The 126321-nt window shown below is 34.0% G+C and overlaps 3 protein-coding genes across 4 annotated transcripts; 2 read left to right on the top strand and 1 right to left on the bottom strand.

Annotated features, from left to right (window-relative positions):
- Window positions 1-5578: 5578 nt before the first annotated feature.
- LOC131841413 (metabotropic glutamate receptor 2-like) lies at window positions 5579-89607 on the top strand. Its single transcript, XM_059189730.1, is given in 17 exon segments — window positions 5579-6218; window positions 7721-7863; window positions 10908-11096; window positions 15923-16067; window positions 32943-32994; window positions 32996-33183; window positions 35758-35932; window positions 66823-66929; window positions 68256-68405; window positions 69337-69470; window positions 70581-70747; window positions 71185-71343; window positions 78901-79063; window positions 85334-85547; window positions 86804-86955; window positions 87854-87965; window positions 88379-89607. Coding segments are annotated over 17 exon segments (3081 nt in total). The 5' UTR covers window positions 5579-5617; the 3' UTR covers window positions 88609-89607.
- A 2154-nt stretch (window positions 89608-91761) lies between these two features.
- Window positions 91762-96578, top strand: LOC131841417 (uncharacterized). The gene is made up of 5 exons (XM_059189735.1): window positions 91762-92051; window positions 92349-92518; window positions 93191-93333; window positions 94875-95053; window positions 96161-96578. Exons 1-5 carry the CDS (start codon window positions 91936-91938, stop codon window positions 96531-96533), a joined length of 981 nt encoding a protein of 326 aa, XP_059045718.1. The 5' UTR covers window positions 91762-91935; the 3' UTR covers window positions 96534-96578.
- A 7472-nt stretch (window positions 96579-104050) lies between these two features.
- On the bottom strand, window positions 104051-118443 carry LOC131841418 (uncharacterized). Of its 2 annotated transcripts, XM_059189737.1 has the most exons (10): window positions 118003-118443; window positions 114589-114760; window positions 113306-113397; window positions 112704-112828; window positions 111597-111837; window positions 109779-109909; window positions 109164-109267; window positions 108260-108364; window positions 106594-106722; window positions 104051-104581 (listed from the first exon to the last, which is right to left on the bottom strand). In XM_059189737.1, exons 1-10 carry the CDS (start codon window positions 118048-118050, stop codon window positions 104514-104516), a joined length of 1215 nt encoding a protein of 404 aa, XP_059045720.1. In that variant the 5' UTR covers window positions 118051-118443; the 3' UTR covers window positions 104051-104513. The 2 variants fall into 2 exon arrangements, with proteins under 2 accessions (XP_059045720.1, XP_059045719.1); XM_059189736.1 differs by lacking the exons at window positions 104051-104581; window positions 106594-106722 and having other exon boundaries at window positions 107979-108364; window positions 111669-111837; window positions 118003-118441.
- Window positions 118444-126321: the final 7878 nt, after the last annotated feature.

The following is a 126321-nucleotide window of genomic DNA, read 5'->3' on the forward strand; positions in this document are numbered from 1 at the left end:
CCGCCAAAATCGGTCCAGCCATTTCAGAGATTAGCCGGAACCAACAGACAGACAAAAAAAATGGTAAAAAATGTTATTTTGGTGTATGTACCGTATTTATATTCATATGCAAGTAATAAAAAACGGTTATTTCAATATTACAAACAGACACTCCAATTTTATTTACATACTAGTTGTTCCCGCGACATCATCCGCGTGGAAGTTACTTTATTTTTCTAAAATGAAGGTAGCCTAAGTTACTCCTTATTACATTAGCTACCTACCTACAAGATCCCGCTATATACAGACACTCCAATTTTATTTACATATATATAGATTCGAAATCTAAATCTGAAAGATACTTCAATAAATATATTTTCTATTGGAAATATAAATCAATTAATAATAGATTAAAACCGAACTCTAAACTATTATGGATCGTTATCACTTCAAACAATGACACGAATTCAAAAACACTCTGTATAGATATTACAGTTTTGAAACAAACTTTTACAACTTTAGTAATTAGTGCTTGCACCCTATAAAGTGCTTTGACAACCTATCGAAAATCTCAATTTGGCCACAGAATAACATTTTAGAAGCTATTGAGAAAACATTTCAACTCAATTAAGTGGCATTCATCAGAGACCTTATAAAACAAATCGTTTGCCACTTTTTCACATCAAAGACTTCTAATTAAGCATTTTTAATGAACACATTCTATTATTTAATATTTTTATTTACAATATAACAGATGGTGTTGTAAATTATGGACCTAATTAAATTTTTTTTATATATTAATACAAACATAATATTGAGGTATACTAAAATACATGGGTTGATCTTCGACTGTATACAAATTCGATAATCGTCGGTGTAAGTGACTCTGTCTCCCCATATCTGCTGCCAAACAGCTCGCATTGTAAGCTATATTTCAGTAGATTTTTTTTATTTATTTATTAGCATACAAAACAGATTACAGTCAATATAATAATATAATTAGGAGCGTGTAGTTCGGTCCACACTGGATTGTAATCCAACACTATGTATGCCTAAGAGCTAAATTATATAGACGCATTCAATATACGCTAGATAAGGTTATATAATGAAAAGTAAATTTTGCGGGTGAATGATACGATGCTGTTGGTCGAGACGATGTATATTACAGATGGTAATAAACTGACAATATGTACAAAGAAATAATGATCTTATATACTAAATAACAATAGGAAAATGTAAGGTGGGGTGACACAGGTTAGACACAGCAGTGCTTAGTAGACAATATTGAATTTGTCTTACTAGGCATTGTTAAATGCAATTATTATTTTGATGTATCTAGATGACTGTATCTTATAGTAAACTAAATAAAAAATAATATATAACTAGTATCATGTTAACAGAATTTTATATATGTGTTGTGAAAACCTTGCGTAAATAAATTCTATATAACATCCGTTTAAAAACCACCTATGATAACTCAATATTAACATTTGCTGCAGGTGCCCAGGTGCATAAAAAGCCTATGTAACGTGAATTCGTGTTAATATTGTAAATAAGTAGGTACTTAGTAAACTGTTGCGTTCTGAATCATAAGTAATATTATATTAAGATGCACTTGTTCATTACCAACTACACATATGTATATAGTTTTATATAAAAGTGTATTTCTTTTTATTTTACAAATGTAAGAATGTTATGTGATGCAAATTTTTGTGATATTAATAATAATAATAATAATAATATATATTAAAGAAAAAAAAATTGGTACAATATTAAATATTATTTGTCTGTTTACGGTGGAAATTTAATTGTCTCCAGAACTGGACAAGTGTTGAATGAAAAATTGCTATATTTCTATTCGAGACAAGAATAACATTGTATTATAAACTACAGGGGCAATATACATTTATACTCTAATATAGCATCACCATATACATATATAAATGATATATTTACATATAATATGTAATATGGTACAACATAACGATTGACGACCTAGGTGGTCTAGCGGTCTAGCATACCGCTTTACGACCGATGGTCGCGGGTTCGATTCCTCGCACGGCACAAACATTTGTATTCATGAGTATGATTGATTGTATCGGTCTGGGTATTTTCTATGTATAATATGTATGTATTTACGAAAAAAAAATTATCTATGTATTTGTATCAGTTGTCTAGGACCCATAACACAAGCTTTAGCTAGCTTAACTTGGGTCTAGATGGCGCAGTGTGAATTGTCCTGAGATTATTATTATTATTTTATATTTCCAAAAAAAATCTCATCTCCCCTCTTAAGGAGAGGAGATGGCAACTTACCCCCGGCAGAAGCACAGTCGGCCGGGGTTCAGGGCCCCAGGGAGAGAAACCGGCGTACAATGCGGGCAGAATCTAAGAGCACCGCTTTCTGCATTTTTCCCGGGAGTAAGCTGCCTCGGAATCCCAACCGTCTGAGATGTTGCTCCAGACGGGTTGGGATAAGATCGTTCACCGATATAACGATTGGAATGATTTCGGTGGACATCACCCCCCACATTTCGGTCACCTAGTGAGCCAGGTCGAGATATTTTCTCTTTTTCTTAGTTTCGGCTTTCACGAGGTTCTCGTCATGCGGTATGGTGATGTCCACCAAAAACACCCTCGAGAGTGCCCGATCCATCACCACGATATCAGGTTATGTTATTATATATATTATATTATTATTATTATGACATGATTTCCTTGATGCTGATATAATTGCGAAAAATATCTTAAATCTACGCTTCTCCGATCGATTCCCAATCTAATTCAAACGGGGGTCGAAATTACGAACGGCCTGAGCCGAAGTTTGAACGCTTGGAGGTGCCCTCAGTCGTATCAGTCAGGTGAGAGTTGGTCTACAATCGCTCTATAGGTCTTCTGCGGGTTTGGAGTGCCATCTGCATTCGCCCCCTATCTTCCGTGAAGCTGTAAAGGTCAACTGCGGCCAAAGGCATTAGAGTAGTCCCAAAAAAATCCTAAATCTTCTTACATCAATTTATTCAGTAATTATTTTATTAGCATCCATTTCAAAGTAGAGATTTTTCACCTTGTGTACACTTTGTTTATATATCAAAACTAGCTTTTGCCCGCGGCTTAGCTCGCGTTAATTTATCCCCTTATGGGTGGAATTTATCAAAATCCTTTCTTAGGGGATGCCTACGTCATAGTAGCTTTATGCATGCAAAGTCTCAGCCCGATGGGTTTAAAATTGACAAAGTTTCATACAAACTTTCATCCCCTATTTTATCCCCTTGGGGGTAGAATTAATCAAAATTCTTTCTTAGCGGATGCCTACGTCATAACATCTACCTGCATGCCAAATTTCAGCCCGATCCGTCCAGTGGTTTGGGCTGTGCGTTGATAGATTACTATGTCAGTCACCTTTGAGTTATATATATTTAGATTGACAGTCAGCTATTTGCTTTTCAAGGCATTGTTTACTGCTCCATACTTTATTTGAATATTTAAAATTAAAGTAATATATCAAGGCAATGTACAAACAAGTTTGCGATCAAACAAAAGCGTACATGTATTTAACCTGGCTGAAACGGGTCGTTTATTAATTCACTAGCTACTCGCCCCGGCTTCGCACGGGTATACATGTATTATATATATAAACCTTCCTCTAGAATCACTTTATCTATTTAAAACAAACCGTTTCAAAATCCGTTGCGTAGTTTTAAAGATTTAAGCATAGGTACGGACAGATAATGACAGCCACTTTGATTTATACTATGTAACTAGCTACTCGCCCCGGCTTTGTACGGGTATAAATGTATTATATATCTAAACCTTCCTCTTGAATCACTCTATCTATTAAAAGAAACTGCTTCAAAATCCGTTGCGTAGTTTTAAAGATTTAAGCATAGGTACGGACAGACAGCGACGGCGACTTTGTTTTATACTATATAATGGTGGTAAATGGTTAGTCGATTCCTCTATACAAATCAGGCCGGCAGCTCATTAATTCACATTTCATCATCCTCTAAAATTCACGATCATTAATTAGACCTTATATAAAATTTCTTTCGTCCATTATCTCAATTAGTGTTATAAAGACGAAAGATTTTACTTTTATACTAAAAAAAAAATACTTACATTCTTACATCTATTGAAGTAGACAGCAAACTTTGAATAAGGGTGACCACAATAGATCTAAATAGGTCGCAGTGTTACAGATAGCACCTGATAATAGCTCAAACCCCCTAATAAAGAAATATTTAAAAAAAATACATAAATAGGATTTGTTGAGTACATTGAAATGGCAAACAATCTGTCGGTCCATCTGTTAACAAGTAGTAACCATCATACATAAATAACTAACGACCGCTTGCGACCTGAGCAGAGAGGGAAACTTTGAGCAGTTCCCGGGACTTGTGCACTATTTTTTATTACTTATGATGGGTCACAACCCAGGTCTAAGTTTATGGGGCTCACTTAATCCTAGACCTGGGTCACAATGCTTTCTTGGTATATGATGGCGTAGCGTCTTTTGTATTGATTGCCGCATGCATCCTCATGTAAAGTGCGAATAATGTAACTACCATATAGTAATTTTAAGTAGCTGTGACGTGGTCGAGTGGAATGAGTAGTCATGCTCACTAAAATGTCCAGACATGTGCGGCGTGGTGGGCCGGGTCATTGGGCTCCCTAAAATATGGTCGAGCGCAGTGATGGCTGGCTCATCCATCATACTCGTAAACGAGTGCTGCTTGTAGGAACTGGTCTGCTGTTATCACTACGACTGATTTAATCTTATTGTATATTTGATTTGATTTATATTTGACCCAAAAAAATTTGTGCTGGTTAGTAGTTTGTATTCACACGTTTCGACTTGTAAATGTAAACTTACAAGGATTATTTAAAAGAGCAACACACAAGTTTCTTGCTCGTTCTTCTTGTGATGAGACAGCTTTCCGAACGAGCGGTAGATAAAAAAATGTAATGACTATTCAAAAGTGCTTAAATTAAGTTTATTTGAATAAATGATTTTCTATTCTATTCTATTCTACAAGTCTCAGGATCTGCTCGGAGTTTTCTTCTCTGCCACATGACAGACCCGGCACTTGTTGTTGTACGTCAATACTTACCTTCACCAATCTTGTTTCTCTCCCTACACAGCCATATCTGGTAGGATCTGATCCTGCTAGTGCAGCTTTAGATACACGGTCTAGTATAGATCTTACTTTAGTTCTAGATATGCCAAGATCATTTACAAGATTGCAGAGAGAGTTTGCTAGTATACCTCTCGCTCCCAATTTGACCATATGTAAATTAACCACATAGCTATATTTAGTCAATTCGTTTGTTATTTTGTAATACTTATTTTTATTACATTTAGGTATAATTGTTTCTGATAGTACAATAAGCTTTGCCAGTAGTATACTAACGAAGTACAAAACGAAGAACGATTTTCTAATACCTAACTTTGCAAGAATTAATTATATTTAAAGATCTACTACAGCTTTGTTACTACCAAGTAACAACTCGCATAATCATCATCCGAATTCTGAACAGTAAATGATGATCTTATATCAATTGTTTCAGATTACAATGTACGCACTCCGTTCAACAACATGGACCAAACACTTGAGCATGGCATGAGACAGACAACAGTAACATGCGACCCGGCCAGCGCTGGTTGGCGACGACTATGCTTCTCATCATCACGCAGCGATCAGAAATGAAACCAGACGTACTTACAGACGACCAAGATTTCTACAAAGAGAACCCAAACATCAGACACCACCATCGTCACAAGCACAAATTCACAAACACACCAAATTTTAATAAAGATAGCGACTTGTACGATCCTATTAGTAACTTCAAACAAGGTCTACAATTAATCGATACGGATTTAGTTTATGATATGATACCTCTGAGAGATGAAAGAGAAAGTGATTGGTTAAATATGTCTAATGATCAAATAGGTGAAATTAAAGATAAGAAACATCCGCATTGGCCTATAAAGAGAGAAGCGGTGATTGAAGGTGATTTGGTACTTGGAGGATTGATGATGGTGCACGAGAGGTCTGATAATATGACGTGTGGTCCAGTGATGCCACAAGGTGGTGTTCAGGCATTAGAAACTATGTTATACACTTTAGATATAATAAACAACGAACTCAAATTACTGCCAGGAGTAACCCTTGGCGCTCATGTACTAGATGACTGTGATAAAGACACTTATGGATTAGAAATGGCGGTGGATTTCATCAAAGGTATGTTGTAGTATTTGCTAAAAGTACTTAAAACTAAAACTATACTTAGCATCAAGTTTATACTCTCAGTATTATCGCAGATAGCAACTATCATTCCAAATTGAGACATTAGAGAAATACTGAGAATACTTTTGTATTTGTACGAGTATGTGCTAAAAGCGAATGCAGTTTTGGCTGCAATTTTATTGGCTCTATTTCACTCGCAGACTTTCATTTGTTACAAACATTTGCAGAGCTGGCAATTTTATGGAACTCCTTTTCTGTGATAAAGAATAATATTGTTGACGATACTTCTTTGCAACTTGGCAAATAAAATACGAGTATGTCGATAATGTAGTGCAAGGCACCTCATTATTGTGCAAGAATCTATGAAGCGCTACATCATTACATTCGTTTATCGAGGTTTTTATTTTTTTGTTAAGTAAATATTAAAATAAAGAGCTGTATCATAATTTTCGTATATCAATTTTATTGATAAGTATTGATGTACAATTACGTGCAGTTATAGGAATGCAATGAGAGTTAAAAATTTAGAGCCAATTTTTATCCAATTAACGCGACTGCACTGCACGGGCTGAATCTTGCAAAAGTTAATACAGCACTTTGTAGCAACATGAAAAAAAGCAAACATTTATAAAACTTTGAATTTATTAATGAAACACGCAATTGTTAAATTTTAATAACGTGCGTGTGATATCTCTTGCATCTAGATCCAGACTGGATTGCTGGCGTCGTTTATGCTAGTTATAGATATATTAAGTTGGTTCATTTTCGCTGTTTCCATCATCAAAGTGTTATCATTACCATTATTATCATTACATACAGTATAAAACAAAGTGGCTGTCGCTGTCTGTCCATCCCTATATATGCTTAAATCACTAAAACTAAGCAACGGATTTTTCTTAACAGATAGAGTGATTCAAGAGGAAGGTTTATATATAATATAATATATGTACACCCGTGCGAAGCCGGGACGAGTAGCTGGTTCAAATACGTAAAATTGGTGTTGTGTGGGACCATAGTGTTTTGGTGTCAAACAGATTTGAACTCATAACCCTTGGATCTATTATTTATACATGACGGCGGATAGCGGCCATCAAGCATAATGCCCATTTGGTGTTAAATGGCAACCTTAGTTTTACATTGTATCTTGAGGAAATCTACCTATTTAATGGTATTAGATGTTTGAAATACTTAAACACATTTGTTTTAAATATATACATAATATAGAAAGCACACAGACCAACAAACAATAATACTCACGAATACAAATATTTGTATCATCGAGGAATCGAACTTGCGACCGGCGTAAGGCGGTGTACCAAACCGCTAGACCACCAAGGTCGTCAAATGTTATTTTGTAAGTGATGTGTCAGCAAATTCTCTACACGTAATAGCTCCAGTTATATGTAAAAAGTATATTTTAGAGGAAATACTTTTTGACTATTTGCCTCTGTTTATTACTCTTACAGAAGATATATTGTCTTTCTTTTTATCCTCAGGTTCTATAAGCAACATCGATGATGCAGAGTACGCTTGCAACGCGACTGCTGTTCGCAAGGTGATATCAGGAGTGGTGGGAGCAGCTTCTAGTGTCACTTCTGTACAAGTTGCCAATTTACTTCGACTCTTCAAGATACCACAGGTAAATCTTGGATACTGTCATTCGGATATATTAATTTAATGAGGGAAGCCTGCTTTAGAGGCTTCACAAAATCGTATACATAATTCCCGGGCACGATAAATCCATACTCGAGGCGCCTCAGCTAAAGCGCAGTGATGGCTGGCTCATCCGTCATACTCGTGAACGGGTGCTGCTTGTAGGGACTGGTCTGCTCTAATCACTACGACTAATTTCCTCTTATTAATAGTTTAACCAGTTGGTTATATATATCCAATATTATTTCTATTTGAGTATTTAATTGAATTAGTGCTAATTGGTGGTTTGTATTCACATTACATTAACTTGAAAATGTAAAGTAATAATAAAAAAGTTTCTTGCTCGTTCTTCTTGTGATGAGACAGCTTTCCGAACGAGCGGTAGATTAAAAAAATGTAATGACTATTCAAAAGTCCTTCAATGTAAGGTTATTTGAATACATGATTTTCTATTCTATTCTTGTAAGTATAATATGACATATATCTTTAAGAAAAATTGAGAAGACTGTTGAAATAAGTAACAACAAACCCTGAAAGTTTCGTTTCAATCGGCTATTTCGATTATTCGATAATTCGATTACTCGATATTTCGATTATTCGATATTTCGATTTCGATTCGATTTTTTGAAGCCTCTAAAGCAGGCTACCCCCTTAATTATTCACCAATTACAGACACATAAAATACATGAGGTACAGAAATAAGACATGAATAAATAAATCAAATCAAATCAAATCCAATCAAAAAAACATTTATCATGTAGGAAGAGAGTTTCTTGCTCATTCTTCTTGTGATGAGACAGCTTTCCGACTGAGCTGTACATTCAAAATATAAGTCTGACTATTCTAAAAGTTCTTAAAGTTTATTTGAATAAAGAATGTTATATTCTATTCTAAAGAGTTTAGAAAAAAATAAATATTGATATTATGTTTATACTATTTTACCACAGTACGGAGTAATTTTTCAAAAATATTTTATGACAACAGAAATACTTTTAATAATTAATTAATTAAAATTAAAGGTTTCCTGTAAAAGTACAATATTCTTGCTACCATAGTACTGTTTAAGAGACCACTTTCCATTCCATTCCAAAATAATCTTACTCTAACAACAGAAATATTTTTAATAATTAATTAATTAATTAAACTTAAAGGTTTCCTATAAAAATACAATATTCCGTTGCTACAATGAGATAACTTCATTAAAAATTAACTCAAACTAATAACGAGATAAACTTTAAATTCGCTAACGTTTCCACAGTATCCACCTACCGATATAATTTAATTAAATTCATTGTTCCCAGTTAGCGTGGAGTCCTAACTAAAGAATATCGGTTTTAATTAACTTTCTATCTACCTACAGATAATTTCATAAAGATTTAAATTAAGATATAATATAATTACAGGATGATATCTAAGCCCTGTGAAATGGCAACACAAAAGAATCACGAGTATCGCATGAAAAAATAAATAGTAACAATAAAACTCTATATTGTGCACAAAAAAAGAACAATATATTGTTAAAACAAAAGGCGGCCTTATCGCTCAAACAATCTCTTACAGACAACAATATCCCCCCCGTCCAATTCAAACGGGGACCGATGTTACGACGGCCTGAGCCGAGGTTCGAAACCCTAGTGGTGCCCTCAGACTAAAGTCGTATCCGTCAGGCGGGAGTTGGTCCGTTCCATAAGTCCTTCCGCGGATTTGGAGTGCCATCTGCACTCGCCTCCTATCGTCCGGTGAAGCTGTAAAGGCCAGCTGCGGCCAACAGCATCAGAGTAGTCCGGAAAAAAAGACAACAATACAAATGCTTGTGGGGACTGGTCTGTTCTGGTTGCGAACACTGATTAGACCATTTGCTTTTGACAAAATTGCAATAGCATATGCTGGTGATCACGCTATTCTTCCAAATTTGAATTTAAAAAAGAATCTGCATTATTATAAGCACGTACAACGTTATTTCAAGGGAATACGAGCTAAGTTTATTGTCAGTTCTTCTCAGCTCTCGAAAGCCCTCCGAACTGACTGTAGATTTGATATATCATAAGAGTCTATAATAGACCTACATTAGCATATGCTAGTGGTCACTCTATTCTTCCAAATTTGAATTTAAAAATGAATCTGCATTATTATAAACACGTAAATCGTTTTTTGAAAAGAATACGAGATAAGTTTCTTGTCAGTTCTTCTCAGCTCTCGAAAGCCCTCCGAACTGACTGTAGATTTGATATATCATAAGAGTCTATAATAGACCTACATTAGTATATGCTAGTGGTCACTCTATTCTTCCAAATTTGAATTTAAAAATGAATCTGCATTATTATAAACACGTAAATCGTTTTTTGAAAAGAATACGAGCTAAGTTTCTTGTCAGTTCTTCTCAGCTCGAGAGCTTTCCGAACTGACTGTAGATTTGATATATCATAAGAGTCTATAATAGACCTACATTAGCATATGCTAGTGGTCACTCTATTCTTCCAAATTTGAATTTAAAAATGAATCTGCATTATTATAAACACGTAAATCGTTTTTTGAAAAGAATACGAGCTAATAGTTTCTTGTCAGTTCTTCTCAGCTCGAGAGCTTTCCGAACTGACTGTAGATTTGATATATCATAAGAGTCTATAATAGACCTACATTAGTATATGCTAGTGGTCACTCTATTCTTCCAAATTTGAATTTAAAAATGAATCTGCATTATTATAAACACGTAAATCTTATATATTTTTGAAAAGAATACGACCTAAGATAGAAATAATCTTATAAAATGTTCTTCTCAGCTCGAGAGCTTTCCGAACTGACTGTAGATTTGATATATCATAAGAGTCTATAATAGACCTACATTAGCATATGCTAGTGGTCACTCTATTCTTCCAAATTTGAATTTAAAAATGAATCTGCATTATTATAAACAGGTACAGATGTAGATTTGACATATCATAAGAGGCTGTAATAGACCTACATGAATAAAAATATTTTGATTTGATCGAAATAATAGATAATCTATAATCTATATTTATCTATACACAGGTGTCATTCTTCTCGACGTCCCCCGAGCTCTCTAACAAGGCTCAATTCGATTGGAATTTCTCTGCGTGATGTATCACCAGAACAATCCCATCTGATCTTCATCAACTGAAAGCGATGGTGGAAATTGTTAAGCGACTAGGGTGGAGTTACGTGTCCATTATTTACGAAGAGTCCAGTTATGGGATTAAGGTATGACATTCATAGCTCTATATATATTCAATCTTCATATTCAAGTCTGTTGTTAATTATATAATAATAACACCGGACAATTATCACAGCGCCATCTAGTCTCAAGCTAATCAGAGCTTTTGTTATGGGCACTACAACTGATGGAAATACTTATATATATTACAATAAATAGATAAATAATATACATAGAAAATACCTAAACCGATACAAATAATACTCAAGAGTATAAAATGTTTGTACTGTGGGAGGAATCGAACCCGCGACCGCGAAGTAAAGCAGAGTATGTATCCCAAACAACACTTAACATTATACTTGGAATATAATACGGTCATAATATATACACGACATTCACCCAACGTTCATTCATATTACATGATACTCAGCTAATTTTGCATGTAAGTGAAATCCTGAAACGGCGTACCGTATGCATTCTAAATGTAACTAGTTATCTAAATTCCGCATAGTAATATCCTTAATTAAGGGTGCATGCCTCCAATATAACAATTTTTAAATAATTAAACTCGATTAATTCTGTGTTTCTACAATAACTAATTAAACTCGATTAAATTTTGTCGCTAACTATGGGCCTCATGAATAAGCTCAGAGTCACAGTAATAATAATAATAATAATAATCCCAGGACAATTCACACAGCGCCATCTAGACCCAAGTTAAGCTAGCTAAAGCTTGTGTTATGGGTCCTAGACAACTGATACAAATACATAGATATTTTTTTTTCGTAAATACATACATATTATACTTAGAAAATACCCAGACCGATACAAACAATCATACTCATGAATACAAATAGACAATAGAAGGGGTTATGATTGGAATTTCTCTGCGTGATTGTATCAGAAACGAGGAGATCCATAGAGGAACCAGAATGACCGACATAACCTGAAGAATTGCGAAACTGAATAAACTGAACTGAACTGAACATAGCTCGTGGGACAGCTGGCCGTTGTAAGGTCCTCGAGTGGCGACCGCGGACCGGAAGACGTAGAGTGGGAACTCTACAGTTCCCACTCTACGTCTTCCGGTCCGCGGCAAGGCCTCCAGCAATACCAGATAGACCGACGATCTTGTCAAGATCGCTGGAAGTCGTTTGATGCGAGCAGCGCAGTACCGATTATTGTGGAGATCTTTGGGGGAGGCCTATGTTCAGCAGAGGACGTCTTCCGTGCTGAAATGATGAATGATGATGAAATTTTATTTTTTATTTACACGTCACTGAAAAACTCGGATGAAATTTTGCCAATCGGACAAAGTAATCGTTTCATAGTAGTCAGATTTTCTTTAAATCAGTTTGTGTTAGAATCATATATAACGAAAAAACTCGTTTACCACTAAAAAAACCTATGTATAAATCACTCGTATGTACAATCTAATACAGTACAATAATTGAAAAAAAAAAGTGCAAGATAGAAAAGTGAATTATAATGAATTTCTAGAATAACGAAAAACAATACCATTATATTGACTTTAATAAATATAATAAGCCGAGTAGAACCGCGTATAAATATTTATGACAAAATTTCGATTGAAAGTATCGCTATCGCAATTGGTTGAAGGGAGACAGAAGGTGTAAAGAGATAGATTCTATCTCTATTCAACTTCATCGAAAATTATATTGCGTGGGACACAGTCCTCTTAAGCACTAAAAATAGAACCAGTTTTAACATAGAATAATATCTTGTAATAACTAAAATGGAATCTCCATAAAAGTGCCTTGACATCTATCCGTTACTTTATTGTATTACTAGCTGTGCTCGTAGCTTCACCCGCACAATTATAGGCTACAAGCTTAGTCATATAAATTAAAATCGCTATTATAAAATTGGGGTTTAAATTTTATTAAATATTCGTGGCGTAATGTACCTTCATGTTCTCTCACCATAATAGTTGCATACCACCAGTTCAATATACTTATTTATAGTTGTTTGTCTCATGCTATACTCAGTTGTTTTTTTAACCTTATACTTATCGCATTGATATTGTTCTAATGGCAATAATAAAGTAACTTTTTCATGTATAGAATATTACATTTCGTGAATAACAAATTTTAGTTTCCTTTACATTTCTTTTTAAATTCCGTATCTACTAAGTGTTTCAAAAAACGTATTTGTATGTTAAACAATTTATCAAGATAGGTACGAAAGGTACAATCATACACCGCCAGACCATAACTTAATCTGCCAATGCCCAATACAATGAAAACAGTATCGACCTACTAACTACATTTTTAAGCTGGATGAACTTACACAAAACAGATCTTAATTTATATGTATTTTCCAGTTAAAACTACAGTCTATTGTCTATTGTTAACAAATATATCAGTGAATAATTATTAATTTTAAATAAATAATTTGGTGGAGCTTAATTTTTGTGTTTTTTTTTATATATAACACAGGGGACAAAAGAACATGCGGCTCACCTGATGGTAAGTGATTACCGCCGCTCATGAGCACCCGCAACAACAGGAAAATTGCAACTACGTTGTCGGCCTGTTAAAAAGGAATAAGCTCTTATCTTGAAGGTTTCAATATCGTATCGGTTCGGAAATACCATTGCTGGAAGGTGATTCCACAATGTGGTTGTGCAAGGCAAAAAGAAATGTGCTATATGTATGATTACCCACGACGAATGATTATTACTGTTAGCCCACAAATGCTGGGCAAATACTAGTAGTACACAAAATAAGTGGTAGAATGATTCTTACTGTTTCCCGATCACCAGGGAATAGTATAAAAAAATTTAATTAGCTGAAAGTGCGTGCCAGAAAACTCCTGATGCAGATTTCAATCTTCATGAATATTTAAACTATTCCGTCTGATGGGTAGCAATTTCAATCAATTTTTAATCCTATTCCATATGTATAAGGTTCCAATTACATTAGACTTGATTTTAAATTATTATCAATGAAATTGATAACGTAAATGATATTGGAGTTAATGCATAATTTTGTTATTGAGACCTCAATGGTTTAGCGGTTTGCTGACTGTCTTACTTTCAATCGATCGCAGGTTCGATACCCATACAATACAGACATTTACAATTATGGGATCTCAATGGTTGTTCACTCTTTGTCATGCTTTCAATTGATTGCAGGTTCGAAGTTCATACAATACTTTTGTATTTAGTCAATTTTAACCATTATTTACAAAATTATATAAACTAAATTCGCTGATTCTATTACAATACAAATATTTGTATTTATATATTAATATCTATGTATTATTTATATAAACTAAAGAACTCGGCTTCGGTGGTCTAGCGGTTTAGAACACTTTAGTTTCACTTGTTTCGGGTTCGATTCTCCTCGCTGCATGAGTATGACTGTTTGTGTAAGGTACATATAATAACAATAATAATAATAATATCTAGAATTATTATACGCCATCTAGTGGGACTAGATGGCGTTGCTAAGCTAAGCTAAGCAGAGCTTGTGTTGTGGGTACTAGACAACTGATATAAATACATGATATTATACATAGAAAACATCCAAACAGATATAAACAATCACACTCATGACTACAAATCTTTGTGCCGTGCGAGGAATCGAACCCACGACCATCGGTCGTAAAGCAGTGTGCTAAACCACTACACCACCGAGGGTGTGAATAACAATAAAAGAATAGAGTAGATTCTGTCAATCATTCTGTTCGTACAATAAATGTCTATTTCACTACTTGATTTATATTATTTAGTTTAATTTCACTACAATCAGCATGTGTGAGACCACAAATATTCGGTGTGGAAACTTGACTACCGTTACCACCTTCTGTAATGGCGATCAAATTCCGACCGTCATTGAGTCTACACCCATATCGCGACACGTGTTTCGCCTCTGAACGAAGCATCATCAGGCGTTGAATAGAGTTTGGATACAGCTCGGAAGCCTAGTTTTGAGTCATCAGCGACCAAACCACGACCATCGATGCGTAAACAAACTAATATACATAAATCCATCAAGCAGTGAAATCGACTTCCGCAAAATAACACCTACTTCGATTAAAAATATTCTTGTAAATGCTCGCGTTTCTTTGCTTAATTAAGCACATATATTACAAACTGTTTATGTGTACATTTACAAAAAAAATTGTTTAATATTTGTACAGTACAGTCTTTGTTGTCTCCATAACACGCGATTTAGCTTGGGACTAGATGGTGCTGTGTTAATTGTCCAGGTTTATTATTACATATACTAGCCGTTTGAAATTTATAGCCTATATTTTATTCTTATATATATGCTATATACCTGTATAGTTTCATCAAAATCTGTTCAGTAGTTTTTGCGTGAAAGAGTAAAAAACATCCATCCATATTCTCAAACTTGAAGATCTCGGTGGTCTAGCGATCTAGCATATGTATTTACTTCCGATGGTCGCGGGTTCGATTCCTCGCACGGCATATACATTTGTATTCATGAGTATGATTGATCGGTCTGGGTGTTTTCTATGTATAATATGTATGTATTTACGAAAAATAAAGAATATCTATGTACTTGTATCAGTTATCTAGTACCCGTAACACAATCTTTAGATAGCTTAACTTGGGATTAGATGGCGCTGTGTGAATTGTCCTGAGATTATTATTATTATTTATTTGTATATTCTCAAACGTTCGGGTTTATAATAATTCTAGCTACCCAGGCTTTGCACTTGAATCACTCTATCTATTAAAAAAACCACTTCAAAAGCCGTTGCGTAGTTTTATAGATTTAAGCATACATAAGGACAGACAGCGACAGCGACTTTGTTTTATACTATGTAATAATGATCAATATTCACTGTGACTTTAATAAAATTAAAATATTTTATTTAGGCTTTCGAAGAGTTGGAAGCACTGCTGGCGAGGAATGGTATCTGCATAGCGGTGAAGGAGAAGCTGGTGAAGGACTCCGGTGTGGCTGAAGAGAATTCCTACGACAACATCATCAAGAAGTTGCTTATGAAGCCAAGAGCTAGAGGTATGTATTATTTATATAGTTAACAAAGTCTTCAAATAAATATTTTTATGATAAACTAAAAATAAATAAATACAGTAACTACAAAGAAATACGGAAACATAATAATAATTTTGTGTATGAGTACGCTACATCATCAACAAAAGTTATTTCCAAATGTACACACAAACGAAATAACCTACAAAAAACACATAAACTATATCCGTCTGGTCTGCTGCGTGCTGCTAAACACTACACCATATTTTCATGCAGGTAAATCCGCAGGCAGTAGTGTATCCTAAATTCAAAAGACTATCAGCCTGTATATTGTTACCTTCACCATCATTTTCTATCACTACTGAATTTCATTATAACGGTGACACGTTACAATGAAATTCAGTATGAATGAAATTTTAGTCTAGCTAGTCTATAAATATAACAACTTCTGCGGGATCGAAATTACAACGGCCTGAGCCGAGGTTCGAAACCCTAGCGGTACCTTCAGAATAAAGTCGTATCCGTCAGGCGGGAGCTGGCCTTCAGCCGCTACTTAAGTCCTTCCCCCCTTTCCTTGCCCCCTATCGTCCGGTGAAGCTGTAAAGGCCAGCTGCGGCCGACAGCATTAGAGTAGTCCGAAAAAAAAGATCAATAAAGAGCGGTGAAGTAAAGTGGTGAAGAAAAACTCTGTTTTGAAGCTTTTTTTATATATATATATAAAGAAGAAAAGAATTACGTGTTGTAACGTATATATATATATATATAAACAGAGTGGTGAAGCTATAAAGGCCAGGCACAGCCAACAGCATTAGAGTAATCCGAAAAAAGATAAATAAAGAAGAAGAAAAGAATTACGTGTTGTAACGTATTGGTAGACTTACTCTGTTTTAAAGTGCAACTTCAAAACAGAGTGGTGAAGCTGTAAAGGCCAGGCACAGCCAACAGCATTAGAGTAATCCGAAAAAAGATAAATAAAGAAGAAGAAAAGAATTACGTGTTGTAACGTATTGGTAGACTTACTCTGTTTTAAAGTGCAACTTCAAAACAGAGTGGTGAAGCTGTAAAGCCCAGCTACGGCCGACAACATTAGAGTAGTCCGAAAAAAAAGGTCAATAAAGAAGAAGAAAAGAATTACGTGTTGTAACGTCCTTTAACGTGTCGGTAGACTTGCTCTGTTTTGAAGTACCTATACAACTTCAGAACAGAGTGGTGAAGCTGTAAAGGCCAGCTACGGCCGACAACATTAGAGTAATCCGAAAAAAAGATCAATAAAGAAGAAGACAAGAATGACGTGTTGTCTCGTTTCCTTTAACGTGTCGGTAGACTTGCTCTGTTTTGAAGTACCTATACAACTTCAGAACAGAGTGGTGAAGCTGTAAAGGCCAGCTACGGCCGACAACATTAGAGTAGTCCGAAAAAAAAGGTCAATAAAGAAGAAGACAAGAGTGACGTGTTGTCTCGTTTCCTTTAACGTATCTGTAGACTTACACTGTTTTGAAGTACAACTTCAAAACAGAGTGGTGAAGCTGTAAAGCCCAGCTACGGCCGACAACATTAGAGTAGTCCGAAAAAAAAGATCAATAAAGAAGAAGACAAGAATGACGTGTTGTCTCGTTTTCTTTAACGTATCGGTAGACTTACTCTGTTTTGAAGTTGTAAAATAAAAGTAATTTTCCTTCGGTACGCTAAAAGCATAAGCTTATTAGGAAAAGAAACTTTGGCCACTTATTTCAGCTACAAGTATCAGGCATATCTGGGCGTGTAATTTGCTTTGAAAGACAGCTATTGCTAATCTTGCGGAGAGTGCTCTCGTAAAAAATACTTTTTAGGGTTCTAAACCGAATAGGGAACTTGGAACCTTAATGCTTCGTTTTTAAGTTTAATTATTCGATTTTAATTTATGATAATTAAGAAAGTTATTTAGAATATTGTTAAACTTAATGATAATATATTTTTTTATAGTTATTTTTTGGTACTTAACGAATTGGCAAATTTTTAAGAGTAATATCCTAGTACCTCGCTTCTTTTTTCTATTAAAACTGGATTGTAAATATGATAGAATGAGAGAAAATTATTAGTCGGTATAGTGTACAAGCAGTAACAAAACGCAATACCTAAGGAGCGATGTAATTGGAGCGCACAACCATTCATTAAAATCTCTCGATATAACGTTCAGACTTTCAAAATCGAATCGATCGAGGTAACGTACATTTTGTTCACTACACAAAATTTGTAATTTATTATACGTTTACCAGCTATATTCAAGGTAGCAAACAAAATCTATAATTTCTACAACCCTACTGCTGAAGCCATCATCAAGTAACATCTGTTCAATCGTGCCGCGTCAGCACGTATCAGTTGCTCCTAACCCATAATTTTCCCTCATCCGTGATTGATCCGTATTTTATTTATGTAGAATATACAATAATAATAATTTCTTTTGCAATAATTCAGAATTACTATATATTTTATTGTAATAGATTTTTTGTGCAGTATTTATTTTTATTCTCATTTCTTTCATATATAATTTATGAGCTACGCTCTTGTTGATGAAGCTCTGGCAACTTACCACGATCTTTAATCATCGTCTTTAAATGTTGATCATAATCATTATTAATTTCAGAAAAATACTTTTAAAATTCTAAATAAATTCAGTTAAGCTAGTTGTACTGAATAAATCTGTGTACTGAACTGGGCGGAAGGGAAAAAATATTACAAAAAACTTTCCGTTACGACTTTCATAAGCGACTAAAATGTCTTACATGAATAAATTATTTTTATTTGATTTATTTAAAGTAATATTATATATTATCATGATTATTTAAGGTGTATATATATGCCTTAAATAATCATATATATATATATATATATATTACACAGTATTCTTCTTCTTTCTGTCATTAAATACGTCGGTAATTTATAATTACATCATTATTCTATTGTAATAATTTTAATGACAAATCATTACCTCCGTAATACTGATAATACCATATTACCCTTTCAGCCAATCAATAAATACAACTGATCGTATTATAATCACTGATCGGAATGTATCCATCGTTATATATTAATAATTGATTGTGGGGTGTAAAGATTTAATTTCTAAAGTGGGCGGCAGGTAAAAAAAATATTACAAAAAACCTTCACGTTGCGACATTCATAAGCGGTTAAAATGTCCTACATGAATAAATTATCTTTGATTTAATTAAAGTAGTACATTAGCTAGGTTATTTAAATAATTTTACACGGAATTGTCTTCTTCTTCTTCCTTCTGTCATTAAATACGTCGGTAATTTATAATTACATCATTATTCTGTTGTAATAATTTTAATGATAAATCATTACCTCCGTAATACTGATAATACCATATTACCCTTTCAGCCAATCAATAAATACAACTGATCGTATTATAATCACCGATCGGAATGTATCCATCGTTAAATATTAATGATTGATTGTGGGGTGTAGAGATTCAATTTCTGTAGCCAGTTTACCGAGAAATTGTCTCTGGGTAGCAGCTGCTATCTGCTTTGTACAACCGTGAACAGACGTTATTTATCTGACGCTTTGCCACTGTGGTGAGGGTCGATACGGCAACGTTACTTTATACCCCCAATTTTCTTTTACGCGGGATTAGATGAGCTACGCCGTTTTGTTTCGCCCGGATTATATAGATGACTTGTTGCTATTTTATTTGGATTAGTGTCTATTGAGAGCGTCGCTGCCTGGTAGTTTACCATCTTGACTTTGACTGTAAATAGAGTCAGTTCGATTCTGGTAAAGATATTATAAAATAATTTCAACATTTTTCTCCAATTATGGGACTACGAATTATAATTCAGGATGGTGATACTATCTCGATTTTGACTACAAATGTCATCAGTTCGAATCTATGAGATATTGTAAAATATTTTTTTAAAGTTTTACTCGTATTGTTAAGAAATATAATTTGTTAGGTGTCAATAAAGAAATAACATTAAATCTTTTAGTCTACAAAGTAGTATAGCATCTCATATACAGTCTCAATTTCATTTCTTTCCTCGTACATCATCGTATTTTGACTGATATCAGTGAGTCAGCATCTCGCACAAACTTGAATACATGAGAATTGTTATATTTTCTTGAAAAATAACATTAAAAATATGAATTCGTACACATGACAGATCATTTCTTTTACTGTAATTGCAGTCAAACATATTGGTAAATTGTTACCGCAGCTTAGGAACAAAACACCAGTACTGTTACCCTGTGTGTGGACCCTTAAGAAATCTTAATCCTAATCCTTATAAAAATGTAGAGCCATATGCTATAAAGATCTGACCAAGTCATCTCTTGACCACGGTTAGTGCGAACTATTCGAAACGTCGACAGAGGTAAAAATATGTACTAATTTTTTGCTATAAAATTAGTCGTATTAACAACCAGTTAATAAAATAGATAATGTATATTGAACACGAAATTTTATAAATAACATATACTATTATCTCTAAGGAAAATCTAAGCAAGTATATTCGTTTTTTTTTATTAATTTTATTTGTCTCTCTGTTCTCTTTATTTTTTTTATTATAAATAAATTATCTAGTACCTCAGCCGCGATTTGATACGGCCAAAGTTTTAATTGCTTAATGTGTTCCTCTGGAGGGATGCTAAGTTACGAAATTTTTTGGCCTTTTATAATAATAATAATAATCTCAGGACAATTCACACAGCGCCATCTAGACCCAAGTTAAACTACCTAAAGCTTGTGTTACGGGTACAAGATAATTGATACAAGTACATAGATATTTTTTTTTCGTAAATACATATATATTACACATAGAAAACACCCAGATCGATACAAACAATCATACTCATGAATGCAAATGTTTGTGCCGTGCGAGGAATCGAACCCGCGACCATCGGTCGTAAAGCAGTGATCTAGACCGCTAGACCACCGAGGTCGTCATATAATAAGTCTCTTATTTGCTACGTGTTCACGTTCTTTTCTGTTTCTTGTCAAAGAGTACCGTTTTCTTCGGTTTAATAACCAGTTGTATCCCATTTATTATCTCGCAAATCTGATCGAAACTGGACCAGTTTGAAGTACGTGACGATGAGAAGATACCGAATGTTGCGTAATTGAGTTAAGCAAACTCAGTACTCTGATATTGGTAGAATATAATGACAAGTCGATATTCGATTTCTGAAGCCAAACAACTTGGTGCTCAGGTTAACGGGAGTTTCGCATAAAATTCATGGCGAAAACTCACAAAATATACCTATTCACATTTCTTATTACAATCTATATTATACTACATACTCGCCCCGGCTTCGCCCGGTTATACATATATTATATATATAAACCTTCCTATTGAATCACTCTATCTGTTAAAAAAACCGATTCAAAATCCGTTGGGTGGTTTTAAAGATTTAAGCATACATAGAGACGTACAGACAGCGACATCGACTTTGTTTTATACTATGTTACGATTATATTATATCTAAATATAACTCAAAGGTGACTGAGGTAGTGATCTATCAACGCACAGCCCAAACCACTGGCCGGATCGGTCTGAAATTTTGCATGCAGATAGATGTTATGACGTAGGCGTCTGCTAAGAAAGGATTTTGATTAATTTTACCCCCAAGGGGATAAAATAGGGGATGGAAGTTTGTATGAAACTTGGTCAATTTTAAACCGATCGGGCTGAGACTTTGCATGCATAAACTATGACGTAGGCATCCCCTAAGAAAGGATTTTGATAAATTCCACTCCTAAGGGGATAAATTAACGCGAGCGAAACCGCGGGCAAAAGCTAGTGTTTACATATAAATAAAGTCACTTCGACTGTCTTCGCTAAGATCTGTTAAACTGATTGATTTAAGAGGAACGTTTATAACTAGCTGTACATGCGACATAGTCGCAGTCGTGTAGTTATTATTCTAAAATAAAAGTAGCCTAAGTTACTCCATATTCCATCATCGTGATATGGTTTTCACTATTAGTAACTTCTTCTAGAATGTTTATAGGTACACTTATAGTTTTAATAAAAGAATCGATTTAATATTAAATTTATAAATGTCTTATATATATTACTAGCTGTACTCGCGACTTCGTTCGCATTTTTTGAAGGTAACTGGTGGAATATGTATTAACTAAGGTTACTTTTATTTTTGTTTTTTTTTTATTTGAGAATAATAAAGTTAAAGTATCGGCAACAGTTATTATTTATATATAATATGTCAGTAACAATATGTAGAAAGTTACTTGGGTGTACATTTCAGTTCCACATTTCCAATTTTCCCAAAACCTGATTGCTAATATTGATTTGTAATTCAATTCGAGGTCATATTTACTCGTAGATGAATAATGGATTACGTAGTAACAAAATAACTTCACGGCTTAATTCAGATGGGGTAAGCAGAGACATTGTTAAAACTAGATGTCATGGTGAACGTAGTTTCATCATCATCATTGCCTTGCCTTTATCCCATTATTTGGGGTCGGCGCAGTATGTCATTCTCTTCCACTGATCTCTATCAGTCGTCATATCTAAACATACTCTTCTTTTATTAGAAAAATATCATCTTTCACACAATCCATCCATCTATATTCTTAGGGCGTCCCCTCAGAATTAAATAATTTACATCCATCCACATTCATATTATACACTTTCCATAAGACATGGTTCTCATTCCTCCGCATAACATGCCCATACCAGCTCAATCTGTTACCTCGCAAATTAACCTTTTCTATAACCGGCGCAACTTTCAAATATATATATACTCATTCCTTATTCTGTCATTCCTGGTAACCCCACACATCCATCTTAACATTCGCATTTCTGCCACATGCACACGCCTTTCGTCGTGAACGTAGTTTGTAATATTAAAATAACCATATTTTATTATATGAATATAAATACAGTACATTCACCAAATTAACATGTTTTACAATTTTTATCTGTCTGTGTGTTTGTTCTGGCTAATCTCTGAAATGACTAGACCGATTTTGACGGATGATGTTTTTTTGGCAGACAGCTGGATGTAATAAGGAGTAATTTTTACTTAGGCTACTTTTATTTTAGAAAAATATAGTTAAATTCCACGCGGACGAAGTCACGGGAACAGCTAGTTTTTATATATAGGAAGAAGATATTGCACGTGCATACATTGTCTACGTAGATAGTAAATAAATCAATCTGAAGGGACGCCATCTTATTTCAAATGCTATGTGCGTAATATTAAAATCTATAATATAGTACGCTTTGAAAAGTCGCCAGTTCAGCGGATTTTCCCGTAAAATGAATGCAAAAATTGTAGGTATTTGCAAAAAATATATTGGCATTCCTGTGCCGAAGATCCGGCGTGAAATTTCCACGCATTGTAACTTCGGCTGCGGATGGAATTTAACAATAACTAAATCGGCTGTGGCAAATAAAGGGAAAATTGTAAGAAAAAGTAGTCAAGGTTTAGTGTTACTGGAATGGCAAACTGACTGTGGACCTGGTAGTAATGGCAAACGTAGTTTGGATATGTATATAAGAATACTATACGACATAGTACGGTACAAAAGGTGATCTTATCGTTTATACAATCTCTTCCAGACAACCTTTAGGTAGAGGAGAAAAGACAAAAGGTGGGAGGTGGCACTAGAATAGAAGAGAATAAAATAATAATAATAATGACATATTAATAATAATGAATAACATAAGTTTGTATATTACACATATATATATTGTTAGGAATGACCTCTAAATTTAATTAAATAAAAGAAACTTATAACAAATCGTATAATTAATTTTAACAAAATCAGTACAAGAACTTATAAAGCAAACATGGTATGATACGAGAGCACGTCTGTCGACCAAAAGTTTTTTTTTTCGGACTACTCTAATGCTGTTGGCCGTAGCTGGCCTTTACAGCTTCACCGGACGTTATGGGGCGAGTGCAGATGGCACTCCAAACCCACGGAAGGACTTATGGAGCGGCTGAAGGCCAACTCCTGCCTGACGGATACGACTTTAGTCTGAGGGCACCACTAGGGGTTCGAACCTCGGCTCAGGCCGTCGTAATTTCGATCCCCGTTTGAATTGGACGGGGGATCGATCGGAGGGGCAGGCCGCACACCGGATTTCGCAGCCTTTTATAGACGCGCCGCACGACGGTAGCGCCACTAGCAGAAGTTACAGAACAATATATATATTATTATTATGTTCTATGGCTATGTTGTACGGAGCAGAATGTTGGCCAATAAAGGGGACACTTGTACAAAAGCTTCATGCCACCGAGATGAAAATGCTGCGGTGGTCTGATGGAGTCACGAGACTAGATAGGGTGCGAAATGAGTACATCTGCGGTAGTTTCAAAGTGGCCCCAGTAACTGACAAACTTACCGAAAGCCGTCTCAGATGTACCATGTAATGCGTAGTGACGAGAATTACGTGGTCCAAAAAGCCTTAAGAATACCCGAACGCAAAAGAGGCAGAGGACGTCCTCCAGCCACCTGGTGGACCAGTATAGCTTGTCGCTGCAGAAAAATTGCCCGACCCGACAATCCAGGACAGATTCTCCTAGCGCCGAAAAATTAGGAGAGACATCCCCGCATACAGTGGGACAGAGTTAAAAGGAAGAAGAAGATATATATCTTCTCCTTCTTCTATTATAATTATAACTAACTATAACATATAATCCAATATTATTCATACACATACATTATTATAACGTTATCTGTTAAAAATGTATGAACACTTCCAAGAACCGTATCTGTTGAAATGAAAACTGTTCTAGCTGTGTGCAATGTAACAGTTAAACCAATAAATCTGCGATTTGACCACAAAACTAATTAGTCCGCGGAAACCAATGGACTACCATGTGCAGCTGGAATTTACGAGCCGCTAGCCACGACCTGGGTCAGGTTATGTAACACTGCTGAAATAATTTCTTATTGCAATTGAAATTATTATTATAGAAATAATCTATATTCCATTTTTTTTTTATACTACGATATTGCAAACAACCATACGGCCATGTCTGATGGTGAATGGTTACCGTACCCTATGGACGCCTGAAACACCAGGGGTGTCACGTGCGCGTACACTAGTTTTAAAGATTTAAGCATACATAGAGACGGACAGACAGCGACAGCGACTTTATTATTTATTGACGACCTCGGTGGTCTAGTGGTTTAGCACACCGCTTTACGTCCGATGGTCGCGGGTTCGATTCCTCGCACGGCACAAACATTTGTATTCATGAGTATGATTGTTTGTATCGGTCTGGGTGTTTTCTATGTATAATATGTATGTATTTACGAAAAAAAAATATATCTATGTATTTGTATCAGTTGTCTAGTACCCATAACACATGCTTTAGCTAGCTTAACTTGGGTCTAGATGGCGCTGTGTGAATTGTCTTGAGATTATTATTACTATTATACTACGTAATGATAGTATCTCAGGACAATTCACTTAGTAATAATAGTAATTAAATATATTTTTGTTTTATTATGATTTATCATTGAAAAATACATTCAATTCTAAATTTTCGCCTTTCTATCACCCTATTCTTTAATAGCTTTTAATTTATAAGGCAAAACAGCATTTGCCGGGTCAGATAGTGATCAAATAAATATTAAACATAAAAAAACTTATTGCACAGTGAAGTGTAAAGTGTTGGGTGAATAGACTGTTACTATGTAATATTATGTTATCTGTGCTGTTACCTAGTTATATTTCCAGGAGATTTCACTCCGCGTTATATTACAGAATCACGGCGTTCCGTGAATATTAATCAAGCTCTATTGACAAGATTTACATCGGATTTTCGGCATGACTCTGATATCAATCGATCATTCAATTGAATTTATTAAGACAGATTTATTTGAAGCAGTTTTAAAGTACTTACCAATACTTCAAAATGACCAATGAAATATACCAAACATTGTGTGTGTGGAAATTCGACCATATAATGTGGTCGTAGTTATTAGTAGAATTTAATTTTTCTGTCTGTGCGTTTGTGCGCGCTAATCTTAGAAACGGCTAAGCCGATTTGAGTGCGGTTTTCACTAATATATTACAGTACTAGCTACTCGCCCCGGCTTGGCCTATAATTTACTCGTAATTATTAGTAGAATTTAATTTTTCTGTCTGTGCGTTTGTGCGCGCTAATCTTAGAAACGGCTAAGCCGATTTGAGTGCGGTTTTCACTAATATATTACAGTACTAGCTACTCGCCCCGGCTTGGCGTATAATTTACTCGTAATTGTTAGTAGAATTTAATTTTTCTGTCTGTGCATTTGTGCGCGCTAATCTTAGAAACTGCTAAGTCGATTTGAGTGCGGTTTTCACTAATATATTAACTTTACTCGCCCCGGCTTGGCCTATAATTTACTCGTAGTTATTAGTAGAATTTAATTTTTCTGTCTGTGCGTTTGTGCGCGCTAATCTTAGAAACGGCTAAGCCGATTTGAGTGCGGTTTTCACTAATATATTACAGTACTAATACTCGCCCTGGCTTCGCCTATAATTTACTCGTAATTATTAGGAGAATTTAATTTTTCTGTATGTGTGTTTGTGCGCGCTAATCTTAAAAACGGCTAACTAATATATTACAGTACTAATACTCGCCCTGCTTCGCCTATAATTTACTCGTAATTATTAGTAGAATTTAATTTTTCTGTCTGTGTGTTTGTGCGCGTGCGCTTTTTAACTAATATATTACAGTACTCTCCCCTACTGAGTGTACATGTATTATACATATAAACCTTCCTCTAGAATCACTCTCTAATCTATTTAAAAAAACGCTTCAAAATCTGTTGCGTAGTTTTAAAGATTTAAGCATACATAGGGACAGACAGCGACCGCGACTTTGTTTTATACTATATATATGTATAATGAAGCTTAGTACAGAATTTTGTATTTTATTCCAATTAGTTGACGAATAAAAAACATATACGGGTACATCTTGCGGGCTCTGCTTACTTTCTTTCTTCTTAATCGTTCTCTCACTGCTGAAGATCTCGACCCTACATTATCCTGTCGACCAGCTGTCGCCGTCGGTTATGCTCAGACGCCTGGTGACCATCGAGTGGGACTTCCTCGAGGTCTTTTACCCTCTATCTTACCTGTTACCATTAGCCTCTCCATATTACCTACACTTCTAATATACTTACTAATATAGCAAACACTAAGTTTGTAAGTATGAATCGATGGATGGATGGGTTACTCTTTCATGCAAAAACTGCTGAAAGGATCTTCATAAATCTTTATAGTAATATAGCTTAAACATCAGATAGCACATAGGCTGTATTTAAAAAGATATTATGTATAATGGGCAAAACATACTGATAAATATCAAGTAAGTATGATTCAGACGATGTTGCGCAGGTCAGTTTGCATATAAAAAACACTCACAGATTCTTATCTATCTTACATATGAATGCGGATGGTCATGAAATGAAATGAAATGATATTTATTCAGTAGATGTTAAAACTAAAACAGACACAAAAAAAACTCAATCATTGCAACAATTACAAAAAAAATGTACCATATAAAAAAAAAATAGTAATAATCTCAGGACAATCCACACAGCGCCATCTAGACCCAAGTTAAGCTAGCTAGAGCTTGTGTTATGGGTACTAGATAACTGATACATATACATAGATTTTTTTTTTTAAATACATACATATTATGCATAGAAAACACCCAGACCGATACAAACAATCATACTCATGAATACAAATGTTTGTGCCGTGCGAGGAATCGAACCCGCGACCATCGGTCGTAAAGCAGTGTGCTTGACCGCTAGACCACCGAGGTCGTCATATAAGTCATATAAGTACATTTGTTATAAAATTACAAATTACGTGTGCGTGCATGCATGTGTATGTTTGTTGATACATCTACCGAATAGGTCCGTGCTCAGCATAATCCTGCAGCGGCTGGAGCGCTGTTTTTCAGCACTAGACCGGGGCTTGATGTATTGCGATGTTGTACACGATTTATGTTATAAGAGCAGAGGAAGGCCGATAAAGAGATGGATGGACTATGTGAAAGATGATATGGTAAGAAAGGGAGTTGTTACGGAAGGACTGTATTAAGGCTGGTTAAAAATGAGACACGTTCTTAGGTGAGGTATAATAAGTATAATCAGCTCGCTAGCAAAAATATAAAGACACTATGGCATAAGAAAACAAACGGAATATAAAAACAGAACGTCAAAATATATATATAAAAAATAAAAAACTATCAATTCAAAGGCCATTGCCATCGGCAACAGGCTTGTGAATGACGAGATGACTGCGAACATAGAATGAATGGAAGATAAAAGAGAAAAACATTACGTCGACCACAAATACCTATATGGGATAAATATAAAAGCAGACGCTGCTCATTCTATTCTATTCTATCTATATGTCATATTGTTTAAACCTGATCGAGGATTTGAGGGATGGTTGACAGATATTTATTATATTTATGAACAAAAATGCAATATTGCGGTAATGTCTCTGTTAATGAAAAGGAGATGGACGAATATGGAAAAAAAAATGTCTTTGTTAATTTTGAATTTTATTCTTTTTCAACTTTCTTTTTTATTATGTCTTGCGAACATGGCAACGCACGTTTGTAGGCTGCCAGTTACATTTACTTTTTCTATAGAAATTATACAATATAGACTAAAATATATATTAGAAAAATTACCATATATATAATTAATAATAATTATACATCAACGGCTTCTCTCGAATTAATATAGGAACTATTTTAAATTACGTTACAACCAATTAACACTTTCATAACTAGTACAAAGATTGTATATTAAGTTTTAATATTGTTCCGTAATATTAAACCGAAATTGTGGATAGCATTCTCGATTAATCATTTCCACGACGCTGTTGTTCCTATAATATAATAATACTATCTTTTGCCCGCGGCTTCGCTAATTTATCCCCTTAGGGATGGAATTTATCAAAATCCTTTCTTAGGAAATGCCTACATAATAGTAGCTTTATGCATCCAAAGTCTCAGCCGGATAGGTTTGAAATTGACAAACTTTCATCCCCTATTTTATCCCTTTGGGGGTAGAATTAATCAAAATCCTTTCTTAGCGGATGCCTATGTCATAACATCTACCTGCATGCCAAATTTCAGCCCGATCCGTCTAGTGGTTTGGGCTGTGCGTTGATAGATTACTATGTCAGTCGCCTTTGAGTTATATATATTTAGAATGTCCTATATGGAAATTAAAATGAACAGTCATCCTTACTAATATTATCTTGCTTTTACTTTCAGGACAAAGCTACAAGCGATTTCAATGTAGTTTGGTACATAGACTAGACTCCGAGGAAGCACATAGGCAACTTTTTAATGTGAAAAAAGGGTTGTAAATGAAGTAACTTCTTTCTTGTTAGATTATTGAATATTTTTTCGTTATTTGGTTGGATATAGTTGCGAGTACAGTTATAAATAATATAAATATTTATCTCCCTTACATAATATTGAAAACAGCGTTTTGAATGATTGCAAGTGGTAAAACATTGGTTTACATTCTTGAGTTCGAATTTGGTCGACGCCTAAAAACATTTCGCAGGAATCAATAATAATCTATATAAATAAATAAAATTGGAGTATCTGTTTGTAATTTTATATTTAAAACTTTATATATTAAAATAATAATATGATTATGATTATCTCTGAACAATTCACACAGCGCCATCTAGACAGTAGTTAAGCTAGCTGAAGCTTATGTACCGGGTACTAGACAACTGATACAAATACATAGATATGTTTTTTTCTTAAATAAATATGTACATATTATACATAGAAAACACCCAGACCAAACAAACAATCATACACATGAATACAAATGTTTGTGCCGTGCGAGAAATCGAACCCACCACCATCGGAAGTAACACGGTGTGCTAAACCGCTAGACCATCGAGGCTATCAATATATGAAAGTATGTACATACATAAAAAAATATTTTCAATATTTTTGTATATATATATATATATATATATATATATCTTATCGTAGATGCTCCGCTAGCGTTTTCCTTTAGCGAAACTCTACATTCAAAACAAAATGCTGCGACTATCCCCTCTGGGATTACAGTCGTGAAGTTATTATTAAATGAAACCCAAGATAAAATCTAGACCTACAAAATTGTTTACGACACTATATTCAGTAAACTTTACGAGCTCTCATAAGCCTCAATTCTCGTCAAATTTGACGTTTTATGTACACGGCAGTTGTTACAAGATCATTGTCTGTAGCAATTGTTATGCAAAGACAACATTATTTATTTATATTATGTATATAAATTTTACCATCGCACCGCTCGGCATCGACAGGGAATTCATCCCCACACGCTGGAACCTAAGTGGTCCCGAACAGTGCGGTTTCAGAGGAGTTTCCTCCCGCGTACACTTAGATTGTGGAATGAACTTCCTGCCGAGGTTTTCCCACGAGACTACAGCATGGGGTTTTTCAAGAAGGGTATATTAAGGTTTCTTAAGGGTCGGTAAACGCACGTGATACACGTTAGACGTTATACACCCCCTTGGTGTTTCAGGCGTTCATAGGCTACGGTAACCATTTACCATCAGATGGGCCGTATGCTTAATTGCCACAATCGTAGTATAATAAAAAAATATATAGCACAGAAACGTGGTCGCCAAATATGAGCTTCATAAATAAGCTCAGATCACTCAGAGGGCTATGCTCGATCGTATCAGATCAGAAATGACGAGATCCGCATAAGAACCAGAGTGACCGACATAGCCCGAAGAATTGCGAACCTGAAGTGGCAATGGGTAGGGCACATAGCTCGTAGGACAGATAGCCGTTGAGGCAATAAAGTCCTCGAGTGGCGCCGCGGACCGGAAGACGCAGCGTGGGAAGGCCTCCAGCAAAGTGGACCGACGATCTGGTCAATGATCGCTGGAAGGCATTGGGTGCGAGCAGCGCAGGACCGATCGCCGTTTTGGGACTTAGTTTCGGTGGCCTTAGTTCTGCAGTGGACGTCTTCCAGGTGGAAATGATGATGATACTTTGCATATGATTTAGCAGTTATATTACAGAAATCAAAATCAGTGGAGTAGTAGGATACAAAAGGCGGTCTTATCGGTTATGAAATCTCTTCTAGATAACTTTTGGGAAAAGGAGAATTGAAAAATTGAAACAACCTTGAAAAAAGTCTGATTGTAACATTACTCTGAAATATATTTTTAATAATTTTAATTTCATTTATTTAAATAATAAAAAGGTATATATTTTCCTCAGGGAAGGGAAGCGGAAGATTTTAAATCTCACGATCTCGCCCGTCATGCTCTGATAGGTATACCATCAGGTTGACAACACGCCTCCTTTGGCCCATATTTCTGGCGAAACGGTCGCCTGAGCAGCCAGCCACTGCTCAGGAAATGGTCCAGTGCTTTACCGTCACAGGAGCACGGCGAGGAGCGCGAAGGTCTCTTCGGAGAAGGTAGTCGGCCATGCTGACGGGGTAAGGCACTGTGGAAGTTCTCTAGCCGCAGTTGTCCGAACTCCCGATGTCGCGCAAAGACGCCACCTTTCTGCTCCTAGATCCACTCGAGAAGATCCTGGTGCCATTGCGGCATCCCCATTTGCGGGCTCCGAGGAGGGTGGGACATCGAGTTAAACGACTTTTAAATATTCTCACAATATGGACATCATCGATGACATTGAGAAACTTTTTGAAGGCCATTACCTTGGACGAAAATGAACGCCAAGAACTTTCATCCGATGACGGAAACTGTTTGGAGATGGTTGTTGAGCCTACAGGGACGGATGACCTAGGTCTAACGCCCAAAAAGGACTCAAAGCCAAAACCAAAACGAAGGAGGTTAACAGGAGCAGCGCGGAAACGCCTAAAACTGTTAATAGCCGCCAACATCAAGGCAATGAGAATGCCGACCATCTGGCAAAGTTAGGGGCAAAAACCGTCCAACTGGGCCCCGAACCCTTCTGTGGTGTGCCTCGTTGCCTAAAACTGGGACATCTCAAATTAATAACCAAACGAGAAGCACTGAATCACTGGCAAGAAATGCCAGGATTAATACATTCAAAAGACCTTATATCGGGCTTCTCGACCAAATACTCCAATAGATTACTGCAATTGAGTAAAAACAACATATGCATGATGACTAGGGCCCTCACAGGACACTGCAAATTGAACAAGCATATGGCTAAGCTAGGCCTATGCACGACAAGTATCTGCAGATTCTGCCAAACTGAAGAGGAAACGCCGCTTCACATCCTATGTGGTTGTAGCCCACTCATGCATAAACGAAATATCTCCTTTGGAAAGTTTACACTCTTTCCCGAGGAGATAAAAACGATTGCTCCTAAGAATATCCTTCAATTCTTGTCCCTGACGGGTCTAGGTAGCGAACTCTGAAAAGGGCGAGCACAATAGATCTATGTAGGTCGCAGTGCTACAGGTGCTACACATCTGACAATGTAGCCCAAACAACCCAATAAAAAAAATAAAAAAAATACCATCAGGTTTTTAGCCAGTAGAAGTCCGGCAGTATCGTTTCTTCCTCTATACCGAACATGTCTCCATGACTGAATATTCTGATATAAACTGACGGCCTCGTTGGTCCAGTGACACAACGCTTCCTACTACCGATGCTCGTAGGTTCGAACTCATGCAAATTTTTTTATTCATGAGTATGATTGTTTGTACGCGGTGATGTCTATGTATTTGCAAAAGGAAATATCTAACTAAGATATTTCTTTTTAACAATACATAGAAAAAAATATATCAGTTGCCTAGTGCCCATAACATAAGCTCTGCTTCCCATGGGACTAGATGGCGCTGTGTTAATTGTCCAAGTTTCTTTATTATACCTCTCTACAATTAGCGTCTATTCACGACTATAATTTTTGTTCCAGGTGCCATTATTTTCGGTTCAGATCAAGAAGTGGCTGGAGTTATATATATATATATATATATATGCATTCAGCTGGGTCGGATCTGACGGCTGGAGCGCTAGATCCCTGGTATCGGATGGGAACGAACGAGCTGTGGAGGGAACAATCAGTGTCCAACCCCAGGCCCATGACGTCAAAGGATTTACCGACTACTTTCTGTCGTTAAACGTGAAGAATAATAAGAGGAATCCATGGTTTGTCGGTACGTTACATAAATAATAATAACTATTGTAAGACCGAGATTTATGTATAGTAGATATCTGCGCCTTAAGACTCATCTAAACGTACTGGTCTTACCTCATTTGATGGTAAATGTAGCGCGCTTACCTAGAAGAAATCTATTCACCTAGACTTAAAGAATTAAGAAGGTGTTCTATTTCTCTGGGTACACAAAGACTGGAAGCGTGTTCCAGTCTTTGGCAATGCGTATTAGAAAGGGCGACGCGAACCGCTTGTTGTCGATGGCGTTGTGAATGAAACTACGTTAGTTGGTAGTAATGCAATAGAATATTATTTATTCAAATAAACTTACATTCATGCACATTTGGATAGTCATTACTTATTTTTTTATAAATTACCACTCATTCGGAAAGCTGTCTCATCACAAGAAGAACGAGAAAGAAACTTCCGTGTTGGTATTTTAATAATTTAGTTGTAACTTTACATTTTTAAGTTGAAATGTGTGAATACAAATTAGTAAATTAAGAATGGACATAGACCCCAATACAAATCATACTCGTGGGTACAAATGTCTATACAATACGAGGACCCGAAAAATGAACAGGGGACCATTAAATATGAGGCCGTGTGCTAAACTACTAAACCATCGAGGCCGTGAAATACGTCACTTGGTATTATAACTATTTATAAATAGAGAAATAGTGACATAATAAAATATCAAAGTTATGAAAGAAAATCACGTTCGAGGAAAATAAGAAAACTGAATTGTAAGATTGTAGGAAAAAAACGTATTCAATCAACCACTGTAAGACGTCTTTTTGTTGCTTTTCTATTATTAAATTGTAAGAATCTTTATATAGTATATAATAATATAATATGATTTAGAACTAACACGTAAACTATATAAGACATTTTATATATTGAAACATTATATCTTTGAGTTATATATATATATATATATATATATAATTCAAAGGTGACCGACGTAGTGATCTATCAACGCACAGCTCAAACCACTGGACGGATCGGGCTGAAATTTGGCATGCAGGTAGATGTTATGACGTAGGCATCCGCTAAGAAGAGATTATTTCTACCCCCAAGGCGATAAAATGAAATGATGAAAGTTTGTATGAAACTTTGTCAATTTTAAACCGATCGGGCTGAGACTTTGCATGCATAACGCTACTATGACGTAGGCATACCCTAAGAAAGGATTTTGAAAAATTTCACCCCTAAGGGGATAAATTAACGCGAGCGAAGCCGCGGGCAAAAGCTAGTCGTTACTAAGGTAGTGACGATTAAATGTTTTTTCTCAGATACACTGACTGTTTAAGCAATTAGATTTTAAGCAATTAGATTGCTTAAAAAGTCAGTGTCAGTCAGACAGTCAGTCAGTCAGTCAGTTTTATCATTTTCAAAAGTTATATTAAGTTTAATTGAATAAAGATTATTTAGATATCTAGACAGACAGACAAAACAGTTCTATTTGTATTCTATTATATTTTACTCTATAACGTTCTTGACTTTTCAATTATTATTAAATATTTTTCTAACTATACCTGTGGTTTCACCCGTGCCAAATTTTTAGCCCATGTGTTATTGAGATGTATAAGCTAAGCTACATTACTGTAAAGTTTCATAAAAATCCGTTCAGTAGTTTTTGCGTAAAAGAGTAACAAACATCCACCCATCTATCCATCCAAATACATAACCTTTCGCGTTTATAATTACTAAAACTTATATATGCGCATGTAACATTAAAGAATTTTTGTGTAAGAAAGCCTATTACAGGATAGACGAACTCATAGACGACAACATATAAGTAAATAATTAGTTTATTAGCATACAACGTTATAATTTATTTATCTCATTGCTTTCTTGATTCAATTATTTTAGATAAATGAAAGCGTATCGGGTTTTGTATTAATTGCCGAATGCATTCTTATGTGAAATGTGAATACTATAAACATCAGATGGCAATTGTGAGTAGCTATGACGTGGTCTGGTGTTTTGAGTAGTTATGCTCACTAAAATGTGATACTTGTGGCGGCGTGGTGGGCCGGGTCATTGGGTTCTCTAAAATATGGTCAAGCGCAGTGATGGCTCATCCGTCATACTCGTGAACGGGTTCTGCTTGTAGAGACTGGTCTGCTCTAATTACTATGACTGATTTCCTCTTATTAATTGTTTAACAAGTTAGTTATATATTATATATTTTTTCTATTTGAGTATTTAATTGAATTAGTGCTAATTGGTGGTTTGTATTCACACAGTTCAACTTAAAAATGTAAAGTAATAATAAAATTATTAAAATTAGCAACAGAAGCTTATTTGCTCGTTCTTCTTGTGATGAGACAGCTATCCGAATGAGCGGTAGATTAAAAAAATGTGATGACTATTCTAAAGTGCTTCAATGTAAGTTTATTTGAATAAACGATTTTCTATTCTATTCTATTCTTTCATGAAAGAGTAACAAACTTCCATCAATACTCGCAAACTTTCGCGTTTATAAGCTTAGTAACTCTATAATAATGTCTTTGCTCCATTGTCATTATCCATATGTATCCATTGTTATTATTTATAATTTTGTTTCTAGAATTTTGGGAGTACCACTTCCAATGCCGCTACCCGGGGAGTCCTAGGACTCCGTACAATTGGCAGTACGAGCGCTACTGTTCCGGAGCTGAGAGACTGACCATAGACAATACAGAATTCGAGAGGCAGCTCCAATTCGTCTCTGACGCTGTCATGGCCTTCGCTTATTCTATAAGGTAAGTTTTTAAATAGAAGTGTTATACGTCTGACGTTTTTATGTGACTATGTGTGTAGCTCCTAAACAAACGGAATATACTCTATTCTCCCAAATCTATATATATAACTCAAAGGTAACTGACATAGTGATCTATCAACGCACAGCCCAAACCACTGGACGGATCGGGCTGAAATTTGGCATGCAGGTACGCAACAACGTCTACACAGACCAAACCGCGGGTAACATAAAGAAAAAGAAAGAAAGAAAGAAAGAAATAAAGAAAGAAAATAATAGAAAGAAAGAAAGAAAGAAAGAAAGAAAGAAAGAAAGAAATAAAAAAAAGAAAAACCGCGGGTAACATAAAGAAAAAGAAAGAAAATTGTTTATTTGGTACACTGAAAATAATTTTTAAATTTTAATTTACATTTTTATATTAATAATTACAGTACCAAATAGGTCTCCGGTCAGCATATGTCGTGACGGGGTGCCACGACACTGGTTTTCAGCGGATACCTTCATATATAATAGAAATAGAAATAGAAATAATCTTTATTCAAATAAACTCATTACAAGCACTTTTGAACAGTCATATTTTGATTCTACCACTCATTCGGAATGCAGATTCATCCCAAGAAGAACGAGCAAGAAACTTGTGTGTTGCTCTTTTTAATAGATGTTTTTTTTTTTATATAAATAATTACAGTATAACAAGTAAGAGGCATGCGATAAACAACATAAAAATCGCACTCATTATTAGTGTAATTAGATAATATTGTCAGTGCTATAGATTTAAAGTTTTTCTATAACAACATTATTATCGTTAAGGAGTTCTTAAATTTTATAGTAAGCTTTTTTGCAAAGGAACTGAATAAATATAATAAAATAATAATAATAATACACATACATAGGAGCCATTCAAGTATTACGTAAGCAGATTTATTACAATTATTAACTCCCCCCGCACCCCATCCTCCTTATCAGCAAAAGTAAGCAAAGCATTTGCCCCATCCTCCCATGCTTACGTAAACATTTTTCAATTAATGTATTGCTTTTATTTAGAAAAGTCAATGTGCCATTCCTGTAAAAAAGTAAATAAATACCAATGACATAATCATCATCTAGACTCCCCTATCCTCCATGTAATCCAGTCATCCAAAATAAGTAAAGAACCCCCCCACCCCCCCCTCCCTTTAGTGCTTACGTAATACTTGGACGGCCCCATACATAAATCTAGGCGGTAACATGTTTATCAACATACATAAGCCGTAACAACCTTGAACATGTCCTAGATTTAAGAGTGATTAATGTGACCAGGGGTAGGGATAGGGTTCGATCCCTAGTTTGTTTGAATTGACATATCAAATCTAATGTTGTAAACTCAATTATTTGTTTAATATATCCCTGTCGACCTAATCGTATTAGTTATAGTATACTAGCATAGGAATAATATAACTACAGTGTATCTACGTTATATATAGTGCGGGTGTGCTACATTTAAATTAATACAGTTATTAATGATTTAATGATAATAATAATAACACACATATACACACACTGTAGCATCAGGTGCAGGAAAAAAAATTATTATTATTATTATTATTTCTATCTTCATCACATAACTCATGACAGATATAATAAATATATATATAATAATAATAATAATTTTATAATTGCTTCTTTAAGTTAATACAGTTATTAATGATTTAATAATAATAATAATAATAAAACAATAATAATAATAATAATATGTTAAGTTGCTACAATTATACATCAATATATAGCACATAAACATAAATACATAGAAAGCAAAGTTTCATATTACAAATACAGCCCTATTAATGTATTAGAAAATGATCACTGTAAAGATATAGAACAATAATTATGACAAAACTGTACATCACAACACACAATATATAAAGTATATCTTGTAGTCAAACACAAAAATATACAAAGTACACAGATCTAGTCATAGAATTAAAAAAACAATGGAAAGCACACACCATCCACATAGTACCCATAGTTTTGTCATCCACTGGTATTATACCAAAAAGTCTGAACAAACACTTAGACACGTTGCACATCCCCTCCTCTACAATAGACCTATTACAAAAAGCCGTCATACTAAACACATGCCGAATAGTCAGAAAATTTCTTTCTTCATCACATAACTCATCCATGCTTGGCTAAGGCCCGCGTGTTTGAATATATTACCCCCGTAAAAAGGGAGATATAATAAATATATATATATATATATATATATATATATATATATATATAATAATAATAATAATATAATAATAATAAGGGCCCTGAACCCCGGCCGACTGTGCTTTTTTTTGGAAGTTAGGAATAATAATATTAATAAAATCATTCCAATCGTTATGTCGGTAAACGGTCTTATCCCAACCAGTCTGGAACAACATCTCAGACGGTTGGTCTTCCGGGGCGGTCACTCCCGGGAAAGATGCAGAAAGCGGTGCTCTTAGATTCTGCCCGCATTGTACGCCGGTTTCTCTCCCTGGGGCCCTGAACCCCAGCCGACTGTGCTTCTGCCGCGGGTATGTTGCCATCTCCTCTCCTTAAGAGGGCAGATGAGAATTTTGGGAAAAAAAAATAATAGTAATGTTTATTTGTCTCAAACAGAAACTTTTTACACAATACAACTATTGCCCATAGAATAATATAATTTAAAAACTAATGAATGAGACAAAACGGTCTATAACTCAGTGGGGGCAGTGAGTCCACCCTCTCTGCTATTCTGTTATAGCCTTTATCAGTAAAATACAATGTGAGATCGACGACGACGATAACATATTAAGTTTTAAACTTCAACTAACAAAACAAACATAAAAATTGACAATAACAAACTTAAATATATATAATCTAAACATTATTCAGGATTAGTTACAACATTAAATAAAATATAAGAATATATTATGAATGTGGTCCGTCCTGTCCCGTCCCCGTCCTGCTCCGAAGATATTGAGTTACTAGTCACTTACTATGATTGGCTAATATAATAATAATAGACGATCTGAAATTAAATAAACTAATTTATTTATTTACTTATTTATTTAATTAACACAATATAAACTTACAGCTAATTGCCAACACGTTTATATTTTAAAACTATTTATACTACTTAAAATTATACGATGATAAAAATATTCTTATTTTAGTAATTATGGAAGGCAAGGCTTCTGTATATACGTCAGCATCTTGAACCTTACCTAAAAATAAATTTAATAATTGCAATGCTCTCATAGTGGGAGAATTGCTAGCGTGGCTTGTGTACCGACGCGGTTACAAACAGTCGGACACGACGACGGGTGACACTTCTCACGTAATTCGGTGGGATATTGAATCCTATACGTTCTACAACAAAAAGCTGTCCACTACAAAAGGCTGTTAGTCAATCAATCTTAGATACATGTGCAATAGTCGCTTCCTAAATGTCACAGAATAAACCATCAAGCAAAATAAATAAGGAGAGACTTGGCATCCTGTCCTCGGTACTAATCACCAGCTTAAGCTGTGAAAAACAGATAACTATAATAATAAGTTCGCAACTTTAGATTCTTCCTCTTAAAAAATATCCATCCTCATCATTCAGCATTTATAGTCTATTATCAATGAGAGATATATAATATATCATCATCATCATCTACTTCTTCCTTATCCCATTTATTTGGGGTCGGCGTAATATGTTTTTCGCTTCCATTCATCCCTGTTCGCAGTCATCGCGTTATTTACCTCCTTTCTTACCATATCATCTTTCACACAGTCCATCCATCTCTTTTCATTCTCGGCCTTCCTATACCCTTATAACCATCCACATTCATATGTAACACCTTTCTTAAAATATTATCCTCGTTCCTACGCATTACATGTTCATACCATGATAGACGATTACTCTTCAACTTCACTGACACCGGCGCCACTTTCATACTTCCTCTAATGTATTCATTCTTTATCTTATCCATTCTTGTCACACCACACATCCACCTCAACATTCTCATTTCAGTTGCATGCAGTCGTCTTTCATCCGTCGCCTTTACGGGCCAGCACTCTGATCCATACAAGACAGCAGGCCGGATCATGGTCTTGTAAATTTTCCCCTTAAGCTTAAAGGGAACACGCGAGTCACACAGATATATAATATATCTTATATATAAAATTCTCGTGTCACAGTTTTCGTTCCCATACTCCTCCGAAACGGCTAGACCGATTGTCATGAAATTTTGTGAGCGTATTGAGTAGGTCTGAGAATCCAACATCTATTTTTCATCCCCCTAAATGTTAGGGGTAGTCCACCCCTAATTTGCAGGGACAGCTAGTATATTACAAATAAATACATACATATTATACACAGAAAACGCCCAGACCAATAAAAATAATAATACTAATGAATACAAAAGTTTGTACCGTGCGAGGAATCGAACCCGCGGATATAAGGCGGTGTGCTAAACCACTAAACCATTGAGTCCATCAAATTCATATATACATTGCAAAACATTTTTATCTAAAAATATTTATTGGTTTGCATTAAAGTTATTAGAAATACTATTATAATTGACTCAAAACTGATATACATTACCTCGCTACACGGAGCGTGCAACTCCCAACGCCTTTCCAATAAGGCCAAATCCGGGGTAATCCAGATAGATGGCAACCCCATCCAAACCCGGGCAGTTTCGAATTACAGTTTGTTATACGACATCGCTTCTCGACCCAAACACCCGATTTTTATCGTAACCCCATAAAAAATTTAATATTAATTCCTCGTACCCGTCACTGAAGCTATGTTTTACAGTTATTTCCTCAAGTTTTGAACGTATTAATAATGGCTTTTTTATCTCTTTCCCTCACTTTGACATTGATCAATGGAAAATGGCGTATGGGTTATGGAAGAGCGTATGCATACCATCGCGCCACTTTGCTGATTTTGCAAGGAAAGTTTACGCATTGTGAATTTTAACTCAATTTATGTTTTTAGTTTTTTTTATAACAAATATACATAAACGAGCATGCGGCTCACCTGATGGTAAGTGATTACCGCCGCCCATGAGCACCCGTAACACCAGGGGAATTGCAAGTACGTTGTCGGCCTTTTAAAAAGGAATAAGCTATTTTCTTGAATGTTTCAACATCGTATCGGTTCGGAAATACCATTGTTGGAAGGTGATTCAACAAAATGGTGTAGAATTAAAGCAATGTAACCAAAATTTGTAGTTAAAAGCTATAAATATATCATGGCTACAAAGAAATATCCCATTATACTGTTTATGTTAACCGAGAAATCAAGATCCATACTCAATTTCAACTCAGTTTATGTTTTTAGTTTTTTTTATAACACAGGGTACAAACGAGCACGCGGCTCAGCTGATGGTAAGTGATTACCGCTACCCATGAGCACTCGTAACACCATAGGAATTGCAAGTGCGTTGTCGGCCTTTTAAAAAGAAATAATCTCTTGAAGGTTTCAATATTGTATCGGTTCGGAAATATCAAGAAACGAACTGGAAATATCAAGAAACGAACTCAAAACAAGAACTCTAATCACTATGACTGATTTCCTCTTATTAATTGTTTAACCAGTTGTTGTGTATTCAATATTTTATCTATTTGATTATTTAATTGAATTAGTGTTAATCGGTAGTTTGTATTCACACACTTAAACTTAAATTGTAAAGTAAGAATAAAATTATTTAAAAGAGCAACACACAAGTTTCTTGCTCGTTCTTTTTGTGATGAGCTTTCCGAATGAGCGGTAGATTAAAAAAAATGTGAGACTATTCAAAAATGCTTCAATGTAAGTTTATTTTAATAAATGATTTTCTATTCTATTCGAACCCGCGACCATCGCAAAGTAAAACAATGTAACCAAAATATATTGTTAAAAACTAGAAATATAGCATGGCTGCAAAGAAATGTGGAAACAACTTCGCAATATTATTTTATATAAAATCTCATTATACTTTTATGTTAACCGAGAAATCAGGATCCGTACTGTGGAGTATACGAGCCGCTGTTGTTACAGATGCTGAAAGAATAAATAACGAGTTCATATTCAATACTTTTGTTTCCTCGAGACTCGAGACGAAATGTATTATTCTCTCTCTGTAGATTATTTTCTAATGACATTGTGTACGGGCTGTACATTTTATAACTCTATATTCCAAAGTTTATGCATATATTTCTTAAAATACATATATTTTCTTTTATTATGTTTAGTTATACTCTTGCATAATAATTATTTTCTGTATCTGTTGCATGCAACAGATACAGAAAATAATTAAAATTATCAATTTATATTAACTGATATAAAAGGCGATCTTTTCCATTAGTAATCTCTTTCAGACTATCTTTAGGTAGAGAAGGTTACATAAAGATTAAGAAATGGGTAAATGTAATGAACATAAATATGTATATATGTACATAAATGTACATCTAAATATATATAACTCAAAGGTGACTGACATAGTGATCTATCAACGCACAGCCCAAACCACTGGACGGATCGGGCTGAAATTTGGCATGCAGGTAGATGTTATGACGTTGGCATCCGCTAAGAAAGGATTTTGATTAATTCTACCCCCAAGGGGATAAAATAGAGGATGAAAGTTTGTATGAAAGTTTGTTAATTTTAAACCGGTCGGGCTGAGACTTTGCATGCATAGAGTCACTATGACATCCCCTAAGAAAGGACTTTGATAAATTCTACCCCTAACGGGGCAAATTAACGCTAGCGAAGACGCAGGCAAAAGCTAGTCCTAATATATAAGGTATATTGCTGTAAAGTTTCATCAAAACGTGTGCAATTGTTAGAAAAATAAACATTTATTTATTTATATAATTTCAATGCACATATACCAAGGTAAAAGTACATATAGCGGACTTATCGCCTTACGGCATTTTCTACCAGTCAACCACAGGTTGTGCAGAGAAACTGTAGGCGGTGCAAATGTAATCAATAAGAAACATAATACCCATGTCATAAATCTAAATATATATAACTAAATCGTGACTGACGTAGTTATCTATCAACGCACAGCCCAAATAACTACTATTGTTGCGGGCTAGCTAGTTGCATATAAAAACACTCACAGATTCGTTTCTATCTGTAATATAGATTATAAATTATTTATTTATTTATTAAAACGTTAATTCACAAATACATAAATCAAGGATGTGCACCTTTATTTCGGCGTACTTAACACCTTGAGGCATTTTCTCCCAGTCAACCTTTGGCCAAACAGAGATTCATGTAGGCAGTGCATTAACAAATATTGAAATACAAATCTAGAAAATAAAAATAAAAAGAAGATTACTTTAATATGATTAAATATAAATAATCGTCTAAATCAAATCACCCGTGTACACAAATTCCATCTTTGGCCGAAACCTTTCGTCGAATGCAAATTTATGAATCTTATACAATACGAACCCAAGTAGATAATCCCCAACTGAGTCCCAACTCCACGCCCCGATTTGACCCTCGAGTATAATTGATATGGTCTGCCCTCATATGCATGCAGGTCTTGGGTTTGATTACTTCCTTTCGACAATTTGATTAGTAATTGTATGATTACAGAGATATACGTTAGGGAAGGGTATGCGAACATGTTAATCAGGTAGGCATTGTTTTCTAGAACTTGTAGTTTGTGCAAAGAAAACAAACATACCATCATGGTTGGATGAAGTGATGATGCGGCTGGAATTAATAGATGGTAGGTGATAATGACTTTAACAGATTACTGGGTTGTAATAAATAAATAATAATAATAATAATCTCAGGACAATTCACACAGCGCCATCTAGACCCAAGTTAAGCTAGCTAAAGCTTGTGTTATGGGTACTAGATAACTGTGTACATAGATTTTTTTTTCGTAAATACATACATATTATACATAGAAAGCACCCAGACTGATACAAACAATCATACTCATGAATACAAATGTTTGTGCCGTGCGAGGAATCGAACCCGCGACCATCGGAAGTAAAGCGGTGGGCTAAACCGCTGGACCACCGAGGCCGTACAGGGTTGTAGAAATGATAAATTTCGCCTACTGTCTTGATTTATTTGGTAAATATAATATGAATAACAATTTGGGGAGTGAACTCGAAAAGTAAGTTGCCTCGATCGATTTAATTTTGGAAGTCTGTACGTTATATCTAGATTTCTTTTATTTTCTAGAATTAGAACGCTCCTTTTGTGTTACGTTTTGTTGCTGCTTGTACGCGACATGGTTGTTATCGCAGATGGTATGAGATATTAACTGCTTTTAGATTTTAGACTTGCACGCGCGATTTAACGAAGGAAGCGCGAGCGCGCTTTTGATTATATCTATTTTTTGTATTCACACTTTCGCACGTGATTGCGAGTGAGTTATGTCATTTCACTCTCTATTAAAATTTAATTTATATTCCACAGATTTTATTTACCAAAGATACGTTTAGTTGTTTTCCTAGATGGTATGAGACATTACGCGCGCGATTTCTTTCACACGCGATCAGAAACGCGCGCGATACGAGTTTATATCTATTTTTTGTATTCACACTTTCGCACGTGATTGCGAGTGAGGTATGTCATTTCACTCTCTAATAAAATTTAATTTATATTCCACACATTTTATTTACCAAAGATACGTTTAGTTGTTTTCCTAAATGGTATGAGATATTATTTGCCTTTGTACTACACGTTCTTTCACACGCGATCAGAAACGCGCGCGATACCGAGTTTATCTATATTTTGTGTTCACACTTTCGCACGTGATTGCGCGTGAGTTACGTCATTCTGCTTTCTATTTAAATTTATTTTCTATTTTATATTCCTCAGATTTTATTTACGAAATATTCGTTAAAGATTTATAGTTTATATAAAACTCTACGTATATAATTATGTCTTTGCTCCATAGTCAAATTTACGCCATTAGGCAATGATATTTTTTTTAACCACGACAGTGGCAATACCAGCATACGGTCCATCTGATGGTATGGTATGGTATTCTGATGGTTAACGTAGCCTATGGATATCTGAGACGCCAAGGGTATCACGTGCGCGTATCCATTAACAAATCTTATTATAATTTCAAGGGGGATTTCAAGAAAGGTTCTTGTAAAACCGCATGCTAAGAGAAAACTTAACTTAAATTTTATTATCATCATTCTATTGCACGACTTTTAAATCGAACACACAATAATATATAAGCACTCTCATATATTTTTTCATACACATATCCACATATACAAACTCGACAACTGTATATATTGTATACTAAGATTTATATCCTTTCAACAAGTTTTGTAATAATTACTTATTTGTTTAGTTTAAATTTCGGCACTGTTTGGTCTTTTCTATCAACATATTGTTATATTATATTACTTGTATATGTATTGACTGGTGCGTGCCAAAATAAAATAAAAAAAAAAAAACATCGGCAGGTAGTTCATTCAAAAGACGCGGAATGTTAGTCATTATTATTAATTTGTAATGTTAATTGCCATTATTATTATTATTAATTTTCTCCTCTACCCAAACGTTGTCTGGAAGAGATTTTATAAGCAATAAGATCGCCTTTTTTACTCTATAACTCTGTTATTATTTATTCATGTCATTTATCTGGTGCAATAAAGAGTATATACATACATAAATAAATTTTGTGTGATATGTCCCTCCTTGTCATAGCTTCGTCCGGGAGCTCATAGCTTTGTTAGTTTTGTATACATTAACATAATGTATCACTCTGGAATAACGCATTGTCCAAACAATGATGTTTTACTAATTGGTGCTGTGATTCAGGAGTTTGCTTTCATTATAACAATATCCGATATCTCTCTCTCTCTCTTTATAATTTTAGTATACATTATCCGCTAGCTTCTTAAGAGAGAGAGACTCTCTTTATAATACTATTGACATACGACTGTCGTACACTCTTTAGAAATAATTATTTCTAAAGAGTTTATTATTGTACAAACAATTGAAACTAAACAAAAACCCGAAACTCAAATAAATTTATAATATAAGTTTATATTTAACTTCTCTATATTTTGTCTGTTTGTGTAGAAAATGTACTAAACTGTTATTTCAATTTTATATCACACTAGCTGCACCCGCGAGTTCCGCGTGGAATTTAACTTTATTTTTCTAAAATATAAAAAAAATCTAAAATAAAAGTAGCCTAAGTTACTCCTTATTACATCAGCTATCTGCCAAAAAAAGTTTCGTCAAAATCGGTCCAGCCATTTCAGAGATTAGGCGGAACAAACAGTCAGACAGACAGATGGAACAAATTATAAAAATGCTATTTTGGTGTATGTATACAATTTAATAGAAACAAAACAAATACAATACGCCACAAACGAGCTATAAACGAATATTCCTAAACTTGCTTGATAGTATCTACGATGCAGGTATCAAGTAAACGAGATCGCGGACAAAAGGTACAACTAAAGAGCCTTTCCCATTAGTTGGTTACACTAGCCATTCCAACGAAATAAGGAGATCAAAGTATTTATTTAACGAGCGTTGTGATACCTTCGGGACTGCATCTTACTTTATCCTATTACTTTCTGTCAATATTTTACTGTGCGATTTTTTATTAGCGACGTAAGTAGAGGAAGTAATAAAGTTCGCTATATTACAAGATGTATAACAATTTTAATCTTCAGCAGTCTTTTTAAGGATGATAATGGAATGCACACGTTTGTTTTTTTTTTTAAACTTATGTTAGGGTTTGATATGTGTGTGTGTGAAAGATGATATGGTGAGAAAGGGAGTAAATAACGGAATGACTGCGAACAGAGATGAATGGAAGAGAAAAACATATTACGCCGACCCCAAATAAATGGGATAAGGAAGAAGCAGATGATGATGATGTTAGGGTTCGTAATTGTCGAAAAATCTGATATTTTAAAAATATTAACAGAAGGTAGTTTCATTATTACTCGGTATCGTTAAACTAGTTACGTAAAACCCCTACTCATATCTTCTCTGTACAAAAGGGAAGGTTTTTGTAAGCCACGACTCCCCTCCGATCGATCCCCCGTCCAATTCAAACGGGGATCGAAATTAGGACGGCTTGAGTCGAGGTTCGAACCCCTAGTGGTGCCCTCAGACTAAAGTCGTATCCGTCAGGCAGGAGTTGGCCTTCAGCTCCATAAGTCCTTCCTTGGTTTGGAGTGCCATCTGCACTCGCTCCCTAACGTCCGGTGACGCTGTAAAGGCCAGCTGCGGCCAACAGCATTAGAGTAGTCTAAAAAAAGTAAGCCATGACATTCGGTCTTTGAGCACAGGATGTGCTGGTTGTATTTTAAATGCTAAAGTGAATTGTGTTAGAGACATAGTTAAATTAATGCTATATAGTAGTTATTTTATTATAATACATACTTTTACTAGTAGGTACATAGAGTTGATTTATCTTACACAACAAACATCCATCCACCTCACAAATCGATTATAATATTAGTAAGATCCAAGTAGAGTTATTATACAAATACGACTGATAGTTACTTAATTGTATTACAGTAACTAGAATCTTAAAATAAACTGTATTCTTGTAAATATGTATTATTATAAACTTGTACAACCATATTTGAAAAGAATACGAGCTGAGTTTCTTGTCAGTTCTTCTCATCTCGAAGTCATTCCGAACTGACGGTAGATTTGACATATCATAAGTCTGTAACAGACCTACACGAATAGAGATAATTTAATTTGAAAACTTTTATTGTCATGTAGTATTAAAAAACGTTTTTGTTGAGATTTATTACTGAAGAACCTAGAGAAGGAAAGCAAAAAAATAATATTAAATCCACTCGAAACTCTAGAGACCAATTAGGTACTAATAAATGAATTTACTAAGATCTCGAAGGTCATTTTTTTTGGCGTCTACAAATAAAAACCATGTCATTATTTTTTTAAATTTTTAATAACGTTTATTTTTGTGACTAACAGTGTGATGCATGTGCATATAGGTAGAAATAATATCAAATTTATTATATAGGTAAAACTTTACAGTTTTAACAATAATAAATTTGATATTAATAGTAAAACCCTTTTGTATAGTATATGTTTGCGATTAAACATCGTTAGTAAACACATCTGTTTTATACCTATGATGTTTAGAAATAGGAATAAAAATAATCTTTATTCAATTATATATAATTGAATAAAGATTATTTTTATGAGATATAGGACAAAGTATATATACTTTGTCCTATATCTCATTCGGAAACTTACATCTTGCTCTTCAAAATAAATGTTGTTCAAGTCGCTGTCGCTGTCTGTCCGTCCCTATGTATGCTTAAATCTTTAAAACTACGCAATGGATTTTGAAGCGGTTTTTTTAATTTATAGTGTGATTCAAGAGGAAGGATTATATGTATAATACATGTACACCCAGACGAAGCCGGGGTAGCTAGTAAGTTATAAAAGCGATGAGGCTGCATTATATTTAGCACATTTATATATAGTTCTTTCTTTGTAAATATTTTTCTGTGCACAGTGAAAAGTTATATCTAAATATATATAACTCAAAGGTGACTGACGTAGTGATCTATCAACGCACCGCTCAAACCACTGGATAAATCGGGCTGTAATTTGGCATGCAGGTAGATGTTATAACGTATGCATCCGCTAAGAGAGGATTTTGATTAATTCTACCCCCAAGGGGATAAAATAGGGGATGAAAGTTTGTATGAAACTCTGTCAATTTTAAACCAATCATGCTGAGACTTTGCATGCATAAAGCTACTATAACGTAGACATCCCTTAAGAAAGAATTTTGATAAATTCCACCCCTAAGGGGATATATTAACGCGAGCGAAGCCGCGGGCAAAAGCTAGTTATTAAATAAACATAAAAAGTTATAAGACTTCGTAAACAATAAATATATTGTTTACGAAGTCTTATAACACCATTCACTAGAAGTCACTGTATTATATGATGTTTAAATTAATTCAGTCAAAACATGCACAAGATAGACACTAAAACATAACACTTCGGTACAGTTGTTAGAACTGATGCAAGTACTAAAACTATAGCGTGACATCAAGACAAATAAAAAATCTAGTTACATTAGAAACCATCATAAAATATTCATTCTGCTGCAGTTAACTGTAACTGCAGCAGAATAAAAAGAAAAAAATGAAATATTTTTCATGGTTTAAAGGCATTACGATAGGGTTACAAAGATTGAATGCACAATTGTCAGTACAATGGTGCATTCAATCTTTGTAACCCTAGAATGCACAATTGTCAGTACAATGGTGCATTCAATCTTTGTAACCCTAGAATGCACAATTGTCAGTACAATGGTGCATTCAATCTTTGTAACCCTATCGTAATGCCCACCTCAGAACAGCTTTAAACCATGAAAAATATTTCATAGCCTATTCGTAGTCATTTCAAAGGTTGCTCGTAGCGACTCCACTACGCCTTTCTCCACACGCCAAGTTTCGCTTTTATACTGAAGGCTATACAACTCTAAAAGGCACTTAACTAGAATTCCGTATCTTACCATTTCCGTGCATGGCAGTTTCGTTCAGTTATTTCAACGAAATGTTGTTCTAATGCAGGTCGTAAAAAGAGTTTTTATTTCTTGGAGTAATAATAATAATAATAATTTTAGTTAATTATAAGTTTCTCTCCCTGGGGCCCTGAACCCCGGCCGACTGTGCTTCTACCGGGGGTATGTTGCCATCTCCTCTCCTTAAGAGGGGAGATGAGAATATTTGGAAAAAAATAATAATGCGCGCGCTCACACACACGCACACACACACACACACACACACATGCGCACGCAACACACACACACTGCACTTACTTGGTTTCGGCCCGTAAGTGTGGAGAATACCAGCAAAAGCTGAGAAAAAAAAAATAAAGAATAATAATAATATAACAATATCTCAGGACAATTCACACAGCGCCATCTAGTCCCAAGCTAAGCAGAGCTTATGTTATGGGTACTAGACAACTGATATAAATACATGGATACATTTTTTTTTTTGTAAATAAATACATATTATACATAGAAAATACCCAAACCGATACCAACAATCATATTCACGAATAACAAATGTTTGTACCGTGCGAGGAATCGAACCCACGACCATCGGATAGTAAAGCGGTGTGCTAAACCACTAGACCACCGAGCCTGTGTTGTAATGCTCGATGGATTGGACGACGACTTCAGCGCTAAGCTACAATTTGGTTTCAGTTCGAACAATTTGAACTATTCTTTAGCGACAAATACTTGTATATTGTAAGTGCTTTCTAGCAACTCTAGAAATCATTGGAACTGAACTAAAGATTTTAGAAGAGACGTATTTTTATTTATTTACTAGCGGTTGTTCCCGACAATCCAATTTTATTTATATGTTCTATATATATATAAATAAAACTTCTAAAATTGGTACTCTAATACGCGTGGATATTTAACTTTATTTGTCTAAAATAAAAGACATCAGCTACCTGCCAATAAAATTTTTTTTGTGACGCTAATTCAGAAGCCAGAACGGCTTATGAACTAGCGTCTTGGCGAGACGAAAGTGGACTGTTAGTAATGTGGACTGATGACCCCATCGCTAGCAATGTACCATGTCAGTTAATAACATCGGTTCCCCCAGAGAGTTTTTTTTTTTTTTGTTTATCAGATGTTTGTAGCACCTGTAGCACTGCGACCTACATAGATCTATTGTGCTCGCCCTTTTTCAGAGTTCGCTACCTAGACCCGTCAGGGACAAGAATTTAAGGATATTCTTAGGAGCGATCGTTTTTATCTCCTCGGGAAAGAGTGTAAACTTTCCAAAGGAGATATTTCGTTTATGCATGAGTGGGCTACAACCACATAGGATGTGAAGCGGCGTTTCCTCTTCAGTTTGGCAGAATCTGCAGATACTTGTCGTGCATAGGCCTAGCTTAGCCATATGCTTGTTCAATTTGCAGTGTCCTGTGAGGGCACCTAGTCATCATGCATATGTTGCTTTTACTCAGTAGCAGTAATCTATTGGAGTATTTGGTCGAGAAGCCCGATATTAGGTCTTTTGAATGTATTAATCCTGGCATTTCTTGCCAGTGTGATGTTGCCAACCATATTTAGAAATATTATATGATGAATTATTGTAATTGTTCTAAGTGTGTATGTATGTATGTATATATGTGTGTGTACCATCATGATAAATTCTTTCTAATCCTTCATTTAATTGGTTAATTTATCACGATGGGCAACTGATGACCTGACTTCATGCTCATTTTATCATCCTCCACTGGTGCCCCGCCAGCGTAAACCGTTAGCGGAGGCGGGTGCACCATTCCATTATTGTCCCCTCCGATTATTATAATGGATCTTGATGCCCGTCCTAAATCTACGCTTCTCCGATCGAGTCCCCGTCCAATTCAAACGGGGATCGAAATTACGACGCCTGAGCCGAGGTTCGAACCCCTAGTGGTGCCCTCAGACTAAAGTCGTATCCGTCAGGCAGTAGTTAGCCTTCAGCCGCTCCAAAAGTCCTTCCGCGGGTTTGGAGTGCCATCTGCACTCGCCCCCTAACGTCCGGTGAAGCTGTAAAGGCCAGCTGCGGCCATCAGCATTAGAGTAGTCCGAAAAAAAAATCCATTATCGTCCAAACACATATGTATGACAATAGCCACTTTCTTCCCAATACATATATATTTAAGATATCACAAACCTATCTCCAAAACTGAATACATTTATAGATACAATTTAATGTTTAATGAATATTGAATTCACATATGTAATTGTTCTTTCATTGTAATGAGTTTATTTGAATAAAGAAGTAAAATACTTAATTAAAACGTTGCATCGTATTTAATTACATCGACAATATTTTGCAAGTGGATAACTAATTTAAACGAACTTCGCCTGTATTCTGTATCTTCAGTTTTGCTATAAAACTATAACATCACGGAACGTTCTCGAAACTCATTTAAGTATTACCAAGTAATAACATCTTCGTGGAATCCACGTTAGTAAAAGTTTCATACTGCTGTATCCTAGATTTGCTCGCCTTCTCGTGACTCGATCGTTGTTTCAATAGTAACAGTTCTGAATTGAAGTGGTCTTAATTTGACTTTCTAACTTTATAAAAGACATAACTGCTCTCTGTATATATTATTTATTTATTTCATTCAGGTTACTAATCGCCCATATTATAAACATTTTACAGACTAGGGTTTCACAACGTTTGGCCCACGCTCCTTTGATAGGGTGGCAATTTGAAAATGGACTCTTTATTAAAAGATGAATTTCAATTTTTAATTATATTTTGAAAATTTACTTACTGTTTCATTAACAATTTCCCAATAATTTCTTCCTAAAACATATTATTTAAGTTTTTTAATTGGAAAATTAATTTTGTTAATGTTATAAATTGAAAAATTAAAATAAAATTGTAAAGTTACGATTATTTAAAAGAGCAACACGCAAGTTTTATGCTCATTCTTCTTGTGATGAGAAAGCTTTCCGAATGAACGGTAGATAAAAAAAATGTAATGACTATTCGAAAGTGCTTCAATGTAAGTTTATTTGAATAAATGATTTTCTATTCTATTCTATTCTTTAGTACTCGGTCTATCTCTATTCCGAGACCTTGTGTCTTCTCTTAATCAAACACGATAACAATACTTTCAATCGAAATTTTGACGTAAATATTTACCTTCCGCTCTACTAGACTTATTCTAATTTTAAAATTTAAATTAAAAGAAGAATAACTTTAATTTTAAAAGAATGATAACTATGATTATTCAAAAGTGCTTAAATTAAGTATATTTATATTTTTTTTTTCTATTCTTCTATTTTATAAATATGTTACTATGGCATGGCACTAAAAAGGTTGGGAAATACTGGTCTAGGCTAACATTCATATGAAATAATAAAAAAATATTCATATACATTGTCTCTGTGGTCACGGCACTGACGATGGCAATCTGACACTGTAGCTCCGAAACTCCACCAGCTTCGGCCAGCAGTCCTCCTTCATAAAAGTGGATAGCACATTGGTGGGGACCCGGGATACAAACGCCTTGAAACTCGCGTTGTGAGTCGACTCCAGCTGCGGGACCCTCAATGGCAGATTACTCCTAGTTCCTATATAGTCAACAATGTCCTGCAACTTATATTACAATTATTTTTTAATTAAATTACTTTTCTTATAGTCAATTTAAAAATGGTTTCCTTTCTAGCATTATTTATAACATGTTCTAGATTTTAAATACATTATATACATTATACATTTTGAGTTATTTGCATGAAATTTCTAGCGTCCATTTCTAGGTCAAGTGACAAATATAAAAAGGGGCTGTAATCTCAAATGGGATGTTCAGAGATATTTCATCTTACCCACGTCGTTACTGGAGATGGGCGAAATTCTCTCGGGTCTCGCCACATATTATTTTCATAATTCGAGGGACAGCCACATAAAATTATTACATTAATTTAAAAGGGCCATCTATGCCTGAAACTTGCGGACTTGAATCTAAATCTGTGCCTGAAATCCTTACAAAGAATGCGACCACCTCACAATATATGTAACTCTGGAATATTAAATGCAAATTCCTTGACAATGCTCTTCGTACGGCAGCGGAATGTCTTTGTATGAAATAGGTGCGAAAGTATGAGATACAATGAACATTTTACGCGAATTTAGCGTACATTATAACGTCAATAAGTTGGTGTAAATATTTACAAAACGCCTGAAAGTACGGTTTATTTTCAGGCTTTTTGTAAATATTATAAATATTGACTGGAGCGGAACACAACGAGTATTTTATTAAAAATTTCTGATTTTTAATACTAATCAATGTCGACGATGTAGACGACCTCGGTAGTCTAGCGGTATAGCCACCGCTTTACGTCGGATGGTCGCGGGTTCGATTCCTCGCACGACACAAACATTTGTATTCATGAGTATGATTGTTTATTTAACTAGCTCTACCCGCGACTTCGTCCGCGTGAAATTGAACTTTATTTTTTATAATAAAAGTAGCCTTAGTTACTCATTATTGCATCAGCTACTTGCCTAAAAAAGTCCCGTCAAAATCCAGCCATTTCAGAGATTAACCGGAACAAACAGACAGACAGACGAAAATTGTAAAAAAATGTTATTTTGGTGTATGTACCGTATTAACATTTATATGCATGTAGTAAAAAAACGGTTATTTAAATATTACAGACAATCCAATTTTATTTATATGTATAGATATTTGACAACCTCGGTGGTCAAGCGGTCTTGCACACAGCTTTACGACCGAGATTCGCGTGTTCGATTTCTCGCTCGGCACTAACATTTGTTTATGTTTGTTTGTATCGGTCTGGATGTTTTCTATGTATAATATGTATTAATTTACAAAAAAAAAACTATGTATATGTATCAGTTATTTAGTACCCATAACACAAGCTGTAGCTAGCTTAACTTGGGTCTAGATGGCGCTGTGTGAATTGTCCTAAGATTATTATTATTATATTTGGATTTGCTAGCAATGTACCATATACTAACAATCTCATTCCTACCATTTCGCGTTTATAACATTAGTATAATATGTGAAACATATAAGCATTGCTACGTAAAATTAAATTTCAATTTTTTTTTACGCAGTACAAAGTTAGCAGATACCGTTTTGATTTGATTTATATTAAAAAAAATAACGGTAATATCTGTTCAAAAATAGAAAATACGATTCGGAGCTTAATATTTGTTCATTGTATGTTGTTTGCGTTAATTGGATACTTGAGCGATCATATTGATGTTGTGTGAGTCTGCTGTTGAGAATAGGCGGGGGAAAATGTTGGGGCACTTGATACGACACGACGAACTAATTAACAATATTATAGAAGGAAAAATAGATGGAAAGAGAGGATGGGGAAGACCAAGACACAGCTATATCAAGCAAGTTAAAGAAAAAGTTGGAGTCGTGTCGTATCAACAGCTGAAGGGACTGATAGAAGATCGTGGAAGTTGGCGGGAGTTCCACCGACAAGAGCACAGCTCTTAAATTATGAATGAATGAATGAGTCTGCTGTGACCCACACAATCTGGATGCTGTGATGTATTACATAGTATAAAACAAAGTCGCTGTCGCTGTCTGTTCCTCTACCCTTATAACCATCCACATTCATATATAACACCTTCCTTAAGATATGATAAAAAAAATAATGTGAAATGAGAGCCAAGTTCAATATTATAATATGTGCCTTGGTTGTTGACTTGCACGACAAAAGAAGTGAGATCTAAATGGATGCCAAGTTCAATGGTCAATCCTGAAAATTAAGTTAATAATTTAATATTATAGCCTTTACAAGTTCTAAACCTGATATGTGTTTATGAAATTTGGAGCACATGTCTACCTCGTAAGTCACAATATATGAGCCAAATTTGACACGTTTATGTGAAAGAGTTCATGAGTTATGGAGGTCAAAACTGGCTCCAAATGGTTCGTGTAATATTAAACACGATGTTGCTCACCAGTTCTGTTACTTGAACTTGGCTTTAATAATACACACACACACACACACACTGCACTAACTTGGTTTCGACCCATAAGTGAGGAGAAAACCAGCAAAAAAAAATAAAGAATAATAATAATTAATCTTATCTTCTACTGGCATTATCCCAAATTCTCTACACAACTCATTAAATAAACTGCACCTTAATAAAACATCCTCCATAGAAGTCCACAAATCTACAGTATTAGATACATGCTCTATAGTAAGAAAAATTTTAAATAGTCTAATTACAAACAATCTTACTGATTAAATAAAAATATGAGAAGAAAGTGACTTGGTAAAATACCCGTCCTTGTCTCTTAAGAACTAGCTATAGAAATAATATATATACATAATAATAATAACAGACTTGGTATGTCCCGGTCTAGGTACAGGGTGGCCCAGTAGTCACTTTACATTTTGAAAATTAAATAACTTTTTTCTATTAACATATTTCTTTTTCTCTTTTCAAAATTAAAAAATATCATCCCTGGAAATTTTTATCATGCATCCCCCTAGTAGGCCTGCAATAAGGAACCTTATTAACCTTAACCTTAACAATTGACCATCCATTTTCAAAGTAAAATTCAATTGTCTTCACTCGTTGTTCTGTTGTAAACTTATCCATGATAAAAATTTCCAGGGATGATATTTTTTAATTTTGAAAAGAGAAAAAGAAATATATTAATAGAAAAAAAGTTATTTCATTTTCAAAATGTAAAGTGACTTCTGGACCACCCTGTACTAGTCACCAGCATAAGTGAAAAAGAGAATAATAATAATAATGAGTTATAACACCAGTCACACCAGACACACAATACATAAGTACACACACACTCACACATACACACACGAGCTCACACACATACAACGCACTTACTTGGTTTCGGCCCATAAGTGTGAAAAAAACCAGCAAAAGATGAGAAAAATCATAGTACAGAGTAAAAAAAAGAAAACTTGAAAATTAATATTACGCTATGAGCTGAAAGGGCCTCCACTCAGCTGGTGCCGCAGCGTATCACTATATTAGATTTTCAGTGGAGCCTCTTGATAAAAATAAATAGAATTCGTGATGAATTTAAATATATAAAATTAAGAGTGAGTTAAATGGATGAATTATAAGTATGTGTGATAAATGGAAGAAAATATATAAGGATAAAATTTCGTAAGTGTTGATTGAAACACTTAATTGTTTAATATAATGTAGCTTGAATATAATATAAGTAACATATTTATCCTTGCTTCCTTACTTCCTTATCCTTATCCTTACTTCCTTACTAATATTATAAATGCGTAAGTAACTCTGTCTGTCTGTCTGTCTGTCTCGCTTTCACGCCAAAACTACTCAACCAATTTAAATGTAGTTTTGTACGCAGATAGTCTAGACGCCGAGGAAGGATATAGGCTAGTTTTTAATGCGAAAAAAGTGTTGTAAGGGTCAAAAGGGGAGTTGGATTGTTGTATGCAAGTATTGATATTTTTAAAGCTGGAATCTTGAAACTTAATTTTTGGACTGTTAAAAAATATAAATTAAGGTAAAGGGTTGAAAGGGGAGACGTAAGGTTGTGTGGAAGTACCATCATTTTTAAAGCTAGAAGTTTGAAACTTATTTTTTAGGCTGTTGATTGAATTATATAGAATTCTGTATGGAAATTTTCATTTCTGAAGCTAGAGCGATGAAACTTTTTTATTGGGTTAGATTACTAAATATTTTTTTCATTATTTGGTCAACGCCACTATTTTACGCGGACGAAGTCGAGGGTACAGCTAGTTCAATATATATATGAGTACTGCATTTATCTGCCACGCCACCGCATGTCTATCTTCATTCCTACGCATTACATGACCCTACACTGTTTAAATAATTTCACACGAATATATTACCAAGTTTAAATTGCGGATAATTTTCATATTCAATAACCAAATTGGTAATCATTCATTTAATTATTACCGAACACTCAAATTCAAATTCAAATTCAAAATATCTTTATTCATGTAGGTCTATTACAGACTCTTATGATATGTCAAATCTACCGTCAGTTCGGAATGATATCGAGATGAGAAGAACTGACAAGAAACTCAGCTCGTATTTTTTTCAAATAATAGTGGAACATGTTTATAATAAATATAGTTTTTAAAATTCATATTTGGGAGAATAGAGTGACCACCAGCATATGCTATCGCAAAGAACAAAAAATTTAATCAGTGTTCACAACCTGAACAGACCAGTCCCCACAAGTAGCACCCGTTCACGAGTATGACGTTTGAGCCAGCCATCATTGTACTCAACCATATTTGAGGGAGCACATCGACCCCGCCCACCACGCTGCCACAAGTTTGAACTTTATAGCGAGCATGACTGTTTCAGGTTACTCCACTACGTCAATTATATTATTTACAGCATAGGCTGTACCGATCACACTTTTCACCCATTACAATATTAAATTTACATTATTTAATTTACAATATGTCATTACTAAATTATAAAATATCATTTATAATATCCACTCATTTAATAATTCGGCAATCGATTCGAATATTTCAATTTGACAAATTGCCACGTGAATATCACGGAGCTGTGATGTAGTCGATAATTTTATATCAGTAACTCAATTGGAAATCGGATATGTAAATCGACAATGTAATATCGAAACATATTGACGGCCTCGGTGGTCTAGCGGTGTAGCACACCGAACAGGAATCAAATCTGCGACCGTCGGAAGTAAAGCTACTTCGGATGGTCGCGGGTTCGATTCCTCGCACGCCACAAACATTTGTAGTCATGAGTATGATTGTTTGTATCGGGTGTTTTCTATGTATAATATGAAAGTATTTACGAAAAAAAAATCTATGTATTTGTATCTGTTCAAAATCTACTCTATACCCGTTGGAAACACAGTTTCTTATACTAGAGCCCGTTAGTTTCTGTTGCGTTAGGTTCAACAGAATTATTTTTTTCGGACTACTCTAATGCTGTTGGCCGCAGCTGGCCTTTACAGCTTCACCGGACGATAGCAGACGATAGCAGGGGCGAATGCAGATGGCACTCCAAACCCGTGGTAGGACTTACGGATCAGCTAAAGGCCAACTCCCGCCTGACGGATACGACTTTAGTCTGAGGGCACCGCTAGGGGTTCGAACCTCGGCTCAGGCCGTCGTAACATCGGTCCCCGTTTGAATTGGACGGGTGATCGATCGGAGGCGATTAGAATCAAATGTAGCCATTCTAAAGTTATGAAGTTTATTTGAATGAAAATTATTAATATTTCTATTTCAATTGCAATCTTTAATATTTATTATAAGTCTGGGTGACAATAAAAATAGATAAATAAGAATATGTATGTATTTTTGTATGTATTACTATGTTGTAATATGCTTACATTGGTTTATGTATTTATGTGTGTACTAGCTTTGCCCGCGGCTTCTCTCGCGTTAATTTATCCCCTTAGGGGTGGAATTTATCAAAATTCTTTCTTAGGAGATGCCTACGTCATAGTAGCTTTATGCATGCAAAGTCTCAGCCCGATTGGTTTAAAATTGACAAAGTTTCATACAAACTTTCATCCCCTATTGTATCCCCTTGGGGGTAGAATTAATCAAAATCCTTTCTTAGCGAATGCCTACGCCATAACATATACCTGCATGCCAAATTTCAGCCGGATCCGTCTAGTGGTTTAGGCTGTGCGTTGATAGATCACTATGTCAGTCACCTTTGAGTTATATATATTTAGAAGATGGTATATTTTTGTATCTATATATTTAAGTATATATGTACATACATATATGACTCAAAATCACCAAGGTGGAGAATTAGCTTTATATATAAATTTGGTGTTTTTAAACAAATTGATATTGTAAATATTACTTAACTATGTTCACATTAACTGTACCTAATATTTTTTACTGAAAAAGTAAAGCACATTTATTAATATTTAAAGAAATAACTTCAAAAATCATACGCGTCCCAAGTACCAATCTTCAAAAACTAACGTTGAAAATATTAATAAAATAAAATAAGTTTTAAATGTTTTTCTTACTCAATGGCCTACAATTTTATCATAAATCAATTAATTATTGTTATTACTAAAGAAAGAAACGAAATTAAAGAAAATCAAGTCAATATATTGTGTAGTGTAAGCATCATTTCAGTGAACGCAATTTTGATTCTCAATAAAAATTTTGTTTTTTATCGCAATAGTTTTCTATGGTACAGTGATGTGAACGATGTAAACAAACGGTTGTCGTCTTTCGTTTTTGCCAAAACAATTGAAAATAAGAGGTAAAAGCATCTTTCAATTCAATATTTATAGATATCAATACGTCATCATACCGGGAATGCGTTTCTAAACTTGGGAAATTGAAATATGAGTTTTGTAGTACTTTATAGCAAATAGTAATCTCAAATATTTTACAATAATAAAACCAAACATGATGTCAAAGATTACTGCGATCTAAAAAAGGCACGCTTATTTAATTCGGGAACGGTCATTTCGGGACCGTTTCCGAAGTTGACAGGGTTCTATGATGATGACGTTCCCGAAATGACTTTTTAAATAAACGCACCCTGTTATTATTACTAACGGTTAATCAATTCAGTGTATGTTGTGCTAACATATTGTTTAATATATGTTTAATGTTATTTAGCAATATGGAGTCTCATATGGCTGAAAAAAATAAAGAAACGTCCGAAATAGCAAGTTAATAAGAATAGTTCGGTTTACTTGCGACAATGGGAGAATCCAATGCCAGGAAAAAAAATTTTTAGATAAGATGATGGTGAAAGAGAGAGAAATAAAAAGGGCTAAGGATAGAGCCTATTTTTAGAAAAAAAAGCTGTAGAGAAAGTTAAAAACATTGATGAAATCAATGAGAGAGTGAAGCAAAATAAAAAATTGGGAAAGGAATACTTTGCCAGATTCGAATGATGAATTAAATGCAGAACGGTTTTAGGGAGAAAAACAACGGAAAGAAAAATTGTTCGGAAGGATAGAGCCAAATCATAAAATAAAACAACAAGAGAAAACAATTCCTAACATAAAATGTAAATATAAAACTTTAAAGAAAAGACTAAGAAGAAAAGAAAAAAAAAGAACAGGAAATAGTTCAGGTACCAACAACGACTCCTAACAGCAAAGTTGACGCATTGATTTAAAATGTCATAGAACCACCTAAAGTGCGCAAAAATCTCTTATTCAACGAAGTACTGACAGCGCAATTAAAAGAAAAGGCCTGTATTTTATGAAAAAATTCCAAAGAGAGGGAAGTCTTCCAAAAATGTGTTAGCGATAGCAAAGAAATATAAACTGATTCGTATGGCTAAGACTTTTATGCCAAAGAAAGAACCAGTACATTGATTCTGAAGACCGATATCAAAATTCGTGTATATAATGACTAAAAAATAATAAGTATAATGTTTAGATGGTTTGATTTATTTACATTGGAATAAAAGATTATTGCCATTGTAATAAAAGTTTAATATGATTATTAAAACTTTCTAATCAGCTGTGTACAGGTTATTAAAAGACTGTAAAGTGTTTTAAGTTACGGTTTTTGATAATTAGGAACCTTATGCAAAAATGAATAAATAAGTACGATGTTCCAAAAACATTGCTCATGATTTTTAACCCTAAATTGTATCTATATCGTCATTTAAGGACGTCACACGCATCATTCCGTGAATACCTCATCCCTTCCGGGAACATCACCAAACTCGCAGATAATACATGATTATTTTAGATATTTTAAAAAAAGCTCTAATAATATTAAAATATGACGAACTTCTCATACCTAGAGCATGTTAATTAATATACAAGACACATCTATTTCTCATATTTAGATAATTTAGACTAAAAAATAGTCATAATATCACCCATTTGCACAATATTTTGCTTTCTAACGTCTTTATTGGCAATTTCATTAGATTTCTTTAATTTCTATGTATAGGTAATATCCGCTATTGAATAAGGAAAAAAATAAATAATGTTATATTTTAATATTATTATAAACCTTACAAAAACGTTCCCGTAATGATTTTTTTCAGCGATAGGTCTCTTTAAAAATAAAATTACAAGAGTTGTAATCAATTCCATGCTCTGCCAACGTAAATATTGTTTAAACATAAGTTTATGGATCATTTAGGCTGATCATCAAAGTAATAGCTGCTAGGTAAATTCATCATAAAACAGAACTTGGAATTTGCTACCTTGGTGATTTTGAGCCATATATATATGTTTATTTATGTATATTCTATAAAATTATTATAATATTATTTGCACCGCCAACAACTTATCTACGCACAACTCATGGTTGCCTGGTAGAAAATGTCCATTAGGTGTTAAGTCCGCCATATGTACTCTTTACTTACGTATGACGTGCATGAAAGTTATTTAAATAAAATAAATAAATAAATATATAGAACATAAATAAAAGCATACAAAACGAAGGTAACTCGACTTGACAGGTGAAAGTTTGCAAGTTCGATATTAAAAAAGTTGTCTAATTATATTAAAAAACTCTTCTTTAATTAAAACGCTGAGGAAATAAGAAAATACTGTTTGTTGGTATGCGTCTACGTGAAGAAAAAGACACTGTTATTATTTCTTTAATTTGGATATATTGTGAAAAAAAGGAAAAAAAAATAATAGGATAAAGATAGGATGATCTACCATAAATACTAATATTATTAATCTGAATGTTTGTCTATCTGTCCGTCTGTTTATCATGTTTTCAAGACGCAAATTTAGATTTTGATACAAGGACGTCATTCTATAACTATATTTTATCTCAAAAAATAATCTGGAGGAGGATAAAATATGGGATGAAAGTTTGTGCAGCTTTCATCTCCTTTGTGCACATCTTTTCATAACTTAACGGCTATATACGTATATTTATTTTAAAAAAGGCAGACGAAATAGCGGATAACAGTTAGAATTATATCAGGAGACGGGTCTATACCTCTATTCTCATAAAAAAATGACTAAAAGCATCTATATGAAAACTTATTTCAAAAATAATACTTCAATAAAACTCTAGAACGCCTAGATCGATTTGGCTAATTTACATTTTGAAACATTTGTGGAAGTGGCCTTCCAAGGAAGGAACGTTTAAGTGGTGAGAAAATATGAAGAAATAGGTAAGCATGGAAAATAATAAGAACAACAATTTTATTTTCCCCTGCAAACTGTTCATACCTGTCAAAAAGAGTCCTTTCAGAAATTTATTGAGTAACTAGACTTCGAAAAGCCTAAACAATATTATTTAGTTCTGAGGCCTAACGGAGTTCATAGTGTCAGATAGTTCTACATAAAAAATATTAAACCAATCAAAACCGCAGAAATTTATTGCGTAACTACACTTCAAAACACCATTGCAATATTATTTAATTCTGAGGCGAAACAGAGTTCGCGGGGTCAGATAGTCTTAGATAAACAAACAATTATATCACAGCAAACGAAGTCGTGATCACGTCCACCAGACGGGCCAATCACGTCTATATCACTTAGCGAAAAGAAAACAGATTGAGGAGTTCAAGCAAATGTTATAACGTCACAAAAACGGACGATCCGTCATCACGGGGAAACGATGTCTATAAAAAAGTCGTATCGGGATCATCCTATTTAGCTGGCTTGTAACTCTCCAGTTTTACGACCTTCCTCTATTCATTCTATTCCTATATATATTGTTATTAACAATCTACTTTCTATTTTACAATCTATGGTGTCATCTCCTGTTGATGATTAGGGAAATACATAGAAATTTTTATTCGTATATATCTTACTAACTTGCTTATATTGTTGCTTGTGTAAGATAACTAATTATGATGCCGACTTAGGCTTTGAAGCCGGCTACCGCAAGGGAAACCCCAAGTAGCGCCCGTGACTTGTGACACGGGTGTAGGTTTAAAAGGCCCTTTTAGAATGCATTAACACTCACCTTCACTACTTGCAGCTTCCCCCCAGGCCCAACTAAGTCCGGGATAAACCCGTCTCCAATATAATCCATTTTAGTACACAACCGGTACATTCTGTGCCTGTCGACTGCATGCCGTGGCTTGTTCAACGAAAGAGAATTATTCAACTACCGACCTCCGTCTTTATAGACCAAAGAGTATAGAGAGCTTTATTCTTCCAAATTTGAATTTAAATGGATGTGATTGTGATTGTGATTGTGAAATTTTTTTGTTCTTTATGGTAGCATATGCTGCTGGTCACTCTATTCTTTCAAATTTGAATTATAATGACTGTGTATTATTATAAACATGTTCCACTATTATTTGAAAAAAAATACGAGCTGAGTTTCTTGACAGTTCTTCTCATCTCGATACAATTCTGATCTGACGGTAGATTTAACATATCACAAGAGTTTGTAATAGACCTACATGAATAAAGATATTTTGAATTCATCCATACTAGGTTGGATACATGGATGGTTTGTTACACTTTCACGCGAAAACTACTGAACGGATTTTGATATAACTTTACAGAAATATAGCTTATATATCAGAGTAATATATAAGCTATAAGCTATAATTTAAAAAGATATTATGTAAATTGGGCGAAATATAATGATAAATTAACATTACTATATCTTGTTGTTGTTTTACGGCAATTTCGCACTGACCAATATTATAGCGTTTTAAACATTCAAATTTCCCGCTATATTTTAGCATTTTGTCAAAATTAATATCGTGCTGAAATGGAAATTTTAATATAAAATATTGATAGGACTTAATTAATAAAATAATTCTACTTATTTTAATAAATATTTGAATCTTTTATCCTGACCCTTTTGTGCTGACTTAGAAAAACTTATTGACTTTATAACAGTATGGATATTTACATATATATATATATATATATATATTAGGTATGGATTACGTAATAGCTTATCTTATAAATATTTCGATTCCGACGATTCTTAGCAACCAACACAACTTACGTCTATAAAAAATTTACGCCATCTATGTTAGTTTTTCTCTGAAACAAAACGCAATTGTACTCTTTGCCGTTTTGTAAATATTCATGCGTTGTCTACTAAATACATACGGTTTTATACGTCTGCTGCATGCAACAGGATTGCTGCGAAAAAAATATAGTTTTAACTCAATTATACTGTGAATAAACATGAGTTTGGGAGTAACGATTTTATTTTTGTAAGTCAACATACTGACAGTAGTGAATTGTATAAAAATAAAGTTTCATGGACTGAAAATTTATATTATAAAGTTGGTATATTATACAGTTAAACGCTATAATATAAATTTTCGGTATTGGAGTAATACGAAAAATACAGTTTAAAGGAGATCAACGATGAGACGAGCAAAACAAAAAGCACTGGTGTAGTCGCAAATCTTTTACTGACACTGCCATACATAAAACAATATATATAGTTTTCAACATACAGCTTGCATTTTCTGTTCACCTGGTACCTGGATTTGTGGGTCGCTTAAAGTGATTAATAAATGTTTTATTTATGTATGTTTTAAAGCTGGTGGCGCCATCTACACGCATAATGGCACAAACGAGATGCTAAATGCCAACATATAAAACAATACTAGTGTCGCCAGCGACTTTATACATCTAAATATATATATCTAATCTAAATATATATAACTCAAAGGTGACTAACATAGTGATCTATCAACGCACAGCTCAAACCACTAGACAGATAGGGCTGAAATTTGGCATGCAGGTAGATGTTATGACGTAGGCATCCGCTAAGAAAGGATCTTAATTAATTCTACCCCCAAGGGATAAAATAGGGGATGAAAGTTTGTATGAAACTTTGTCAATTTTAAACCGATCGGGCTGAGACTTTGTATGCATAAAGCTACTATGACGTAGGCATCCTCTAAGAATGGATTTTGATAAATTCGACCCCTAAGGGGATAAATTAACGCGAGCGAAGCCGCGGGCAATAGCTAGTATATATATATATATATAATACCACAGGGGCCAAACGAACATAAGACTCACCTTATGGTAAGTGATTACCACCGCCCATGAGCACCTGCAACACCAGGGGATCTGGAAGTGCGTTGTTGACTTCTTAAAAAGGAATAAGCTCTTTCCTTGAAGATTTCAATATTGCTGGAGGGCGAGATTCTACAATGTGGTTTTGCGTGGCAAAAAGTTTCTAGCAAACCACACTTTGGGGGATTGAAATTCTTATGATATAATTTATAAAAGCCCCAAAAATATTTATTGGCTTTTTCCAATCTTTAGAATAATCTAGAAAACACAATCATGTTATCCTTGAGAAATGAATCGAGACGAAAATATGTTTTATCACAAGAAGTCTGTTTGCGCTGCAATATCATTTCAACAACTCGCCAAGCGTGATATGAGTTTTTATTCCCATGTGATTCCATCCTTTTGTATATAGTACGATGAGATGAAATTTTTAATATAGCAACTATAATCTACTCAAATAAATAAAATAAAATTGTCTGTTTGTATATAAATAAAAATAATAATTTCCAGATAATTACCTCATGAATTGCTATTCGCAAGGACGTCGATGTCACGACTTGCCTCATAATTTTACTGTCATTTCTCACCTATCAATCCGAAACACAGCTTACAGAGCTATGTGTCACGCAGACGATTTTTAACAAACTCTAAACCTAAGCCCATATTGCTGTACTTAATCGTAATATATACAAATACACAAAAAAAAAGTCTGTTTGTAATTTCAAATTAACAGCTTTTCACTAAATTCATATGACAATATACGGAACTTACATCAAAAATTAATTAAAAAATGTACTTTTGCTATTCTCTAAAATGGCTGGATCGATTTTGACGGGACTTATACTCGCAGATAGCTAATTTTATAATGAGTAATTCAGGCTACTTTTCAGGTCTCACATGACAACGTGATATCGGTAGTGCTGTTCATGTATATAGACGACGGTTACCACTTACCATCGGATGGACCACCAGCCTGTTTACCATTACGAATATTAACATAAAAAAAAATACAACATCATTAGAAAATTGTTTAGAGAAATAAACTTAAATTAAATAAATCAAACGTAGTAAGATCACGGGCAGAAATAATATTATACTGAGATACTGACCCGAGACCCCCGGGGTACTCAAACCTTGAAAGCAATGAAAATGCTGACCAACTGACAAACAAAATAATAACTAAACCACTGAATCACTTGCTAAATACCAGCATTAGTACATTTCAAAGGCCTTATACGTATCCTATTAATATTATAAACGCTAAAGTTTGTGAGTATGGCTGAATGTTTGTTAATCTTTCAAAAACTACTGAACGCATTGCGATGGAACCTTAAAGTATTATACCTTATACATCAGAATAACATATAGGCTATAAATTTGATGCGGATAAAACTATTGGTATAGCTAGTATATTTATAAATGAACTTCTTTCACAGGGACATGCATGTAGCCGTATGTGGAGGGAAGCCAGGCCTCTGCGATGCAATGCGACCAGCCAGCGGTTCAGATTTACTGCGGTATCTTAGAAAAGTAAATTTCACCGGTACGTACCTACTTAATGCGGTAAATTAGCATAATAATAGAATCCCGGTTAGAATAAATCACACAATTGTTTGCTGGATTTCTTTAAAACAGACAGAAGACAATCTCATGAATAGAACAGATTAGAATTTATATTGAGTATTAAAACAAATGAAAGGAAACATGAAATAAACGTCTACTTTGACCACCTAGGTAATATTGCTTAGGATACCGTTTTACCTTGTGTTCGATTCCAGGATAATAGAAATGTTCATGTTGGTGATTACATAATGAATGTATACGTTAATGTAATTAGAAATACTAAAAATATTTCTCACGCGAAATCCCTAATATATTTAGTGCAAAAAGAACTAAACATTTGAATGTAGATCATGTTAAATTAATCAGAAATTTGTTATTACAATTTCATTTAAAATATGACGATTTTACATAATAAAAGTACTGACCATCTGAATACACATAAATACGAACGTTAATAAATGTACTATGCTACTAATAATGATGTGCTTCTTATATTACCATTATTGCCATAAGAAAATCTTGGATCTTTAGAAATCGTTACATATATTTACTATCATACTCGTATGTCACGAATACAGATCTGGTACAGCAAAGTCTAGCACTTTGCTGTGCCAGACCTGTATTCGTATACAAATTTAGCAAAGACAGGTATCATTCTCGACTCTCCTCTGCTTAATGGAAGTAACTTAGGAGGACCAGTTGATATTACTGCATTCACCATCCAGCTTTATCCTGTCCGCATAAAAATTTAATTTGAACTCGCGACTGCGAACCGGACCTGTAAAATAAAACTAAAATATTAATAAAAATAAAAAGTAGCATACCTTTTACTATATATAATATAAATTGATTTATGGTAAAATATATGTTTGTTTTACTATTTATACCTACTTATGTATATTCGTATTTATGTATATTACTTTTGTATGAGATTATACAATATCGGCTTCAAGTGGTCTTCGAGTGGTTTATTCATATATATTTGTATCTATTTATGTTTATGTATATATTTATCTATATTACTTTTGTATTAGACTTATTACTTAGATTATACAATTTGTTATTTGAATTTTATTTAGTATCTAGCATTTGTAATTTTTTTTCTGAACCAGTTATTACCCACTCAGTACCACATATCCTCTCACACCTCTTCCACCACATACCTCTTGTAGGGACAAGTCCACCTTTCCACACTTTATTCCTAAATTATTATATAATATCTTTGTATTATCTGTGCAATAAAGAATATAATAAAAATAAGACAGGAATAGACTATTAAATATACCTACTTGAATTTTTGTTTAAGGTCTCAGTGGGGATGGGTTCCAATTTGATCAAAATGGAGACGGTCCAGCCAGATATAACATCTTGCACTTCAAGCAAATATCGCAGGGCGTCTACCGATGGGTGAACGTTGGACAGTATCTTGATGGAAAATTATTATTAGATCTCGATGGTAAGCATTATTATAAATAAGAGTGTTAAGATTGATATGTATATCACTTATTTCATTACTTAATGGATTTATATTATTTTGTTTAATTCCACTACCATTAGCATGTGTGAGACCACAAATATTTAGTCCGGAAATCTGACCACCGCTACTGGAAGTGTTATATCCTTCTCTATTAGTGATCAAATTACGACCGATATTGGATCTACACCTATATTGCGACACGTGTTTCGCCTATAAACGGCAGTGAATAGAGTTCGGATATAGTTTGGAAGTCTAGTGTTGACACTGTTTGGAGACTAAACTACGAGTCTGCGGTGATTAAGTTGAACTACTGCTGAATATTTGTGATCTAACACATGCTATGTTCAATTCCTCGCACGGTACAAATATACATGAGTATGATTGTTTATAACCTTACCTTACTTAAGATAGAACTGTTTTGAAATTTAGTATAAATTTAGAAACAAAAGTATTTACTATATGACATTTTCTCTCCCCGTCCTATTAAAAAAGGGATCGAAATTACGACGATCTAATCTGTGGTCGAATGGTGCCTTCAAACTAAAATCGTTTTTGTCAGGCAGGAGTAGGCCTTCAGCCGTTTCATAAGCCCTTCCGCGGGTTTAAAGTGCCATCTGCACTCGCCACTTATCGGTTGGTAAAACTGTAAAGGCTAGTTGCGGCCAACAGCATTAGAATAATTCGAAATATATATATATATGATATTTTAGCCACGTGAATTCTTTATCAATATTTACGTAGATAGATAAAAAACTTAATTTTTTCCAAGTTTACTATAATAACAATCATTGTCCTGCAAATCTCTTAACGGAGATTGTCTGCAGGTACAATATTATTAATCCTTCAGTTTCTACCTAAAAGGCTTTAATATTCAATAACAAAGACAATTATATTATCTATTGCCTTACAGATATCCAATTTAAATGGGGGGAGCCTCGCCCGCCGGAGTCCGTCTGCAGTGCCGAGTGCGAGCTGGGACAGGCGAAACAATACGTTGAGGGAGAAAGTTGTTGTTGGCATTGTTTCAACTGTACCCAATACGAGGTCTGATTATTTATATCTATCCATATTATATAAAGTCTATAGCTATTACGGACATATACCAACCATCACATCATATGTATTTTAGAATCATGCTACCAGGAACATCGTCCGCGTGGAACTTTTCTAGAATAGAATAGAAATAGAATAGAATAGAATAGAAAATCATTTATTCAAATAAACTTACATTGAAGCACTTTTGAATAGTCATTACATTTTTTAATCTACCGCTCGTTCGGAAAGCTGTCTCATCACAAGAAGAACGAGCAAGAAACTTGCGTGTTGCTCTTTAAAATAATTTTATTATTACTTTACATTTTTAAGTTTAAGTGTGTGAATACAAACCACCAATTAGCACTAAATCTATTAAATACTCAAATAGAAAAAAAATCTAAAATAAAGGTACCTTATAACATAAGAGTTATTTGGGAGTGAAGGCCCGTCAAAATTGGTGCACCCATTTCAGTCATTAGGAAGAATAAGCAGAGAGACAGATAGACATTTTTTTTATTTAATATGACGAAATTAGTACTGTACTATGTATTTGGAAATATAAGTTACTAGCTATGATCCGTGACTTCGTCCGCGTGGATTGAAACTTTTATTTTAAACATATTAAATAAAATTTTCAGAGAACGAGAATAACAAACTGACATACAGACAGATTTTTTTATATTAATGTATTATGTAAGTACCGTGTATACTTTCATATGAATTTAGTGGAAAGCTGGTAATTTGAAATTGCAAACAGACACTTCAATTTGTAGAGACTTAATTTCACCTAGCGTATCGAGTTCCCGACTATAGTTTATGTTTACTTTGTTAGTAGCAGTTTAGAAGTTAGATGCTATCGTAGTCGTCGATCTCTTATTGTATTAATTTACTAATAAAAGAAATAATAGAATAGCTGAGAGGGTGGACTCACTATCCCTCTGAGTTTTAGAACGTTTTGTCTCGTTCATTACTTAGTAAAGCAGCAATTGTATTAATTTTTATTTGAGACAAATAAAGATGATTATTACTGCGTATACTGGGACTGCATACTGTAATACTAGTTTCCATTGCTAAGAATCTGTAGAATGCGTTTTATTAACCATATTATCTACTTCATAGATCCGGTCACCATTAGTTGAGACAGCATGCATGGTGTGCCCTCGGGGTACTCTACCAGACCCCACCAGGACTCACTGCAGACCCATCCCCGAAGCGTACCTACGACCAGACTCTGCCTGGGCTATCGGCGCTATGTCGTTCTCTTCTGTTGGCATATTACTTACAGCGTAAGTTCTTTTCATTTCTTTCGTTTCAACGTCTATTTCTATGTAAAAAGATGTAATAATCAATTTTGTGTTCGTTCTACTTTGAACTTTTAAGTTAGGGAACTTAGCTATAACTTCACCAAATGAAAAGGGGGCTAATACAGATGGCACTCCAAAACCGCGGAAGGATTTATGGCGCGGCTGAAGGCCAACTCCTACATGACGGATACAAGTTTAGTCTCAAGTCAACGCTAAGGGTTTGAACCACGACTAGTCGTCTTAATTTCGATCCCCGTTGAAATTGCATGCTAGATCCATCAAAAGTGAACTCTCTCTTATAATATTTGGATTATTTACCAATGTAGGAACATAAAAAATAGTTTAATTAATAATAATAAAACGCTCTTAAAATAATGTAATCGCTACGCATTTTTTAAGAATGTCATCCTTTTCTCCAGATTTGTCTGTGGTGTTTGGATGCGACATAGCTCCACTCCCGTGGTCCGTGCGAGTGGCAGGGAGCTATCTTACGTGCTGCTCGCCGGTATCCTCATGTGCTACCTGGTGACCTTCGCCCTAGTCTTCAGGCCTACCGATATACTCTGCTCAATACAAAGGTAAGACTGATTTATTAAGATGTTTCATAATTTAAGAAGCACGCTCTTGTCGGTGGTGCTTTTGCCACATTCCATTATCTCCCATCGTGCTCTTTAAATGTTGAAAATGGGAAATGAAATGAAAATTCTCATTTGTTCTCCTCACGGAATACAAAGAAGCATTTATATATACTACTAGCTTACCCCGCGAGCTCCGTTCAATCTCAAAATTAAATATGTCAAAGGTTTTTTGAAGTTTAGTTACGCAAATTCTGAATGGACCCTGTTTGACAGGTATCAGCAGTTTGTATGGGAAAATAAAAGTGTTTTTACTATTTTACATGAAATTTCTTCATGTTTTATCACCGTTTAAACCTTCCCTGGACTTCCATGAATATATCAAGACTAAAATTAATCAAATCGCTTCAGCCGTTCTCGAGTTTTAGTAAGACTAACGAACAGTAAATAATTTATATATATATATAGATTAATAGATTAATATATAGATATGTACAAACATATAACATTGACAAACTAAAAAGGGAAAGGCGGGCTTATCGCTGAAGTGCAATTTCTTCCAGACAACCTTAGGATGTTAATACGACACGACTCTAATTTTGTCTAAAATTTGCTAGATGTAACTGAGCCTTGGTTCTCCTCTCCCCGTCTCTTCTCTTTTATTTTTCCCTCAATAACATTTTTTATAAATTCATCATACCATATCAACTGTCCTAACATTTTTCGTTGTCTATTTTCTATAGCATTGAATATCTGCCTTTTTTTCTTTCACCCTATGTATACTTCTTTATTTCTTACGTTTATATAACAAGGAAAATCTTTCACCAAACTTATGGATCCCCTTCGCTCCTCGAAGAGGTCCAATCGTTGGAGAAATTAGGAAAACCTGTCACCAAAGTTATGGATACCGTCCGATCTTCCAAAGGATCTTGTTTGTTGGAAGAATCGAACCCGCCACCATCGGCTGTAAGGTGGTCTCTTAACCGCTAAGTAACCGAGACCGTCACTTAACGAGTTGTTATTGATTTGAAGAAGAAAATCTAAGTAACCGAGACCGTCACTTAACGAGTTATTGGCTTGAGGAAGAAAATTAACACGTAATACGTAGCTAATATGACCTTAATTGGGTCAAACGTGCCCTCGGCTGGGGTCTCCACCTGCACTAAACACTCGTTAGTATTATGTCCCTTTTTCCCTTCAAGAAATAAAGTATACCAATAGGCCTATACATGTATGTCTTATTCCTTACTAATATTATACTCGTAAATGTGCAAGTAGTGATGTTTGTTACGCTTTCACGCAAAAACTACTGAACCGATCATCATGAAATTTTGTACACATGTTCTTGGAGGTATTAGAATGAACATAGGATACTTTTTTGATTCAATGCTAGCGAAGCCGCGGGTAAAAGCTAGTGTTGTGTGTGTGTAGGTACACCAACTAGCTACCCCCGCAAACGTCGTATTACCATATAAATTAAAATAGCTATTAAAACTAAGGGGTTCATTACAGAAAGGTGAAAATTTAGGGTTATATGTATTTTAATGCCGCATTATAAAAAATAACAAAAAAAATAGACCAAAAAATAAAAAAAAATGTTATTACGGTGAACAAGTATTTTGAACTTGCAATATCAAAACGCATTAGCCTATTGACGGCCTCGGTGGTCTAGCGGTTTAGCACACCGCTTTACTATCCGATGGTCGTGGGTTCGATTCCTCGCACGGCACAAACATTTGTATTCATGAGTATGATTGTTTGTATCGGTCTGGGTGTTTGGTTATATGTATATATATTTACAAAAAATAAATATTTATGAATAACTAAATATATAAACTAAGATACCCATATGTATATTACTAAATGTAAGAACTTACTATAAAAGTAACCGTTCGAAGAACTATGAAACATAAAAGAGTAAAAGGTGTCGGGAACGCTGAAAGCTGAAAATGTAAAATTCGAGCCTTTCAGCTGAGAAGTAGTTACCTGCAGCGTGCTCTACAAAGATTTTCACGTATTCACGCTTTTCAATGTCCATATTCACATACGTACCAACACTGCCGGGAAGCGATTTACCATCATTAATAGCCAACTTAAAAGAGAGGGATTTTATTCCCTTTGAGGTACAGAATATTTTAGTCCATTTTGAATTTTTAATATCATTGCCAATCCTCTAAGTATTTATTCATTTTTATTTCGACAGCCTCGATGGTCCATGGTTTAGCACACCGCTTTACTATCCAATGGTCGTGGGTTCGATTCCTCGCACGGTACAAACATATGTATTCATGAGTATGATTGTTTGTATCGGTCTGGGTGTTTTGTATGTATAATATGTATTTATTTACAAAAAAAAATGTATCCATGTATTTATATCAGTTGTCTAGTACCCATAACACAAGCTCTGCTTAGCTTGGGACTAGATGGCGCTGTGTGAATTGTCCAGAGATATTATTTAAAAAATATATTTTAATATTGCTACTTTTATAAATCGGAATAATTGAATATACAAATAAATAATTCGTTTTCTATATATATTACTAGCTACTCGCCCCGGCTTTTCACGGGTGTACATGTATTATATATATAAACCTTCCTCTTGAATCAGTTTATCTATTAAAAACCGCTTCAAAATCCGTTGCGTAGTTTTAAAGAATTAAGCAATATATAGGAACGGACAGACATGGAAATCGACGCTGTTTTATACTATGTAATAATTTATTTTATTTATTTCAAGCAACTAGGCCCATATGACGACCTCGGTGGTCTAGCGGTTTAGCACACCGCTTTACGTCCGATGGTCGCGGGTTCGATTCCTTGCACGGCACAAACATTCATGAATATGATTGTTAGTATCGGTCTGGGTGTTTTCTATGTATAATATGTATGTATTTACGAAAAAAAAATTATCTATGTATTTGTAACATTTATCTAGTATCCATAACACAAGTTTTAGCTAGTTTAATTTGGGTCTAGATGGCGCTGTGTGAATTGTCTTGAGATTATTATTATTATTATTATATTATAAATATATCATAGACTAACATACATATGAAATAATATTTTAAAACTAATATATTGATCTTGTCTGTGTGGTCACGGCACTGATGACAGCAACCTGCCACAGTAGCACCGGTACACCACACCCTTCGACCAGTAGTCCTCCTTCATGAAAGTGGGCAGCATGTTGGTGGGGACCCGGGCCTCTATTAACAGTCTCGATGGTCTAGCGGTTTTAGCACAACTCTTTAGTTCTGATGGACGTGGGTTCGATACCTCGCACGCATCCTTTATATTGTACCGCGACTTCGTCCCCATGTAATTTAACTTTATTTTTCTAAAATAAAAGAATTATTCTAAATAAAAGTAGCCTAAATTACTCCTTATCACATCAGCTACCTGCCAATAAAAGTCCCGTCAAAATCGGGCTAGACATTTCAGAGATTAACCGGAACAAACAAACAGATAGACAGACAGACAACACTTGTAAATAAAGTTATCCTGATATACGTACCATGTTTATATTCATATACATGTATTAAAAAACGGTTATTTCAATATTACAAACAGACACTCCAATTTTATTTATACGTACAGATAAGTGTGATTGTTTGTATCGGTCTGCGTGTTTTCAACGTATTTATTATGTATGTATTTAAATATTTTAACCAGTTATCCAGTACCTATAACATAAGCTGTGCTTAGCTTGGGGCTTAGATGCCGCTGTATGAGTTGTCCACTGTTATTCCTTAGTTATCAGATTTTGTTCCAAATAAATTGTATTGTTGGAGTTTGTATTGTTGTATTCTGGGTATAAAATACAATTTACATCCGGAATAAACTTGTCACGGCGTTGGTTCGATATTAAATTCCGGGTCACAAGGAGGTCATGGTAATCCATTCTATAACACAATTGTCGCGACGGGGGTGACCAACCATCCCGAATACAACTACATTTATTTATATATATATATTTATATTATAATTTACATTTTAACTTATGTCTTATAATTTATTTATGTACCATTTAAGTATGTCTATATATATATATATATATATATATTTATGTATGTCTATTTATACTTATAGTTAATATCATTAAAACAATATTTTAATACTTTTCGTACACGTATGTATGACTATTCTATTTAATACAACTATAACATTTATATTACGTTTTATTTGTATAATTTTTTCTATTATGTGTGTGTGTGTACAATAAAGAATAAAGAATACATTTATATTACGTTTATTTGATTTTACTATGTTTGTAAAAAAAAGAAAAAAAATTTCATTCCTGGACTGTTAAACAGTTCGCATAATTTTATATTTCATTAAACAAGAGGGACTGACTGATAATCAGCGCTGTGCAACATACGTGTAAACGTTACGCTCACAGCATCAGCTGAGTCAGCCCCTTTTGCCAAGAATACGCAGTGTGAAATACAACTGTTGCTATTTTATACGTAGTTTGAAAGGTTCTTTTTATAGTTTTGGTCAACAAACTGTGTACGAACTCAAATTTATATGTATCTTTTGTTCTGGCAATAAATAAATAAATATTAATATTATTTATTTCATCATATTGCGTGTTATTATTAAATAGTACATTTCACCCTCGAGAAAATATTTGGAAATCAGTGTTTTGCTCTCCTTAAGTTATTCTCTACTCTGAGCTATAAGTTATTTTGTACGGCTGTAGCACACATGCAGTTTTACCCATGTAGTACATTGGTTTTAAATATTCTGTATTGTATATTTATAATTAAGCCTATGTCTGTACTAAGATATAAATAAATTTTCTTATCTATCTACATATATATCTCTTATGTTGCGGTAGTCAATTTCAGTACTTAATGGATTTTTATTACTTTGTTTAATTCTGCTAACTTTAGTGTCTAATCGTTCGAGACGTAGTCTGATCGTTATCGTTATGTTTTACAGTATGGGTGTAGATTCAATAACGGTCTTTCTTACCATGTTATCATTCACACAGTCCATCGATCTCTTTTTCTGTCTTCCTTTGTCCTTATAGCTATCCACATTCATATGTAACACCTTCCTAGAATAAAAAAGAACAATATTCCTAAAATCTGCTCATTTTATTTTTTATTAGGGACTCTTGTTTTGCACTGGCAACATCGTGATAATAATAATAGTAACCCTGTACAATCCACGTAATGCCATCTACTCCCAAGCTTGTGTTATGGGTACTAGACAGCTGATACAAATACATAAATATATTTTGTTTATAAATATATACATACAAACACCCACACCAATACAAACATATTACTATGTGTATTGGTCTTTTCGGTACAAACATTTATATTCACGAGTTCATACTCATACTCTCACACTGACTCATGAATACAAATGTTTGTACCATATGAGAAATCGAACCCGCGATCATCGGAAGTAAGGCGGTCTGCTAAACTGCTAGACAACCTTCAGTTATTAAAAATATATTTTATTCCAATAATTCCGATTCTTCCATTATAATTTAATTTTAATTCGATGTTTTGGCCCGAAATATTCATCACCAGAGTTGGTCATCCTAGCCGCGACCCTCTCTCCCTGAGGGAGGTCGGTATTGTTCTCAAGACATGACGGTGTAAGCAATCAATCCATCTAAAGCTTTGTGTATAATCTACTGAACATGTTTATACTAGTGATGTGGCGAATATTCGTGTCCATATCCGTATCCGCTTATATCCGATCGAGATTTTTAAGAAAAAAATTCACGATTCACTTAATGGATAAGGGTCGTCGGTAATAATAATAATAAATCAGGGGGATTACCCAACACTCTGTAATATCAAACTCAGCATAGCCTATACTATAGGTATAGTAAATAACATAGATATACTAGCTGTCCCAACAAACGTTGTTTTGCCATATAAATTAATAACGCTATAAAAAAATAGGGGTTGAAAATAGAAGGGTGAAAATTTAGGATTGTATGTATTTTTGTATAAATAGAAACTAAAATTTTTTTCTAAAACCAAAAAAAAAAAATATTAGGGTTGGACTACCCCTAACATTTAGGGGGATGAAAAATAGATGTTGGCCGATTCTCAGACCTACTCAATACGCTCACAAAATTTCATGAGAATCGGTCAAGCCGTTTCGGAGGAGTATGAGAACGAAAAACACGAAAATTTTATATATAAGAAATAAATACATATATAAATAATTTAGATAGAAAATAGAGATACAAAAGTCGACCATTAGCGGTGTGCTTGACCGCTAGACCACCGAGGTCGTCAAGATAATAATAAATAATTTAGATAGAAAATAGAGATAAGTCACTTACTAAAGACTTTCCGATCGACCTCAGTTCAATTAAAATGGGAACTGAAATTACGACGGCCTGAACCAAGGGTCAAAACGCTCGCTGTGCCCTCAGACTAAAATCATATACAGGCAGGAGTTAGTCTTCAGCCGCTCCATAAGTCTTTCCGTTGATTTGGAGTGCTATCTGCACTCTACCCAAATCGTTTGGAAAAGCTGTAAAGGCCAGCTGACAATAGCATTGGACTAGAACAAAAATATGTATGTAAAAATATGTATAATTTATATTTAATATAACAAATAGTTTCTTATAAAATCGGAGCAAGGATATAAGAGGCCCTCCCTCTCCTTTTTCCTAAAGATTTCGTAAGAGGCGAAATAGGGAAGAAATCAAAAATAAATCCTTAGAAGAGCCGGAAATCTCTGAATATAAAGCGCCAAAGTGATAATAGTAGACTAAATCCTTCTGGATACAAGTAGAGATTCGTATCCAGGAGTTCCTTTCTTTACTGTAGCATGCGACACTGCATGTATAAATTCTAATCAAAAGTACTGTATGTGTTAATTTAGGATATGAACTATTTATGTATCAGTAACAGACTTAGTGGTCTAGTGTTTAATACACCGTTTTATTTATTTTATTTATTAAAACTTTAATACACATCATTGAAAATACATATGGCGGACTTAACACCATGCGGCATTATCTACCAGTCAACCATGGGTAGTGCAAAGAATAATTGTTGGCGGTGCAAATATAATAAATATATTAAACGATACACATAAAAATATATATGAATAAATAACTACATATATATATATATACATACATAAACCATACATACATATTTAATAATCTGACAATGAAATATCATGTACTGCCACAAATAATGGAAATAATAAAAAAAATGTATACGTAAAAAGACAAGTTTAAATAATGTTCCCGTAATTTACGCTTGAAAAAAAATCTACTCGTGACGGTTTTGATATGAAGGGGTAAGTCATTCCAAAGTTTGATTGCCTGAATGGCGAAAGAATAATGGACAAAACCAGACAAATGAGCCGGGATATGAAGTAATAATTTTCTAGTAGTGCGAAGAGAGCATTTTACCTTAGATCGTTGCTGATTCCATTCCTCTTTATTCAGGAGGACTATTTAAAGCTCTGTACGATATTGTGCATTGCTAGCAATGGTCAATATTATCTCCTCCTTCCCTTCTTTTCTACCATACAATTATGTTGCTATAAACATTTTTTTTATTCCAGATTTGGCACCGGATTTTGTTTCACTGTAGTCTACGCCGCGCTCCTAACAAAAACTAACAGGATCTCGCGCATCTTCAATGCCAGCAAGCATTCGGCGAAGCGGCCAATTTTGATATCACCAAGCTCGCAATTGGCTATCTGCGCTGCCCTAATCTCAATTCAGGTAATTGTTATTTATTTCCTGTGGCATAGAGCATAAACTAGTTTGCAGCTCACCTAACGGTAAGTGATTTCCGTCGCCCATGAGCATCCGCAACATCAAGTTTGTTGTGGGCCTTTTAAGAAGGAATAACGTTTTTCCTTGATTTACTTTTTCTAAGCTTTTTCTAAGTGTAAGTGTATCTCTCTTAAATGAAAATATAGATTACCTTCAACTTCATCTGCCTCTTTTTTTTTACATAACAGATAAGTTATATAAGTCCCAGTTATTCAATTGGTTCTCATGTCAATTTTTTGTTGTTTAATTGTCAAAAAATAACAGAGACAGACAAACAAACATACGCATTTATAATATTAGTATGGATGGGAAAAAAACCATCTGTTAAAAAGTGGTAATTGTCGCCTGTGTACAAGAGTAATGTGGGCATCACCTAATGTTTTGACGAAATTGACACATCTTGCAATAATCTTAGTTCGTCTTTAACTGTAAGGTTAAATTACTGTATTTGAGACTGCAATTAAAGAATATTTATCATAAATTCTTTTAGAGATAGGTTCACCTTTAACTGTAAGATTAGGTTATGTAAATTGTTGTATGCCCGATAGGGTGAAACTGTTGATACATAAACTATATATATTGTTATACCACCTACAAAAAAATGTACCCACACAGTTAGCAATAAAGATATATTCTATTCTATTCTATTCATAACAGGTTATGAGGTATAAGCTTATGTTACTGCAATAAAAGAATATTTATCATAATCTCTTTTAGAGATAGCTTCACCTTTAACTGTAAGCTTAAGTTCCTGTATTTCATGTGTAAAAGAATATATAACATTAAGTATTACATTCGCTTCATCTAAGCCCGTTCCAATACGCCGAAATTCCTAATTATTAAACAAATACGCGGTTCTATTTACTTAGGACTTTATTTCCATTACGTTCAGTTACAGGTAAAACTATTAACTACCATATACGCATATACTGCGCCTGTCCTATCATAATAACTTTGTTCTTCTATTGTTTCAACTTGGAGTAGAAATTAGAATTTCCGAAAGTTCACTGAGTTATTTGATGTCAAATTTACATTTCGGCATTATGCAATATGTAATTTTTTTTATGAGTAATAGGGGCTGCCTGAAAACCATCGCTGTATAGATGCACCTCATTAAGGTTGTGCTTATATCAGCAACAGCTGAGGCAGCTCCTATTGCCAACTTTCTATATTATTACTAGCTTTTGCCCGCGGATTCGCTCGCGTTAATTTATCCCCTTGAAATGGTGGAATTTATCAAAATCATTTCTTAGGGGATGGCTACGTCATAGTAGCTTTATACATGCAAAGTCTCATCGCGATCGGTTTCAAATTGACAAACTTTCATCCCCTATTTTATCCGCTTGGGTGTAGAATTAATCAAAATCCTTTCTTAGCGGATGCCTACGTCACAACATCTACTTGCATGCCAAATTTCAGCCCGATCCGTCTAGTGGTTTGGGCTGTGCATTGATCACTAGATCACTAGTCACCTTTGAGTTATATATATTTAGATTTCTTATTTTGTGTCTTGTTGTAAATTGTATTATTTGTGTTATGTTGGAAATAAATCAATTATCTATCTTATCTATCTATTTAACTTCCTATTTTGCCGCGAGACTACAGCATGGGGTTTTTCGAGAAGGGTATATTAAGATTTCTGAAGAATGATACCCCTGGTGTTTCAGGCGTCCATAGGCTATGGTAACCACTTACCATCAGATGGGCTTGATTGTCACCATCGTAGTATAAAAAAATACATTTATTTCGCAAATATTGTTTGACATTAACAGCCAGTCATTGCCAGCATGTAGATACACATACGTACAGCCACTCCAACATAGTAAAATAATTAAAAACCAACAAAATTGTACAATAAAATATATATGGATGAAATAAAACTTAATATAAGCACTTTTGAATAGTCAAGTTTTTTTTATTCTACCGTTCATTCGGAATGCAGACTCATCACAAAAAGAATGAGAATGAAACTTGTGTGTTGGTCTTTTAAATAAATATTGATTTACTTATATTTAATTAACAACAAGGATTAGGCATGCGACAATCAACATAGAAACCGCTACGCACTTGATCTCTGTTCAATATATATATTTAAGTTAAATAATTTCTATAAATAATATTTTTTTTGCAAATTGTCTTGTTGCAATTTGCAAAAAACGAATTATTAACTTTCGTCAAACGGCACTAGGTAAAACTAATTTGTTGACATTACGTGCTTTTATTAGTGTAATCACCTACTTTTTTAAAACTGCTAATGTTTTTCCTGGCATATATAATGTTTTCGTAGATGTATTCAGAATCGTATTGCTTTATTAACTATACTACCTCTTTACATTAACCGTGTAAATTCAGCTGAAAAGTGTCCTTTAGGTAAATCTATCTACATAACTCTAGCAAAGGTATTTCCGAATACGATATACGATGATACGATATTGAAATATTCAAGAAAAGAGCTTTTTCCTTCTTAAAAGGCCGGCATTTTTAATTCTCTTGGTGTTGCGGGTACTCATACGGGCGGCGGTAATCACTTACCATGAGATGGCTCATCTCAAGCAAGGTTTGTCACCTATGCTATAAAAAAAATGCAATCAAACTCTGTCACTAGTATGTTTATAAAAGAATAGTAATTAATATTCATCCATCAGTATGACTAACGTGACCATTTATTCTTTGACTCAAAACGGGACATTTATTTATATCAATTAATAGACAGTCAATAAAGGAAACAATTTATTAAAGCTAATTCTTTAAAAAAAAGTATTACCCCCGTAAAAAGGGAGATGTAACATATATAAAAGAATAATAATAATTAACTCTTTATTGTGTACACAAAATAAACAATAAAAAAATACAGTAAATAGAAAAGTAATTACAATAGGCAGTCTTCACGCTATATGCAGTCTCTTACAGACAACCTAGAGGAGAGGACGTATCGTCGATTAAATAGAAAAATGTCATTTTTAAAAATTAGAAGCTAGAATTGACTTTTATAAAAGTCAATTAAATTAACCACGCCGTCTTAATCATTATCTAAATACTTTTAAAATGATATATGATACTTCTTTGTGAATTTAAAACTTTAAAGGTAAAAATAATTTAAATTAATTTAAAAACTTTAATTGCTTGTCTACAAGACAATATAAAAATGGCACGTTTTTTTATATTAAAATTATCAACAATAATCTACATCACAACCGGCCCGCTCGACTAAACATATTTTCACCGAGTTTCCAAAAACGGGACAATTTTGCGTCCCAGAGTTAATTTCGGGGACACCGGGACTTGTTGTTATAAAAAGGGAAGTCCCGTTTAAAACGGGACGTCTGGTCACGTTAAGTATGACAAACTGTCACGTTTGTATTATTAAGTAAGATTAGTTACATAAATGCTATGTCGTACATTATACATATATAAGAAATTGCCACTTCCTCATATATGTGAACATGTTATCTTTATCTTTGGATCCTTTATGAGGTAGTCTATGATGTATCTAGTGCCATTCATCTGTAATTCTCGTCGTTATCCACATCTTTTGTTTCTTTGACATTCAGAAATCGTGTTATGCATTCTGCTTACACTAAATACTTTGATCTACTCTATGAAAGGAATTCTTGGGTGTTTTTATTCTAATAACCGACAAACAATATCCGAATATTTATTATTTTATTATACCCTCCTCCATATTGAAACTTTCAAGAATGAACTCCTTTCTTGAAGGTTTCAATATCGTATTCGTTTGGAAATACATGTGCTGGAAGGTGATTCCACAATGTAGTAAAGAAGTAAAGAACGCAAGTTAGAGAACTGCTGTTCACCAAGATGATCAGGATGGTATTTCAGTTTCTGACGGATAGTGCAATGGTGAAATTCAGCTGGTTAATCCGAACACACCCTAGCTACCCGCGACTTCGTCCGCGTGGAATTTAACTATATTTTTCTAAAATAACAGTAACCTAAGTTACTCCTTTTTACATCAGCTACCTGCTAAAAAAAAGTTCCGTCAAAATCGGTCCACCCATTTCAGAGCTTAGCCGGAACAAACAGACAGACAGACAAAAATTGTAAAAAATGATATTTTGGTGTATGTGCCGTATTTATATTCATATGCATGTAGTAAGAAACGGTTATTTCAATATTACAAACAGACACTCCAATTTTATTTATATGTATAGATTAAAGTATAATTCTTTTTTACATTAACTAAGCAGAGACATAAACAAAAAACATAATATTGTTCGTACACAAAGCTAATGTTCTTATACAGCTATATTTTTTTTACAATGCATTATCCAATATGAAAATATTTTAATTACAAATTATTAATATTTTATTTAACACCATACGCACTCTCTCTCTCTCTTCCTAGCTACGTATCTCACATGGTGATGAGGTCAGCTTTCCTTGTTTTTCTCCGCCATTTTTCCTGTCCGAGACATCGTCTTCAGAAACCTCGTGCTCCACCATGTCTCCAGCAATTACATCTTCCCATCCCTTCCTTGGTCTGCCTCTGTCTCTTTTCCCGGGGATGGAAAGCTGTAGCGCCAGATTGCCAGCGTAGTCAGGTGGTCTTCTTTTCACATGCGCGTACCATTGCAGCCTACTTTCCTGCATTTTTTCGACAATGTCGCAAACTGTACGCAGTCTATAATTTATAATTACTTTAATCTCATATCATATAATAGCTTAGGAGACCTTGAAAGTTGTTTACAACTTATTTTTGAAACCAGTTATATATAGAAAATCTAAACGTAAAACATTTTAAATCATTTTCTTTGATATTCTAGAAACAATTCGTTTTATAACATCGTAATTTTCAATGGATAGTCCTCAACTTTTAGAAGCAATTAATTTTAATACAAACAATCACTTCTGAGATCTTTACCCTCAGCACTTTTATATTAACGTTTCTGCACTGCTTTCATTTTTATTAAAACCTTTTCATTAATATTTAACAAGAAATTAAGTATTGAGTATGAACGTGAATAGATTTTAATTGACGGCGAGCGAAGTAACGATGATATATATTAAGATAAAGAAAGTAAACTTTTGTATGATGATCAGTGGAAGATGACACCAAACTATCCGAATCTCAAATAATGGACTGAAATGAAGACAGTGGTGACTAGTATTATTCATATTATATGCTAAATTTTAAGAAAATAGCATCAGGTACTTGGTTGAAATATGGACACCCAAACACTAAAGTACCATCCGGATCATCTGGATGAATAGCTGTCCTCCACGGTGCCTGTCTCAGAAATGATTTGGCCATGAACAACCGTATTTATTTATTTATATGAAAACTTAGCGAGCTTTATAGTTTCCCAATATTTTCACTTAGAAGAAATACACAAATATGTGGCATATAGCAAAAATAAAGAAAATTACAAATATTAAAAGAATAACCATTTTAAATTTACGTATTACTTAAGTAATCCAATACCATCCTGCGTAAATTTAATAAGTTACATGTCTAGCTATGACAGTACCGACGTTGAGTAGACTCAGTGCAACAGAAATGGGAGTCTGGGATTCCTTTTTAAGAGACTGTCAACGCACTTGCATATTCCCTGGTGTTGCGGGTGCTCATGGGCGGCATAGGATAATACTGAATCCAAAAACCTGATGCAATTCAAATGAATTTTACCCCGACCCAAAATTAGTATGCGTTTAGGGCAGAATGTTAATGCTACAATTAAGTAAAGTACAATAATAACACAGTTAATAAACTAAAGTAAGATTATTAATTCCAGTCAGTAAAATGACATTTCCAGTGTTGCAGGTTTTTAATCCCAAATAAATAGTGACGTGGTTGAATCGAGTTTTTACAATTAAAAGTTAGTCGAGATTACATTTTTTTTATTCAATATTAAATTGCCTTAATACAAATAAAAATTCTAGAATTAATTCCTCTGAATCTCTTTTTACATTTTTTCCCAGCTTTTGTAATAATGTTATAGTGAGAAATTTTAATATGCTGGTAAGGTTCATATTTCTAAAATCGTATTGTTTAATATGATATGTATTAAATATTTAAAATTAAAAAAAAAGTCTTCGATACCTAATAAAATAAAGCGTGACTAAATGTCTAAGTCTATTGATTGCGGGACATCACTATTGTAGCGGGTCACCCTTTTTTGTATCAGTGACAGTTGCACTTGTCATTTTACTGACTGGAATTAATAATCGTACTTTAAATGTAATATTATGTTCCAGGTGTTGATAGTGGTAGTATGGATGATCGTGGCCCCAGCGCGCGCAATGTTCCACTATCCGACCAGAGAAGACAACATGCTGGTCTGCGATTCCTACGTAGACGCATCGTACATGATCGCTTTCTTTTACCCGATCGTGCTCATTTTGGTGTGTACGGTATACGCAGTGTTGACGAGGAAGATTCCAGAAGCTTTTAATGAGAGCAAACATATCGGTAAGTTGGTGAAGCCTTTAATAGCTGCTTTTGCACTACACGCCCTTTCAGAAGCGATTAGGATCGCGCGTGAAAACTAGTGCAGGCTTTTTGGGCTGCAGCCCAGAACCCCGACAATAAAAGGATATTTAGAATATAAAAAAATATCTAGAATGTTAAAAAACCTATCATAAGATTGGCACAACCCTGTGAGCAATCAACCCATGCAAGTGAGAGTCTATCGAAAGGGACGAGAAATTTCAGATCGCTTGTTTTTGGTCGGTGTATTTTTTTAGTTGAGTAATATTTAGGTACGATAGGTAGGTCCCTAAGTAGATTTAATCCAGGACCCCACCAATTCACGATCCGCCCCTGAGTGCAGGCAATAGTGAGTGATTGAATTTAACTATTTTTTGTGACCACTCTGACACGTGCGATTGCGCATCTTTCATGTCGTTTCCATTTATTTCAAAAGTCTCGTTCAAAATTTATAAATTACTAGCTGATCCCGCAAACGTTGTTTTGCCATATAAATTGAAATTGCTATTAAAAAATTGTGGTTGGTGATAGAAGGGTGAATATTTAGGTTTGTATTTATTTTTAATGCACATTATGACAAAAAAATGCCCAAAATAATTAAAATGTTAGGTGTGGACATCCCTTATCAGTTAGTGGTATAAAAATAGATAGTAGCCGATTCTCAGACCTACTGAATATACATAAAATATCATAAAAATTGATAATTAAAGTAATTTCGTAGGAGTATGGTAACTAACATTGTGACACGAGAATTTTATATATAAGACTAGCTTTTGTCCGCGTCTTCGCTCGCGTTAATTTATCCCCTTAGGGGTGGAATTTTTCAAAATCCTTTCTTAGCGGATGCCTACGTCATAATCTCTACCTACATGCCAAATTTCAGCCCGATCCGTCCAGTGCTTTGGGCTGTGCGTTGATAGATCACTATGTCCTATCAACGCCTTTGAGTTATTTTGATATATAAAATTCTCGTGTCACAGTTTTCGTTCCCATACTCCTCCGAAACGGCTTGACCGATTCTCATGAAATTTTGTGGGCGTATTGAGTAGGTCTGAGAATCGGCCGACATCTATTTTTCATCCCCCTAAATATTAGGGGTAGTCCACCCCTAAATTTTTTATTTTTATTTTAAGGCAAAACAACGTTTGCCGGGACAGCTAGTATATATATATATATATATAGATTGATAACTCTATAATTATGTATATGTTCCATAATCATAAGTACATTTTTTCTAGGATTTACAATGTACACGACATGCGTGATTTGGCTGGCTTTCGTGCCGCTGTACTTCGGTACGGCCAGCCACGTGCCACTTCGTGTTACCAGCATGGCTGTCACAATTTCCCTCAGTGCCAGCGTTACGCTCGTCTGCTTATTCTCTCCAAAGGTAATAACTTCTATAACATTTATAGGTACATATATTTTGAAATATATTATGTATTTCGTAGGTTTGAGTTGATTACTCAAAACTCAAATATTGTATTTTATTTCAATTCCATTTGATCTCACTTCACTAAGTTTTACTTTATTTCATTCCATTATCTCATTTTCTTCATCATTGTCATTTATTCATCTTTATTCATATATCATTTATTATATATTATCATTTATTCCGATCGCTGCAATACTTTTTATGTATCAATATGCCATATGTACGTATTTTGCCGAAAAACTGATAAATTTTTATCGGTCAGGGATCGAAAATTTAATTAGTAGATAGCAAAAGGTTATTGAAAACGATGGAGAGTACATTCTTGATTAAAAATAAAGACTTATTTAAACTGTATGTGGTTGTATATAGCGTAAGAAAACGACATTATTTTCCGGTCCCCCTAATATAACAGTAACAGAATACTAAATTATATATAATACGAAACAAGATGATTCTATAGAAGCTCATGGTCTGCAAGCAATATCATCATGAACACGAACATCAGAAGTAGAGAATAAATAAAGAAATGATCCAGTACCATTCACACAGCGCTATCTAGTCCCAAGCTAAGCGGAACTTGTGTTATGTGTACTAGATAACTGATGGATATATTTATTTACGTTTTTTTTCTAACTACATAAACACAAACATACTCGAAAATACAAATATTTGTATCGTGCGAGGAATCGAACCCGCGACCATCAGAAGTAAAGCTGTGTGCTAAACTGCTAGACCACCAAGGCTGTCACAGCTAGACCACCTATCACCAACAGTCTCTGTTGATAATTTTACAAATTTATAATTTGTATACTTATACAGTATTTTGTATGATTATCATTAATTTTTGTTCTAGTTATACATAATTCTAATACGGCCAGAACGGAATGTTCGTCAGAGTATAATGCCGGTGCGGTATAGCCGCAAGCCTGCGCCTACGCATGCTGTATCGCACACCATAAATAAGAGTAAGTTCATTGTATCAGGAAATATAATATAAATTATTATTATTTACGTATAGTATAATATACAAAAAGATACATTAATAACATTATTCATTGTTTTCTTAATATATAAAAAGGGCAGAGATTTTGCGTAATATTCTCAATTTTAAAAAGGTATCTACATAAAAATGTTATTTAATACTTAATTAGTGACTGTGTACCTGTTATACCCGTATAAAATTTAGTCTATGTGTTATTCTGATGTACATGTAAGCTATATTGCTGTAAAGTTTTATCAAAATCCGTTTAGTAGTTTTTGCGTGAAAGAGTAACAAACATTAATTTATATATAGATACTCACAAACTTTTGCGCGTATAATATTAGTAACATTATTTACGCAAACCAATATTTTAATTCCGAAAACACAATTTTCCAGAACCTCCATGTGCTGACAAAGGGACACAAACAGAGCCATCGGACTTCACTAAATTAATAAACGGCCAAACGAAAATAATTAACGATAAGAAAGAAAACAACGAGGCGCAGAAAGTAGATGAAAAACCCAAAGAACCAATCCAATGCAACAACATTAATTCAGCCGTCAATAATATCACCGACAAAACCAGTAATGTATACGTTGGTAACGATAAAGCAGTAACATTATAGCAACAGCATTCATCTAAATCGCTCACAGAGGTTTTCACGAAAAAGAATAACAGTAGTTTAAAAAAGAAAAGTTGCTCTTGTAAAATGAGAGAGCGCAAACCTGTAATTGTCTAGATTTGATACATATGAATAACTTAATAATGAGGAATCTATAGTTCTTCCTTTTAATGTAATTTATAAACGTAGCAATTTAAATATAATGGAACGCATCGTTAAAATTTGTGTAAAGATTAACATAAGCCGCTTTGTATATTACAAGCCAATATATTCCATTAATATATACTGCAAAATTATAAACTCCTGTCACAATATTAGTAATTTATGTAAATAAATCATAACTTTCACATAAAAACATAGAAAGAGCTAGTTGTAGATTCTACCATATGTAAATTGGATGTATATATATACGACGTAAAGACAAATAGTGATGTGTTATGTATATATGATGTATTTAATGTTTAACATTATATTTGTTATATCAAATATTTAGTAAATAAGATAATGAATATCAAATAACATGCACAGGGTATAGCTGTGAGCCAGGACAGTAATGACAGACTTCGATTTCGCTTACTATATGCAATGTTTAAGTATTAAGACTGCTGAGTCTGGTTAGTCTACATATTAATAAGAGAGGAAAATAATAAATTAATCAATTAGAAAGTAAGTGTGTATCAATATGTAAATGAATAATCTTTTATCTATAAATCTATACTTAATCTACCAGTTACCACCTTTATAGGTATCTGCCATAAACTCTAGTCCGTAACATAATTATATCGACGTACGTAATGCTTTCTATCAGTTGCCATTACATTTTTGATATTAAATTCTGATAGGGAACGTAGTAAATGTAATATGTTGGAGATTGGAATGGTTCCTAATGGAATGCAATTCCATTTAATTAATCATTAACATAGATATTTTAATTATTTTAATGCATATATAAATTAATGATTGACGACATCTAGTCTGATCTACAGTAGTTGTTAATATACATTTCTGATAACTGTCTGTTGATGAAGTATGTCCTTAAAATATATAATTAATCTATGAAAGCTTATCATAGCTAGCTCCACGATATATTTTATTTCGAATATCATCAAGTAAATTTGTGGACAAGAAGTGTTCTGTAAGTATATCACAAAAATATTTACTATGGTATACACAATTCACAATTTATGCTAATACCACAACGATAACATATTCGGAGCATCTAATTACCCTAATTGTGATTTAAAATATATTAGAAAGGTTTAAGAGTATTCTAGAAAGATTGGATAAGTTCTAATCCAGTAAAATTCTTCTTCCTGTAAATCAATTATTGTTTATATTTAGTGTTACGTTTAATTTAGCAGGTGCTATGATAAGTTCTAATATGATTTCTAGGACTATTTACACACAGTTTTATATATTTCATTTATATGATTCTTATTTATTTTATATTTACTCTCGTATCCTATATTGTGTTCTGCTGGAGCGTTATAATTCTTCAATTTGTTATATTTGAATTCAAGTTTACATAATTAATATTTGTTATTCTGTTGTTTTGTGTCTGTTACTATTAATGCTGTAATTTTTTCATTCATTTTACATTTTGCTGTCTTTCCACTTACAGCACCATTCATATTACCACAGATAACATGATATGTTACAAAGAACTGTATGTTCTATTATAACTAAATATAACCTGATAAACTTTCATTGACTCCATTAGTGTAAATAAATGTAAGTGTTTTAAAAAGTAGAGTTTACAAAACTTTCTTTTTGACCATATCTTTAACGTCATCCTTAAAAGTAGTATTATGTGTTTAATTTAGTTTTCCAAACAAAAAGGATTTAGCTAATTACAACGTCTCGTTAAATAGAACTATATGTATGTTAAGATTGCTTCAAATATTATTGACAAAATGTCAGTTGTTATATATAAGAATCTGACTGTATTTATATAAATTAAGTATGTATTATAATTATACGAGATAATAATGTTTGTATAAAATACATTAGTGAACTACTTTGTCACTACTGTCTTTTGCTTGCCCTGCGCATGTTAACCAACTAAACACTTAATAAAATATACTAATGATAATTATATTTATGAAAATAAATCGTTTTGATGTTTTACGTAATTTGATTTACTCCTGAAATCATTGCAATGTATTTTGAGCTCTGGCAGGGGCTTATCGTGAATTCGTGGGGCCCTGGGCTTAATCTACTTAGGAGCCTACTTAATTATATTACTGAACTAATACTAAAAACAAGCGACCGACCAAAAACGAGCGACCGTAAATTTACCGTTCCTTTCGATAGACGTGCACTCGCACGCATAGGTTAATTAATCTCAGGGTTGCCAACCTTATGATAGGTTTTTAACATTGTAAATATTTTTTTATCTTCTATAAATATCGTTTTAGTGGTACTTTTGTTTACCTGAGAAACCTGTGTGTGGAGACGGAGAAAGATTAGTGTTAATCTCTTTCACCCTTTCTTGTATGGAATCTGCTTAGGTTAACGCAAAACTGTAAAATAACAAAAAAAACATACACGATCATAATAATAAGACAGCCCAAAAGGATGTCGTCACAAAGGAAGCAACAAATATTACTTTAAATTAAAAAAAAAAAAGCTGTATTGCCTAACATCCTTGATGGTCCAATACACATTCGAGGATTCGATTTCTCCGACGATGCAAACAGTTGTTTAGCACCTACTCATCACACAGTGTGAATTATTCAATATTCTATAGCTGTCTATCTGTATAGAATATACGAAGATTACGTACAGAGAAAACCGTTAGTGTAGGCTAGTGTACCATTCCGTTATTAACCATTATAAAAAGCATATTATAGTTTCAGAAGTAACTGTCTGAACAAACAGAAAATAATAGGTATATGAATGACCAAATTTAAGTAATAATAATTATTAATATTAATTAATAAATATAATATTAAATATTTCACTGTGTATTTTGAGTAATTTCGACACAATACAAATAACGAAATTAGGCTGAATAAGTGCTATTTCTTTAGCTTATTTGAAATATTCTTGAATCAGTCTATCTGTCATTTACGTAATTCATAGTGTCAGTCACATTGTCAGACCACACACAATGTCAGTATGCTGTCATCTATCAGACTGAGTTTTACTGTTTATGTTTTTACTTAATTTTTTTTATTTATTTCCAATATTTTGTTTTGTTATCTTTTAATATCTATTCCCAAAGTAGTGCTTCACAAATGAATTGGCAGTTAAATATTTTTTAGTTTTTCTATTCAATCTTATAATTTGCCCATAAAATTGTATAAATAGTGCCTTTGAACATCAAGAATGGAAGAAACACCGGTGGATTTTATAAGAAAATCAACGAGAAATTTACTTAACCTGAATCGAAGAATACAACGGCAAGAAGACAAAGATGTACACCGTTCGGTCGACAGTGTAAGGTTAGCTCAGTTGTCCATACTGAATCACCCGTATGAATTTTATAACCTATATGTTATTCTGATGTAATCCTCCTATACTTACAAACTTTCGCGTTTATAATATTACTAGCTACTCGCCCCGACTTCGCTCGGGTGTACATGTATTAAAAACATAAACCTTTCTCTGGAATCACTCGTATCTATTTAAAATAACCGCTTCAAAATTTGTTTCGTAGTTTTAGTAATTTAAGCATACATAGGGACGGACAGACAGCGACAGCGACTTTGTTTTATACTATGTCATGATTTGTTTTTCAGCTTAACTACAGAGCAAATTAAGGATATTGCAAATCGTTTAAAGTCAAAGTCTTTAGTCACTACAGCTGAATTACACAAATTGAAAAATGCTCTTATTGATGACAAAAAGAACATTACAGAAGTACTAAGCACACAGGATTCTTTAAGAGGTCTAGTAAGAGAATTATCAGGTATGACCATACTTAGATTTACTACTGATTTACTACTGTAGGGTTCACATCAATATTATAGAAAAATTCAATATTTTAAGATAGTTTGTGGTTAGTACTAATGAATACTTAATTTGTAATAATCTTTACGTTTAATAATGTAAAAATTATTACAAATTAAGTATTTATAGCGAACTAAGTTGTTTGTCATAAGATAACCGTTGCCCCGGCTTCTCTCCCTACTACACTGACTTCAGTATATAAATATGGACGTCGGTAGTTGAATAATCCTCTTTAGTGGCACGTTGCAGTACTTGAAGTGGACGAGTTGGATCTCCTGGCGAGTGAGGAAGCTCGGCAGCGAATTGCTGTTCGGGTGAGCCGCGGCATTCAGTCAATGAGTGCAGAGTGTGCCGGTTGTGTTTTGGATACTAAAGTTAATTCCAAAGACCGGTTTATTCTGGACTTAATTGGGCCTGGGAGGAAGCTGCAAGTACTGTGTTCTATTCATGAGTGGACTGCAAACACATAGGATGTGTAGTGGCGTTTCCTCTTCAGTTTGACAAAATTAGCAGGTTTTTTCAATGAGGGCCCTAGTCGTGATGCATATGTTGTTTTCCCTAAATAGCAATAGTCTATTGAAGCATTTCTTAGAGTATTATTCTTAATTGAGATTTATTTCATCCCTTTCAGGTAATGATGTGAAAAGACAATGTGCTGCTGCAGGTTGCTGCTGCAATCTTGCACTCGGTGACTACAGAGGATGCATAGCAGTTACAAGGGCAGCTGGATCTTACCTCGTAGCTGCACTTGACAGTCTCACAATGGAACTAGCTGTGAGTAAAAATTTTACCTGACTACCGAAATAATAGTAGAACATTCTTTATTCAAATAAACTTATGTACTTAAAAACTTTTTTAATACCACTTTCGAAAAACTGTTGCAAGGGTTAGGGTTTTTTAATGTATTGTTTGTACCCTCAGAAATACTCAACTGATCTGACCTCATGCTCATCTTATCATCCTTCACTGGTGCCCCGCCAGCGTAAACCGTTAGCACAGGCGGGTGCACCATTGCATTGCCATTAATGATATTTCAAATGTGCAAGTAAGGATGTTTGTTATGCTTTCACGCAAAAACTACTAAACCGATCATCATGAAATTTTGTACACATGTTATTGAGGGTATTAGAATGAATATAGGATACTTTTTATTTTAAAAGAACATATATTTTTTATATAAAAAGAAAGAAAAAACAAAATATCTACATTTTGCTACTTCAGAGCTCTAGCAGCCAGTAATAAAGTTATTTAATGGATACAAAGCCAAACTGCGGCAGTCCATTAGAGAGTCCATAGAAAAAGAGGTAGACCACAGAGACGCTGGGAAGATGAAATCAAGAATAGAATAGAATAGAAAATCATTGATTCAAATAAACTTAATTTAAGCACTTTTGAATAGTCAACATTTTTTTAAATCTACCGCGTATTCGGAAAGCTGTCTCATCACAAGAAGAATAAGCAAGAAACTTGTGTGTTTAAAGTAAACAATCCTTGTAAGTTCACATTTTACAAGTCGAAACGTGTGAATACAAACTACCAATCAGCACTAATTTATTTAGGCTCAAATATAAAAACACAATAAGATTAAATCAGTCGTAGTGATAAGAGCAGACCAGTCCCTACAAGTAGCATTCGTTCACGAGTATGACGGATGAGCCAGCCATCACTGCCAAGCTGACAGCAGGCCCCTACTGGAGAAGAGCAGCCCAAAATAGAGTACACTGGAAGGAATTAGAGGAGGCCTTTGCCATAAGGCACTCTGTACTGCGGGATATAATATAGAAAATGAAATTAATAATTAATATAGAACATGAAATATATATAATTAAACATAAAAAAAATTTAAATATATATATATTATGATATTATATAAACTCCATGAGATTATATGTATATATATATGTATTCTTTTCCATAAACTTATATATTTTATATTGGTATATTAGTATTTTTATATATATTGTATATATAACTACTTTTCTGTATCTTTTTTTCTTTTTCTTTTTTCTTTCAATTAATTATTAAAGTGCACCGCCTTATTATCTCTGATCAACGCGACTGTAGACTGGTAGAGAATGCCATCAGGCATTACGTCCGCCATATATACATTTTTGTGTGCAAAAGAATAAATATATTTATAAATAAAAATAAATTTATAGTATAATATAATAATATGAATGAACAGGAAAGTAGAAAAAAAAGTATAATAGTACAGAATTAAAGGCTTCTTTATCTTTATCTTTATCTCTATAGTGTAGTCCATTACTAACAATTCCCTAACAAAGTCATAATTAGTATCCTATTTTCAATTACAGGTAACTTCGGCATGGACTATTGGCAACTTGGCGGGCTCAGGTATTAGGCCGTGCCAAATGTTAAGAGCACAAGGCGGTCTAACTAAACTAATTGGGATGCTGCATGGGAATGAAGATGTTAGAGATGCAGCACTGTACGCACTAGTGCATTTTTGTTATAGCTTTAAAGATAATTTGAGGTATTTACATTTTTTATTCCCTTATATGTGCTATTCAAGCTAATGTAAATTTGAAAGTGTTTTTGTCTATCTTTTTGTTACCTTTTTACAAGTAAACAGATGATAGTCTTAAAAAAATATGACTTGATTGTGTCACGAGGACTTTTACATTTCTTTTTAAATACTTACATATTCCAATACATATGTAAGATATATCAACTCGTATGTACTAGTAAAAGTATGTATTATAATAAAGTAACAACTATATAGCATTTATTTAACTATGTCTCTAACAGAATTTACTTCAGCATTTCAAATACAACCAGCAGGGGGAAAGGGAATTGTTAGTAATGTGGACTGATGATCTTATTGCTAGCAATGTACCATGTCAGGTTAACATCCACGCGGTTCCCCCTGGAAACCATCGTGATCAATTCTTGGTGCATTTGTCACGATGGGCTAACTGACCTGACTTCATGCTCATCTTATCATCCTCCACTGGTGCCCCGCCAGCGTAAACCGTTAGCGCAGGCGGGAGCACCATTCCACTATCATCGTAAAAAAAAATACAACCAGCAGATCCTGTGGTCAAAGACCGAATGCCGTGGCTTACAAAAACCCTCCTTTTATAATACATAAAAAAACACTGCGTAATACAGACGATCTGTTAATGTTTTTAAAATGTATATCAATGTGAACCCTAACACATATATACATACGTATTAACAAAAATAAATATATTTAATACATAGAAAACACCCAGACAGACGGTCTGGGTGCTATGTATATTATGTACGTATTTACAAAAAAATCTAACTATTTATATCATATACATTATAACATTTTGGACAGCCTGGGTGGTCTAGTGGTTTAGCACACCGCTTTACTATCCTATGGTCGTGGGTTCGATTCCTCGCACGGTACAAACATTTGTATTCATGAGTATGATTGTTTGTATCGGTCTGGGTGTTTTCTATGTATAATATGTATTTATTTACAAAAAAAAAATGTATCCATGTATTTATATCAGTTGTCTAGTACCCATAACACAAGCCTAACGTGGGATTACATGGCGCTGTGTTAATTGTCCAAGGTTATTCATTATTATTAATTATCCAATTATTTCAGGGTGCAACATATAATAATGATGGTAGAAGCATTACTAAACCTGGAAATTACTGTGGCTTCAGCACATCTGCTCTTCGTGCTGTCATGCCATACATACTTCGACGACAAAACCCTACCTCACCCTCTGGTAAACAAAATGGCTGAAGAATCCGTAACTATTATCAAATGTAGAGAACAAAATACAGAGAACCAACACACGTTGGTGTATTTAATAAGATCATTAGCAAATACTGCTAGTGTTGACTATAAAAGCAATATCATAGACTATTTTACCGATGTTGATGATTATTTACAGAAATTATTAAGTGTAGGTGATAAATTTGTTACAGATTCATTGTTATGGTTGTTATGTGTGTTAAAAAGTAACAGTTGATAGCTTTACATTGAATTGTTGTTAACATAAATTTATTAAATGTTTTGGAATAATGAATATGTTTGATTTATTTATTTTTTAGTTAGTATACAGCAATACATAATATTATATCCAGTCAGGATATAAAATATTATGTATATATCTTATATATAAAATCGTGTAACAATGTCAGTTACCAGACTCCATCGAAACGGCTTGACCGATTTTTATGAAATTTTATATGCATATTCAATAGGTCTGAGAATCGGCTTGTCCGCTCCGAACATTTTTTTTATAATGGCATTAAAAATACATTGAACCCTAAATTTTCAAAACAACATTTGCGGGGTCGGCTTGCAGAATATAAGTAGTCTTCACTCAACTAAACTTAATTTAAGCACAATAGTCACATTTTGATGATGATGATGAGCAAGAAACTTGAGTGTTGCTCTTTAAATCTAGAATATATTTTATCTATGTACCAAATTTCATATAAATCTGTTCAGTAGATTTGACATAAAAGAGTAATAAACATACATCCTCATTTCTTTTTCTAATATCAATAAACGCAAAAGTTACGACTATGGTAAGGAGTTACCATCAGATGGGCCGTATGCTTGTCTGCCACCTATGTATTTAAAAAATAATAATAGTAGTCGTCCGATGAAAGTACCGGCAACAGCATTAGAGTAGTTTAAAAAAAAGAACTTAAGACTTTTATGTTGGAATCCAAAATCAACACTGTTGCAACTCTGTTCCGTCCTTACCACCAAATGATCCGGCCATAAAAATTCGTTACTAGACAGCTAATATAATTACATTTTTTTTTTCATAAATACATATAGTTTTAAGACATCCAGACCAATACAAACAATCCTACTCATGAATACCACTGTGCGAGGAATCGAACCCGCAACCGACGTAAGCTTTGCTAAACCGCTATACCACTGAGGTCTTGGTATTAAATAAAACTACATTCGTCGCAATAAATATATTATTATGTCAATAAGTATGATAATATTTTAATATGTATAATAATAATAATAGGGGTAAGGCTACAAATATTACATTACATAAATCTCATTAACATGACTGTTAGGTCTATTCACAATAGATTTTAAAACCATGTATACTTATAACGTATAGACATACATATGAAACAATATAACACTAAGAAATTATATAGCTAAAATGCACGTATAATTAAAACACATTTAGCTGCCTTTACACGTGCGCACGCGATTCAGAAGCGCGCGCGATTTAGCGCGGGAAAGCCAGTGCGCGCAATCGTGAGCGATTGAATTTACCTATTTTTTGTGTTCACTCACTCGCGCCGGATAGGCATTATAGGGCCTATAGGGACGTCCCTATCATAGGCATGACGGTGGGGAAAAAAACTATAATACAAACGCGCGATTTAGCGTGGGTAAGCCAACGCGCGCAATCGTAAGCGATTGAATTTATCTATTTTTTGTGTTCACTCACTCGCGCCGGATAGGCATTATAGGGCATATAGGGACGTCCCTATCATAGGCATGGTAGGGAACCATGCCTATAATAGGGACGTCCCTATATGCCCTATGCCCTTTTTTTTTTTTATAAAATTATTATTAACCATAATAGGTAGGGGAAAAAACTATATAAAAAAAATAATGCTGGAATAGACTCGCTGCTTGCGCGCCGCAGCCTTTCTCGTTCTTTATCTACATATACATGCACATTCTTTTCAGCGTCAAAAGGCAGCTATTGCATTCAAATTCAGCAGAGTGCATTTACATTTATTGAATCATCATTAAATAAAATCTATGTTAATAACATTATATGTAGTGTAGTACTTTCAGATACTTTAAATATAATATATTAACTTTCAGTTGCAATTCAAAGGTAATTGGAACACAGTTAACAAGAGATGTTACGATGAATAAAATAAATTATTAGCTGTAAATAGACCTACAGATATAATAATTTGTTTAAGCCATCAATAAAACGTAAATTAAGTTAATTCTTAAGTTATATCCATTGTAATTAATAAAATTCGTAAAACGCACGAATCAAATATTGAGCCTATAATGTATAAAAACACAACACCGACCGTAAAAATGTTTCAAATTGTAAGTGTATATTAAAAAGTCATATCACAGGTTCTACTAAACCGTGTTGGTACATTACGATTTCATATATTATTACTGATGCAGGCTACCGTATATTATATAACGCTATAAGATTTGTAGTTCAATATGACAACAAAACAATAAATGCTACAAACTTCCCAATACATACAGTTAGGCTGACGCACGCAGATTGAAACGAGACAGCAATAGATAGTTGTCTCGTTAATATATAACCTAATTAAAGTGAACTTACATTTGTCTGAGATGACGTGTCGTGACGTGAAGAGACTAGTTTTCACATTTTCATGTCAGGTTCTGACGCCTACGATATTTTGAATGAATCAACAGCCGTAGCTCTAAGAACAACTCCGACGAGTCTAAATATTACTGGCGCTTATACAATTGTCTTACGTGTCATAATGCCACGTTCCTACACCCCTCCACTCTGACTCAACCGAGATCGTATCTGTTGAGACACAACAGAATCCACCACAACACTAAACCGATACCTAGCTGACGCGTCACGTCGCTACAGAGAAATAAAAACCCACTTTGAGTCACAATATTACTCTTTTTTATAAAGACCACATTACTGGTATGAACGCTACCATAAAAGTTATCTAAACCATTCTGACGCGTCATGTCACGACAAACTCAGACAAATATATCCACCTTGGGTCTTTGAACTCAAGGGATGAATTTATATTTGTTTTGTTCGTTTAAACTAACTTTTTTTATAAAGACTACAAACCTTATTGCGCTGTAAACTAATAACCCAAAAAATTATGTTATAATAAGAAATCGCCCTACAATCGAGTAGATTATTTCTCTAGACTTTAATAGAAGCTAAACTGTTTAGAATTTCGATGAAAAAATCTAATTTCAGCTAAACTTAGGATATAAATAAGGAACACTCTGGGCCTTTGGAGTTCTCTGTGCAGCTTCTCAATATTAAATCCGTCATATTGCATCGTGGAATACAAAATACTCAACAATTAATAAATACAGGGTATAGCGGCTAGCAATTTCCCGAAACGCACCGTTCGGTTGCCAGCCTGCCATCGCTAGTTTCCGGACACAGAGCAGCGTACGCCCGGTATCTAATAGCTCGAGCTAGCCCTGCCATAAGGTACATAAAATGCATATTTATACTGTAATATTTGATGAGCGGAGCGCACCAGCCACGGAGCGATTAAATTTGCACTCTTTGTGACGATACTCCTCCGAAACAGCTTGCCTGATCTAGATCAAAATTTCATTAAAGATCGACCTTCGTACCTCCATCAATCTACCACTCAAAATAAAATAAATCTCTCGGTAAAGGTCGGGATTTTAAGAACGAACGGGCTCCGCTCAACATGTGACCTGGTGTGATTAGTCAGACCTATTTTAAAGTAATGCTTTACATAAATTGTATTATTGAAGTATATGTCTCAATTAGGTTTTAACAACAAATCAAAATCTCCTTTACATGTTGATATATATTTCAGTCCGTTTACCTCTCATTTCTCTATTTCTTTCTAAAAAGAAAATAAAATATCGACATTTAGCACACTGGGGAAAAATCTTCCTGACAAAGGAATTCTCACTGAAAGAATAATATTATTGATCCTTTAATTACACATATCCTTGTCATTTAAGATCGATTATTAATTGTATAAATTTACAGTGATGTAAAAATGAATCCTAATAACAATAATTGTTTAGAATTAGGTATTCCTGAATGTTTTATCAAGGCAGCAAAAGGTCTTAATATTAAAACAAAGTTGACAAATATATCTAATTCCAAATCTTTACGTACATAATCAGTAGGTATGCTCATCGCTTTTGGAATGTCCAATACATATAACGTTTTGTTTTCCACGGTGCTTACAAAAACTTGGTTTTCATCCCCAAGTTTCATCCCCTCCTTTTAAAACCCGCCGTAATGAGCGAGCAACTATAATGTACTAAAGCGAACTAATAGCAGAGGTTGAAATTAAACTCGTAGCAAAATATTCAAATCAAGCCAAAATCCAAATATTTAAAAGCACTTTTGGAAATTCAGCATGTATAATTTTGGCATCTACGTAGTAATAATATACATCTATTTAGCAAATATTAACATGAATTACAAATAGCATAGATGAAATTAAAATGGCAGCATGTGTACATATAGGTACATACATACAGCCACACCAACTTAATAAAACAAATAGAAATCAAAATGAAAAATATTAAATATTTGCTAAAAAGGACTCCACTCAGCATATTGCTGCAGCCGAAGCTACAGCGCTGATTTACAGCGGAGACCTGTAGAAGGAGGCATTCACATCATACGAAATAAGTAATGATGATTTAGAAAATTAGCACAAAAACAGTATAACAATAAAACCAGTGGGGAACAATGGCATAGTAGCCATTTTTAGTTCGAAAAACGGATTTAGATGGCGTCATTGGTATCGAATGGAATTCAACATTGTTTTGTAATCGTTTAAAACCCATTTCTATTTTTAAAAAGTCATATATAGATGTTAAAATGAAATAATGCGTTTTAAAAAGTAATTTTCATATATTGACATTTTGTTGTTGCCCTGTATTTGTTTACAATTTAATCATTGCTAATTGGGACTTATTGGACAAAAGCATAGATGGCGCTGTTTTCATTTGATCACCGTATTTTAAATGTTTATTTTAACATAATAAATTACTATATTATTATGATAAATTAAACAAAAAAAAGTTTAAATATATAACATATTTCAGTAATACTTATTTAGAAAGATATCAAAAATAAATCATAGATACGATTTTTTCGAATAATCGATAACAATATTACAACGCATTATTCGATGGTGCTTTTAATTGTCTTTAATGAAAATCATCAGACCGACAATCAAACTCGACGACGGCAAAATAGAGAGAATACAAAACATTTATCTGTTCGTACTTTATTACAAACGATTATCATATTTGATTATAATATATTTGACATTGTTTTTCTATTAAAAAAATAAATATATATAAATAAAAATATTTAAAATACGTTCACCACCAATAAACAAGTGTTATATGGTATCTAAATTAGCATAAGAGACTCGAATTTTGCTTTTGTCTCATAAATTGTACAAGGTTTTGAAAATAATCATTCGGACAATACCTACTATTCAAAATTAGTTTTTTAATATCTCTCATTCGAGGGAGAACAATTTATATTATTAGATTTCATCACAAATAAAAATATCGATTTAAAATCGTAGGTTGGTCCATATTTTTTTATTATATCGAAATGACAACAAGTACTGGCAACATAAATGAAAGGCAATCAATTATCAAATGCAAATTTAATATTTCCTTTTTTTCATAATATAGAACAATTCAACTTTTGAATTGTTCCTTGAACAAAATATCATAGTCCCCGATGTTTAACTTATACCAGGTATAACTATAAGTTGTTAAAAACTTGCATATGTAGCGTGTGTATCTTTCATATTAAAATATAATAAACATATGTACTTGGTGACCGCTTTAATGTGGTATTATTATGTTTTTATTATTGTTATGAATGTAACTTCAAAAAACTAACACTGATTTTATAATTTTTGATTGATTGACAAAATACTGAAAATTATTAATCAAAATAAAGTATTAAACAGTAGTATTATTTTTATATTTTATTAGAACTGAATGAATATGATGTATGAATAATATGTTTATTTATCGTCATTCAATTGACATAGGTATATGATATTGTTTTCAGATTTTTTCAACCTCTGCTACAAATAAGAGAGCCAGCATTAGCACGCAAAAGAATAAGAAATATATATGTATATCCATCCTAAAAATGAAAAATCGTAAATTATTAATCACAATGCAATTAATGATATAATTAAATAAGTAAGAAAGCAATGCACTAGTGATGGAAGAAATTCCAAGTAATTATATTATGTGTAACCGACTGCAAATAAGTTTATGACGATTATTATTATATTGTCATCAACAAACGAATATTTTGTGTCAGGAATTAATTATGAAATGATTGGCAGAAGTGTTTGAAGCGTGGTATAACAGACAAGCAGTGAAAGAAATATTATTGTAAATTATTAACAACATTTGTTTATTCTGTGATTAATAAATTATTTAAAAGTGTTTTGTTACCTGAAATAAAAATTTTATGATCTTCAAGTGTTGTGTTCTCTATTGTTTCACCTCATTCGATTTAAAATATCAGGAATTATTTACTACATAATGATTTTGTGTATGGTAATCATATATATTTTTTGCAATGTGTATAATAATTATTTACATCAAAAAACTTTGTGTAAATCTATATTTCTCTCTATAGATGGAATACTAATAAGAAACTAAATCTAGAGACTGTAGTACATCACAGCATCCCAGAACCTTGTAATTAAGTCATATAAGGACTTAGTACCTAAATATGCTACTTTTTTAATCAATTAATTAATTTGATCTCAATCATCATGATGAACAATGATGATAAGAATGCCATATGGCATTAAGTCACTATCGTCAACAGTCATTATTGTCATCATCATCACCGTTTTATAATTGTCAATAATTATTAATGAAATGGTAAAAACTAATCCATCAACCAAAAGATTAACATATATTATTAAACACAAAAATATGCAAAATCACAACATTGTTATATCTGAATAGCAACTTACATAAATACAAAAAAACTAGCAGTAAATATATATAGGTTCTACAAATAGGTATAACATATATATATAGTATCCCTGAAAGAATATTTAAAGATTGATACAGATATTATTTTCAGTTTTACAAATTGCCAGTTTACCATATATATATATTAGAAATAATATAACTGAAAATTATATGAACATATGCACATCAATTGATTATACTAAAAATGTAATATATATATATGTATTTATTTCGATAATTTAACATACGACATATCTTCGTCGGGAGAAAAAAAGCCAACACAATAAACTGTAACATAGTACATAAACTTTAGCCGTATCATTAATCGAATTTTCGATTGTACCCAATCGGATACAGTTATATATCTATTATGAATTCTCTGCCATCTATTTTCATGCTTTATTTAACTAGTAATCCGAACTGCTTCAGATATAGCGACTAGCGCCTACGGCGGCGAAATAAAATAGCCCGAAGAATAGCCCGAGTTAGGAAGGAACCATTTTCTTGTATGGGATGGGGTATCTGTATGTAATATTATATTATCTGTGATAAAACCGAAAAGTATAGCCAAAGAAAGGATTAAAACATTTGAATCCGTTTCTGATAAGTAAAAAAAATGACAAAAAACATTGAAATGAAAATTCCCAAAAAAAAAAATAGTAAACAAATTTAATATATAACCAGATTCAATGAAAAAACTAATAAGAAACGCGTATTGTAATGAAAATAAGTGTTGCAAAATAATTATATTACTTTATTACAAACGATTATCATATTTGATTATAATATATTTGTTGCTTATATATAAATAAAAATATTTAAAATACGTTCACACCTACCTCATAGCATAAGAGACCTTTCTCATAACAACGGACAAGCAAAAACGTTCGAAATCTCTCGTTCGGGAGAACAAGTTTCATACCTTTCTTGCTTTAAGGAGCTTGCAATCAATTATAAAGGCAAATTTAATATTTACTTCATAATATAGCATAGCTCCTTGAACAAAATATCATAGTCCCCGATGTTTAACTTCCTACTTAACATATTGGATCACTCGCCGTTTCTTTTTATATAAGGGCTAGGTTATTAGGAACGCTTTGACTACCGAAATTGGAATTTATCGTATTCAATTGACTAGTACGATTTCAACCTCTGCTACAGCCAGCTAGCACGCTATATCCATCCTTGTCGGCACGGGGCAGTGTGAGGGAGACGACAGTTACGTGTGGTCGGGCGCGTGCTTGCGTTGCTTGCGCTGTTTCGGCCGCGTGTTCTCTATTGTGCTCGCTGTAACAAGTGTGTACGGTTCTTTATTTTTTATTGTATTAGTCTCATTACTACTCACGATTAGGGTTGCAATAAGGAAAAGGTTAGAGAATGCCTTAAGCTCGCCTCTTGTACACTCTTTATAATGCATTAAAGAATAAAAAAAACTAACCTCAAAAAGATTAACAAAACATAAATATGCAAAATCACAACATTATTATATTTGAATTAAAAAGAAATATATGTATTCATATATTTAAGTACGTATATATCTAAGTATTAACTACTAATTAATGTATACAAAATGTAATATATATATATATATATATATGTATTTATTTCGTAATGTAACATACCCTCCAGAGGAACACAATAAAGAATTAAAACTTTAGCCGTATCAAATCGCGGCGGAAGTAATTAATGTCATCATTAAAAAAAATTAGATAATAAACACAATAGAGGAACAAATAAAAAAAAAATTAAAAAACCAGAATGAAAGTTAAAAAAAAAATAGAACTATCCAGTTTAAAAACAGAACGCAGTAACAGTGTTGCAATAATTATATTATTATGTAGTAATATTGAAGTAAGTACATTAGAGGCGCGCGTATTTTAAAAACTCAGGACGCTGCCAAATATCTATTCAGGATTTCTCAGGACACTTCAAAAACTAGGACATGTCTTGGGAAAGTGGAACGGTTGGCAACTCTACTCATGATATATGTTTTTGATAATTTCTTTTTTCGTTGCGTAATTTTAAAGATTTAAGCATATATATGGACGGACAGACAGCGACAGCGACTTTGTTTTATACTATGTAATAATGATGCTTTATTGCACCAACATTAAAATTAGATACAATTAAAAATAAAACGGTATATTGAAAAATGAAGCAGTTTAAAAAGGCGGTCTTATCGTTAACGCAATATTAAACCATAGGAAAGAGAGTGGTGTTAAAATTGTTTATGTTTATGTTTATTTTATTTGTTTTGTTTATTGTCTTTGTGCGGAACACCGTACCATAATAACAATATAATTATAAATTATCACTTACGTAGCACATATCATTTTACTATACATATATTACTATACAATAAATCAGTGTATAACATCAAGCCCTCACTACGGGACGTATCATTTATTTATCATCCCCGTAGATTATCAATTATCAATATCAACAAGTGTAGGAACAACCCCTACATTTTTTTGGTCCTTCGAGCCGGATGATTTATGATTTCGTCCGGCTAGAAGGACCAAAAAAATGTAATGAGATGGTAAAAGAGCCTAAGTTACTCCTTATTACATCAGCTACCTGCCAATAAAAGTTCCGTCAAAATTCGTCTAGCCATTTCAGAGATTAGCCAGAACAAACAGACAGACAGACAGACAAAAAATGTATTTTTTTTTATTTTGGTGTATGTATCGTATTTATATTCATATGCATGTAGTAAAAAACAAAAGTAGTTATTTCAATATTACAAACAGACACTCCAATTTTATTCATATGTATACTATAAAGAAATTAAAACATATAAATTAGTGAATATTAATATATATATGACAGAGAAAGCTGATTTTGTTAGAAACATAAATGCAGTACCACTGAACCGATTTGAGAAAGGCTCCCACTGTTTTAAAGACATATTATTCCAGAGTCATACTATATACTATGTTAATATATATAAAACTCACAACGTTATTACCACACAAGTGAAACCAGGGCAAAAATTAATCTTATTAATATTATAAACGCGAAAGTTTGTGAGTATGGATGAATGATGAAAACTACCGAACGGATTTTTATGAAACTTTACAGTAATATAGCTTATACATCAGAATAACGTATAGGCTATAATTTTCACGCGTGTCAAACCGCGGGCACAGCTAGTGTTAATATATATAAAACTTAAAGTTATGACCACTCGGGTGAATTAATGTGACCACTAGTTAAATATTAAACAGAAATATTAGTTCCCTCGAACATGCACAAACGGACAAGTAACTTGTTAGAAAGAGACAAACGACATTTCTCACCCTTATCGTGTGGTATGATTTTAGTGACCACAATTTTCAACTCTGGGTACATTGTCATTTGGTCCATTATACGTTTGTCTTGTATTCTCGATATATCGTTCGTGCATGTCGTGTTATATCGGTTGGTAACTGAAATTTGATAAGAAATAAAAGAAACAAAAAATATGTGCAACAGAATTTAATTTGTACTATATAAAAAAATAAAATTAAAAGAAAAGAAACATGTCGGTCTCGCTAGATTTTATATTCGTTTAAAAACAGTTTTATGCACTAACGATTTTCTTAAATAAAAATAACTCATATAGTCGGTATATTGACGGCCCCGGTAGTCTAGCAGTTTAGCACACCCATTTACTTCCGATAGCCGCGGGTTTGATTCCGATTCGCAAAAAAACAATATTGTATTCATGAGTATGAATGTTTGTAGCGGACTGAGTGTGTCCTATATATATTATGTATATATTTACAAAAAAAGGTATACAAGTGATTTCTAGCTATTATCTAGTACTCATAACACAAGCTCTGCTTAGCTTAAGACTAGATGGCGCTATGTAGATTGTCCAGGGTTATTATTATGCGGGCAGAAATAATAAATAAATGTATAAACCGCTAAAACACCGACGCCGTCAAACAAGTCGAAAGTCTGACTAGAAAGTTACAGCACTATAAAATAAAATACACAATACTCATAAAACTGAGCTTTACAAAAAACAAGGTAAAAATCAAATACATTTAAAAAGTCCCATGACCTGAAACTGGTCAGTTTGTACAAAGATTTCAAAGAATATTAACAATTTTCGTCTGTGCTTCTTGGATCTATTTCTTCAGAGTCATAAACATAACATTAAGATGAAGATATGGTCTGTAATATCTCTCGTTTCAAACTACAACTTTATATGACAACTATATGAAATTAAAAACAGATCAGAAACAGTGGATCTGTTTCTCTTCTGTTTACTTTCTACTTCTGAACTGTCTACTTCTTTTTCCTTGTAGGCAGAAGAAATAGATGAGAGAAATGTATTCCGTAGACGACTTCATACAAAATCAAATTTAAGAGAAAAAAAACGAAACTACCTTACGAGTGTAAGAAGCACTAATTATAATGACGACTTAGGCTTTGAAGCCGGCTACCGCAAGGGAAACCCCAAGTAGCGCCCGTGACACGGGTGTAGGTTTAAAAGGCCCTTTTAGAATGCATTAACACTCACCTTCACTACTTGCAGCTTCCCCCCAGGCCCAACTAAGACCGGGATAAACCCATTCCTAATACAATTCACTTTAGTATCCAAAACACAACCGGCAGGCTCTGCGCTTGTCGATTGAATGCCGCGACTCACCCAACGAAAGAGGATTATTCAACTACCGACCTCCGTATTTATAGACCGAAGTCAGTGTAGTAGTAGGTCGGTCTATAAATACTAGATGGCGCTATTTACAATATTTGTAATAATCTTTACATTGGGTACTTCATTAGTAGTAAACATAAAGTACCTTCTTTTAATATCTTTTTAAAATATCGGATTTTTTCTATAATATTCATGTGAACTCTAACACGAGGGTTTAATCTTATTTTATCTACCTGTCTACCTTGCGAGTCTGCTAAAGACCCAACTTATGTCTACTTAGTACAATACGGGAAACTGTAGACTATAATATTGGAAACTACCTGAAGGTTCTTCGGGTAATCTTGCAGGAGTCGCCTCTCCGTTCGCCATTGGGGATTTCTTCTTCGGGTCATATCCATTCGCTCCTCGTCCTCGTGTATGATCTGGAAATATTCATTCATTTCTAAATTAGGTTCAGCATTGTTATTAGATAAAATAGAATAGAGAACTCTTTATTCAAATAAACTTACATTTAAGCACTTTTGAATTATCATTATTTTTTTAATCTACCACTCATTCGAAAAGCATTACAAGAAGAATTAGAGAGAAACTTGAGTGCTTTTAAAGCTTTACATTTTTAAATTGAAATATGTGAATAAAAACTACCAACTAGCACTAAACATTCATTAGAGTCATAACAATAAAAAAAACTGAGGTCTATTACAGACTCTTATATGTCAAATCTACCAGTTCAGTTTGGAAAGATTTGAGATGAGAAGAACTGACAAGAAAAGCTCGTATTCTTTTCAAATAAATGTACATGTTTACAATAATACAGATTAATCTAAATTCAAATTTGGGAGAATAGAGTGACCACCATAATAAATAAACACGTATAACAACGAACTAGTTCAGTAACTAAATAATAATAAATAAGCGTTAATCATTCGTAGTGATTAGTGAACATTAGTGTTAGCGACGCCATATTCATTTTTGCACACGTAGATTTTGTATGATTTTTAAGCATCGTGGTTCAGTAGTAGTACACAACTACCACTAAGCCACGAGCTAAGATTTGGACCCGAGAACCTTGGTCCTAAAGTTCGAATCTAGACGATACCAAAAACTTGAGCAACAATTCACTACATTTAACGATATTTGCACTACGACGTTCAAAGTTTTCAATATATGAAATTTTTAAATTGATATGGTTTTGATTCAATTTATTTGAATGTTACATACGATTGGCATACACGGTGGAGCGGTGGATCTGCTGGCCTGACAGTTCGGGCAACGTCAGCGGCCGCCGGGTGCTCCGCCCCCGGGACCCCACTAGGTTGTAATCCCTACAATATTCCCAGAAATACACATGTAAAGTAAAAATTATATTATTTATGTTTCGAAGTTTTTAAACTTCTAGGCTTTTTCTTTCTTGGGAGTTTTGGGGTATTGTCAGGTGCTCGCCCTTTTTCAGAGTTCGCTACCTATGTAGACCCATCAGGGACAAGAATTGAAGGATATTCTAATGAGCGATGGTTTTAATCTCCTCAGGATAGAGTGTAAACTTTTCAAAGGAGATATTTTGTTTATGCACGAGTGGGCTACAACCAAATAGGATATGTAGTGGCGTTACCTCTTCAGCTTGGTAAAAACTGCAGACTTCTAGACAAAAAGGCTTGATTAAAGTCGTTTGCCCGTTGTTGAGTCCTCAGTCTTACCTCAATCTGCTGACAACTTGTCTTCAGGTTTAAAGGCGAGATATGGCAGTATATAATGGATAATGATGCTGTTAATAATCACATCAGTCTGGGGGAAGCTAATTACAATTACTATTTACAATTACAGTTACAAACTTACTCTCTAAGCGGCTCCCGCCAGAACTCTGGCGTGTGCACTGGTGGGAAGTGGTAGGTGTTCTGGTATCCGTAACCACCATCAAGGCCACTCGCTCGCAGGCTGGCATGCAAAGAGTTCTTCATGCACTGCAACTATCAGTATAGACAACTTTGAGACTTGTTATCACTGAAGATACAAACCGTATATACGTAATAAGGCATTACTTTGTAAAGTATTTAGGGTCATAATTTTTTCTGAATACCTTTTCTTATTTGTGGATAATTTTCAGAAGGTTTCTATTTATGAATGGTATTATGTGTAATTGTTATCTGCTATATTGTCTACTTTATTCCTCAATTTTTTGTAAATGTACAAAATAACAGGTCCTAAAGTAGATCCCTGAGGAATACCAATTTTAACTTTTTACACACTTTAAGATTAATTATTGAAACGGTGTGACCGTTTCAATAATTTTCAGATCATCCTATCAAGATTTACCAATTGTGAATGGAAATAAGTCAACCTGCAAATGTATAATAACTAAAAAATGTGTATAGTAATATATAAATTAACTAACATCAATAATATTAGCTAGCGTAAAGACAATACTGCTACTAACTTCAAAATTTATTATACTCCATCGCTGTTATTAACATGCTCGTGCTAGCTACAAGAAACGCCATCATTTGATTGATAGAATAATGATGCTATCAATAATTAATGGAATTCAGATACTAATTATACAATGAGCACAGCATGCATAACTGTTAGTGCACTAATACATCAAAATAACATCGACGGCGCTCATTATAATTCAGTTTTTGATGCGGAATTTTTTCGCATATTTGTTCTCTCTTTCTTTCTCGTTACACGCTAGTGCGTTGTGCGAAGTTTTCCAGTTATAGACACAGCAGCACACAGCGTATTTTTATTTTAAAATGCATTTATATCATACATATATTAATAAGACATTCAATAATATTCTAATAAATAATCATATTTTGGCAAGGGATGAAAGGCTATATCAATTCTGATGCACCAACAGAGTCGTACTCAGGGGATTATGGGGGGTCAACAACTGCTTTATTTGTATATAATATGATTAGTATGAACTAGTATCTATAATGTATATATAATTAACTTAAATTTCAATATTCATAATATAAATTTATAGACAGTACTAATTGGTGGATTGTCTGAGTTACGCAGCGTTGGCAGACTGTTTTTCAATATAAAAGACACCAAGACAATGCAGAGACCATCGCCAACGATCTGTTGCGTGGAGAAAATAGTTTATTTTCTTTCCCAACCCTAGCTACAGCTATATCGCTCAGTTGTGTATTAAATTCATCTCGTTAGATAATTCTGAAAGTGCATCAGAATGAAACAAATATTCTGGAGATATTTACAAACAATTATTACTGTTACTCTAATTTACAACGGCCACAATAAACGTATGTCACCATAAACTACTCTTACCATCATCTGAATGCTTCGATAACACAAAGATTGACCAGAAAGTCCGGAGATATTTCGAATGGCTCTATCAAAGGCTCTAAACTGTATTCAGCGACCCTTTCCAATTGTCTCCACAATACAAAAATTGCCTGTAGCAATCAGAGGGGACTCAGATGCCTTTATCGATGGCCCTGAACCATATCTGTTAGAAAGGGTTAGGAGGGACCCGACCAATTGCCTCGATAACACGAAAATTGCCCGGGGTATCCGGAACTTTCGGATGCCTCTATCAAAAACCTTGAACCATATCTGGTGGATAGGGTTAGGAGATCACGTGTGCGCAACCGCGTCTATAGCTGCGAAACGTGTTGCGTGACATACGTGTGCGTGTCGGGCGGCCGCGCCGTCAAACAAGAGGTTAGTGACGGCGCCCCCCGCCGCCGCCGCGAGTACCTCTCTGCGCTGGCGCTCGGCGTCGCCGCGCAGGCGCCGCACCAGCCGCTCGGCCTCCGCCAGCCGCGCGCGCAGCTCCGCCCTACTCTCCTCCGCCGCCTCGTCCTCCAACCGGCCCTCGCCTTCGTGGCACGCACTGCACTTCTTCGTTTCCAGTTCACGCAGTTTTCTGCTCGCAGCAGGAGACAGGATTTATTAGAAGCACTTGAATGTTTGTGTACTGTAGCAGTAAGTGTAAGCACTCGAATGTTAGTGGTACTAAACTATGTTCTTTTTATATCCTTGGGCCATTTATGCAGTGCTACAGCACACTGCTCGATCGCGGCTTAGAGTCCTCTTATGGTACAAAAATTTGTATTAATGAGTACGATTGTTTGTATGCTTCTGGGTGTTTTCTATGTATGATATGTATGTATTTACATAATATGACGCTATGTGAATTGTCCAAGGTTATTATTATTATCATAATGTATGATTAGCATATATAGAGAAATAAATAAAAGAAATAGAATGACGGTATTAAGGCAATTTTATGACTATAGAAAGACATAAAATTTTGCTTTCCAAAGAAATTGCAATGCTTACGGATACTACAGGCGTCGCAATGTATTTTGAGACATCCTTGATGATCATAATATATATATGTATATATATAACCCTCAAGTCAGGTATAGGTCAAGGTGACAAATTTTCTTCTTGTCCAAAACTTCTATGATTAAAAAAAGTTGTATTATGAGCACAACTTTCTTAATCATTTTAGAAGTTTTGGACAGGGAGGAAATAATAGACGAAAAAAATCTCGCTCGAGGAACAATAGACGACTGCGACTACTTATCATCAGATAAACCATCAGCTTATTAACTCCAACTACACCAATATTTAGCAGACCAAGTACTCGCTCGAGGAACAATAGACGAATGCGACTATTTATCATCATCAGATAAACCATCAGCTTGTTTACTCCAACTACACCAACATTTAGCAGACCAAGTAACATTAGTAGTGACGGGGTTTATTAAAAGAAATGAAACAAACTCAGCCTGCGCGTCGACCAGCCGCTGCAGTTGTAAGGCTCGAGCCTCTGCGGCGCGGGCTTCGCCTCGTGCTGCAGCCGCCTCTCTCTCCAGACGACCCACTTCGCGTTTCAAATTTGCTTCCCTCTGTAATCAACAATGGTATCTAAATGAATTTATATTATTTTACTTAAATCCGCTATGATTAGCTGGAGTGAGACCACAAATATTCAGTGCGGAAACCTGACCACCGCTACTGTAAGCGTTACAAACTTTTCTATCAAATGCCGACTGTTATTGAATCTAAAGCGCAAACTCATGTATTGTGATCTATTTACAGCCTCGTGTCAATGTGAGTTTTGACACGACATTTATCATTGTTAATAAAATCATGTTCATTGCATTATATAGAGACTAATAATAATTTTAATGGTATTTTGCGAATATCCAATCTGTGTATTAAATATTAAATATCATTAAAAAGACGTGTTATTTTTATTCATCGTGTCACTAGAAGGCCTGGGACACATTATGTATTATAATATATAAATTAAGGTAGACTTTATTTACAGAATTCTTCCAATATATTAATTTTCTTGGATAATATTTCATTTAGAATCTCACCTCATTGTTTTCGCCATTTTCCTCGTTAGCCGGTGAAGAAGTTGCAGTCTTTGGGGATGATTCTTTATTGAATATCAGTTGAAACTGCAAATCTGCAAATGAAAATTTATTCATCATGAATACTCTATGATAAATTAATGATAATGTTCAATAAAAAATATGATAGTTATTTTTGATTGTTTCGTGATTATAAAAGCAACAGGAATAAACAGGCGACCTCCGTAATGTCTCTATCTCTTGTTTTGAGGTCTATTTTTAACATTCCAGCTACTTTGAAGTAGGTTAGCGTTCCGGCTGGATTCCCTGCGTGGGTTTTGACAGTTGAAGTGTTAACTGGTAATTAACTCATAAATATATATTATCCCTGAACAATTCACACAACGCCATCTAGTCCTAAGCTAATCAAAGCTTGTGTTATAGGTACTAAACAATTGACATAAATAATTAGATATTATTTACAACCAATTATACTTTCATAAATATTCATATACAAATGTTTGCATCATAAGACTTCCTGTGGTCCAGCGGTTTGTCACAATATTTTAGTTCGAAGGTCTCTGGTTCCATGCCACTCACAGTACCTACATATAAATGTATAACAGATTACTAGAATCGTACTCAGGAATATAAATTCCTGAGTACGATTCTAGTAATCTGGGTGTTTTCTATGTATGTAATGTATGCATTTACATAAAAATGTAAAGGTATCTCTTAGTTATTTAGTACCCACAACACAAGCTCTGTTTAGCTTGGGACTAGATGATACTGTGTCAATTGTGCTGGGTCATTATTATCATACGTACCTCTATTCCTCTCCATTAATGTTTCTATCTCGTTATTTAGCCCGCTTAACATTAATGTACCTCCATTCCTCTCCCTCAAAGCTTCTATCTCAGTGTGTAGCTCGCTCAACATTAACGTACCTCTATACCTGTCCCTCAAGGCTTCTATCTCGGTGTGTAGCTCGCTCAGCATTAACGGACCTCTATTCCTCTCCCTCAAGGCTTCTATCTCGGTGTGTAGCTCGCTCAGCATTAACGTACCTCTATTCCTCTCCCTCAAGGCTTCAATCTCGGTGTCTAGCCCGTTCAACATTAACGTACCTCTATTCCTCTCCCTCAAGGCTTCAATCTCGGTGTCTAGCCCGTTCAACATTAACGTACCTCTATTCCTCTCCCTCAAGGCTTCAATCTCGGTGTGTAGCCCGCTCAACATTAACGTACCTCTATTCCTCTCCCTCAAGGCTTCAATCTCAATGTGTAGCTCGCTCAACATTAACGTACCTCTATTCCTCTCCCTCAATGCTTCAATCTCGGTGTGTAGCCCGCTCAGCATCAGCCGGTGCTGTTCCTGTAGGAATCGCACGCTGTGCTCCAGGTGTGCAACCCTCGCCACCGCATCTCCACCGCCAATAATGAAGCCACTGCCACTTGGTTCTGATGGCGTCTTCTTTATCTACATTTAATACATTTCATTTTGTTAAAAAGACTTCAAAATTTACTACCAGCTGACCCTACAACCGTTGTTGCCATATAAATTAAGTACTAATATGGTTATAAAAGAATGTAGTTCGTGATAAAAGGGTGGAAATTTTGGAGTGTATGTATTTTTAATCCAGATCATAAAACATGTGTATAAATAAAAAAAAATTAGGTGAGTCAGCTTTATCACTAACATTTTAGTGGTGTAATTTTTTACAGTAGGTCTGAGAATAAGTTGTTATCTATTTAGATAACAACTTACTCTCAGACTTACTGAGTATACATATAAAGTTCTAAATAGGAACTAACACTGTGACACGAGATTTTATATATTAGAAAATAGAAGAAGATACACCAAAAAATAAAATATTAATTTTGACAAATATATATATAATTGTAACCATTGTAATAAGGAGTAACTTACGCTACTTTTATTTTAGAAAATTAAAGTTAAATTTTATGCGGACGAAGTCGCTTGTACAGCTAGTGTTAAGTAAAGGTCTCTCGTCGTTTTGACTAGGTTGCACTAGCCGTGATCACTGACTGGAGTAACAGCGATGTCAGTGTCGTTAGGTGCCATCCGTTTCAGCTTCCGTCACTAGATTGTCCAACGAAAGATCGTGACATACAGTCGAAATGCCAGAGAGGTAAATAGCTTTATTCACCATAACATTATTCAAGTTAAGACTCTGTTAGCAATATAAATAATACATCATAAGACATAAGCGTATCGTAGAATGTAAATCAAATCAAATCAAAATCCATCCACGTAGGTCTATTAAGACTTATGATATGTCAAATCTACCATTAGTTCTACTTTCGAGCAAGAACTTACAAGAAACTCATCTCTTATTCTTTTCAAACACGTTTACAAAAAACAGATTCATTTTTTAATTCAAAATAACCCACACATAAGCGAATCGTAGAATGTAAATCAAATCAAATCAAAATCCATCGATGTAGGTCTATTAAGACCAAGATATATCAAATCTACCATTAGTTCTACTTTCGAGCAAGAACTTACAAGAAACTCAGCTGTTATTCTTTTCAAACACGTTTACAAAAACAGATTCATTTTTTAATTCAAATTAATCCACACATAAGCATACGCTTATGTACGCTAAAACAAAATTGTCTAACTATTTGGTCTTGCACTACGCTATTTAGTATATATGTTATGATATGAAGACATACGGAGGTAATTGTTAGGAAGAACTGCTTAATATAAAAAATACAATATAATTTTATATAGGCGTATGCAATTAGATAAAGTCTAATATACTAACATATTTTCATTATGTACCTTATCACAATAACAGTGAATTAAGTCCGTAATGATTTTCATGAAACTTTACAGTAATATAGCTTATGCATCAGAATAACACATAGGTTATATTTTTATTGAAATTTAACGCAACAGAATCCGCGGGTACAGCTAATCTATCTATAATTATATATATTTCATTTAGCTTTCTATCTGTCGTGATTAAAGATTTTATAGCTGTTAGACCTTGTACACATTCTCAGGTCGTGATGTCACTGCTCATTACATGCACGCGTATTAGTCATTTGTAAATCCAACTTCAGTACGCTGACAGAAAAAAAAACAAAACATGACATCTCACATTTTTTCTCTATAAACAATATTCGGTCGTTACTTCGAGCTGACATTTGTATATCTGATCTCTTCTAACTTGTTGGTGACTCGTATATAATCTGACAAATTAATGAAATAGCAATTTTTAAGCGGTATCTATTGTTGTGAATTTATTTTTCTGCACTTTTGTAGGTGTAATTTTAAATGTTTATATATCTGGATAATTTTGATATTTGATCGTCTTATAAATATAATCAAAATTAATTGATTATATTTATAAGACGATTAAATAAAGACAAAGTTTTATAATCTTATAAATTATATTATATATATAATTTCTAATCTTATAAATATAATTACCTTTGTCTTTTTCTTTCTAGTTACATAGCTAATGCAAGAAAACAACAAAACTCCATTACTTAAAATGGATCTACTAAAACAATCTAGTTTTCGCAAACACAATACTCATACAGTTTAAAATTATTCATGAATCCAATTCTGCAATTAAATAACTATTTAAAATACGATTTTATATAATACTAGCTACTCGCCTCGGCTTCGCACTGGTGTACATGTATTATATATATAAACATTCCTCTTGAATCACTCTATCTATTTAAGCATACATATGGACGTTCTGTAAGCGACAGCGACTTTGTTTTATACTATGTAATGATTTTATACACTATTCACTCTTTTAGAATCGTCTAGTTTGTTATTTAGTGCTATTTTCTGCGATTGTAACTATAATTAAAAGAACTAATTATCTTCACATATAAAACCGTAAGATCAATCTATACAATATATTGACTGCATGATTCGCATAAATTAAGCTACAGGTTCTTTGTTTCATACATTTGCAAGTAATTTTTCTATTTAATCTGAATTTATTCAGTAATATTCTATAGTTGATACCTACGTCTCAATTAGATATTACTGGAACTGGATACTAAACATTTAAATATAGTAACTTTAGTTAAAGAAAATTGAATGTTAGACCTCTTCGTTCTGTCCAAAGATGGAGCTTTATATAAATAAGTACGAGGCACTTTTCTTTTTTCAATAGGCTAGTAATTTATTAGTAGATAAAATAGTCGTTGCATGATACACGACCCTATTGGTCCTATATTATGTACACTATGATATGGTAACCTCAAATTTGTGTTGTTTTAATATAAAAAAATCTAGAAATTCTTCCCACTCCGTTCCCACCGATTGAATTTTGAAAACATTAATTGCATATTAAATAAGAATAATAAGTCACTTCGTTATTTATTATTTTGCCATATTAAAGGCAACTTATGTAATATAGATTGTAATAATTCCTAACATCAATCTTAATAAATGCAAGTTGAAATTGTATAACTGAAATCTTTGCTAAAACTATGAACTGAAGGACCTTTGTAAAAAGAAGTAACCAAAATTCCAATTCCAAAGCTCCAGCATTCATGAATAATTGAACGTACAATCGAGCGGTCGAATTGCAGTGAGAAATTACCATGTGTATAATATGTTGACTTACTTCAGAGGCGTTGACCTAACTTCCTTTGTCTACAATGACATTACAGTTTCCATGTTATTTTCATCTTGATATATAATAATACATTTGGGTTACTTACTTGCAGTTTAGCGAATGGGGCAGTCGGCACGAGCACTTTAGATGCCATTCTCCACAATGCACTAGTCTCTTACAAAAACAAAGTCGGACTCTTTTCCCGTGTTTTGGCTCCGTACGCGCCGGCACTCGTAACAATACTGAAGCAACATCAGCACATCCATACGACCTTGTCCAATTGGCGTAATAATTAAAAATACTCGACTCAACAATAAATAAGGAGATTACGTTCGTGAGGTAGGTGATGCCAAACTTAGCGAGTTCGACGAACCGCTCGACCTTGAACCATATATGCGAAATGGTTTGGATTTGTTAATTTTCGGCCTTTCCTGGTTGTTGGGGCCGGTTTTTCTCGGTTATTTAGTGTGGTGTGGCGGACGGGTTTTGGTGCGGATTCCCGGGCAGGTGCAGGGGGAGGTTGGAGGGGTGCAGGGGGCGGTTTGAGGGGTGCAGTGTCTATCGATCGCGCCGCCGCACACCGTTCACCGGCTCCTTGCTGAGTCACAGGTTAGCTTGTCGCCGGGCTCTGTGCCAACTACACCAGCCGCGGTATCATTGAACAGATAATGGTTTTAATCTGCAAGCGAATCCTGTATGCAGATTGAGGGCAATACTTCATTGCTAGGTGCTAGGTACATTTGCAGTTATAGTTTTGATTCATTGTAACGTAAACACGTTGAGTATTATATCATAGCCGGCTGCTCTGCAGTAATGAATTACGTTCGCATTTTAGCTGGTTTATATATACAAATAAATAAAATTAAACTGTCTGTTTGTAGTTTCGAGTTAACAGCTTTTCAGTAAATACATACGGAAGTATAAACAGCACTTGAAATAAAGTTTTAATTTTAAAAATTGTCTTTTATTCTGATTGTTATTGCTAATCTCTGGAACGACGGGATTAATGTATATGAAAGTATATAAAGTTATTACGTTAAAAAAAATTTTTTTTTGTCTGACTGTGTTTTTGTTCTTACTAACTTTTGAAATGGCTAGCTAGATCTTGACGGGACTTTAACACGCAGAGAGCTAATGTTATAAGAAATAACTTAGGCTACTTCCATTAAATGTAAATTTAATAAATTAAATGAAAATCGATTTTTTTTAATATAAATAAAAATTTGAATTTTATTTATATTAAAAAAAATCGATTTTCATATGAAAAAAATGCTTTAACTCATTCGATTAAACAAGCTAAGACAGTATAAAGACATTGGAATTATAATGAGTGTTTAAAACGAAAATACTACCTTTATATTTACAAATAATAGTAGAGTAATCTGAGTAGAACGGAACGTAAATATTTACGGGAAAAATTCATTTGAAAGTATTGCTATCACGCTTGGGTGAGGGGAGACTAGGGTTGTCAATTTTTTTTTGACAAAAATACGTATTTACTGGTTTGGATACGAAAAAACTAAACTAACTAAGTAAAAAAACATATTTTTCAAATTTCATGTTTTCATTGCTTTAAAAACTTATTTGTGTGTGCTTTTAACACTAGAGCTGTGACAAATGTCACAACTCACAATTGACAACTAACATTTCGTTCAGTAATTATAAATCGTTAAGTACCCCTAGTGAGTATTTTGTTTTACGCATCACAGTAAAGGTTGAAAATGAAGTATTTCTGCATACTTTATTTGTATGTAATAGTATAAATACCAAAAATAATGTAGGATACGTTATTATAAAGTATGGTTGGCAACCCTAGGCGAGACGTAAGGTCTGTGAACAGAGTTAGAACGAACTGAAGAATACGTATATTTTATTTTATTGTAATAATAATATTCTATAATACTCTCAGGACAATTCACACAGCGCCATCTAGTCCCAAGTTAATCTATCTAAACCTTATGTTACGGGTACTAGATAACTGATACAAATACATAGATAATTTTTTGTAAATACAAACATATTATCCATAGAAAACACCCAGACCGATACAAACAATCATACTCATGAATGCAAATGTTTGTGCCGTTCGAGGAATCGAACCCGCGACCATCGGACGTAAAGCGGTGTGCTAGACCGCTAGACCACCGAGGTCGTCAATTGTGTCTACATAATCATATTAAGTAATCGTTAGTAAATGTTTTTTATAGTTATATAAAGAAATCAGACCCACATTACCGTCTCTACCAACCAAATATAATGATAATTTTGAAAGCATTATGCAATTATTTTAATTGCACTCAATATGGTGTTAGAAATAATTAAGTAAAAGGTGTTAACTGGGTGAGTTTAGAGTAACACTTCTTTTGCTATATTATACCATGTTGGTAATCTTGCATACGGTCCACCTGATGGTAGCCTATGGACGCCTGTAACACCAGGTGCGTGTTTTTTTATGTACGACTAGCTTGTGGAATTTAACTTTACTTTTCTAAAATTAACGATTTATTTCTAAAATAAAAGTAACCTAAGTTACTCCTTATTCCATTAAAAAAAAGTCCCGTCAAAATCGGTCCAGCCATTTCAGAGATTAGCGGGAACAAACAGACAAAAATTGTAAAAACTATTATTTTGGTATATGTACCGTATTTATATTTATATGCTTGTAACAAAAAACTGTTGTTTCAAATTACAAACAGACACTCCAATTTTATTTATATGTATATACAGACAGTGACGTCATATTGTAATACATGGTGTTGATAATGGCTAATGGAATAATAAGCTAAGATAAAAATAAATTTGTTGCTTAGATAAGAGCCCAATTTACACTCAGCCCGAGTGGGCAGGGTATTGAGCAGCGCGAGAGTGTAAACACGAGTGGAAACACTTCCCATGCCATTGGCGCTGCCACTCGCGCTGCCCGGCGCTCCCTCGATTGTCGGTTTTTCGTGCGCGAGTCAAAGGACTGGCAGCGCGAGTGGCAGCGTGTTTTTACATTCAGCCCTCTTGCTCAGTTGTCGCCCGGCAATATTTCCGGCAGCGCGAGTGGCAGGGGAAGCGGCTGAATGTAAACGTAGCAAAATAATCAAATAACCTCACCGTTGCTTCTGAATTTTTTTTATTAGGTTGTTTGGGTGCATGGACCTGTAGTATTACGACCTACATAGATCTATTGTGATCGCGTTTTTCAAAGTTCGCTACCTAGACCCGTCAGGGACAAGAACTGAAGGATAATCTTAGGAGCGATAGTTTTTATCTCCTCGGGAAAGAGTGTAAACTTTCCAAAGGAGATATTTCGTTTTTGCATGAGTGGGCTACAACCACATAGGATGTGTAGTGTTCCCAATACTTTTATATGAAAGAAATTTAATATCGGAGTCTGTTAAAAATAATAAACTGCTATGGAAAAACATAAAATCATTAACCTACACATCTAAAACAAATAGAATTAATCATGAACTAATGCAGATAAAGTCAACAAAAAACGAATCTGCTAATTACATAAACAACTATTTTGCTAACATTGGTAAAGAACTGGCTGAGAACGTTCTGGCTGATATAACAAAAAACGATTTGGATAAATTTCTCAACGAGCTACCAACCCAATCTCAATCCTTTGTTATTATTGACACAGATCCTGAAGAAGTAAATCGTATCATTGTTAATCTTAAGTCAGACAGTGCTCCGGGATGGGACAATATCTCAACTAGTTATTTAAAATTTATTAATAAGGAAATCACTCCAATCATATCTCATTTAGCAAACCTCTGTTTTAGAACAGGTATCTTCCCATCTGCATTAAAACAATCTATAGTTACTCCTATATATAAGGGAGGGCGGAGAGACGAAATTAGTAACTATAGGCCTATTTCGGTTATATCAGTGTTAGCAAAAATATTAGAAAAACTTTTAAACTCTAGACTTCAAAATTATTTAGAAAAGTACAATATAATATCCACTTTCCAGTTTGGTTTTAGGCAGGGAATATCGACCGAGGATGCTGTGGGGTCTTTATGTTCATTAGTGACAGATAACCTTGATAAAGGGAGAAAATGTCTCTCTGTTTTCATCGACTTGAAAAAAGCCTTTGACACTGTCTCTCTACCAGTCCTTGTGAAGAAACTGGAAAGGATTGGTGTTAGAGGTTTACAACTCTCTATATTCAAAGATTACCTATATAACAGAAAACAAAGGGTAAAACTGGAGCAATATAACAGCGGAGATGTAAACGTATCATGTGGAGTCCCGCAAGGAAGTGTCTTAGGACCTACTTTATTTCTTATTTATATTAATGATCTCTGCAACATGAATTTAAATAATGCCAAAATTTTATCTTATGCCGATGATACTGTCATTGTCTTCACTGGTCCTACCTGGAGTATTGTAAAAAGGAACACCGAGCTTGGTATGGCTAAAGTTGCTAAGTGGTTAAAGTACAATCTTCTTACCCTAAATACTAGCAAAACAAATTACGTTTGTTTTGGTATTTATAATAACTCGCAGCCAGAACAAGATTTCAATATTAAAATCCATAATTGTAATTCTTACTCTATGATATTAGATGGTTCTGCTATTTCCAACACTGCATCTAAGTCGCCGCGAATAAAGTGTAGTTGCCCTACTATAAACAAAGTGAGTAATATAAAATACTTAGGTGTTATAGTTGACCAGCGTTTATCTTGGTATCCCCAAATAGAACAAGTCTCCACAAGGATTAGGAAGTTTATTTGGATGTTCAAAACATTGAGGCATATTGTACCAAGTAATCAGACATCCCCACACAGCTCACCCAATCTTTTAAATAAAATATATATGGCATTGGTACAATCCATAATTATATATTGTATTCCTGTGTGGGGCGGTGCGTTCAAGTCACGTTTCCTAGAAATAGAAAGAGCTCAAAGAGCTCTGCTCAAGGTAATGTACTTGAAAAACCGACGATTTCCTACTGATGACTTATACCGGATCACGGATCTTTTGTCTGTGAGAAAACTGTACATATTAAAAACAGTTTTAAAAAAGCATAAACAAATTACATACGACCCAGCTTTAGAAAATAAAAGAAGGAAACTTAAAGTTGTATCAGAGCCAAAAACGAAAACCAAATTCGCGAGTATACAATGTGAAAAGCAAACTGCACTCTTGTATAATACAATAAATGAAAAGATAGCTATATACCCTAAAAATTATCGTGAATGTAAAAATATACTAATAGATTGGATAAAAACATTAAATTATAATAAAACTGAATTACTGCTGCATCATTGTTATCAATGCTAAAACTGTTGTGCAAGATTACATTCACACACAAACACACGCACACACCCACATACACACACACACACACACACACACACACACACACACATACACATACACACACACACACATATGTATATATATTCCTATTTATTAGAGATAATTTTTAAGATAGATTGAATACAATGTTTCCTATAATGTATGTACTTTAAAATTGAATTATATAACTAATTATTTATAGTATAATAAACAAGAAACATTTTACAAAAGTGGTGATATAAGGTATGGAAGAGCGGAGCCTCCTGGCACAGGCATCTTTATGCTTAAAAGGAGTCTTCAACAACTGTATAATGTAATTTTAAAATGGTGTTATCTAAATAAAGAATTTTGAATTTTGAATTTGAATTTTGAATTTTTTACGAAAATATCATGTATGGCAGGCAACGCGGGTGCAGCTCGTAACATATAAAATTCTCGTGTGTGTTTGGAACAAAAATCCTCCGAAAGCTTGACCGAATCATATGAAATTTTATGTGCATATTCAGTAGGTCTGAGAATAAGACGTGATCTATTTAATATCCCTGTGATATGGGTGGTACACCCCAAAAATATTTCCTTGCACGGTACAAACATTTGTATTCATGAGTATGATTGTTTGTACCGGTCTGGGTGCTTTTTATGCATATTATGTATGTATATACAATAGCGAACAATTTCTATTTTATACTAGAACTCATAAGAAACAGTTCCTGATATCGAGACTGTTGCCTTCATATTCTATTTATCCTTATTTTGGTCATATATATATTTTATATATAGTTACGCCCTTATTTCCATAGACTGAAGGTCCAAGGTCCATGCCATTTTTTACATTTGTTGTAAAACTTCACTTATTTATGTCCAAATATTCCTAAAAACCCCTCAGAAATCCTCACTTATTTGATCCGCTTCAGAGACAATGGGACAGGTCTATATGAAATTAAATTGTGGTATAATATAGCTACTCGATTCCTACACACCCTTACTATTGCTATACACACCCTTGCTATAGAATAGAATAGAAAATCATTTATTCAAATAAACTTACATTGAAGCACTTTTGAATAGTCATTACATTTTTTTTAATCTACCGCTCGTTCGGAAAGCTGTCTCATCACAAGAAGAACGAGCAAGAAACTTGCGTGTTGCTCTTTTAAATAATTTTATTATTACTTTACATTTTTAAGTTTAAGTGTGTGAATACAAACCACCAATTAGCACTAATTCAATTAAATACTCAAATAGAAAAAATATTCAATATATAACCAACTGGTTAAACAATTAATAAGAGAAAATCAGTCATAGTGATTAGAGCAGACCAGTTCCTACAAGCAGCACCCGTTTACGAGTATGACGGATGAGCCATCCATCACTGCGCTCGACCATATTTTAGGGAGCCCAATGACCCGGCCCACCACGCCGCCACAAGTCTGGACATTTTAGTCAGCATGACTACTCAAAACACTAGACCACGTTAAAGCTAATCTATTACAATACAATTGCCATCTGATAGTTATAGTATTCACATTTTACATAAGAATGCATGCGGCAATCAATACAAAAACCGCTACGCTTTCATATTTCTAAAATCAATCAATTAAATCAAGAAAGCAATGAGAAAATTAAATTATAACGTTGTATGCTATTAAACTAATTATTTACTTGATATGTTGTCATCTTCATGAATTCGTCAATATATGAAATAAAATTATGATGATTGAATATAAACTCATATACTCAACTACTGTACTGCATGCTTCAACAATTCATACTCCAACGACACCCTCAAACAATTTATAAGACGATGATGAGTTGTTACTTAATGGATTTGTATTATTTTCTAGTATCTGTGAATTCATGACGATGAATTCGTTACGATCTTCTATATCAGTGAAATTTCAACCGTCGAACCAGGTCAGACTGGTCTTATTAAGTTAAATTTCCGTTATCGAATCTACACCTATATTGCGACAAGTGTTTCGCCTCTAAACAAGGCATCAGACAATCAATAGACCTCGGATAAACCTTGGAACCTAGCGTTGACTGTTCGGCTGTTGAATCCTAATCTATTACGCTAATAGCGAAATTAAACAAAGTGATAAATCCATTAAGTAATGAATGGACTTCCACAAATTCGATATAACATGTGATATGATGAGCCAGTTTGAGAGTCCATCTTTTTTTTTTAAATTGAGAATCTGTTCGATATACTCTATGCTTCAGCGTTTGCACCTGTGGTTTACGCTCGCTTCAGCAGAGTTGAAATGGATTTGTAATGTTATGATTTTATTAGATGTAAAATTTCGATTGCGTTATTGTAATGTACATCGACGACGTCTTTCATTGTATCATCATCATCATTATCATCTGCTTCTTCCTTATTCCATTTATTTGTGGTCGGCGTAATATGTTTTTCTCTTCCATTCATCCCTGTTCGCAGTCATTTCGTTATTTACTCCCTTTCTTACCATATCATCTTTCACACAGTCCATCCATCTCTTCGGTCATCCTCTGCCCTTATAACCATCAACATTTATAAGTCCATATTTCATTTTATTTCGTATGTATTCAAAAGTACTTATATAAAGTTTATTTGAATAAAGATTATTTCTATTTCTATTTCATAATCTTTCGCATTGTATAAAGTTTCATAAAACTAAATTTTGGTTTTGATATTTCAAAGTATGTCATAGATTACGTACATCAATATTTTCCTCCGGATTTGAACCGCCAATAGTCAGTATCGCCGTCCTGCTCCATTGTGGGAAGTGTCTGGATAATGGTACCGGCGGAGCACCCATAGCGGACGGTAGTCTTGCACTGAATAACATCATGCAACTATGCACACTAATGATACTAACTGATAATTAAATAACTAAAAAACTAACAGTTAATACAAAAGTTTTAAGGTCACTAGCGAACTTAGCATTTCCTAGTTCGAACTTTAGCATTATCAGTAAGTTTTAGAACGAATTAGTAATTATCGAAATTAATTATTGATTGTAAACACTGTTTGATATAATTGCTATCACATTTTTTTCTTTTTTTCCGTTTGCTTGCAATGTTTGTGTGACGCATTGCTATGGCAACGCTTGGGGTCATTTGCCGACTAGTTATCAGCAACGCA

This window comes from Achroia grisella, unplaced genomic scaffold (assembly GCF_030625045.1).
Source record: "Achroia grisella isolate CSIRO2021 unplaced genomic scaffold, CSIRO_AGI_Agris_v1 utg168, whole genome shotgun sequence".
In the NCBI taxonomy this organism is placed as follows: Eukaryota; Metazoa; Arthropoda; class Insecta; order Lepidoptera; family Pyralidae; genus Achroia; species Achroia grisella.

Coding starts and splice junctions, on each gene's coding strand:
- LOC131841417 (XM_059189735.1), top strand. CDS start 91,936: ATGGAAGAAACACCGGTGGATTTTATAAGAAAATCAACGAGAAATTTA. Junction 93,334..94,874: donor GTCTCACAATGGAACTAGCT/GTGAGTAAAAAT, acceptor TTTCAATTACAG/GTAACTTCGGCATGGACTAT. Junction 95,054..96,160: donor AGCTTTAAAGATAATTTGAG/GTATTTACATTT, acceptor CAATTATTTCAG/GGTGCAACATATAATAATGA.
- LOC131841418 (XM_059189737.1), bottom strand. CDS start 118,050: ATGGCATCTAAAGTGCTCGTGCCGACTGCCCCATTCGCTAAACTGCAA. Junction 112,829..113,305: donor AAAATGGCGAAAACAATGAG/GTGAGATTCTAA, acceptor TGTTGATTACAG/AGGGAAGCAAATTTGAAACG. Junction 108,365..109,163: donor CTCCACCGTGTATGCCAATC/GTATGTAACATT, acceptor GAATATTTCCAG/ATCATACACGAGGACGAGGA.